General features: G+C 45.7%; 2 protein-coding genes across 5 annotated transcripts in view; one reads left to right on the top strand and one right to left on the bottom strand.

Annotated features, from left to right (window-relative positions):
• Window positions 1-1,646: 1,646 nt before the first annotated feature.
• Window positions 1,647-87,015, bottom strand: CHD2 (chromodomain helicase DNA binding protein 2). Of its 4 annotated transcripts, none has more exons than XM_063169898.1 (43): window positions 86,833-87,015; window positions 69,710-69,782; window positions 68,912-68,998; window positions 64,763-64,823; window positions 56,283-59,444; window positions 55,814-55,947; window positions 42,669-42,876; window positions 39,895-39,981; window positions 34,378-34,439; window positions 32,958-33,080; window positions 32,507-32,653; window positions 31,545-31,678; window positions 30,717-30,942; window positions 29,888-29,988; window positions 29,166-29,210; window positions 28,830-29,005; window positions 28,028-28,152; window positions 26,781-26,997; window positions 26,085-26,174; window positions 25,030-25,220; window positions 23,841-24,029; window positions 23,185-23,347; window positions 22,664-22,816; window positions 22,020-22,091; window positions 20,795-20,944; window positions 20,060-20,208; window positions 19,455-19,551; window positions 18,630-18,722; window positions 17,981-18,154; window positions 16,925-17,100; window positions 15,440-15,481; window positions 14,345-14,484; window positions 13,498-13,636; window positions 13,213-13,363; window positions 11,782-11,904; window positions 11,416-11,544; window positions 10,534-10,674; window positions 9,297-9,431; window positions 8,248-8,426; window positions 7,599-7,698; window positions 6,914-7,130; window positions 5,929-6,178; window positions 1,647-5,094 (listed from the first exon to the last, which is right to left on the bottom strand). In XM_063169898.1, exons 6-43 carry the CDS (start codon window positions 55,873-55,875, stop codon window positions 4,761-4,763), a joined length of 5,490 nt encoding a protein of 1,829 aa, XP_063025968.1. In that variant the 5' UTR covers window positions 55,876-55,947; window positions 56,283-59,444; window positions 64,763-64,823; window positions 68,912-68,998; window positions 69,710-69,782; window positions 86,833-87,015; the 3' UTR covers window positions 1,647-4,760. The 4 variants fall into 4 exon arrangements, with proteins under 4 accessions (XP_063025968.1, XP_063025967.1, XP_063025966.1 ...); XM_063169897.1 differs by lacking the exon at window positions 86,833-87,015 and adding an exon at window positions 72,384-72,494 and having other exon boundaries at window positions 56,279-59,444; XM_063169896.1 differs by lacking the exon at window positions 86,833-87,015 and adding an exon at window positions 72,384-72,494.
• Window positions 87,016-116,203: 29,188 nt separating this feature from the next.
• Window positions 116,204-119,429, top strand: part of FAM174B (family with sequence similarity 174 member B) — a 16,071-nt gene continuing 12,845 nt past the window's right edge. Inside the window, exon 1 of the mRNA XM_063169895.1 lies at window positions 116,204-116,478. Within this exon, the coding sequence (XP_063025965.1) occupies window positions 116,204-116,478 (275 nt within the window). The remainder of the gene's footprint in view (window positions 116,479-119,429) is intronic.

Genomic DNA, 119,429 nt, shown 5'->3' with positions numbered 1-119,429 from the left:
AACACATGGTTATGGATGAATCCATGCCGTGATGCCCAGCACCAGAGATGTGACTGACATCTGGCTTTCCCCTCCTTCAAAGCCCAGAGAACTGGCAGTGTTTGGGAAGAGCCAAATCCGCTCTCTCTGCCCATCCTTGCATGGGAGAAATGGCTAAATCTGAAAATTCATCTACAAAGTGCCCAGAGTGCAGGGGCCAGGAGTCTCCCTTACTGTTCTGCTAGGAGGTCACCAATTGTGCCCTGCTGTCCAGCCTGGGACAGTGAGCAGGCAGCCCCTGCATGTTCCAGTGGGGCCAAGTGCTGATGTGACCCCTGATGCACACCGACACTCTGTCCCCATTAACCACACAAGGCATCAGAGCATCCCCAGGAGCCAAGTGGGGATGTGCAGGGACATTGGTGGTGGCAGTGGTGGCCTGGTGGCACCTGGGAGAGGTTCAGATTGCTTTCCAGACCATGTTGAGGGCTGGTGAGGGGGCAGCCCCTGCGGGATCCAGGGTCCCATACCATCACTCTGTGATGGGCAGCAGCTCAAGTGCCACCACCTGGGGCCTGAGCCCCACTTTGGCTGTGCCTGCCCATGCCCTGGCCTTTGGCCACTGTCCTGGGCTCTGAGTGCTTGGGGTGAGGCACGACCAGCTGTGCAGGAGCAGCCACAACTGCAGAGTGATGTTGCTCACCAAAAATGAGCTTTTTGCTAGGAACCAGCTCCCTCTAGAGGGTCTGCCCCTCTGTAAAGCACAGCCCTGTCCCCTCACTGGGGTGGGTGCAAGGTAGGGCTGGGGGAGACACCTGGCAGCATCAGGGTGCTCACATCCTTACCTGCCTGCTTAAATAGAAACAAAAACGTTTAAAAAGTCACTGGTAGACTTCAGGTAGATTGACCCAGGCACGTACAGCCAGCCCAGCTCCCTGAGCCCCTGTGCCTCCCTGCAGCTGAGCCCCATGGCCAACAGCCAGTCACTCTTTCCATTAGGAAATCCATTTTTCAGGAGCATATAACTCAGCTGTGAAATTTCACTCTTGGCTGAAACTTGGCTCAGCAGCAGAGAGACTGGGAAGGGCTGGACCCAGTGGCTACAGGTGTGAAAAGTGCTTCTTACAATGAGCTTTTATAACTTGGGAGGAACGGCTCTAATCCCTGCTCTGTGTGGGCCTCAGTGTGAGCAGTGCAGGGTAAAGACCAAACCAAAGCAGCCACTGATGCCATCACATCCCACCTGGAGAGGCACATCCTGCCCAGGAGGGGCTGGGGACAGACAGGAGAACTCACTGATGCAGCAGCAGCAACACTTCTTCTAGAGAAAGAGGAATTCTCCCCAGAAAAGGCAAAAAAGAAAAGTTACACATCTTCAGAAATCCATAAAACCTGGAGGTGGGATAAACATAATCACCAGTATCATCCCAGTGAAATCCTGGTGGATCTGGGTTAGAGAATGTACAGCTCCTTCTGATCAGGTGGAAATTCCCATCTGAAGAAGCTTCCAAGTCTCCATCAGCACAGACTGTGAAACTATGTAAAAACAGCCAAGCAGAACATGCTTATTCCTGCACAGTGAAAATATCCATGGTGGCTTGGCTGTGGCTGGCAGGAAAGGGCCCTGTGATCCCAAAGCAGCCCCCAGAGACACCACACTGGGGCCCTTCTGAAAATCTCAGTAACACTTTTTAATATACAAGAATCAAAAGTACAGCAGTTTTACAATGTAGGAAAATTTCATACATACTATATAAACAACATATTTACATCAGAAATCACTAGGACAGTGGCATTTCTTTCACAAATATAAATTAATATTAATTACTGTTTTTAGTCAACAGGTTTAAAAGTCCGTATTTTTACAGTAAGAGTCCTTCTCTCCCCAGAGGGGAGGCAGAGGTGGGGAGGAAACGGGTGAAAGCAGAAAAATATTTTTGTGTGGATCACAAACCATTCACACAAGGACTTCAGCACTCGGTTCCGTGTCCATTTTGGTTGGGACCACATCGCCTGTCCCCACAGCAAGTTTTGGTCTGCAGGATTTCCACCATGTGAACTCGTAACTTTACACCATTTCCAAAGAGGTCAGGCTGAAAAACTCTTTTTATTTTTATTTTTTTTAATTTAAATTGAACCCCAGCAAGTTACTGCTATTTTCTGCAAAGAGGTTGGAGGGAATCCCACAGCTGGTTAGGAAGGAAGAGCTGTACCAAAGCTGTCACAAACACCACAGGGAAGTTTATGGCTGTGGATGTGTCCCCTCTGATCCCACTCCTGTCCCCGTGACTGTGTTTGGTTGTGGTCCCTATGCTGAGGGGACATAAAATGCATAAGTGTGTGTGTGTGCTCAGGGAAGACTTTCTCCCAAATCTCCTTCTCCAGCTTCACTAAAGCCAAACCCAGCAAACATTCACCCATCATGAGTGGACATGATGTGACTCCAACATCAGGCTAAAGTGACAGTGGGGACAGCTCTCCAGTGGATATGGGTAAAGCTTTTGCTGTTGCACAAGAAGGAAATCCCAACCAACCTCAGATAAGCAGAAACCCCCACATCTCAACACAGAAAATGCCTCTTGCTGGGATCCAAAGCTCTCCTGCACCAGCCCTCACACTGGTTGCCAGTACTGCCTTTGCTACATGAGTATGGCACAAACTTCCCACCGTGACAAAAACAGCAATTCTCTTTGCCCCTCTGAGGCCACCTCCATTTTCACATTAAAAGCTAATACCTCTGAAAAGAAAGGACCTCTTTGTTGAATACCACAGCCTGCAATCACAGCTTAGTGGGAAACACCACGGAAAGGGGCTCTCTCCACACCTCCCACCCCTCGAGGGGGACTGTGGAAGACTTGCCTTCACCTCACGCTGCACAGGTAAACACAAGTGTAACACTTTATCAGGGCAGCAGGTGCCCCTAAGGAAATAAAACTGCCCTGAATTCGGTGGAAATCTTGCAACATAAAAACAAAAGGGGAACAAAGCACTTCCCGTGTGTCCCCGTGAAGCAGCGGGATGGGGAGGAGTGATGGCAGCAGATTTCCAGGGATACACTGCATGGAGGAGTTTTAGTGTCAGTTTGCATGCACCTTCCAAGGCACTGCCTGGAGTCAGGAAGCCAGCCCTGAACACCCATCTGCCCTCAGTCCTTTGGGGAAGGGACATCACAGCTTATTAGAGTCAAATACTGGCATCTTAATAGGAGGCCCAGCTTCTGTGCCCTGCCAAACAGGAGTCTGGAACAGCCTGGTCTTTAATACTGAGCTCTGGGTGGTGATGGTGATGCAGCCCCAGACACCACGCTCAGGGCAGCCTTTGTGGTCTCCAGGGAACTCCAACCTGAAAAATGATCACCCAAGGTGCTTCTGGCCAGCAGGATGTGCACAACCAACCCCTCACCACACCAGTGTCCAGGATGGATGCTGGTCTGCATCAAATACTGTGGTTTGAATACTTGGAGTGTTTGCCCTGAAGTTCACTGAGCTGGGCTGCACATTCCTCTTTTCCCTCTGCCACGCTGGGCTCTGAGACATTTGCTCCAAGGAATTCCTCATTCTGTCCCTGCTCACTGAGGTGCCAAGTCCTCAGGTTCGTTTCCAATTTAGACAAACAAAAGGTCTATAAGTGCAGGTACTTTTAGCAATTCAGAGTCACTGCTGACTGCTGGAAGGTGACCATTCCCTGAGCAGTGATCACTCCACTGGATTCCTATTTCACTTTGCTCTACCATCCCCTATCCTTCAGTCACAGTAAAGGTTTGTGATCACTGCTTTGTGAAGCACAGAGAGAAATGATTTGCCCAAAGACCAGAGGCAGGAAGATTAGGAGTTCCAGTATCCCCAGAGCCATTTTTTGATCTTGCACCTGTTAGCAGCAGCCAGCATCTGTTAGTTCCTGGACCACCCAAGCTGCCCATGCCAGAAGAGAAGAGTTTTGTTATGAACTCCTGAGCCCTGTCCACTGGGAAATACTGTTCTCACCCCAATTTCTTTCCTGATGGTTAGAAGTGAACCAAGCCTTTTGTTGGCCTTTTTTTCCCAGCTCACACTTACCCCCAGAGTCAAGATTTGCCAGTTCCAGCTCTGGAGAAGGGAGGAAGATCCCCCCCCACCTCTTCTGTTGCAGGTGACACAACAGCAATCAAAGCAGAGCCAGTTTCTTGAAATGGATAAAGACATGAAAATTATAACATGGCCAGGAAAGTGATGAATTGTCACCAGCATGGCTCCAGCTCGTTTGGAGTCATTCTGCAAGGACATCAAGGCCCTCTTTCAACCAAGTTTGGCTGCTGAGGGACTTCCCTGTCCTTCCTTGAATATATTGCCCCATGCTGGTGACACACAAATCCCAGCCCAACCAGTTTATCCCCAACCCCAAAGCAGCATCTGTCACGTAACATCAAGTCAGAGCAGGCACACAGCCTTCTGCACCATCCTAAGCAGCATCAATCTGCCTTCTCCTTCTGAGGAAACACTGGCTGGGGAAAAACTCCCTTGGGTCCATTGGACTGAGGAAAACAAAAACAAAACAACAAACGAGGCAGCAAGGCTGGTTCCATGACAGAACAGTTCAATGGTAAAAAAGGGGAAAGGAAATGGGAATCTAAACCAGAATCAAGAACTAGGGAAAATCTTCCTCCACCCACTCCCCCAAATTCCTCCTTGACCCAGCCAGATGATAGCAGCATGTTCAGAGTTTCTGGTTGCTGGCTTGGAGAAAGCAGCCACCGTCGCACCAATCCCAGGATCTCGGACGTGCCCTTCGCCCTCTCCGTCGCTCTACGCTTTCCGAATGTTCCAGTTATAATCTGGATTGTTTTTCTGTTCCAATGACCTATCCAGAGGTGACCTGTGATCGAGAGGTGACTTGGAATCGTGGGGGGATTTCTGCGAGGGGGGCGAGCGAGGGTCCGACACCGGAGGGTGGGATGGAGGGAGGGGCTGTTTGTAATCGCCCAGTTTGTCTGTGTGGAAGGACCGGTAGTGGTCCGAGGGTCCTTGCCCGTGGTAGCCCATGGGTGGCCTGTGGTCAGACATCCTCCTGAAATCCTGCTGGTGGTAGTTCTGAGGCCTGAAGTCCTCGGACCGCCGGCGTTTGGAATCGTGGTGGTGCCTGTGCAGAGAGAAATGGATGGAGATCAGCTCCCCAAGCCCACTGAGGTGAGGGCAATGTCTTAGGGTGGAAATGGGTGTGTGTATTCTATTCCTATCTGTGAAGCAGTTACCTTCTTAGTTACCTTCTTACTTTTCCTTTATCTCTTCCACAACCAATCCTCCCTCTGGGAAATACTCTTCTGTTAACGGCCAATGAGTGTCACTGTATGACTGATAAAATTACATAATCCCATTGGGAGAAGCTCCGCCCATAGGGAGGAGCCAAGCATTCCTACCTGGATCTAATCAGAGGTTTGGAAGACCACAGGCAGCCTTTTCCCACTGGATTCCCAGAGGAGCAGCCTTTTCCACTGGATTTCCAGAGGAGCAGCCTTTTTCCCACTGGATTCCCAGAGCAGCAGCCTTTTTCCCACTGGATTTCCAGAGGAGCAGCCTTTTCCACTGGATTCCCAGAGGAAGATCAGGCTCATCTACACTACACTGGAGGTACTACTACCTTCCTTCAGAGGAAGACTACACTGTTCTACAGGACCACTGCTCCAACAGAACCACAGCTGGCACTGCAGGAGGGCTGCAGCCACCATTTAATGGGACTGCTGACATCCACAGCGTGTCAGCTCTATTCTGACTCTGTCAGTGTTATTTTGTATTACTGCACTGTTTACTTTATTTTATATTTTCTTCCCTAACAAAAAACTGTTACTCCTGCTTTGCCGTAATTCCAAAATTACACCAATTCAGAGAGAGGGTGTTCACATTTTCCATTTCAGGGGAGGCTCTGCCTTGCTCAGCAGACCCCTGTGCGTCCAGACGCAGTCAGACCATCGCTCACCTGTCGTAGTAGTCGCGGTGGCCGCGGTGGTCGCGGTCGCTGTTGTACTGCTCGTAGGGCCTCTTGCGGGACAGGTTGTTTGGTCGGTAGTTGCCGGAGCTGCGGTGGGGGTCCCCCCGCGAGCGCCGCTCCCCGTAGTGGTGGTCCTTGTACCAGTGCTGCTCGTACTGGTGGTGCCGCTCCCCGCCCCACATCTGGTTGCTGTTGCCGCCGTAGTTGAACTTTCGATCCCTCTGCCAGTCTCCTCGGTCTGCCGCGGGCAAAGAGCACCTCTGAGTCTCTGCTGTGATTTGGTTTAAGCCCATTTGCTTCCCTGAATTCTCCAAGAAATAATAGCTATTGACACTCTAACTTTCTCCTCCCTAAACAACGTGGGCCCATTTTATTCTTTGAATTTCTGTCACAGACATCTTTTATGAAAAATCCTTTCCTTCAGATTTTTCCTCCTGAGAAGCTGAGAGGCCTCAGGAACAAAATGTAAACAATGGTTATCGGCTGCTGTGGAATGCTACAGGTGGATCTGTGATTGGCCAATGTTGGTTATTTCTAATTAATGGCCAATCACAGTCAGCTGGCTCAGACAGAGTCCGAGCCACAAACCTTTGTTATGATTCCTTCTTTTTCTATTCTTAGCTAGCCTTCTGATGAAATATTTTCTTCTATTCTTTTAGTATAGTTTTAATATATCATAAAATAATAAATCAAGCCTTCTGAAACATGAAGTCAGATTCTTGTCTCTTCCCTCATCCTAAGACCCCAGTGAACACGGTCACAAATTTCTTTATCACTATTTTTTTATCATCCTCACAAATCTTACTCACATTCTTTTCCTCACTACATCACCATGTTTTCTAGCCCAGCAGTAAGCACAGATGTTCTATCCCATCCCCTTTAAACCTGAGCAGCCACAAGTCCCAGAAGGATTTGTGTCCAGGAGCATTAGGTCAGAAGGGAAGGTTTCTCCCGGCCTGCCAGCCTGGCTCACCTGTGTTGCTGAAATGTCTCTTGTTTGGGTGGCCGTAGTTGTCCCGGGGGTGGCCGTGCATCTGCTGCTGGGTGTGGGAAGGGGGCATGTGGATCTTCTGGGAGTGGGGATTGTGAGGCACGTGGGACTGGGACATCACGGAATCGCGGCTGGAGCCTGACGGCTCTGGGCGGAACGGCTTCTTCATGCTGGACATGTCCTCCTTCTTCTTCTGCTCCTGCAAGGGGGAACAGAGGGATGGATACAGCTCAGCTGCTCTCCCACCAGAAGAGCAGGACTGTGAGCCAAGCTTGTCTGCCAGGCTTTGGATTTTCCTGCCTCTTTGAGGTGAGCCAAATCTGTACTCAAGAACGGCACAAACGTGGTGGAGGACAGGCAGAGTTTCGCAGCTCTGCTTCTACACCTGATCTCTACAGGGCAGCACGCCCAGGCTTTTCACTCCACAGAGCAACTGAACATCACATGCCACACCAAACAATGCTTTTGCTTGGTCAGGACAGCCAGGACAAAGTGACCAGAAATACCACATAGAAAAGAAGGCAAATGCAATCAGACTGTTTAGATGTTGAGAAAATCACAGGGCCAATAACAAAGAACACCCACGGTAAGAGGCAGAAAGAATTGGCACTTCCAGTGCAGCAACTTTTAAGGACAGAAATTAAAGGAAAAGCACTTCAGGTCTCACCTCCTCTTCCTGTGATCTTTTCTTATGAGCCATCTTGTAGAGTTTGTGTAGTTTTCTGGCATCAAATTCTGTGAATTTTGACACAAATATCCATAGGTTCCTAGAAGGACACAAACATTTTCTGTTAAGTGCTACAGCAGCAGTTTAACTGCCAATGACTTCCAAACCAACATCAATTTCCTTCTACCCTTTCTGGAAAACAGTCTCAGCTCAGAACAGGATGATCAGGAGGGCTGGAACCATATTCTTCAAAGTAAAATAAAGAGGTTTGGAGTGGTTTGTATGATTTAGCTTTGAAATCAGTTTTAATGAAACCAGGACAACTTGAAGACAAAACATTTGCCCGGGACTGGTGATGGAAGACCATCCCTGGAAGTGTTCAAGGTTCAGGCTGAATGGAGCAATCTGGTCCAGTGAACTGTGTCCCTGCCCATGGCAGGGGGTTGGAACTGGGTGATTTTAAGGTCCCTCTCAACTCGAACCATTCCATAATTCTGTGAATTTGTAGACTGAGTGGAGCAGAAATCACAAGATTTCATGGGTTAAATAAGAGGCAAATGGCACATCCATCCACAAAAAAACCCAGCAGCCTCTGACTATTATTTCAAAATACCCTAGACCAGCTAAGGAAAACAAAATGATCCCTCACCTTCTCCACAGCTTGATGTGATCCTGGTCAGTGTAGGCTTTAAGGCACTCAGAGATGCGATCACCGATTTTCAGGAGGCAGTTTCGTGTGTGCTCCAGCTGTTCTTGGACTGTCAGTCCCTTATCAGGCTTATCAAGTTGCTTCAGTGCTTTTTTGACTGGTCTCATCCTTTCCTTGCACTTGAAAGAACAACAGAGAGGAGACAGTGATTAATTTGTCAGAGGGCTCTACATCATTGCCCTGCTAATCGAAAAGAACCTCGTTTAGCTTTATCTGGCCATTAGGCAAGGAGAAATCAGCTATAAAATAGCAAATTGTTAGACAAGCTGCAGACAATCATCAATAAAAGACAAGATTTTCCCCACCTCCACTGCCCCTGCCTTTTAGGAGGGAACAATTTGCTTTGCAAGCAGTAAGCACACATGGTCTGCCCCTGCATGGATCCCATGGCACGCAGGGAAGTGTATCCAAGCCTCCACACACTGAACCAGCCACCCCAGCTGAAAAACTGCTCAATTCAATCCTGTCCAATCCCATCTTTGGTCACTTTAATGCTTGCTTTTACAAAAACTAGCAGACATGAGATGAAAGCACTGCATTTTTCAGCCTGGGCACATCAACACTATGCACAGATAAGGAATCAGACAGTTTTTTTGACTGCCTGCCTGGATCTTTTGTACATCACAGAAGTAAAGTTAAAGAAAAAGACAAAAAACCCCACAGGACTTTCAACAATACAGAGATTTGCATTGAGAGAACTGCTTTTAAGAAGTGGTATTTCAGCCAAGGAGAATCTGCCATGATAATTTTACTAAAAGGCAATTTTTACAATGAGCCTTGTGGGCATGTTTGCTATGAGAGCATTTACACAGCTCTGCACCTCCAACAAGGTCACCCTCAAAACTCCCCTGCATTTCCTTGCCTGAAAGAACTTCTGTGGCTCCTTGGCTTCTACAAGAGAGGGAATCTAAGGCTGCAGGGTGTTCTGTAACTTCACTGGGCTCTCAGCACTGCCCTCCCATTTCCCAAGGAAAATACAAAATACTCACTATGCTGAATGTTTCTTGGTCCAGATCATCATCCTCATCTTCTCCAATGGGGATTGGCTCGCTCCCTGCAGTGATGTGGACAGGACCCTGTGATCTCTTCCCTTTACTTCCAGATTTGGCCTCTGCACCTTTAGGCTTTACAAGGACAAATTACAAACATCACACAATGAGCCAGGATGGAGGATCCCCAGTGACCCAGCTAACAACCTCCACACTATTGTTACTGGCAGCTACTAAACCTGGGCACTGTTCCTACAATTTTTCTCCCAAAATCTCCAACTGTTGAGCTGCAATGGCTCTGTTTAACTTTATGTCATCCATGAGGGAGAAGGGAGAAGTCAGAGCCAACAGTTTGGACATGAACACGATATTCACACTCATGGGAAGAAACCAAAGTTGAAGACTTGGAAGAGAGGTTAAAATAAAGAGTATCTCTCCCTTGCAAAGGACAGAGCTCAGGGTAGTCTCATCTCTACCAGCATCTGCAACTTTATGTGATATCACTAGTTCTCAAATCATGGCCTGTTCATGTATATTTTTACTTCTATGACTTACTTGCAATCAAAGCCACACCAAAAATCTCTGGAAAGCAAACCTTCCCCTACATAGGCAACAAAACTTCTTAGTTTGCACTTATGACCTCAGTGTCAAAACACACTGGGCATGTAGTACATACCTGTTCCTTGGACAGGTACTTCAGGTCATTATTATGGAAGCTTTTACCCCCCTTCCAATTTGCACCCAGCCTCAGGGCAGTTGTACCCAAAATTCAGGAGACATTTGAGTCTCCAGCATACCAGTGATGTTGAAACACTCATTCTGTTGAGTCCTGAACAGTGACAATGACAACTTACAGTCTTGATGGTGTGGACACTTGGGTCATTTGGGTGAGTTTAAATTAAAGGGGAATACAGACGAGGACCTGCCAGCCCTGTGATAAATCACAGCTGGACAGAACTTTGATCTGAGTGCTCCAGGCTCTTTCCTTAGCATCAGCTCTGTAGCCACATCCATGTCACAGGGACAGCTGTACTTTAAAGGCAGCCTGACAAAATCTCTTCCGTTTTGGTCACATTCCATGAAGCTTTAGGACATAGTGCCTTTTCTACTTTTTATGGCGATTCAGAAGGGCTGAAAAAGGGATACCCCTCATCCCACAAGGCCTTTAATCCTAAGTCTCACAGTTTGTCCAGCTCAGGGTCTTCCCTATCATGCTGCTCCTGAAAGTATCACATACCTTCTCCTTCTTGTCTTTTGTCTTCTTTTTCTCCTTATCGCTTTCCTTTTCTTTCTTAGAGGATGTCTGTTTTTCCTTGTTCTCTTTGTTCTCTTTCTTCTTCTGTTTCTTTTTCACTGGGCTCTTGTCCAAGCCATCCTCCTAGAATATCAGTCACAGCACAAAGCTGGAGTCCCTCACCTCATGTACATTTTCTTCCATAAAACATCCTTAAAACACAGGCAACTTTTGAGGTCCATCCAGATTTACCCTCACACCTCTTTAGGCAGACATCGAGCCCTGCTCACGCAGCTGCCATCCCCCCAGAGGTGACAAAAGGGTATGAAAAGCAGAGCAGCCCCACTCTGTGACAAGCTGGCAAGCTGCAGAGCAGCCCTGCTCTCCTGTGCCAGCTGCACTCCAGAACGATCAGCCCCTGAGGTAGATACTGATCAGCACACGAACAAAAAGCCTCAGACTGCAAGCCAAACCACTCAAAGTCTGAACATTTTCTAAGCAACAGCATGACCTTGGTAAACTCCAGCTTCACCACGGGCTGACGTGCCCAAAAGGAGAGGGAAACAATTCTTCTTTCTCTCCTTTATAAGGGCAACAGGCTTTGTCCTGAGACAACCTTTCCCCCAAGTCGATGTGGGGATGTTTGTGGCCATTCTGGGATGCCCCAAATCTCTTAAAGCACTGAGCTGAAAGAATAGGTGGGAAAGGTCCTTCTTTCACACCCAACAGCTGTATGGGTGGTTTTGTGAGTTTGCCAATCCTGTGAGAATTCACTTTTAGTGCCTCTGATTCCTGGGGGCTTTGCTGGGAATGCTTTCCAAGGTGAGGTTGGGCAGTCACAGCAGAGCCCAAGGAAACCTGGAAAAGCCACCAAGGCTGACTCACCTTGACTTCACCCTCTTCTGACTGGTTGTCTGAGTGCCGAGGAGAGGAGAGCTCATTCCCATGCTCATCTTTGACTTTGGGAGCCTTGTTCTCCTTCTTCACTCGGGGTTTCCTCTTCTTTAGCTTGCCCTGGTAAAAACAGAACAAGTCAGGGAAAGCAAATAGCTGCAGCTGCTTCCTGGGGACATTTCCCATCTCCTGAACATTGTGCAAACAGCTGCAGGTCCTGCAGGCTGGCAGGAAGCCTGATGAGCCCAAATCCTTCAGTAAGAGCAACAATAACCTGCCCCTTATTATTATTAGTGTCTCCTGCCATCAGCCAACCACTCCCGCTGAAACCCCCAGAATCAAGAGGCCACATCTCACCTCTTCCCCATCTTTCATGTTTTCTTTCTTGTCCAGATCTTTTTTCAGCAGTTTCAGTAGATAATCAACTCGGGTCTGGAGCTGTTTTCCCTGAGGTTTCTTATCTGTCTCAACTGGTAGGATCTTTGATAAAGCAGAAAACAAAATATATATATATATATATATATATATATATATATATATATATATATATATATATACACACCCATATGCACAAAGCTTGACAAAAGATTTACACATTAGCAGCAGCCCTTCCAGGCCCAGCAAAGAGCAGAAGATGCTGCACCTTCTGGGGGAACAAGAATGCTCAAGCCTTCCTTCCCCTCTCAGACTGTCCCTGTGTGGCCAAAGGCAAAGCTCCTACCCAGCAAGCATCCCTCCCCTTGGAATCCTGCACAAGTTAAAGGATCCCAAGGCTTGCTAAGCCTTGCAAGCTTGCTAAGGTCTCCTGAAGGAAAAAATCCTTTACAAGCTATATTTGGGACTTTGAGTTGCAAAACTGAGTCCAGTGGCCTTGACACCTCGGATTTGTTTGTGGCAGCTTGGTCACAGCAGCCCAGTCACTCTGGTAACCTGAGACACTGCTACAGCAGGGGCACAGATGCATAATTTTTAGTGGAAAACAAGGCTGAAAGGTGACACTTTGTGGAGGAAATAGCTCAGCTTGCCAGCTAGGTTTGCTTCATACTTCACTGGAAAATGGGTGGCGTGTTTCAGGCAGCTGTTTCCATTGCAAAATGCCTTTCTGAGCTCCACACATGGAGGGCTCTCAGGCAGAGCCTGATCTCAGCTAAAAGCACCAGCAGGGATGTCAGGGGAATGCTGCAGGCTGGCAGCAAAGCTGGTGTGCAGACTCCCAGTGCTCCTCAGCCCTGCGCTGCAGTTTCCACACTCCTTCCACCACACTGACACAACGGATGGTGGATTATTTTTAACCCAGATCATCAACATGGTGCCTGTAAACTGTTCTTGTGGGGATGACTGAGGAACAGAGGAACTAGATGGAGGCTTTCCAGCTGGCTGTGCTGCCATTCCCAGTCCCAGTCGTGTAACCATACCCTCGAAGCTAACACAGACCAGCCTCAACATAAGCACTGTCAAATCTGTGAGAAATTATTTCCACTCAGAAATTCACACTCAGCTTCTTGTGAGATGCTCAAGGAAACATCAAGTCACAGCCTCTTCCATCCTGTGCATGGAACCACACATGTCAGCATCAATTGAGTGTGGTTCACCTGGTACTGCCCACCAAACAACACAACTCTGCTTTCCATCCAGCATGCAGCATTCCATGAAGGCCACTGTCTTCCTCATTATCATTGATCATGGTTTTTGGAGTAGTTACAAACATAACCATCTGTTTCTGGAGTACATGAGGTGTGTTTGCTATGAGCAATGGAGCCAGTGGAAGCAGCAAGCAAAGCCACCTACCTTATCAGACAGCTTCAGCTCCGGGTCTGTTTTAATCAGCTCCCAGTTTCCATAGCCATGCTCGTAAATTCCCACCAACAAGCGAGAATCCTCCTCCACTCCCCAGTCTACATCAAAATGAGCAGCTTTGACACGGCACGTCAGGCGGTACCTAAAGGCATTGCAAACACTGCTTTTAATGCTGTGGAGGACAAAGCAAATCCACACATCCAGGCTGTTCTCTTCCCACTACAAAACCCAAACTCCCTCAGCCTCTTTCTGCGTTGCCTACTTAGCCAAACTCACTTCTTCCTTTCCTCTGGGTCCGAGGGAATGGATTTGTGCAGCATTTCAAACTCCTCCTCGTGCTGGATGATGGATTTCACATTGACTTGGACACCAGAAATCTTGATGGTAGGACCTCGTCTCTTTCCAGGTCCTTTCCCTGCTCAGCAATAAAACACAGCATTAATTAAGGGAACTCTTACAGAAGGAAGTGTCTCTGTAAAATGGCTCCACAGACAGTGATCAAGACCTTGCCTGCAACCTCTTATTTAAACATAAGGCCCAAAATATAAGTTTTCTTCCACTAACTCACTTAGATCTGCAATTTAAACACCTCCCAGTACCATTTTCTTAAAAATACTTCTAAGTAGACTGGAGCTGTTGATTCTGCAGTCTTGGTCAGCTGCAGCAGGCAGAGACCCAGCAGGAAATCCATCCCTGACTCTGTATGTCCAAACAAACAGCAAAGAGCAGCCAGACAGAGAGTGGGTGGTGATTCCAGCTCTGGGAATTGCTGTGCACCCAGCTTTACTGTGGAGTACACAGCACCAGTTTGATTTCCAGTTAAAATAAGATCTGCCTTGCTTTGTGGCCCAGCATTCCATGAGTTGGTCACTTCAGCCTCTCCCCACAAAAACTCATGTCCAGCAGAAGCCAACAGACCCAAGAGGCACTGTCCAGTCTGAGCAGAAAGCTCAGGGGCTCCTCTCTGAGGGTGAGAGCTGCCTGGCAGAGCTGGGGTGGTTTAAGTGTGTTCTTGTTCTTTGCTTCCAAGTCACAACGTGGCCTCCCTGTCCAGCACTGGAATGGTTTCCTCACAAGCTCCATGGAACACTCCCAAAACCACCCTAACAACCCCCTTGCCTACCTTCTGCTGGATTTTCCTTCAGCTGCTCCTCATATTCCTGCATTGCTGACACACAGCTGTTGTGGATGAGCTCCCCCAAACGCTTCAGGTCAGCCACAGACTTGTCCACCAGCTCAGCATCCCGGGCAATGCACTCCAGCCTGGGGAACAGGGACAGCTTTGTGTGAGATACAGCAGTTCCTCTCTCAACCATTTCCTATTCCATTGTTTCACAGCTCAGTGCTGTACACATGTGAATGTATAAAACATGCACGAGTTGGGTTTGTGCAGGAAACAATCCAGGTTTTGTCTTTTTTTTGGGTCTAACAGCTGCAGTGCAGATGTAGTAAAACTGATCCAATCACATGGATTTTTTAGTACCAAAGCAAAGGTGAGAACTGTCTCTCTTGGGGACAACAGGGACCCTCTGTGACTGTCCAGTATTCCCTCAGGCTTTCCCAGTCCCACATTAACTCCATTTGATGGTCCAAAGCTGCCATCTGCTGTCCCTTTTGCCTGCCTGAACTCAGTAACATCAAGACTCACATGCAAGCCTTGTGTTTCATACCAGGAGAGCAGAACCAGCTAAAAATGCACTGAAGTTCTCCTATAATACATTCAGGGAACTCTGCCTCAGCCCTGAGACCTTTCCAGAGCCAGAGCTCTGCAGATCCATGTTTAAGGATGGTGCCTCTCTTTGTTTCCCTTCAGGAGGGACAGGGCCTGGAAAGACACTCCAAATTCAATCCTGAGGCTAACGTGCACAGAGGAGCTTGGCAAGTGTTTTGGGCAGCATTTGTTGTCCTGACAGCTGCTCCCTCTCCTCTCTGGGCAGAGTGGGAATGCCCCAAGGGCAGGACTGTGCCAGCAGGACCCTGCTGTGTCACAGCCTGGCACCACCACTGCTCCAGCTGGTTTTCAGCCAGCATTCATCAGTGCCCATCAACAGAGGCACCAGGGAGTGCCCCGCAGTGCCTGGGCTCTGTGGCAGGGCAGCAAGGCTTGTGCTGTCTGTGCAGGCTGTGTCACACACCCAGAGCAATGAGTGCCTGCAGTGCCCAGGAGCACAATGTGCCTCCATGGTCACCTCTGGAGCAGGGCCAGGTTGAGACTCACCTTTCAAGAGGCAATCCAAACTTCTTGTAAGCCTTGATAAACCTAAGGAGAAAAAAAAAATTAAAAAACTAAACTAGCTGCCATAAAAAGTAGGTCCTATATCACAAATGTGCTTGAATATATTAATTACAGCCTGTCACATTATCACCCTTGCATTCCCCACTGAGCAGCTCAGCACTGGGAAGCCTCATCCATTAGCCCCCACAGAGAGTTTTGTGACCTTGGCTGGAGAAGAACACAACATTGTTATGAATGTTGAGTGTTTGACAGATGAGGGGTAAAAAAGAAAAGGAGAGTGGTTACTGTAGGGCAAAAAAAAAAAAAAATAGAAGAAAGCATTGGCTCACACCATGTTGGTAATTATTAACTTCATTTTTCCAGGAAGAAAAGAGGCATTAAATCAATGTCATTAGTAATTTTAAAGCTTGGGCTGTAAATGTAGCAACCCATCACAGAAGAGCCAAATGTGGCTCCATCCATCACAGAGGTTTGCAGATGAGGTTTGCTATTTATTTTCATGTCTTATTTTTATTGTGAAAATCCCTGCTGTGGCTAACACATCTTTAGAGCAAGAGTTGCTGCAATCAAACATTGCCTTGAGCTGGAATAGACACAATGGCTACAACTACAGGTTATTTTTTAAATGAATTAATTTTCTGCCTTCTTATTTTCATTTTGTATTCTTTCAGCCCCTTTCTGCTACATCACAATAACCTAAACGGCTGTTATATTGCATATTGTAACATGTCCTCCTGCTCCATGGTTTCAAGATAGTTATGAGGCAGCTATCACAGCCCAAAAATTCTGTTATCTCCTGCTTAAAAATATACCAGCTCAGAGATAGAGAGTTAAGGAAAACTCATAACTCCCTCTCTTCCATCTTTGGCTGAACATCTGGGTAGAGCTGTTAAGACAAAGATCTCTGGGAAAGACTCAAGAATTAGAAGATAGGAGAAGAAAACAATGTTCTGAAATGCAGTCTCCAGCTGACATCAGGCACTGACACATTCAGATCAACAGGACCAGTGCTTCTCATGAGGTCATTTTGCCAGAGCCTGCCTTTCACTGAGAGCTTAAATCAGCAGGATGACTGCCAGAAAAATGTCAGGAAGGCCAGAGACCTTGGCTTCTCCAGCTCTGCAGTTCATGGCACCTAAGACCTCTTCACATGTTATACAGCATGAGCTCCATCCACTTGGCCCACAAGGGGCACTTACAGCATGGATTAATTTTAGGAAGGCACCAGCTTCACTGTAGCCTGGCTAAAGACAATCCAGTCCATTCTGCACTGACCTGAATGCAAAGGCCATCAGCTGGGATCAAACTGAGCTATATAAAGGTGCAGAAGCTGTGCCAGTGAACCAGCTCTGCCCAACCACTGACGTGCTTACAGGTGAACACATCCTGGATTAATCTGGGATTTTCCCCACCTGCATGGGGTTTCTATATTTGTCTTCTGAACTGTCCCTTGTGCCCAGCACTGACCTCCTGATTTCAGCATCAGTAAATCCTTCCACAGTGTCTTTCCTGACACTCCGAGGGCGTCCCCGGCGCTTGGGTCTCTTCTCATCGTCGGTGTCGTCGGTCTCGCTTTCTGACCCAGATGATCTCTGAAGCCTCCTCTTGGTCTCTGCATCAGATTCACTGTCATTTGTCTGAGCCTGCAGGTACCAGAGAAACAGCAGGACAGTTATCAACTGCTCATCTCATCAGCTAGCAACCTTTTCTGTCCCCAGTGCACTGGCACTATTTAATGGACTGTAAACCACGTGAGGATCCGTTCCTGAAGATGCAGGAGCCCCTGTGGCCAGCCCAGAGAGGCTGCACAGTGGTGGTCATCCTCCTTTTACAGCCACCAGTTTCACAGTTGAATTTTGATCTACTAAGAGATGTTAAAATATTGATTTCCATGAGTTTATGCCACAGTCCCTTAGACTATTTTGAAAGCCAGGACACCTCAGAAATTGATCTGGATTCATCCAACATGAATTATCCATCTCTGTGTTTTTCACATCAATGTTTTTCTCCAGCTCAGCCCACAGAACAGTTCTAACCCCTTCAAGTCTCACATCCCAGCAGAGCATCCTTGCACAGTCAGCTTTCTTTTGGATTGGGATAGATCCCATTACATAAAGAAGAACTTGGGAAGACACCATCTCTTTTGCTCCTCAGGATCCAGATTTAGGCAAGAGTCACCCAGGGAGTTAGAGAGCCCAAGGAAAAGAGACAGCCAAAAAATGGCAAAATCTGCAGCAAAATCCAATACAATTGGGTGCTTTGCTTTGTGGTCACTGCAGATTCTTTTGATTTTGTCTGCTAAGGTGAGATGAGTCACACCAAATCCAGTCTGGGCCCTCAGGCTGCATCCCAAACCATTGGTGCAATGCACAGTGCCAACAAGAGGTCACTGTGCTACCTCTGTGCTTTATCCCAACCAGCTCTGGAGAAGGAAAGATGCTCAGATGGCAGGGAGGCCTCCCCTGAGCATTCTCTTTGGCAGCTCTCTCCTCCAGCCTCTCATCCCCTCATGATGGGTTGTACCTTTTTCGTTGAGCTCCGGATTCGAGGCAGCATGTAGATTTCCTCCAATTCTTTCTGCCTTTCTTCCTCCTCCACCTTTTTCCTCTGCTCTTCTGGAATGATATCATCCCAGTCCTTCTGGGACCGCTCATCCAGCTCTGTCTCTTCCTCCTCCATGGTTGCAAAGTTGGCAACCTTTTACAAGCAAAGGAGAAGTTTTAGCAATTCCCTCCCCTGGCAGGAACACCCCAGAGCTGTCTGCTAAGCCTCAACTCCTTCTCCACAGGAATTCTGCCAACACTTCCATAACTACTCCATAATTGATCCCTATGCCACTACATTCCTGGCTCCCTGCCCTTCTTTGGACTAACAGCTTTTGAGGAAGTACGTGCAGTTTAAGGAGTACTGCTGAGTATTTGTAAATTATTGGGTTTGTTTCCAAATTTGGTAAATTCTGCATTTTATTCACAGCCTTCAAAACCACTTTCCTGAAATTAAATTAATACCTACCTCGGGGGGGGGGTTGGAACTGGATGATCTCTAAGTTCCCTTCCAACCCAAACCGTTCTGTGATTCTGAGATGTGTGCGAGGTGTTCCTGCCTGTTACTGACCTGAGGGTGTGGGGAGCCACATTCCCAAACCCAGCACAGAGCCTGGGGGTGTCCATACCTTGAACTGTGAGAGCAGCTCGTCGGTGGCACTGGTGGACACCTCATTCTCCCGGGTTTCAGCCAGACGCAGAATCTCGTCGATGTCCATCTCCTGCCAGTCAGGGAGAAGAAGGAGGGATAAAGCAGAGGGTGCCAGGCACAGCAGGACGTAAGAGGCTTTGAGAACAGGCTGGTGTGCTGATATGAGCTAAATAAAGTGCAAATGTCTGCAGGGTGTCATCCCAGAGGGCAGGGATGAACTGTCTCAAGTGGGACAGCAAAGTACAAATAAGGTGACAGAACAGAAGGAAAGGACCATCAGGGCTGAACAGTGGGGAAAATTTCCAGGCAGTGAGATGTATGAACTGTGGACTGTCTCCCTGGGGAGAAGCTCTGCTGCTTAGACCATTAAGAGAATTGGTCAAAACACTCAATGCTAAACTGTCAAGCGATGTTGCACTAAGGCAGGAGAGAGCGACCTGTTCACTGCCCTGTGCTGACTCCTGCCTCGCTCAGAACCACCAAAAAAGGTGCTGAGCAAGTGCTCAGAAGAGGCAGGGAGAGGAGCCTTCAGCAGGCTGTGCTGTCACTAGCTAATAATCCTCAGAAGGCAAGGGACCCCCTGGGTGACCATTACCATTTAATTCCCAACAACAAGGCTCTCCTCAAACCCTGATCCCACAATCCCAGACTCTGCTTCCAGCTTCTCCAGACTCCCACATGTCCTATTCACCAACCTCCTCTCATGCACAGGGCAAGAACAAAGCAGGAGCAACCACACACAGTCCTTCTTGCAGACCTGGAGAGCACTACAAACTGCTATGTGATTTCAATTTCAAACTACCTGAGGCTCTGACTCTTCCCCTTCAAGCTCCTTGAAAAGATCTTCAGCTCCAAACTTCAAAATAGCTGTCAGCTCCTCTTTGTTGAAGGGATTTGAGCTGCAAGAGGAAAAGAAGGAAAAGGTGTTTTGAGCTGCTCAGTCAGAACTCCTACAGCACAAAACCATACCAAAGTTTTTCCCAATTGAAGCAAGGAGTAAGTTTTCTACCCAGCACTATAAAAAGCTTTGTTATTATTCTCTTTCCTGCTCCAGCACAGACAAAGTCTGCAATGGGAACCACCTCCATCTACTGGGGGAAATGAAGAGAATCTGAGGTCACTGCCAAAATGCAGCTGTTCCACAGCCAGGTTCCCTCAGACCAGGATGATCTCTGGGTGAGAGAAAGAAGCAAAAACAAGTGGTGCCCTAAAACTATCTTGAATTTCTGATTATCTTTATCCTATGTATCCAAATAAATGGCTGCAGAAGCCAAATCAGTGGAAGCTGCCATGATTTATTAGCCTTCTGCCCTGAACCCTATCAAATAAATCCTGGGAAATGCCAGCAGGGGAGGCTGGTTATGCCACGTGCTCCAGACATTTCTGCCTCCTGACACAGCCACGTACTTGGATCTCCCAGAGTTGTTGTCCAGAACAGTCCTGCCAGTGGTGTCCATACGCTGGATAACCAAATGATCCAGCACCATTTTCTTCTTGGCTCTCTCAATGATCTCCTCCTCCACTGTCCCCTTGGTGACCAGGCGGTAAATGTTCACCTGAGAGGCAAAAAGAGACCACAGCTATTTCCTGAACAGGCTCTGCTGATACAGCAATGCATCCCTCAGATGCTTTCACTGGGCTGCTGACATTGTCTCTTCCTGTACAGATGTGCTTTTTCAGAAGAAAAACAAATACATTCACTCTGTATCTCAGGAAATCCAGTTAAAATCAAGATGGTTAACACAGACCCTGTAGTGTGCCTAAGCACAGAGCAAAAATCTTCTGAAACAATCACTCTAAATTCAAACTAGCACCAAACTAGCTTTTCACATATCCAATAACCCCTAGAAAAGGTGGATGTTCTACCTTTTAAGTTTTTCAGGGCAAGAAAGAACAGAGTCCACAAGGACTAGGCTGAGAAGTGCAATGCCATGGGTTGGGTTCTGGGTATGCTCAAAACCAAGAGAAAGACTTGGCACCTGGCAAATCCGGGCTGCTTTTTGTCTCCTACTTTCTAAATGAGATTCCCTGGAGCAAGGACTGGGACAACAAGCCCATGTTTTCAGAAGCTTTGGTGAGGTGAGAGGGTGTTTAGGTGCACACACTGAAGCCAGAGTGAAATAACCCAGCAGCTCTCCTGACCTGCTTCTTCTGTCCGATCCGATGGGCTCGGGCCTGAGCCTGGAGATCATTCTGGGGGTTCCAGTCCGAGTCAAAGATAACAACAGTATCAGCAGAGGCCAAATTAATTCCCAGCCCTCCAGCTCTTGTAGACAACAAGAAACAGAAGTCCTGAGAAGGAAAAAAAAAAAAAACATGAGTTAACCAGCTTGTAACTGTGGGCATAAAATAGCAGTGGTGACTCAAAAGCTGTAAAAGGGAAGGCTCTGTTGCACTCATGCTTCTTAAAGCAGAAAAAGGATTTCCTTCTCATATTTCCTTCCCTTTCCTGTTCATGCAGGCTGAGCAGCACCAGTCTTTAAGCCCAGACCCAGGGTGAGGCAGTGCTGGCCCAGCTGAAGGGATGAATCAATTTGGGAGAGCAACACAAGCAGCTCAAGGCAGGAGCACCTTATTGTTACTTCTGAAGGTCAGACCCTGTTGCTCACCAGGCTCCTACAAAGGCAGCAGGCAAACACCTGCTTTTTGCTGCCTGAATCCTGTTAGGAGTGAGATCAGCAATGAACAGACTGTTCCATCTTAGTGCCAAGATGCCTGAGCCCCCATAGATGTCCTCAGGACAGGGAAAAGGGCAGGTTCTGTGGCCTTTCTTTCTCTTTGCCCCTCACACTTCCTTTTGTTAACTTTCCTACAACCACAATTCCTCAGAATCCCTGTGTGAGCCAAGAATCCTGCTCCAGCCCAGGCTCCTGAAGTGAGGAAAGGTATTTCTCACAGCTGGGCTGACTGACACAAAAACAAGTGTCCTGCACCAGTCACTGTGAGTCAGCAAGCCCAGATGAGAGGTTTCAGATGCCTTCTCCTATTACACTGGAGACTTTCACCTCCAGCACTGGAATCCATTGCTTGCCAACACTTAAAATCCTTCTTTTGCCTCTGTCATTTCATATTCAAAACCAGCTTCAGACTGGAATCACTCAGCAACCATCTCATTCTCCAGACCAATAGGGAGAGAATTACTAAATTTTGGCCGTTCCCAGCCGCTTCAGAACTTTCTGGAAATGTGACTTGCTGCCCTGCTCCTTGGATGTGAGCTATTTCAAGTAATATGAAATATGAAAAGCCTGCCATATCCGTGTCTTTAAAAGCACCTGGGCTCCTGTGGAAAGAACTGTTCTGAGCTAACCCCCTGGAGTCAGTGCCAAGCTGTGGCTCAGCCACAAACCCTCTGCCCAGCCTGTGGTACCTCGGAGCCGTCGGCGTTGAAGTGATCCAGCGCCTGCTTTCGGATCTCCCCCTTGATCGAGCCGTCCAAGCGCTGCAAAAACCAACAACAGTGAGAAAAGAGAGAAGGTAAAGGAGCCCTGAGGCACTGCTGCAGCCGAGTGCTGCCAGCCCTGCAGCCCCCTGTGCTGCCTGCAGCGCTTAATTGTTAAAAATAGCCACCAATTAAAAATATCTGTGCTGTGTCACAAGGGCTGGGGGATGCTCGGGGAGCAGGCACAGGGCGGGTGACACCGCAGCTCCCGTTACAGGCTGCCAGCCAGGCTCCCTGTGCTCGCTGTCCTCGGGGTTTATCACATGACACAGCCCAAACAGGGCCTGTCAGAGGAGTTCTGCAGAGATGGGGCCATGCTGAAAGGAAGGGACATCCCAGCTCCTTCCAGTAAGTGCCACCTGTAATCCCAGCCACCAGCCTCGGGGGAACTCACTGAATCCCACTGCTCAAGCTCCCTCCACTTTTGCCCACACTTTCAAGGGGACCCCACTGTTTTCCATGCTGATGTTTCCATGCTGATGGAACTCAGTGAATCCCACTGCTCAAGCTCCCTCCACTTTTTCCCACACTTTCAAGGGGACCCCGCTGTTTTCCATGCTGATGTTTCTCACCTGAAAAGGGTAGTGTTTGATAGTCAGGTACTCTGCCAAGATGTCCAGCATCCTCACCATCTGGGAGAAGATCAGCACTCTGTTGCCTCTCTCGCGCAGCCTGGTCAGCAGCTTGTCCAAGAGAATCAGCTTTCCACTGCTCCTGATCAAAGACTGAAGAAATAACCATCATTTCCAATCTTACCCTTATGTGCATCACACAGAGACCTGCACAGACCTGCTCCTTTTGGGGTCATTCATCTCTTGTACATCTCTAATCTAATCATTTGGATTTACACAGCAGAGCCCACACTCACAATGAATCACACAAGACAAATTGTACACTGCCCACAGCTCCTGCTCTAGGAGGCCATAAAATGTTGCCTGCAGTAGCAGTGGAGGGCTGGGGGTTCAAATGTCTTAGCTGAGAGAACTATTTTTGAAGAAGAAGCCACAGAAAAAGCTTCACCAGATGTAATTTTGTTGGGAGGACAAAATAATGAAATTTAAGGAAAAAGGTGGTGACCAAGGACACCACTCACCTGCAGGGTCTCAATGCCATTCTCTCTCTCATTTTCCTCAGGAGGTTTGATAAGGTAGCAATGGTTGCAGCACTTTTTCAATTCCATCACAATATTCAGGAAACCAGATGTGCTTCCCCTTGTTCCCTTTGAAAGAGCTTTGTAGTTTCTTGTCAAAATCCACCTGCAGGCAGGAAAATTAAAGTCGTCATCATTACTCATTGCAGAGCAGAGCCTTGGAGGAACAAAACCTTCAGGAACAGCTCATTCAGGCACCAGTCTACTTGCCTGCCTCCATTTCTTCTCATTTCTCTTACAGGATCCTCTTTCTTCTCTAAAAACCCTGACCTGACTTTCCTATTGATATTATCACTGTTTAATATTTTTTGAATCCCAACTTTGTGCATATTGTCACTCCCCCAGGAAAGACATAACATTTTGTCTTGCAAAACTGGCCAGTTGAACTGGATCACTCTACAAAACCATCCTCCAGAAGGAAAGATATCAGCTCCTCTACCTCATATTCCTGCTGGGGAGCTCCCAGTACTACAGGTGATGGTGCCTCACTGCACTCTGAAGGCCACAGGATGCACAGAACACTGGGACACTCGTCCAGTGCCCTCAGAGAGATGTGCCCATTTCCACTGGCACTGCCAGTAACCCATTCAGTGACTCACTTGTAGTACTGCTTCTGCAGAGCAGACATTTCCACCCGCAGGATCTGCTCCACTTTGGCTGGCAGGGATTTCTCCACATCCTTCTTCACCCTGCGCAGCAGGAACGGCTCCAGGACTTTGTGAAGGCTCTGGTAGCCATTCTCCCTTCCTTTCCCGTGATCCTCCTCAAAATCCTCCCAGAACTCAAACCTGGCAACAGAAAGGAGGAGAAGGGAGGTGTCAGAATGCCTCTTGTCCTATGGCACCAAACAGCAGCTGTTGGATGCACTCCTGCTGCACCACAGACAGGAGAGCAGCACTTTAATGGAAACACAGTGGAAGATAACAGATTCACTCTGCCCTGGTTAACTGAACAGATTGCAGGCAAAGCTAGAAGATCTCTGGGCTTAGACATCTTCCTAACATCTTATATTTGAGCTCCACACTGATACCCAGGACCCAAAATCCCAAGTTTCCCACTATTTCACTCTGCTGGCATTTACCTGGCAGCAGTTTCTGAATTTTCCACGGTGCCTCCCCCAGGCACAGCTTTGACACCTGGACTGATTTACCCTGCTTTGAAGGCTCTTTTGGGATTGTTGCTTCCTCTGACAGCTCCTTTGAAATGTGGAGATCTGCTCTCCTCCACTTGGGAGACCTCAAGCCTCTCCTTCACTCTTTATTTCATCCAAAAAAAAAGATTTTGCGGCACAGCTCTCCTTGCAGTCAAACATAATTTCAGTGAGCTTTGAGGCATGCCTGCCTTAGCCTTAGAGATGCCCATAGCTCACTTTATTTTAAAGGAAACAAAACATTTGTTACACTGTGGACACACAATCAGCCAGACAGCACCCCCAGAGCTGCCATGAAATGGTTGGCAGAGGTGCCTGAACCACAGTGTACTGGAAAGCTCAGAAATGGCTGAAACGATTGCTTCAAACAACTTCAGCTTTTTAGAGAAGGCTGCAAGACAGCAGACAGATTTGAAAGGCATGTATCAGGTTTCTCCATTCAGTTTGCTGCCAGAAATACTCCTCATGTTAGTTATTTAACCTTTGATTTTTCCCCTCTAATGTCTGTTCTCCTATCATTGCTGTCACACCACTGACTTTAAATTCAGGGATTTCTGCCATCCTGCACTCCCTTGAGCCCACTTAACAGACAAGAATGGAACAGAGACACTTCTTGGATGGCCTGGAAGGAGACTCACTTCTCTGGCATGATGAAGTGCAGCAGGGACCAGAGCTCCTTGAGTGAGTTCTGAAGGGGGGTGCCAGTGATCAGCAGCCTGTGGTTGGACTTGAAATCAATCAAGGTTTTGTACAGCAAGGAGTCGTCGTTTTTCAGCCGATGGGCTTCGTCCACGCCCAGAAAGGCCCAGTTAATGCTTCCCAAGACAGTCTGGAGGAAAAGAAGGAAAAAACCAGGAGATGCTGGGTCAGACAGGCCCCACCACCTTGCACATTGTCTCTCTCCAAGGCAGGAAACCCTGCACTGTGTGCGTCCCTGTGGCTGCACCCTCACAGGATCTTCTTACTAACAAAATTTGGGGACCAAGGTGTCTTCCAAGAAAGGAAAAGGTGAAAATCAGCCATGCTGTACAACACTCCTGCTGTATCTCAATAGCTCTGCAGCAAGTACACCTATCCTGGGGAAGCACAGTCCTTCCCCAGCTCCTTATTCCCCCCCTTTCTCCATGCCCTTGGGGCCCTGGGTAGCACTGGTCCCACTGGAGCAAGAACAGGAGAGCAGATGAACAAACCTAAAAAGTTCAAATAATCCAAGAATTTTGATTTAAATTATTTTTCTTTTTTTTTAAGCTTTCAGTTTTTTTGTAGGACTCAGTGATACACTGACAGGGCTGATGCATATTTCCTAAACAGACAGATTTCTTGTAGATGTAAAAATGTAAATACTGTTAACACTGTGTCCAGCAGTTCAGTCTAACGGTTTGTCCTCTTAACAAGCCTAAATTAAACCAGGTAAAAACCCAGGTACTGCTGGATCCTGCCAGATGTCTTACATGTAAAAAAAAATAGCACAACTGTGCAGTACAAGAGTGAAGACACTGCAAAATGTGTCCCACATTCCCACATTTGCTTGCAAATGTAGAAGGAAATGAAAACGGGGAAGGAAAAGCAAATAGTGGCTGTAGTTATCCAGCACCACAGAGGGAAGAGGTGAAACCCACTAGCTGAGAACTGGCTTTCTCCTTTGAAAATGAGAGTAAGTCTAAATAAAAACATTCTTGGAGAAATGACTCACCTTATCCTTCAGGAGGATCTCGTAGGTTGTGATAAGTGCATTGAATTTCAATCTTTTAGACTGAGAATGGATCCACTCATATTCACGGATCTGTGAGGGGAAACAAATTTAACTTGAACACCTTATCAGAAGGAAAGAGTTAACAGTTGTTATTTTAGTGTAACTGTAAGCCAGAGACTCCAACCAAGTCCAAACCCCTGTTGTTCTAAGGTGCCATTTCATGAGCTCAAGTGCCTAAGGAAAAATTTGTTTTAGTGCACACATGGTTCAGCTTGCACAGGTAACAAAATGAGGTTAACTTGCTGTTGTGACATTAATGAACACATCACCTCACTGCAGACACCACTGGAGTCCCCACACTTGTGTGTTCCATTGTCTGAATAATCCCAAATATTGAAGACAAGCATTTTACACTGCTGGACTTCTCACTCCATGTTTCACTCCAGATCAGTGCTGGCTCTGAGAGAAGCCAGCGCTCCTGCACTCACTCCACGAGGCAAAATAAAGCACAAAATTCCCTGTAGCAGGGAGCTACACCCACACACTCAGCCACACCAGCTCCAGCTGCCTGCACGCTGCCAGCACTATCCACCAGCCTCTCCAGCTGACTGTGTGTCACACACACCGCACACGAGCTGCTGCTGTGCACCCAGTGCTTCTCCCTGAGCCCTCACCCTTTGCTCTCTGATTACACACCATGTTCCTGCTCATGAGGTCTCCAATGTAAACCACCACGTTTATCTCGGGTGCCCACACTTCAAACTCCCTCTGCCAGGAGGTGAGGGTGGACAGGGGCACCACCACCAGGAAAGGGCCATAGAGCTGGTGCTGATGGAACAGGTATGACAGGAATGATATTGTCTGAATGGTCTTGCCCAGTCCCATCTCATCAGCCAGGATCACGCTGTTGTTCCTGAGGAAGAGGAGAACAAACAGAAATGCTGTCTGAGTGCATGTTTCTGCCACTGCTTGTAGCCCCACGTTTCTCTTCACAGAGAAAAACAAGGGACAGTTCTTCCCAAGAATATTTCTGGGATTCATGCTCTCTGAACCTCAGAGAACGGAAAAATAATTCTTATCATTTGCTGTGCCTGTGTTTGTGCAAAAGTAGAATGCAATATGGAGATTGTTTACCTAGAATGATGGTATTTTGTCTCCTTGCCCTATCAGGGCCAAGTGTGTATGTGTGTGTGTCAGGACTGTGGGCTGACAGTCATGAGATTCAGAGCAGTGTGTGCAGAGCTGAGTGCTTGGCAGATTCAGTTTAGATGTAATGTAATAAAGTATAGAATAATATAGTATAATAAAGTAATTAATTAGCCTTCTGATAAGATGGAGTCAGATGCAATCATTTCTCTTTCCCCTAGCTGGGTCTCACAGCACAGCTATAACTACTAATTTACTGTGCTCCACATGAACAGCAATCCACAACAAGGACAGAGAGGGGCAGTGCAAAAACAGTAATTTGAACACTTCTAAGTGGATCTCAGGGACAGCCAGACTGAACATGGCACAATAACGTGCAAAAATTAACTATGATTACTCCAAACTGGAGGAAAATAGGCAGAGGGGAATCAGTGGCCTAATTTTAGAAGGACATCTCTCAAAGATTTCAATGAGTATATAAGCACACTGAGCCAGAAACCACTTTTTCCCATTAAGTCAATGGAAATCTAGAGCTTATATGTACCAGGCTCAGCCAAATCCATCATGTGAACAGGCCCAGACAGGGAAAATGCTTTTTGTTTTCACACAAGGTTTCTTAAGTTCATGCTTTAGGTAGCTCCTGCTTGCAGTGTCTGCAATGCAGCTGGGTATGACAACATTTGAAATCCTCCAAGCTGCAGAAGGAAGGTGGGTAAAAACCTCACTTGAAAGGGAGGTGTGCTAAATCCTTCAGGGACAAAAAGGCACAGAATGAGCATGCCAGGCTGTGCACATACTTGCACCAGGAGTGAGCCAGCCAGTTGAGGCCCTCCAGCTGGTAATCGCGCAGCTCCAGGTTCTCCCCGCCGATGTACGAGGGCTGCTTCTTCAAGGCAACAAACCTCGGCCTCTGCTTCAGCACCTGGAAGAAAACCTGCCTGAAGTCCACTGAAGAGAAAGACAGAACTCTCAGTGGCTGAAAGGCTGAAAATTCAGCAATGAAATTGATGAATTCAGCAAAGAGTGTGTATCTATTCACTGGTTCGAGTGAAGAGAACTTCACCTCCATCCACATTTTCCTAGCTAGTGCTTGTGTCTGTATTTCTGGTGATTTGCCTGCTGCCCTCTGGTTTATGATCAGGGCTCTGAGTCCCCCAGGAGTGTAATAAGCTGCACAAAATACCCAGGAGTCGGAACAAGCTCCACTTCCTTCTTTGTCCTCTTTTGGTTTTTCTCCCATTATTTCTGTCCCTCTCCTTCACTGTATCAGCATCTTGCAGGCTTCCTCATTTCCCAGGTGTGCTGTTTTTTCATCCAACTGATATTAAAACTGCTGCAGCTCCTTCTGAGGAGGAAGCACTTTGCAAGGATTAATTAAGCCTCCCACTCCCCAGGGGGACATAACGTTCTCACTGTGCACAGAGTAAATGAAACTCAAAGGGCTTCACATCTCTGCTTGAAGTGCAATACAAGAACAGCAAACAACCCTTCAAACGCAGGTGGGAGGATGGGAAAAATGTTCCCTGACATTTATCCTGACAAAACTTCACGTTCCCACTGCTTGCATCTTCCCCCAGCAAAGGAGAGAAGCCAGCAAACCTTGCAGTCACGGGTGGGAATGGTCTTGGAGTTGTTCCTGCTGTTGAAGCTGTCGATGCAGTGCTGGAATTTCTTGCTGATCAGAGCCTCATCCTCCCAGCTGCACTCAGCATAGGGCAGCCCCATCCACTTGCACAGGTATTCGGGGTCATTCGAGGATGTTTTGCGACTGTTTGCTGAAAAATATGCAAAAAAAAAAAAGCCCAAACCTCAGCACCTGTAGCTGAGCAGCTGAACCACAAGCATGGTTCACAGGCTGAACTGCCCAGACAGCCACAAAACAGGTCTTGGCTCATAGCAAAAGTGTAGAGAGACCAAAAAAAAATGTGCCTTTACCTGGGAAATCGGAATGTCCCGTGGCAGACTTGCTGGTCTTCACAGCTGTGTTTGGAGAGAGAAGGGAAGGGAGGGTTGGAATGCTGGCAGCCAGCAGAGGGAGCAGGGCAGGCCACCACTGCCTCACACCCACGGTTTTACAGGAACTGTACTGGAAATAGCTTACACAGCTCTCCAAGCCAATTCCCAAAGCAACTGGGCGTTGGCACCTCTGACTGACATTGCTGTGATATTACTAAAGTGCTCAGTAAGTTCTGGTTTTATTTTTATTAATTAATCATGAAAATCTCTCGCCCCTGAGCTGCCTTGCAGCCTAACCACATCCTCAACCACACCACAGAAAAGGGACCTCACAAAAGCTAGGCCCATGCTGCTGCTTTGGAAACAAACATCCTGCATCCAAAGGGCTGGAGACAAAGAAATTCAGCAGCAACAATTTCAGCAACCTGTTGGAAACTAGTGTGTCATCCCATACTCCAGGCAAGGAAAGTCCCTGATTTGTATTGCTTGTTTGCAAGCACAAATACAAATCCGTAAACCTGCATTTCTACTGTCCAAATTCCTAAATTTCACACAATGAATTACAGTAAACACCATGGGGTTTTCTTCAGATATACTGGAGGACAGGGAAGAAGAGAGAGCTGCACACTCATTCTGCTGTCATGTGGAATAAAGTTCCCATTCCTACTTCAACCCTTTACCAAAGTCTTGGCTCCACTTACCTATTACCCTCTCCACTATTTGATACTGTTTGTTCAGCTCTGAAGCCAGCTCTTGTTGGCAGTTGAAATATTCTACATCTTCAGGTGATACCTTGCCCAGCCTAGATGCAAAATAATTCAAAACAAAACAAAAAACCACTATAATGTTTCTGTTATAGTGCTCATAGAAGTTGCATATAGAAAATCTACTTTCCTATATGGTTCTGTCATTCAGACAAGTCACAAGGGCAAATTACTGTAATATGACATGTTTCTTAAATTTCCTAAAATTGTAAATTATTGCTGAGAAGCAAATGTCATAGATGTTCAGATTGTCTCCCTGTTAAATGTTGCCTTATTCTGATGCAAGAAATCAATCTCAAAACAGGAACCAAATGGAGATGGAAGCTGCTACTCCAGCTTTAGCACTTTGGAAAGGCACTGTAGCTCCCTTTATAGCTCCTGGGGAAGCTGGACATAAACTGATGCAAATTCTTGCACACAGAGAAGCCCATAATTAACAAGGGTTAATAAGGCTGTAAGCCTTCATGGCACCTCCTGGGCCAGGTGAGTCTGTGCAGCAATTATTTGTTATCAGCCTTCCCAATTCTTAAGGCTAGGAAGTGGCAATAGTGTGGATTTCATGCCTTGTCCTCTCCATTTTCCAGCCATCCACACCACAAATATCATTTCTGTGTGGGGGGATGTTCCTCAGCAGGCGAAGAGAGACCAGAGTGCACATGAAACACACTTTCTAAGAAGAAATCAAACATTTCCAGTCATGACTCCTCAAACCTCAGGCTAAACACAAAGCGCCCAAGGCAGAATAACTGCTTGAAGCGAAGCCTACCATTGCTTGATCTCCTCCTCTTTTTTCTTGAAGTTCTCCAGCTTTTTGAGGCCCTTCACTTTCTGCTGCTGCAGGGACTCCTCGCTCTCCCACGTGCTGTGGATGTATGACCAGCCCTTCCACTTGATGAGGTACTGAACCTCCCCCTCGTCCTTCTCGGGGTCGAAGTCGGCGCTGGGGTTCCCGTTGGCCTCGGTCACGTACACGGTGGTGGAAGCTCCGATGGCTGCAAGAGACACCAGCCTGCATTTGGCACCCTCCTGACCCACCACTGGGCATCAGCTGCATTACCCTTCTAATACATCTTTTGTGGGTGCACGAAGAACACCCAAAAGATTCTGCAAACCTATAAGGCAGGCACACAGAAGTTCTCCGTGCAACAGAGTATTTTTAAATCTGTCATATATAGCTTTTCTCAAAGGCCTCTTGAAAGTGTTCACAACCATTCAGTTTTACAAAAAACATTTTTGTAAGGCTTTGAGAAGAAAACATTGGCTTTATTTTCATTATGGCTTTGCCAATGGGACTATGAAAACTGACTCTCTTAGATCTGTTTTATAGTTCAAAGGAGAGAAAAGCAGGAATTGCAGAACAATGGCTGCATCTTTAAAATATGTGCAGGCTAAATGAAAGCCGCTGACCACATAAACTATAGAGATTTTAGGATTTTAAATATTATATGTTACAGAAGCTCTAACATATTACAAGATGTAACTAAGAGACATAGAGGAAAAGACAAAAAGCACTGAAGCACTTGACCCCACTTTAAAGTTGCAAAAGCATTGCACCAGTTCAAGAGAAATAAAGGCTTCTTCCAGAGCCACGCACCTCCCTTTTTTCCAAGCCTGATGTCCAAGACTTTCTCAATAGTTTCACTGTTGTCTTGCTGTTCATCAGCTCCTTCCCCGGTCATCTCTATCAGGTCATCAGAATCCGTCTCAAAATCATCATCCTCTTTGTAGCTGAGTAAGATCAAAACCAAATTGATATAAACCCTTTGACTCTTCCAAGCCCACCAACACATAGAATGGCTCAGACTGGAGCAGCTTCTCCAGCATTTATGCTGTGGTTCAGTGCACGTTCAGCACACGTCTTAGGTCATCCACTCGATATTTTTCCCCAAGACACTCAGATAGCTGCACTTTACCAGACTAATCCTCTATCTTGCCCATATGGCTTTTCTGATCATGGCCAACATCAGGTGATTCATAAGGTGGAACAATCCCTGCAGCAGAAGCAAGGCCATAACAGAGAAGGTCTCCACTACTGAAGGAAAGATTATTCTATGGAGGTTGCAGAGCATCAAAAGGCTGCATGGGACTGCACTTCTCATCTTTGGTGCATGTTTAACCACCACCAAACATCATTTGGATGGCTCTTTGCAAGTCCCTTATTGGGACTGCCTGAAAGGTGAGAAGCTGCATTGGGGAATGGATAAAGCTTTACTCCACCCTGGCTCAACACACTGTCCCCAGCCACCCTCAGACAACTGGTCCAGTCCAGCACAGCTGCTCCTTTTTGCTCATTTTCATCTATTATTTGCAATTATCAATCCCATCTGAGAGTGCTTTAGAAATATTATGCAAACCATCGTCATGTTTCTCTGAGGAGGGACTGGTAAACATTCCCTCCTTCACAGATGGCAAAATGAGACAAACCCTGGATGTGCCCAGCAGGAACCTGCCCAAAGAGCCACACCTCAGCCACAGGTCCCTGCAGGACCCCACAGGCATCAGAGCCCCCTTCCCCAGCCAGGTCTCACCCCAAACCAACCCCACACTTGTTCACACCTGACATTTTTGGCTGCTCTTCGCCGAGTTTGTCTCTTGGGGGTCTCATCGTCTTCGTCATCGTCGTCATCTTCAGATGAGTCTGGTTTCTTCCTCTTCCCACGCTGGATTTTGTGGGGCTTTTTAACACCAGTTTTGGCCACTGTTCTAAAATAAGAGTTGATAAAGCCATAATACAGCATGGTTTATGTAAATATCCACTTTAATAAGTCTTTAAGGAAGCACAGATCTCAAATATTAGACTCCTAAGGGATTTAATCTGCTCTAACTATCATGAAAACCACTCCAGTGCTCACTGGAGCATGAGATGGAGACATGAGGGAATAACAAGGCCATAGATTTATTAGGTCACAAACAAAGGTAATATTGCAGGGAAAATTCATTAGTGACAAATAGGGATTTCCTCTCCACACAGCACAGGCAGAAAGAGACTGAACCAACCATTCCTTACCTCCTCTGGACAGGTCTTCTTGCTTTAATTTTCTTCGGCTCAGGCTCACTCTCTCCACTGGTGCCTTGCTCCCCTCCATCTTCATCCTCTTCTCCAGCAGACACCTCTCTTTTCCATTTAATTCTGTGGTCAGAAATGTAGGTCATGTAGGGCAACAATATTTCTACACAAATACTTGGCTGAGCAAACCATCACGTCCATAATTACAGGAAAAACGTTCAAAATTCTATCCTTGGCTGTTCAGGGCAATGCAGGGGGGATGTTGTGTTGTGATTCTCTGCTTTTAGGAGGGGGTCTCAGTCACCTGGAGCTTTGCTCACACAGTGGCAGGATTGCCTTGAGTGAGAGCAGCTCTTACCACACGTGCTGGTGGCAGAGCTGTACTGCTCAAACCTGGGTGGGCAAGGGCTTTGATTGATGATTATTTTTTCCTCTACTTCTGCATTTTTTGAGATGGGCTGGAAGGATCTGAAGAGAAGTGCTCACTGTCACAGAGCATAAGCCACAACATGCAGAGTTACACGAGCTCCTTGGAGCCCAGAAAATGGAACAAGACTCCTGCCATGGAAATTCTCCTGCCAATTCAAGTTTCCAAGTGTGAAGCCAAGTCACACTGTACATCGGTGGATGGAAACTCATTCTCTGGGGACAACTAGGAACAAAGCTGCAGCTCCAAAACGCCTTTTGGAGAAGCCTCTCCTCTCTCCAAGAATACATGGAGGCTCCACAAGGATCACTGCCCTTGCCCAGGACAGGTCCATACTACCACAGTCCTCCCTGTGCTTTATCACCTTCCTTCCTGCATTGATGGGAACAACTAAATGACAAGTTAAAAGACAAGATGCAGGAGAAAGCAAGCAGGATGATGTGGCTCTGTTTAAATTTTCTCCATCAGACAGCTCATAGTTCCCTACTCCACTTTAGTGTATGGAAAAACTAGAAGGTACCTATTAGATGGTAATAGAATATGACTGTAAGTGAACTCAAGTTATGGTGCTTAGACACCCAAAGCATTCTTTATGGAAGTTCTTTTGTTTTAACAGGGGGTTATAAAAGATAAAAGAAGATAATAATTTGGTATTTTATTCTCAGTTAATCAAAAAGGTGGGAGGAGAAGGCATTAAACTGTTTTAAGTGTCTCTGAAGGAGAATCAGTAATCTGATGGAAAAGTGAAAGACTGACAACAGAAAGTGAACCTGACTCATTCAGATTCCATCACAGGCACAGTAGGAACGTACAAACAAGGGTTGGAAATTGCATCCACCTATAGATTCATATTTTAGTAATCCAAAGTATTATTAAAATATTTATTTTACAAGCTCACCATGCTGACAACTCCCATCACACAATCCAATGCACTACTGTTCTGAGAAACAAACCAAAGCATCACCACTCAAAACTCTTTCCCTAGAAACTTACTTTCTTTTCAACTGCTTCTGGCGTCTTCTTTTTGGGCTCTCATTTTCAGACTCGCTACTTGCCTTTAATTGAAAAGAAAGAAAATCAAGTTGTAGGCTTCAGGGTGGGCTGGCTCCTGAAGGATGCAAGTGAAACACGTGCTGGTGGTCCTTCCCCTGCAGCTTGAAGGACACTGGTGCAGAGCAGCGGCCTCCCAGCACAGCCACATCAGCTGCTCAGCCCTGCTGCTCTGCTCTCAGTGTGAAGAAGAAAACCCTGCAGGAAGCCTGGAGAGCTCCACAACATCACCTATCTTGAAGTGCCTGAGCTCAGGAGCCATCCATCCCCCAGCACCAGCCCCCAGTGCCCAGCAGACACCATGGCATCAGGCAGACCTGCAGTGTGTGCAACACCCCAGGGACTGCAAACCCACGGGTGAATTTATCCCAACAATTGCATTGTGATCTCTGCCTTCATTGCACAAACTTCCTACAAGGAATGAAATAAAAATGTTGTAAAAAGGCAATAATCTCATCAGAATTATCCTTGTCTTGCTGTTGGGTTTTTTCTCCCACAGCAAGTCACCAAGGACCTCACTGTGTCAGAGCTGTGTCCTGCTGCTCTCCTTCCTCCCAGTTCCACAGTCTCCACCAGTGAATTCTCTTTAGCTAAATATATCTAGAGCTATTCTAACTGCTTGCTGTACTATTCTAAAAGTGGGCGTCATGAATTCCCACAGACCAGGATAGCTAAAATAATCTCTTTATGCTGGTTGCACACAACCAGCATTTTCATAAAAACTAGTCAACCATGGAACAGATCACCACACAGATAACGTGACTTCTCCTTAGCCTCCCCCAGAAAACACAAATAGGCAGGGACAAACCTGAAGAAACCCACGTGAGATTTCGAAAGAAGTATTAAAATGACAGAAGTAGCCTCCAAGATTACTTGCTCCACACACTTACTGGAAAATCTTCCACTTGTGGCTGCTTTTTGCCACAGTATTCAGCTTTGGCCTCAGGCACTATCTGTCCATCACTATGGGTAGCACAGTTTGCATCCCCTGACATCCCCACTGCCCTCCTGGACAGAGCTCACAGAGCTGTGCACACATTGAGGAATAGTGTGAGCTGTAACATGCACCCTTCATTCCCATTTTCCAGCTTTCCTTCCACCCACAGAAACTTCTGCCTCACTTGCATCAGTGTATTCACTAAAATACTGGATGCCATGTCTGACCATGAGCTTTCCTGGATGTGGTGTCAGAGTTGCATGTGGCACAATAACAGCTTTTGCACAATATCTTACTACAAACACGTGTTCATCCACCTGATTCACAGCCCTGCATGAAATCCCTGTCTCGTTTACCAGCCATGAAGCAAGTGCCTGGCAAACACCATGGAGAGCCCTACCCACCCTTGCAACACAACCCAAGCATTCCACAGGTTTCAGTTTTGACACACAAAATTTAAAAGCCCTCAGTTTTCCCTTTCTCTTTTAATCTCTTATCCACTTTCTGAAGCTTTTCCACTCAAATCACTGGGCATGATTTTAACAGCTGCCCCTCAGTGCTCGTTTACTTTTGCTGTCTTTTGGCAAGCCACAGGTAAAGAGAGGTGGATTTCTCTTCTGCTCTGCGTCAGAGATCACACTGGGAGAAAACCAAATACAACCTTTAGCTCTTTGAAATTAACTCCACCTCTGTGCCAAAATGCCATTTTCCAAGTTCCTCGTCTAATGTCTGTACTCTCCTGCTGCTCTGTCACTTGTCTCTACAAAGCTGATGATTACCTCTAAATGACTTTTCCTCCCCTCTTCCACCTTGAAAAATCTAACTTGTGACTGCAGCTCAGCCACCTTCTCTTACATATTTCAAAGACAGCATTGTCTGTTTTGGATGTGTCAAGCCCAGTCCTATCTCCTCTGACACAGCCAGTCCCCAGCTTGAGTCATGTGCCTGCCTTGTGCTCCCACATCCTCCTCATCCCAGAATGGAGTAAATTCCTTGTTTAAAAGCATAGAGGACAGCAAGAGAGCCAGGCTATGCCAGGTGCAGAGCATGCCACTCAGGTTCTGTCTGCTCACCACCACCACCAGAACACACTGGTTGGGAAATCACATTGCAACTTGAATTTTTGTAATGTCACCTCCCCGAATGACACAAGCTAGACTGGCAAAGTCCATCCCCAGTCCCAGTGGGGCTTTTGTCAGCCCAGCATGAGATGCTGGGGTCACACTGCTCGCCCCAGAGCCCAAGTGCCAGTGCTGCCCTGCTGGAGTGCTGCTGCTGTGGCCAAGGGGAAAGACAAACCTGGCTCCCCCTTATCAAAATGTGCCCAACTTATTCCTGCACCACTGGACTAGGATCTGGCCTCTTACAATTTCCTCATCTCCAGCTGAAGGGATCAGCCTTCCCTCTCCATGCCTCACTGACTCCTCCCATCAATTCTTTCCCAGCACATAAAGTGCACACACTTTTACCAGATTAATTGCACTGTATTTTGCCATGGAGCAACACTGAACAAACATAATGCTGTTTGCATGTAGCACCAAGCAGAGCAACACAGAGCAATTCAAAGTTCTGCTCCTATAAATTATCCAGGAGTGTCCTTGCCACTAGCCCAGGCTGGGAGAAATGGAAATTCCAGGCCATTGGAGAGGAGGTCCAGGTGAGCCTCTGGAGCTCATACTAGGAAAGATAATGACTTGCTTAAACAGAGCCAGAAGTATTTTATACTAAAGTAAAAGTGAGAATTTGCTCATTGCAGGCTTAACAGAGGCCAAACTGGAAGAAGAAAAGCTGGAGAATCTCAGCTAACCAGGTTAGTTTTATGTCTGCTGAGCTTCTTTCCCAGTGAAACCAGTAGTGTTTGAATTTTCAGCAAATACATGAGGCAAAGCATTGACCAAAATGCAAATGAGCAGATTTTTTTCCAATAAGAAAACCAGCTGTATTTTTAGAACACACTGGTGCGTGACTTCTGGCCTCTCTCTGACAGAAAAAAATACGCTGACATTTGTCACCAATTTCAATCTGAAACTATTCTTTTTATAGTAAAAAGACTGTGTCTGGTTGGGGCACATTGATTTCTCAACCAGCCCATAATCACAGAATCATGGAATGATAAAAAGATTTGAGTTGGAAGGGATCTTAAAGGTCATTCAGTTCCAACCCCCCACCATGGGCAGGGACACCTTCCACTTGATCAGGTTGCTCAGAGCCCCATCCAACCTGGCCTTGGACACTTTCAGAAATGTGGAAGTGGGCACCCTGTGTCAGGGTCTCACCACCCTCACAGGGCAGAATTTCCTATATATATCTAACCTAAATCTCCCCCAGTTGAATCTAAATACTCTGAAAGGCACCTGGTTCTGCACACCTCACATGACCTGGCTTGCAACCTGAAGCTGATTTATGAACTGCAAAGAAAATGCCTGGGGAAGTAGTGTTTTTACTAAAAACCTCACACCTTCTCTTGTTCCTGGAGACAGCTCTGGGCTTCTGAGCAGATCTGTGCTCCTATGCAAAGCTGAACTTTCGCTTCCCCAATGGCTCAGCCCATGCCTGGATATTGACCACGAGTTATCACCCTTGCTGATCACACCTCAGGCACCGACACAACGAGCCCAGAAATCCTCAGAAGGTAACCATGTCTAACACACAAATCACCCTACCCAGAGTGCTGCTCTCAGAGGACACAGTGATTGAGCAGGGCCCAAAACCTGAATCACCTCCACCTCTGTGCAGGTGAATCACGGGGCAGCACAGGGGATGGTTCATCCACCCTTGCTCTGGTCTCTGAGCCACACACACTGCCTGCACCATGCTCTTTGAGAAGCATTAGAGAAGAAGGCAATTACAAGCCCCCACACACTGTGCTGGAAGTCCCAAGCAGCAAGAGAGAGTTGCAGGTCACTGGAGACAGGATTAACCCTGTGAAGGCAAAAAGCATCTTCAGATGTGCCTTGGGTTTCTGCCCCCTCCAGCAGCAGCAAGGAGTGCTCAGCAGCACACAGGCTTGAGCTGTGCTATCTCCTCTCTCTTGGTGTCTTCCAAAAGCAAGGCTTTCCACCTCCTCCTGCCCTCTGTGAGGCCCCAGCACTGTGCTCCTGACAGCTCACACCCTCCAACAGACTCTGCTGCAGATGGGAGCTGCCCTGTGGGGACCAGTCAGTGTTTCTTTGGGGAGAGAGGGGTGAGGGCATGCTCCAATTTTTTTTTATTTTGACTGTTTCACAGAAGTTGCAGTGATGAGGGTCATTTGAAGGACCTTTGGGAATTTTTTTGTTTTTTACAATATTTTGTGGTATAGCAAAGTTTTTGCATCTCAGATTTCTATTTATTTTTTTTTAATTTTACCTTAAGTAGTAGGAGATAAAGGTATTGAAAAAGAAAACAACATTTGCAAAACCACTTAATATTGTAAAACAAAAAAAGAAGGGACTTACCTGGGCCCCTAAGAGGGGGTGAGTGGAGCTCTGGGGTGGGTGTGAGGTTGCTGGCACAGTGCATGCCGGGGCATCGCACAGAGGGGCCCAGCCTCTGCCAACGTGAAAAGGAAAACAAAAGCTACGTCAATGGAGCACCCCGAGCCCCCTCCTGAGCTCTGCTCTGTGGGACAGCCAGCACAGGAGTCTGGGGGGCACTGGTGGCACTGGGGTGCCACCAAGGCTCAGCAATAACACACCAGAGCAAGGAGCTGGAGACCTGCACGTCACCCCTAGAGCATCCGAACACATCTTGGTGGCAAAGCACAGCCTGAGTCAGACAGCACCACTGGGCCCCTGCTCCGCTCAAAGTCTGCTGCTTATCTCCAGATTCCCAGCCCCAAGCTCCCCACAGATGGTTCTCTCTGGTTCTCCTTCCCCTATGCTGTAGCTACCTGACCTTCCTGCAGACCTGCAGGTGAAATGCTGCATGTAGAAAACCTGTCAGATGTAAATGAAGGCGGAACCTGATTTCTGCATCTTCAGAAAAAACCCAACAGTGTTCTGAAACAGGAACAATTAGAAGGTTTGACCAGGCTCTGACCACTGTCACCTTCAACTGAAGGATGAAAGACTCCCCAGTGTTCAACCAAAGAAAAGTGATGGGTCATAAAGCTGCACACACACAAATGCATTTATTAGTGGGATCCATTCCAGGACGGGCAATAATGACTGTTTTGTTGCTATGAGGTGTTTCTGGGAACTTTCTTTTATTCCTGGTTGGATTTGTGTTGCATTTTGGTCTCATTCTGTTTTTTTTAATTACACAGACTCCTCTCCAGGATATTCCTACAGCAGAGCAGACTTGCATTATGCCCCATTGCAGCAATCAGATCAGTGCATGCAGATGTCAGCCCAGGCAGTGTCCAGCTCACTCCAGAGGTCTCAGGCCAAGGATCCAGCTGCAGGATCTGTGAGATCCAACATCCATGCACCAAACTGGGACTCAGTGTTTACAAGGCAATGCAGTTGAGACCTCCCTTTCCTCTTTGGGTTTGATTGGTTTTATATGTTCAGTAATCTCTCATCCTTTTTCTTTTTCCTTACCTCATCTTTTATATTAAATCGTGACGGTTCTTGTCTGCTTCGGTTTGACCTCCTAACCCCATAAACATCAGGATATTCTTCCCACATCTGCAAAATAAACAGACCATCAGAAGGCCTGCTTCACCCCAATTATTTTTGACATTTTGGCTTAAAAAAAATCAACCAAAAACCATTAGGGAATTAGCAACCAGCAGATGGACAGTTTAAAAACTGGCTGGAAAGATTATTATTATTATTATTATTTTTGGATATTTGACACCTTTCTAAAGTGGCATGTGTTATCTCAGTGTTATCTTTACAGTGGTCCATCTTTCCACTGAGGCACAAATCACTCTCCAGCTCCCTCAGGCTGAAGGACAGAGTGTTGAGGTAATCAGCCCTCTGCAGCACTGGTGCCAAAGGAATGGAGGCAACACCTTGGATGTGGACTGAACAGACCTAACAACTCAGCAGGGCAATTCTCTGTCACTAACAGCTTCCAGCACAATTCCTTTCCTGGTGGAAAGCCCCACCACCAGCCTGGAGACATGGCCAGCTGCAGCTTCAAAGGTGAATTCTGTGGCCCAGCCTGGATGGCAAATGGAGCAAGATACCCTGTCATTTGGCAAGGCAAGGCAGTGGCTGCTGGTTCCTTTCCTGAATGCATTGATGGGAATGTGGTTTGGCAGTGCAGGACACATGGATGTGCAGAGGTGACTGCTGGCAATGGTTGTGCTCTTTGCTGTAAAACGAGGCCCTCACCAGTTCAATACACTGAGTATAAGAGCATGCAATTGTTCTTGTGGATGGGCAGGAGAAGGAGACACAAAAAAGGATGCCCTGAGGGGGATGAATGCAGAGCTGTGCTGGTGACACAGGACACAAGAGTTACAGGGCAGACACAAACCACCACCATGCCCCTCAAATTCCTACACCAGCAACTCCTCTCTCCCTCAGCAGAGCTCGTAGTTCTCTACATTGATTCATTTCCTTCTAATTCTCACTCTCTCCAATCCTCAAATACCTCTGCATGCCACTGGCAGGAAAAGGAAATCAAACTACACTGCCAGGTGCAGCAGTGATGGGATTGAGAGTATGATGGATACAAGGCTGCAGCCCAGCAGTTTTTCTGCCTCTGTTAAAGGAGTAATGGGAGAAGGGACAGACTGTGACAATGTGTATCTGTTGGGCATGCAAGCACTGAGGTACATTCTCATGAAAGAATAAACTCTAGAATTTAAATTTAATGCTCCCTCCCCAAACCATTTGAAGAACTTGTTTTTTCATCTATTAAATGGCATGGGTTTTGAATGTGGGAGCAACTTCCATGACAAATCTTAATAGCACAGATTAACCTCGCCTTTATGGGTGTATCTAGGCAAATACCAAATAAACAATAGTAATTAATTGCATTGGTTATTCAAGGGGAAGATGTATCAACATGCCTAGGTTAGACCTAGCTAAGGAAGACACCCATTAGCAGAGAAATTAAGGAAGGGAGAGGCTTTCTTATTAAAGGGTGTCCTGACCTTTTCATGTTTCACCCGTGCTAATTATCACCCTGGGTATGGATGCACTTCCTCACAGGATAATGTTAACATTTATTGTTAGGGACATGCTCTTAGAATCCTTCAGAGGGAGAGAAGACTTCCTTTGGTGCCCACTTATCAACAACAGACCGCAGATTTTAATATGGTGTTACCACAACTGCCTTATAAACTCATCCTCCCTTGTCAGTCTAAACACTGGAGGATTTAACCACTACCTGAGCCAGCAGCCTGGAGCTTTGGGGAGGGAGAAGGTGTTAACAAAATCCTTTATTTCTTCCTGGCAGGTCCGTGGGGAGCACAGGCTGGAAGCACTGCCCTTCCTCCTTATGCTTTACACACACAGCACCTTTCTCCATAAAACTCACTCTCAGGAGCAAGCTGTGCCCAGTGCAACCCACGGCTAAGAACAACAGGATGGTTACACACCACAAAGAAACAAACAAACAAAGCTGACCTAACCAGAATTTTCTCCTTCCAAGTGAACTCAGTTCACTGTCTCCAAATGGTATTTGGGCTCCTCTTTCTCACCTCACACTGCCCTGCGTTAGTCAGGTGCCTCCATGCCTCAGGTAAAGCAGGTACCTGAGGTGCAGCTTCTGCCCTGGGATGTGCAGAGGGATACCATGAGCAGTAACATCCACAATCCCCTTTCCTGCTGAACAGCAAGTGGAGGGAAAACCTGACTATCTGAGGTGTATTGCTAGGGAGGAGCTGGGAAGGCACAGGGAAAAAAACCCACAACAAAGAAGCACTGTTCTGTTCCGGACTTAATAAATAATATAAGTTCTTTTTTTTTTTTTTTCTCCTATGCTTTTTTGAGAGGAAGAGTGATGTAAAAACCCAAAGTGGTTCAAACTTCAAACCCTAGACAAACTTCAAACCTTCTTCCTGTGTATTTATCACATGGGGAAGGCTTTACTGCTTCTGAGAGACAGAATAGAGGAGTGGAAAGACAGAGGGAGAGGATGAAATGACAGGACCATGTACTGATGACAGGCACCTGCCCCTCATTGGCACCAGGTGCCCCAGGGGTTGTTCCACAAACACAGCAGCTCCTGCTCTCCAGGGTGACAGCAGCAGGGCTCCAGCACACAGCCCAAACAGCCCCTGGGGACACTGGAGGTCACAGGCTGTTTGGTCCATGTGCAAAGTGCCCAGGAATCTGGGCACAGCTTCACTGAGGTCCTGCTGCCTGACCTTCCATAACGTGAGTAACGTGTCCGTGCAGAGCAGCAGGGGCAATACCTTTTTAACATCTGCTATCCTTTCCTTCTTAGAGGCTGGTTTTTCTTTGGTTTCAGGAGGGGTCTGCTGGGATTTGGAACCCGTTGATTCACTTTCGGATTCAGACTGACTCTCAGAGGACTCGGAGCTGCTGTTTGACTCGCTGCCCTGCTCACTTTCAGACTGGCTTGCAGAGTCAGAGCCAGAGGCTTCTTCGGATGCCGAGTGACTAATGGTAGAGAAAGAAGAGGTTACATTTTAACTGCACTGACACAGCTGTGAAACACGCAGGGAGCAAACTTGAGACACATCCTGAGCCACAACAACAGGTTTGGAAAAGCCTGAATGCAAGTGTGGACCCTGTGTGTACACCCCTCACTGGCATTCTGCAGCAGAGGCAATTCCTTCCCAGACTGGCAGTGAACACGGGTGAGAGTGCAGCCCCAAAAATCCCTGTCCAGGATCTCCTGCTCATCACCGGAACAAAAGCAGTGGAGGTAGGTGAGGAGAAGCATCAGCAGTACCAGCAGCACAGGTTCTCCTGGGAGGGTCAGGGTGTCTTGGAGCGAGGCAGAGAAAGGCACAGCAGGGGCTGCAGCATTCACAGACCATCCTCTAATATTAAAGATGAGCAGTTGTTCCAGCACGGCTCTCCACTGCATCCCTGTGTGGCCAGTGGTTCCAAATAAAACTGATATCCGCTTTCTGGAAGAGACCAGTATCAAAAACACTATGCCCATAACACCATGAATGATGCTAAATGTTATGTTCTTTGCAAAAATAATTAATTCAGCAACAGGGGAGAAGAAAGAAGCTTATACGGGCTTGTGGCTGGAGCAGCTTCTTTTTAAAGGATTACACCAGTGCTGTGCAGGCTGCATTTCTCAAGCCAATAATGGGAGAGCAGAACACTAATTAGGTGTAGTTCCCCCGCTTTTTTTTCTTTTTTTTTTTTGTATCTTTATATAGAAATGGGCTAACACCCAAAGTATCCCCTTAAATAAAAGCTCCTCAACAAAACAATGAGAGGCCAAACTATTTCAGGTGGCCAAAATATTAAAATACTTTTGCCCAATCACTCCCAACATATATATCTTTTATTTTAAGATCCAAAAAACCAAACTGAAATCTCAGGACACCTTACCATATGTGGGCTGCAAGGCAGCATTCAAACCCCACTGCCACAAATAAAAACACAATGATGATGCCACAAACTTTTGGAACAAGGAGCACCCCTTTCCCAGTCAGCTTTCCACTGGCAACCGGATGTGTTTGTGATATTAAAATATTCACTTAAGTATAACACTAATGAAAGAAGAGTCAGGAAAAGTTTGCAGAAGCATTAAACAGATTTTTTATTTTTTTTTCTACTTTTGTACAAAAGTGATAAAGCACATGAAAGGCTTTGCTCAGATTTCATGATTCAAGGGAGAAACAATAGAAAGAAAAATTAAAAAAAAAAAAAAAAAAGAAAAAAAAAAAAGAACAACATAAACAAAAGCCAACCCAAAGCACGCATGTGCACATGTACATTTCCATCCGGCTCCGCAGGGGTTACCACGTGGGGACGCCCGGAGGGAGCGCGGCCCGTCCCGCTCCCGGCCGGGCAAATCCCGGGATCGCGGCTGTGGCCCGGGAGGCGGGCAGGGGGCAGCACCCGCGCGCCCTCAGGCGCCGCCGCCGCCATTTCGTGACCGCCCCTCCGCCGCCATCTTGCGACCGCGGGGCTGAGCCCGATCCCTGGGATGGATCCCTGGGACGGATCCCTGGGACGGATTCCTCGGATGGATCCCTGGGATGGATCCCTGGCACTGCCCCAGGGAAGGGGAACCGTGGGGAGCGCGGCCCTCCGAGCCTGAGGGGGCACAGAGCCCCTTCCTCAAGGAGCGGGGGCAGCCATCACCCGTGGCTACTGTTTCACAGTCCCAGCCTGGGTTTGAGGCAGCTGGGTTATCACACTGTGTCCTAAAAGCAGGGCTGAAAATTCAAGTTGAACCACGGCCATCTCAGGCCATGCCCAGGCCCTGTCCATGGATGGAGGTTATCCACGAGAACTAAAGGCACAGTGTCCCACTACACCCCTTGTTGTGTGGGCTCTACAACAGTTCCCCGCCTTGTCCACCACAGCTCTCCATTGCCACAGCCATGACCCGTGGTGATGCCACAGCCATACCACAGCCATGACCTGTGGTGGTGGACAGCCATAAACCATGGTGGTGCCACACTGCTCCTGGCAATGGCACTCCAGCAGCTCTGGGGACAGATGGTGTCCATGAGCAGGGCTCAGAAGGACACCATTCCACCGGGCCTCTACAAAAGAATGGGATCTGGAGGCATCCAAACTCGGCTGTCACAACATAAGTGGCAGCATCAGGCTCTGCTCGAGGCATGTTGGTGTCTCCTGTCCCACTGGGACGCATGGAAGAGGAAGACAGTTTTTCCTTCAGTCAGATTTCTGAGCAATAGCTGGAATAGGAATTTTAACAGCCCAGGCAAGACTGAGGCCAGACAGCTCTGACAGTGTTTGTTTAGAGGCAGAACAGTAATTGCTGTCCTCCTCTTGCTCTGGAGCTCTTTGTTCCTCAAAGCCTTAAGCTTTATTTCAAGGACACAGGGAGACAGGCTCTCTGCACATCAAGAGCCATAATTCATGTGCTTTATCCACAACATTGTCTGAACACTAATTCTTTTTTTCAGACTGTGAACTGTGCCATCTGAAAAGAGGGAGACTTCTCTGATGGCATACACATCTGTATGTGCAGATATTTGCCTGCACACCTGCTTCCCCTACTAAGGAAAGAAACACAGATGAGAAGTGGTTATGTCCTTTTGAAGGCTGTTGCAAATAATTTATTTTTTTTTACTAAGGAACAACCTGTTATTGAGGCGAAATATGTGTTTATCTTCTTTTCTATGTTGATCAGATAAAAAAATAACTGAAAGGCCTGTTTTCATAAAAGAATCCTTTCTAACTGTCACTGGGACAATCAGGAAGCATTTCTACCTGCCAACAGAATATAATATATTAGCAACATTAAATGTCAAATCTGGTCTAACACTGTATATACCTAGAGACCCAAGTCCTCTTTTCAGAAGTTATTTCTGGAATTTGTCCTGGTTTAATATCCCTGAGTTAGCATCCAAACAAGACCTACTTCCAATTGAACTAAAAGTAAGAAATAAGCTGTAATTATTTATCACAAAAATCACAATTCAGCCAGACCACCCTCCTCCAAAAACACCCATGAACATGAAAAGAAAGCAACAGATGGACCACTGGTAATTTCTTTGAAGAAACTCTGAAAAAAAAGCTGAGATCTGCAAAGACTCAGCCAAATACATTCCTCTGGTTTCTAAGAAATACTTTAGGCTGTAAGTCTGCTTTAATTAAGAGCTTGCTCCTGACTTGAAGGGGAGCAAAACTAAATCATTCCTTACCAAGAAGAACATGATCCTTCCAAGAAATAAGTAGCTGAAAGGCAGTGATAAGACCCTTTACAGTGAGGTATCTGAGTTTAAAAGGCAATTACCACATGCTTGAAGCCTCCAGATTTTGCATTTAATATTTCACATATGACTTCCTTTTATAGGGGATCATCTTTGCAAACAGCAAATCACTTTATAAGTTCTCAGAAAGAACTAACAGTAGATCTGCTTCCAGAAGGGGTGAGACAGCTGAAAAAATGTCCCCAATATGCATTTGTGAAACCAAGAACTGACTGGGGAATGGCTCTAACTGGGACCATTCTGCCCCAGCGCTTAAAATGTGGCTTTTGAGGGACAGAACTTGAATTCAGACAGGGGAATAAAGGAGGATTAATAACCCAACACCCTCCCACAAGCAAAGCTCCTCCCAGCTTTAAGAACTGTTGTGAATGTTTTGAATCTAAACAAGTTTGAATCCCAACAGCAACATTCCACTGAGCTTCGCAATCTCTGCAGGGATTCGGCAGCAGCAAAACCACCCTGTGAAGGCTGGAGAAGGACCTTGGCAGATTATCCCATGGCTGGATAACATCAGGGGCTGGGTGACAGCAGGAACCGTTGTATTTAACTCCTGTGCATTGCTGGCCACAGCATCGGAGTGCTGTGGGTGACACCCAGGGGCACACCAGCAGCTCACTGGCACCAGAATGCCCCAGCAGGTGGCTGCGACACAGCCCCTCCCTGCTCACCGTGTTCCCAGCACTGGCTGGACCTGCTGGGCTTCCTGATACCACACCTGGACAGCCCAGAGAAACAGCAGCTCACTGCCAGCTTAAGCCCAGGCAGGACCAGGCCTATACAGAAACAGAACAGTGGAAATAAACTGCACTTGGCAGTGCAGGTGAGTTGCAGATGGACAATGTAACAATAGCTTGGACTCAATGATCTCAGGGGTCTTTTCCAATCTGATAGATCCTGAGAAGAGGGTGAGCAGCCCAGGGCTGGAGGAGCTGCTGGGTCAGCCCAAGGATGTCTGGCAGAGCCAACTCTACCCAAGAGGGGCTCCTGAGCGCCCACAGCTCTTCAGCTCAGGCTGCCAGCTGCCACTCCCATCCACCAGCAGAACCAACCTGAGATTTACTCCAAAGCATAGAGCAGCAAGGCCTGTGCAAGCCACCAACTTAAAATTATTTAAACAGATCTGTCTTCCTAAAGTGACCTGTACAAACTGTGGGACACACAAGCATGGTGACAAACCACAGAAGGGGCAAACACATCGACTGAGATGAGGACTGGCTGCTGTTAAACATTTCCTTTTAATATCTGATCTATAAATGTGATGTTCCCTATTATGAAAAGAAACTATTTACAAGAACATGTAGTGACAGGACAAACGGGAATGGCTTCACACTGAAAGGAAGTAGGTTTAGATTAAATATTAGGAAAAATTCCTTGCTGTGAGCTTGCTGAGGCACTGGAGCAGGTTGTCCAGACAGGTTGTGAACGCCCCATTCCCTGGAAGCATTTGAGGCAGGTTGGATGGGGCTGTTGAGCAGCCTGGTCTAGGGGAAGGTGTCCCTGCCCATGGCAGAGGTTAGAATGAGATGATCTTTGAGTTCCCTTCCAACCCAAACCATTCTATGTTTCTATATAAACGTATATGAAATGGCTACATACATTGCAAATACAAACAAGCACCATCAATGTTGATATGTGCACTCAAGTCACAGGGTAGCTGTAAAAAGGCACTAAACTAAATTTAACCTTTAGGCTAAACAAGCCAGGGAGAAGAACACAAGATGGGTTCTAGTTACAGATCACTAGATAAAGAGAAGATAATACGGGTAGCACAGAGGACTGAGCAAATACCACAGTAATCACAGACAAAGCCATATAGACACTGCACATGGAGTGTGCAGGAGAGCCAAGCAAAGGACAGATTGTGACACTGAATATAAATAAATGCATTCCTAGCTTTTTCAGTTCCCTTGATTTTATTCTGAAAGTCTGCTAAAAAGTGATTGGTGCTTGCTTGTCTCTCAAGGCAAAGATTTTCTGAGTGAGAAGCCTTGAGATGGGTCATTTGGTGAAAGAGCTTTTCCCAGTTTATTACCTGCAGGGAAAAGTAGAAATGGGGGGAAGGGAAGGAAGGAAAACACTCCTGCTCCTCTACTCTCCATACCTATGAATGGTATTTTTAACCATTGATCTTCGAGCAAGAACTTAAACTAGAATATTCTAAACACAACCAGGCTTCTCATACTGTTTAGGAGTGAGTCTCAAACTCTGAATACTCAAAATACGGTTTGTATAAATCTGGGCCAGCCTTAAATGGGCACAACAAACTCCCATGGTGATAGGGCTGGCCCTTCCAGATTACCAACAAGTTCTTCAAAGCAGCATAAAAATATTTCCTTAACCTCCTTTTATGATCAGCAACTTTTTTTTTCTCCCCTTAAACAGGCACGTGAGAAGCTCTCATGGAGAATCCACCTGTGTCTGCAAACTTCCAGCCTATTCTGGCCACTGCTAGTTAACTCAGCACAGGACTCCCAAATGCCAAAGGCAGAGCTAAATATATCCCTCATCGCTCAGCTACAGCTCAGCAAAGCACATTGGGCTATCCTGAATGATACAGACTTTCCAAAAGCTGGTGGGGTTTTTTTCCTCCACTAGGAAGACACTATGTTGTGTTTGCATAAGCAAGCAAAAAGAGCAATTCATTCATGACGGGGAGAGCTGGCTCTCTCGCCCTCTGATTTTTAAGCCAGAGGCTAAAAATGCTTGGGATGTCTAGTGGGGACAGAGAAAAAAAAGAAAGAAAAAAAGAAAAAAAAAAAAAAAAAAAAAAAAGCAGAGGGACAAAAGGAGTCAAAACCTGTCTGGTTGATTAAGGAGCACCATTGATAATCTCCAAGGCAGCATCCTTCCCTTTCCCTGCCCAGAAAGGGGAGAACAATTGCAGTTTCCAGGGTTTGAAAGGGCCCATCTCTCCCTCGCCGGGAGGCAGCCAAGCATTTCCGAAGCGTTTCCGGGCTCCACATCCCACAGCAGCGGGCGGAGCCCGGCTGCTCCTGGCAGCTCCCAGCTCCTCCTCACGCCCAGCCAAGGAGAGGAGCAGGAGCCGGGGGTGCAACCCTTCTTCAGACAGCGGGCAGGGCTGTCCCTGTGCCCTCCGCCCTTCCCGTTCCAGCCCCGCTGCGCCATGGCCCCAGGGACAGCCAGGCTGAGCCCAGCGGCAGCACAAAGGGGACTCTGCACACTGGTGCAGCCCATTGGCAAAGGACGTGTGGATGCGTGAGAGGGCAGGAGTGTGCACACTGAAAAAGTGGGTACTTTTCCTCCCTTAACATTTGTAAACTTCTTTACAACCTCTCAGATCAAAGACATGGAGTGTATATGGAAATTTAGGACCATGACGGTGCAGAAATTCCTTTATGGTTCCAGGTGACCTGCAGTTCAGAATAAGGGAGCCTGACCTGGCCTGAGGGGGTTATTCCTAGTGACTCTTAAAAGCTGTTTTTAAACAAGAGATGTAAGCCTAAAGTTTTACAGGCAGCACATTGCGTTCAAATCTCTACTGGTGACAACTCTGCAGTGAAGTACAGAGATTTCTCCCCATCAGAGAGATGCAAACGACTCCTATAATTAACGTATTAGCAATTCTATTAAGTCATCTATACCAAACAATAACACTTGCAAGAAACATAAATAGTTGCAACACAGCTTTTTCCTAAGGAGTCGAGTGTTCTCGAGTCAGTGGATTCTTGACATTGCAACACCCTTGTTCATAGCTGGGGTAAAGGTTGGTGAGCAATGAAGTGTTAAGCGTCCCATCCCATTCCGTCTGTGGAGCTTGGCAGACACACTGCACTGAGCCCTGCCAAGATCAAACGCCATGCCAGCACTTCCAGCACAATACCAGAAAGGAATCTGAGATCACTGTTAAAAACTTTTTAATTTTTAACCCTTATCAGTCAAGGTAAGAAAAGCACGTGTACTACAGAGTAGGTTATCTCAGCTCACAGGTAAATATAAAGGAAGATGAAGATTGAAAATTGTTAATTTAGCAGCAGTGCTACACAAGCTGTAATGTAAAATGAGCTGCTGCACATTTGGAAAGAATCAGCAACATTTGTCTCATTATATCCAAAAGATACTCCCTGCTCTAAGAAAATGAGGCATTAACAGTGTGACAGACTTACAGAAGCTTCTCTGCAAGTCACTAGGGGTAAACTTTTTCTCTGGGCTTTTTTTCTTTTATTTCAATTCTCCTCTACAGGATATGAAAGGGGCTTTACATACACACCAGCACCTACTGAAAGAGCATCTTCACGTGGCATTTTAGCACATGTCTATTAATAAAAGCACACCAGAAAGATTGATGTAAGACACCATGTCAGTAGAACAGCACATCCTTTGCTGGAAGGCTGCTTCTGTCTAATTATGGTAATCCAGGCCTTCCCCTCCCCCAGTGCTGTTTGTATTTATTTTCCTTGAAGGAGAGGAGAGATAAAGCAGAACACAAGCTTTCTCCAGCCATTATCAGCTCCTTCCTGAGCTGGATTTCAGCTAGGGGCAAGAAGAGATTTAGAAGCCTTTTCCATCTCCAGAACTTAGCAGCCTAATTTAACATTGCAATTCCTGCCGGGACCGTCGTGTGCAACCTGAAACAAGATGGAGTGGATACACACACCTCCAGGTTACGTATCAGGAAATGCAATAACAATGTAAGCTGCCAAACCCACCCAAAGCAGGTTTACTTGGGCTGTCTCGAGTTCAAAAGCAGCCAGTCATGGGAAGCTTCAGTTCAGTCCCTAAGACTCCTGCTTGCTGTCTCAGGTACTTCACCTGCTCCTCAACACCAGCACTGATAAACCTCAATTAAGAGATGTCCCAGTATAAAAACTCCTCAGAGACAAGTCTGGCAGCGCAGTAACCTGCCAGTGCTATGAGCAACTCCCTGTGGGGTGAAACACCCAAAGACAGGAATTGGACTATCCCTATACCGAGTTAGGGAGGTTGAAATGAAACATCGGGGCCTTCCTGGCCCTCCTTCCGAGCCCTGTCAAGGCTGCCAGTGGCAGTGTTTGTTTGAACACAGAAATGTGGTTATGGCAGCCCCAGCGCTGCTCCCGAGGCACAGCCGGGATCCGCGTTCTGGGAAACGCCACCACCGAGCCACAGCTGGCACCAGCGCTGCAGGAAGTGGGGAAGGTGCAGATAAGGGCAACTGCTGCCCTCAGAGTGCGGCAGGTGAAACATCAACCCGACAGAAAGGGGAACAGGCTCCAGTGTGCCATCTGAGCCACCCTGCCTTGGCTGGAGTTGGGAACATGCCTGCACACACGTGCACCCGGCCATGGCAACGCCCCAGCCCCAGCACAGGCTGTGCCACACAAACTGGGTCACACAATTACCCAGGTGAGCTCTTCATTCCCATTTTCCAATTTTTAATCAGCAGAAGTCATGCATTTTAGAGAATCTCTGCAATTTAAGATGTTTAATTAAAAAAAAAAAAAAAAAAAAAAAAGAACAATCCAGAAGACAATGAACTACAGCTAAATGTAGCCTCTTGCAGTTGGTGAGCTCTTTTTATAGCACTGTATATTACTGTATCCATCTCTGGCAGCAATCACAAAACAGGGAACAGAGGAGTTGAAAGCCTCGGGATTGTGCATGCGTAATTAGATGAGACACTTCCTTCACGAGGGTAATGTGAAACAGAAGTAACAAAGCAAAACAAGAACAATCTCCTTTGTGCTGCAGATTACATCATGATTCATATGAATTCCTTGCACATTATTCCTTTTGTGTCCCGCACTGATCAAGCATTTTTCCCTTTCAAAAAAGGCTCTGGACAGTTTCACAAAGGGTTAAAGCTTAAAAAGGGAGAGAGAGAAAAAAAAATCCTTGTTGAAGAATGCGGCGGTGCAAATGAAACTGAAAGCCTCGGCACATGCACATGGCCACAACAGCTAAAAAATAACTCGTCACCCGGATAAAACCTTGAAACCCACAGTTTGAGGCATTTTAACAAATGCGTTCAATGTTTCTACTCAGCTGAGAGAAAATCAGTGGCAAAATACACACTGAAAGCAAACAGTGAATTTTGGTGATTTAAGGATACTGAAAGCTGTATATCTCTTTAAAAAATAAAAGGGGAAAAAAAAGACAAAAAAAAAAAAAAAAAAAAAAAAAGACAGATGTTCCGGGAATACTATGGCATTCTACAATTCCTTTTGAAGTTTAAAAAAAGAAAAAAAAAAAAAAAAAAAAGAAAAGAAAAAATCCGCAGCAAAAAATAGCCCTGCTTCTTTTCAAGTGTCTGCTGAAAATAGCTGGCAGTATTGAAATGAAAGCCCGTTAAAATGAAGCAGAGCGAGCCCACGCCCGCAGAGCAGCGGAAGCGGGGGGAGGCCGCGGCAGCCGCCGCTCCCGGCCCGCTCCGCTCCCGGGGGCCCGCGCGGCGCGCGCAGCCAATGGCGGCGCGGCCGGCGCAGGGCGGCCTTTGAACCCCGCGGCCGCTTCCCGCGGCGCCCGAGCGGTGCGGCACAAAGAACAGCCATTTTGTGACAGCGCCGGCCAACGCCGCCCGCCTCAGCCGCCCGCCCCGGGCCCGCCGCTGCCCCGGCCACAACGGGCTGCCCCCTGCTCCCCGCGCCGCACACCGGGGGCAGTTTGTGCCTAACGCGATCGTTTCCCTCCTCTCCCCCCCCCCCTCGGCCAAACGCTGGTTCGTGTGCACCGACATCTCCATAAAATGGCTGCCACGTCAGGCGAGGGTGTTGTGCTGCGCAAAGCCCTGCGCTGGGAGGTGGCTGCTGAGCAAAAACAGCCATTTCAGACCTCGGAGCTCCAGCCCTGCACAGAAAATGGCCCAGGAGCTAATCCACTACAAGCAAATTTTCCCCCAAAAAAAGATGTTTTAATGCTAGAGAAGCCCAGAGCTGGATACAGACACAAGGGCTGGCCCAGCCTTGCAGGGTCTGCAGCTCAAACCATTCCCACGCGGGGTATTTCTGAGGTGGGAGAGCAACTGCAACAGATACAGGCCAAGGGAAAGGAAAACTACGTATCTATCCCCATGCCTGTTACTTGCTATCCCTGCAAAACTCACTCTGGGCTTCAGGGGGGTCCCAGCCTGCCCCTGGCCTCGGCACTTCCCATGGGGGCCGACCATGGATGAGGTACCTTCACACTACCTGCCTTTCACACATGCAGCACAGAAGATGCTAGAAAATACAGCAGATTGTGTTCAATTACTGATGCAAATCTCAGGCACACAGGTGGGGGTCAGCAGGAACTGCAGCAGACCCAGAGCAACTTTTACCTTGGGCAAAGTTGCATAAAATCCCTCAGCTCCAAGTTGGACTTACTGTCCAAGCACAAAGAACAGGTGTTGCTGGGCACCTGGAGAGGCAGGAGTACAAGCCTCAGCTTACAAACTGTAAAGAGTTAACACCATCACTCTGTCCAAGAAAAAATCATCTGCTTTGGGACAATTCTCAGACATTTCTGTTTATTCCACACAGGCCTTTGTATTCCCTTAGAACTGGAAAAGGAGGAGTCAATTCCTCAGTTAGGGCACTACAGTGGTGTGCAAGAATTGTATTTTCTTCCACTCTAACACCCTTCTCCAGCCCAGGTGAATGGCACACCGGCTACATCCACCTCCTCCACCACCCAGGGTTCCCACCAGGACTGTGCAGCTTCCATGTCCAGGTACTTCCATGGATCCCAAGCTGGTCTCAGCAGCATGAGAAGCGCAGACACCGGTGCATTTTGGGGTTACCATACAGCAAAGTGGTGGCTTTACTTCCTAGAAATCATTTCCCCTACTTCAGGTCAACCTCAGGAAGTAAAGCCCATTTTATGACATTGAGCTGACTCACACCTCACAAATAAGCTCAACAGGGTTCACTTGCAAATATCCTGTGCTCAATTGTTCCCACACTTCAGGTGTGCCGGTGTCACACACAGCAGGTTTATTCAGAGGAAAAAAAAGATGTGAAGGGGGAGAAGGGGAACCTGACACAACAGGTGTTAAATGTAAATGATCAATTACGATAAATAACTTTTCAATGAAAACCCCAAAAGCACACGAGACACTATGCAAATCTCATACCCCTAAGGACAAAACCCCCTGTGGGACTCCTGCTACATGGCTCAGATTTTAGCTCCTATTCCTTTCCAACACTGGTAAAATACTTCCAATTTCCTCAACAAATTATGTCAATTGCTGCTCTTGTTGATAATATCCACTTCAAAAAAGCATAAAAAATACATAATCTGCAAAATAATTTTTATACATGGTGACTTTTTACATAATATTTTGTGTGCAGCATTTACAGTAAAGAAAGCTCAGTATGAAAATCTGATGTGTTTTTCAACTGCATTATTAGAAAAGCTCTGTTTAAGTGCTTCAACAATCCCTGAGGCTAATTTAGTTATTAATAATTTCAAATTAAACAATCTTACCCACATTTATTTTAGAATTTAAAATTTGACTGCATTTTTAATACACCCAGAATACCATCCAAGTTTATATTAGAAGGTTACAATAATTTTATGATATATATATAGCCACACTATTTCAAGTTCATGTGCTTAAGGAAGGTTAAATACTGGACATCAAGAATACTATTCAAACACCTGAACATCACATAGAGCACATGTGATACACCAGACAGTTCAGAGTTCTTTTTTATTAATGTCGGTTAAAAATGCAGGAAGACAACACCAGAGAAAAAGAAACAGACCAAGATTCAACTGAAATTAACAAAATGCAAAACTCAGTGATATTTACAAACCAAAACAAAAAATGCATGTAGTTTAATTTCCAATCTTTGGAAGAGCCGACCTTTTAAATATAAAATGAGCGATTTGGTAATTGTACTTCTGCATTCCCAGCAAACAAACATTTTCAGTATTTCATACTTTTCCCACATCAAGGTTAAGTTTCTAAAATTCTGTAAAGAATCTCATTACTTGACAAAAGTAAATAAAAATACTCTGAGCAAAAATACGTTAAACAAAACAAGCAAATCATTTGGTGCCTCTTGTTAACAATCCCAGTGTATATTTTATGAAACAAAATGCCATCACCAGCAGGACAAAGTCTGGTTAAATTGTATAAAAATATTCTAAAATACCTCCACAGAATCAAAGTTCCACAAGCCCAAATAAAATTTGAAGTAAGAGGTATCCGACAAACAGGCACTTTCCAGTTTATATTTTAAAATAAGCTTTTTTTCATTCATGTAACTTTTTCTTGTGCCTATTTACTATAATTTACTACTACACCAGGCTTCTGTATGGCCCTCAGTTAAAGTTTAGACTTCTGAGATTCTTCAAAGAAAAATTTGCCTTGTATGTAAAATGGTGCAATGCAGCAATGGCTAAACCGACAAGGTCATTTTTCACAGCACAAAAAACCCAAAAACTGAAATTCAAAAGCTGGAAAAACATCATACAGGGGCAAGGGCTGCCCTGAATAAAGGTACAGTACCTTTTGCCTAGGACATGGGCCCTTAAGTCACAACACAAGTTTCAGAAATTGCTACCAAAAAAAATTAGGGTGTGGCATGCTAACAATCTCAAGGTCATTCCTTAAAAAGGAAGCAAAATCACTAAAATGTTTTCTATTAAGCACTGACAGTAACCCAAGGCTGTCAAAGTAAACAGGGTATTCACAGGTTTTACAAAAAAAAAAAAAAAAGAAAGTTGATAGGTCATACCTCGATGCATTGCTGTGGACTGAACCCTCCTCTCCTTGGCTTTTGTCCTTATTTCTCATCATCTTTTTATTCTTAAATATTAAAAGGGGGTCAGGGGTGTCTGTTTGCTTTGAAGTCCTGTGCCCAGGTATTTACTGTCAAAAGTTGAAAGAAAGGTAAGGTCCCAGTTCGTTTCACTGGCTTTCATTATCAGGAACAAAGTCCTGACGCTGCAATGATATTGTTATAACAATACACAGCACTGATCAACACGGCAAACCGGAGATTTAAAACAAATAATCATTTTTACAAGAAAAATCCGAGAATAAACACAGGAGAGGAGCATCCTGCAAACTTTCCCAAAGTAACACTGGATGCAAATAATCTCTGTATCTTATTGCGTCATCCCAATACAGCACAAATCGGTCGAAAATCAAAGTATTCAAAACGGCAGAAATCTAAAAATTATTATTATTAATTGCTCACCTACCTGATCCATGCACCGCCGCCAGGACCAAGTCGATATTAGTTTCGGGTAGTGGAAAAACATCGGATCCAAAATATTTGTAATTATACCGATAAAATACAAATTTCAGAAAATGAAAAAAAAATATATATTCTAATCCCAAAAATATGCTGCCGATAAAGCAAAAGAAGCGGTAATTAGTACAAAAATGTCCGGGGGAAAAAGCTCATTAGGAGAGCGCACAAAAATGGAGGTACGCCATGGCTTCTAAGCTGGAAAAACAACGACCTGGGCTCTCTCCACGGCTTCTTCTTTCCAGCAAGGCACGAAAAGGGAGCCCTCAAAAGCTGCTTTTCTGCCCGAAAAAGGTCCGCTCGGCCCCCGATTAGTGCCTAGGAGAGGCAAGGGGCTGTGGGGGCCCCCTGAGGCTGCCTGAAAGTTAGGGAAAGTTGCGTAAAGTGTTGGGGAAGGCACGGAGCTGAGCGCGCTCTCTCTAAGGCACAGCCGCCATCTAGAGCTCCTTCCCAGCTCTGAGCTCTGCCTTTGATTGACACTCTCTACATTTACCCCACAACTCAGGTGATGTACCATAGACCCACCCCTTCATTTCTACCAAAAAAAGAGAGAGCCTCCACCTAAAGGGTGCCTGCTACCCCACAGCCCTGGCTCCTTCCAACTACCCCAGCTCAAGGGGCACCTTAACCCCATGTGGCTCAGGCACCCTTTGGAAGCCAGAAAGAAATGGAATTTGTGCCTTTTGTTTTAAAGATTTGTTAAATATTTCAGTGCCTGGGCTAAAATTACTTCCTCCCTGGACAGGAAGTGGTGCTGTTACAAGCCATTTTGAAGGCATGGAAGTGGAGCTCACAGCCATGCAGGCAGCAGCAGCCCAACCCTGGGGGTCACCCCACCCAAGGGGCAGCTTCCCCCCAGTTTGGAGGCAGAACCCCCAGTCAAGAGCTGTTCCCTCTGCCCCCCAGTGCTGCACTGGCAGGGGGGGACAGCAGCACCAGCAGCTCCCAAGCCAAGCCCACAGAGCTGAGATTGCCCTGCAGCTCCACAGCGCCTCCCTAGTGGTTCCCCCAACAACTCAAATGCAGCAGCCACAGCACTGCCACCAGCTACACCAAGGCACTGCACCCAAAGCAGTCCAACACCACCAAACTGCTCGTTTCCAATGCACTTTCTTAACCCATTCATGCTCATTAACAGATTTTAACACAACAAATTAATTTTAAAGCTGCACAATAGCCAAGCTGCACAACTGCAAATCAATCAATGGACATCTCCAACACGACATCCTGGAATTGAGAGGATGTATCACCATGGGAATGGAGGTGATCCAAGTATCCCCTGACCACCTGATCATGACTACCAGTTGTCTTCCACGACCAAAACCAACCCCTCAAAGCACAAGAACATCTTGCATATTCATAAGCATCACAACAAGACAAGAGCCACCAGCCACTGGGGGACCACTGGAGGACAAAGGGGCAATGGGCTAGTTTGGGGTTCTATGGGGACACCCATGGCTCAGCATCCCAACAGCCCAAAACCATTGGCTTCGACCAGTAGAACCAACACATCCCCTTTAATTCCTCCAGGGATCTGCCATTTATCTCCTACAACCATCCATCCTCTTTCCACAAGGGGCTTCATTAGGAACTCCCCAATGCCACAAGCCATTTAAAAAATTCCACTTCACCAATTATTCACAGAAGACTCCTTGCATCTCAACTGCAAGAATTAAAAACCACAATGCAAGACCATTCCAAACATTTTCTGGTAAGACTAAAGAAATCCATTCATTTGAATGAGAACCCTTCATGGTGGTCCAGAATCCAACTCCACCATAAAAACACATGGCAAAACCAAACTGGGGCAAGCATGCACCACCAAAATGGCTGGATGGAACAGGTATGAGCAACTCATCATGGCAAAAATGGGTATTTCCAAAAAAGTCTGAGCAAGGCAAATGGTTAAACACAGACAATGAACAGGATTTTGTTTGGGTTTTCAAATACAATTTCAAGGTTCTCTCAGCACCAGGTTTACCATCTTGACCCTCCAGCACAAAACAAAGACAACTTTGAGTTTCAGGTGAAACATACAGAAAAGAAATGCCTATAGTTAAATTATTAGATCCACCCAGACACCTGTAAGGAAATAATGACTTTGAATATTAGAACTATTTTAGAATTAATTTGCAAAGGTAAATATGTCATCTGTAGCCATATCAAAAATAACTCATTTTCTCTCACCAACATGGCAGAGTATTGTGACACTAAGGCTACATGCAAGAGCAGTGAAGCACATTGGACACTTGCACAGAACAATTTTAAGACCAAAGAGACTGCTCAGGAAGTCTGTAGTCCAGGAAATCTGTTGAAAAGTTTCTGTACCCACACACAACCCAAGAACATACCTAAAAAAGTTACACAAAACATTCAAGTACTCTTTTATTGTCGTATTTTCTCAGCCTTCAATTGGTATCAATTCCATCTTAAAATAACTTCACAAAGTTCAGCAGCAGTGCCCTGACAATAGGCCAAGTACTGAAAACCCCTCATATTAAGCACCTGAATGAACAAGCCAGCGAATAAAAATTCATTGGAAGTCATGGCAAAGTGAACATAATTTGCAAATGAAAACCACATTTGATACCAAGTATAGCACAAAATTTTACCTTCCCTCCAGTACTTAGCTAAAGTATTTCTCAGTTTAATAGCAACCAAAAATGTAACCCACTTCAGTATCAACTCAATAAAAAATATTCAGCCAGAAAGGACAAACACAAAGTGTGAAATAAACCAAAACCTTTTATTTAAAGTCACTTTATAAATTACATTTTCTCAAAAGCAACAGCAACAGATCTTTTACCAAATTAATTTGCCTGTCATGCAAAAACAACCCAAAAGGAAAATTTTGCCACCCAGTTCTCAAACAGATCCATCATTGGATATCACTGATTAATTCAAATGCAAAGTCCATTTTGATAGGATGATCACAACCCAGATCTTCTCTGGTTTAATAACATGAGAGTCCACGTTTTAACATCCTTTTCTTGGACAGACATCCCAGCACTCATGCATTAGTCCATTTCCTCAACCTCTCATTCCCCAGTGGAACTGCCATCTTGGTGTCTCATTCGCAGACTCCTTTTGACACTCTTCATCTCAATGGATTCTTTATGAAAAATTAGAAGAAAAATGCTGTTGGAATACACATCATTGCTTTAAACTAAAACATTCAACTACTGTACCTTGAAGATAATTTAAACATGTAACTGATGCTTCATTCCATGTTACAGGGTCCACAATATCTATTTTCATCAGAAACAATATCAAAGAATCAATTCAAGAATTAAAAAAAAGAAAATTTAACCAAAACTATAAAAAAGTGGGAGAAAATATTAGAAGTCCAAGAACCCTTTCAGGATCCATGAATTCCATTTGATATTTTTAAACCACTAGAGAAATCCGTGGTGGGAAATCAGAGAAATTTCCTCTTGCAACCATTTTCATGGCACTGGCCCATCCCCTGGAACTGACATTGCTTAGCACAACACCAAGGTTCTTGTAACAAACCAAAATTTTTAACTAAGTACTATTCAAGCTCCTTTTTTCAAAGACAAAGATCCATCAAAACCAATGAAAACTGGTTTCTTATAGACAGATGGTGACTGGACACAAAACATTCCACCATCTTAACCCAGTTTTCCAGCTCATGAAAGATGTACAGTGCAACAGCACACACACAGGCAAATGGAATGGCTGGTTTAGTTACTGGTGGGAAAGGACACACCAGAAATCAGACAAAAATGGTCACAAGTCACCCTAGCTACCTTCAGCAAGGCTCCAGAGCCATATTCCAACTGCACTCATCATGGAACTGCAACCAAGCCCACAGGTGAGTGACAAACCAAACTGAACAAACAGCATCCACATGGATAAATACAAACCCAACGTTCCCATCTTCCTATCTTCTTCCAAGAAATATAAGCTCAATTTGCTTCAAGTAAAACCTTACTCCTCCTCACATGCAAAACACGTACAGAAGTTACTAAGTGTTAAGAACATCATTTTGAAACCAATACTGACTGTAGGCTGACATGCAAAAAGGGTTTTAAAATGCCTTCATGAATTTGAGTATCTGCACTCCAACATCAACTTCTGGTTTTGGATATGTATAGGTTTAACCTCATTTTAGTCTGAAAACCAACTTCACCACCACTCTGCTCCCTGCTAATCCTGGGCAGATTCTGCCAAGGGATGCAGAAATTACCCACAGCCCAGCAGAAACCAGTGGGGCCATCTAGTGGTCTCTGCCTCAGCATCCCAGCTTGCCCAGTCTCACCTCAAAACAACCAGTTACAGCAAAGCAAAGAGCACTGGAAGCAGTGCAAGAAGCCCCAGTCTGACTTTCACAAGGGCCCATGTGTCCTGTTTTATGCTGCTCTATAGACTTCCTTGTTTTAAATATAAAGGGAAGGTCTTGCACATAGAAGTGGAATATGGCATCTGGTATTTCACTTTGCATTGTAAAACATGCATAGCTGCAGGAGTGTTCAAGCCCAGGACACTCATGCTTTCAGAAACAGAACTTCCAAGTGTAAAGAAATGCTCTGTTTCAAACATTCAACTCATCCTCAGTTAAGACAATGTGTTAAGTAAAGGTGTTTTTCCTTCACACTAAGCTGGTTTTGGGGTTGCTTTAGGTTTGGTTTGGGGTTTTTTCCCAGTTCTCACCAAATTAATTTCAAATCTATTTAGGCACTTGAAGATTAATTAAAATTTTGAATGTCTTTTCACGGTAATGCCTTGACCAAAGTATCAAAACATGAAAAAAACCCCTACAAAGTCATCCATTATTGACACAATCAAACACTCTGAAGTACTAACATACATACAGTAGAAACCCCAAAAATAAGATCATTCAAATTATTTTCAGTTATTTTTAATAAGCTTAAAATATAGAAATGCAATTACTGAATCAACTTTCCCCACCTCTAAAAAAGGTAATTTAGTTATGTATTAGTCACTCTTTAAAAGGCTCTTTCCAGCTGGGTCAGCCCTGTGCCTCAGACACTCACAGGACCTGCCAAAAGAAATCTCAAGGCAAATTTCCTTGCTCGGTTCACCTACGTTGGCTTGGACCAAGAACTTCACAAGTAACCCCATGACCTTCATCTTAAATGCTTCTCTAAACCTTGTAAAATAATTAGCAGTAAACAGAACTGATGAGGTATTATAATTAAGAACACATTCTTGTTCTCCAAGCTATTCTACATCAAAACGATGCTACAGGAATGGCCAAAATATTAACAGCAGCCTCTACACTTGTGAAATTTACATTTGCTTGAAAAGATTTCAGTGTTTGTTTACTTATGAATTAAGGCATATTTTACTAAGAAATGTCAATAATGTTACAAAAATACACTCCTCCATGAAGACATATGCAGTGACCCTACACTTGAGGTAGATACTGAAAAACCCATTTTTTTCTCTAGATGACATGAGTCTACCATTCCTTCTGTAAAATTAATTAGGCATCTGCCCATTTCTCAAGGTTCTGTTATCTACTAGTTACTGGTTTGGTTTCCAAGCACTGTTATTTTGGTGATGATAAATCAGGGACCTGGGTAGTCCAGTAATCCTGACAAAGTTTCCTTCAAACCACTGGTAACATGTTGGCACTCCATGCCATCCATTCCAAACCTGCCTAAAGGTTCAAGGCAACAATTACAAAACATCTGAGTTTACAAAGTTTTTCTCTTCAGTTTTTTTTTTGCAATAATTTGGTGCTGTATTAAAAGATCACAGCAACAATAGACATTGCTTATGGCCAAACCCATGGCTTCAGCCATTTCAGGTCCCCTGTGACCCTGCATTCCTTAAAGGTGAGCCTGAAGCCCAGCAGGTACAATTGCCATGCATTAGACACCAATACATTTATAAACTATTCCAGAGTGAAACCTGAGGTTTAGACTCTTAACCCAGGTGACCTACTTGGGAAAGAGAATTCACTCCAACAGAGGGAGCTGAATGGACAAAAGGAGGTTCTGAGCATACCAAACCTCAAGTTCTACACTTCAAAGTTCATTAAAGCAAGATTTTACTCTCAACAACACCCCTGGTAACTTTTACACTGAAGGAGTGTTCTCTATGGCAGCTAAGTCCATTATTTTATTCTGTACCATCTTTAGCATCTTGTGCTCTGGACAGCCCTAAATCTGCTTTTACCACCATCAGATGTTCCTTAAGCAGAGCAGTAAAAGCACAACTCATGTAGGTTTGGGTATTTTTAGGTAAGAAAGGCTATTTGCCAGGTTTGTCAGATTTCAAGGTTAATTCCAGATAACATGTGGATTTATTCAAAAATGCACTCTTTTGTGGGTATTGTTTTTAAATAATAAATTTTATTGCATGAAGCAAAGTATGCCAACTTTAATAAAGCCCCTGCTGTTTTCAAGTATTTCCTCTCTTCTCTTAAAAAAGAGAGTTAAAAATAAAAATCAGTGCTTCAACTAAACACCATGTTAACCAGAGAATGCAACGTCAGACCTTTCACACTGCAATACTTTCAACAACTGCTTTTTGAAACAACTTATTTGTATACAACTATTTCAACAAAGTCATTTAAGGGTTTCACATTCACCTCTTCCTTTTAGGTAAGGATTGTAAACCAGAAAAGGATGGAATAATTACTCAGTGTGTAACTGAAAAGCCAAGTTCTACTCAAAGAGCCAGATCTGACAATAGCTAATTTACAACCCAATGAAAAAACAAAAATGCACACAGGAAGATGTAGCAATCACACAAAGATTAATATTAAAATGGAACATGAGTCACATGTTTAGAGATTCTAGCAGGTGACGGGCTAGGAAGGCATCACTGGATAGCATAGGAAGAGTTTTGAGGAATAGCTGGAGAAGAAACATATCAAGAAATATACTGCTCAACACACACCTGCAGTGGGAAAAACAGCTTAAGATTTCTGAAAGAACAAAGTAATAAAACATACAGACAATAGTAGTAGAAGAAATTAAATACTTATCAAAAATGAGTTTGTGTACACACATTAAAACTTAATTCTTTAAAGTCCATGATCTCTTTCGCTACATCTTTTTCTACTTCTTTTGCTTCAGGACCGAAAACCCAAATGATAAAATTGGTCCAAAATAAAATGGGCCCAGAAGCAGCAGGAGGCCAGACTGACAGCTTGGCAAGGCTTGCAGCATCTCCCACAAATTGCTTTTCCTTTTCAGAAGGGCTCTATGTTAGGCTCCACACCACGGAGTGGAAGAGAAGCACAGGACTGGAGCACAAAGCCAGCTTCTCTCCCAGCACCTGAGGCAGTGCAGAAGGCAGGGGCTGCTGGAGGACTCTGTTAACAAACACAGCCATGGCACAGCTAAAATTCACTGCCATCCAGCCATTAAAATAGTGGATGTGCATCTTGGAATATTTTCCCAAGTTATCTGAAGCCTAAGGAAGGCCTTGCTCAATCAGGTAGCACGTCAGACTAAAAGAAATTGTCTCTCAAAGAAAAGCATATATTCCAAAGCACAGTGCTACAGGAATAGAGCTTCACATAAAAAAAAGTTAACCCATGTACACAAAATGCAATGGATGCCCTAATTAAATATGCAGAATCAAGGAGTCTGAATTTGAAGCAGTGAGAAAGACAAAACTACTCAGGTCTTTCCACAAGCAACTCTTAAGAAAGTCACAAATGTGCCAGAGACAACAAAAGGTCAATACCAATTCCCTTTAAGGAAATGGAAAAAAATTCTGTCCCTATATTCATCCAGTATAGAACTGAATTAATTTACCTACTCAAGCCTGCCAACTTTATGTTTTGACTATATGAGGAATGATTTCAAGTCTATCAGCTAGAAGTTTAATTTAAAAAAAATACAGGAAACTGTATTGGCATTTATCATTTTGTGCAAAGCCAAAGTTTTATGAATGAAGAACAGAAACAGAACAATCGTAAAACAGGAGACAGTTACTGCCTGCTCAAAGGCTCCCACTGATCCTGACAGAAGCATAAGGACAACACAAGATGCTTGTACAGCAAGTTCTTCCTGCTATACTTTCCACACCATTTGTTATCCAAATTGTGTGTAGTACCTCTCTAGAGACAGACATCTGCATACCAAAAACCCTTCTGAACAAGCACAACTATGATATTAAAGTTCTCAGTGCAATCTGGAGTCAAATCATGGAAGCCCCCAGAACTACAATCAGCTCTGAAAGCTGTTCTGCAGGCAGCCAGGGAGAGAGCACTATCCAAGCACTGCTCACTTCCCCCGGGCCAGCAGGAATGACCCAGGCTCCTTTTCAGCTTTTCTGAAACACACATGCACACATGGCCACACACTAATGACCTTCAGAATGTATTCAGCCAAAGCCTTCAGCCACTTTAACATTACAGCCATGTGTGCTTGCTGGGCCTTTATTAAAGCTAAAAAGTAAATGTTATTAGGAATAACAACTTACCAGTGCTTCAACCAAGAGCAGCTATTTTGCTTACAGTGAGTAAATCAATTCCTCAACACATCTGTAGGGAAAATGGGATATTAAAACACTTGAATTAATATAAATTAAAAAATAAAAGAGATCTAGACCTTGAGGTCTACAAGACCAAGCATTAGCGTTTATTACAAAAGCCCTCATAAAAAAAACAAACAAAAAAAGCCCCCACAACCAGAAAAAACCCAACCATTCCTAGCTCACAGCATGTGCTACTGGAGCTATTTTTATAAAAAAATTGAAGTATCACTAAGGAACCTGTTATTAAAGAACCTGGAAACAACCCAAGAAATTCAGACCCAATCCATAAATTCATTGAGAAAAAACAACAAAAAATATATTCTTTAAGTTTTTCAAAAAGATCAACCAGGCATCAAGTAGAAGTATGCTTAAGCAAACTAACTGGTCCTTCACAATAAAAAATAAAATGCTCTTTTTATTGAGAGGAGGTATCAGCTGGATGGAGGGCAATTATGTAACATTTATGTAGAACAAACTATCTACGCTATCTCAAAGTTACTCATGCATGGGCAAGGTTCAAATGCGGAAATCTGACCCTGAAAATGCCTACTGGCAATCTGCATCAATAAATTCCTAATCATAGTTACTTTGAGCAAAGGTAGAAAGACCTAAAACTCTAAAACAACTCATGAACCCCCTTTTCAGGGTGAATTTCAACTACATGAAGCAAGGCATTCAAGTTTATCCTCCTGACACATACAAGCAAACCACTTCCCTTGTCATCTTTCAGAATCTACTTATATTGAAATACAGCCTCAAATGCATAAAAATTAATGAACCTATCCAGTGACAGCGTACTGTGCAATCCTCTAAATTCTTCTCTTCCACTTGACAGCTACTCAGAGGTAGAGAAAGAAATATGGGATGAGGAGGATTGCAATTTCTTTGTTGATGTAATTTACTTGAAACTCTTATTATGGAAAAAGTTCCCTTTTTAAAAAGGGAAATGACGAAAAAAATAGCAGTAGGCTGGCAGAAAGCTGTAGAATATCCTAATGCATGTGAAATTTAGAGGTTTAAAATGTATTAATGGTATTTTTAAATGTATTGTATTTGAATGTGCACAAGCAGCTCCTACTAAATGGAAGCACAGAACTTCTGGGAAGTGCCCATCCACCATTTTAGAAGGAACACAACATGGCTGCTGTCCCTGACCAGCCATGAGGCATCCATCAGTCATCCAAGGCATGGAAAATGAACCAGGAAAACAAGTGTTACTTGGGCCTTTTGAATCATTTCACTCCAAAAAGGCCACTTAGAAACTACAATCTATATCAGGGCAGGTAAAATTAATGACTGGAGGACTCTGTTTACAGCTCTCAGCCATTTTTAATAATTCTTGGCACAGCCACACATCCATCACTGCTTCCAAGTCGGTTTTTGTTTTCTTTAGTTCTAGAGCAGGCACACAGCTATGGTAGTTTAACAGAAACTTTAACGAGGGTAATATTTAACATGGCTGTCACCACAAAGCACCTTCCTCTAATGACAGTGTTATGAAGACTCCACCACAGTTTTGTTCTTCTGACCTCAGCACACTTGTGCAAAAGGAATCTTTGGTGTGTCAGAGTGGTATCGTGAGTAGTAGTGACACTTCTCTTCTTGGAAGTGAGTGGATAAACCAAACAATGAGTTTTGTAAAAACAGCATGAGGATGTTGATAATATATTAAATTTCATTCACATTAGTTATTTTTTCACGACTGTAGAATATAGCCCCTGTATTTTGATTTTTACATCCAAAACACATTCACTCTTAAACTACAGAATAAATCACCAAAGCTACAGGTTTATGTCACAAGCCAGAAACCAGAGCTTGGGAATGCAAGTCATGGCTGAAAGAAAACAACTTTTCATGTTAACAGCTGTATTTCATGTATCTAATGTCAAAAGTTTTTAATCAGACTACCTACTATAATTGTTGTAGTCTGGATGATTCAAAAAATCCATCCCCTATTTAAAAATAAATGTGAATTTACTTTTTCTAGGTTATCTAACAGCTGTGGTACATTTTTGTATTAAATTACAGACACTCAAAGTACAGTACAGCCTATCACACAAAACATGCCTGGCATCATAGGTGCATGGCTCCTTCCCCCTAAGACTGGCACTAACCATCACACAGTGCATCTCCTTTTTCAGCAAGAGGTGAGGTCAGACACCCAAAAGCTATGAGCTGGTATCACATTTTCTACTTTCTCTTGTATTATTTAATTGACGAAGTATTTTGGCAAAGACGACGTGTATCACCCCACCAATGTTCTTCCATGTACGCTGTCAATGCTACCAGAATCTGTTCTATGAGAATATTTAACAGGGGTTTGTGTCCCCACAGAGGAACAGCTTCCTCTACCAAGGAGGTCTGGGCTCAAGCTGAGAGATTCTCCTTGAGCCCCGCCAATCCTCACAAGCACGCCGTAGCATAGCCATGAACCTGGAACTTCTCTCAAGTCCCACTAGTGCGCATCTAACACACTGAGGTCTACTTTTCCTAGAGGGGAAGCCACTGTGAGCTGAAAACAAGTTGTTGTTGCAAGAAAAGGCAGCTCTGAAGAGCTCACAGAAGTTAAAGCTGTTTTTATTGTAATGTCTATTCAGCATTAGGACAATACTGGAAAGATGCAAGACCGTTAAGATCAAAGCGCTGAATTCCATCGTTATCATAAAACACCCAGGTCAGGCAAGATCTGCTCTTGAGCACTGTGGTTTTCTAATTTTTACTTTGCTACTCTTTTTTTGTTAAGAGCAGATCAGTTAGAAACTGCAGATTCAGACATTTCAGAATTTAATACCAGGAATATAAGTCAAGTGTGACAGGTTCAATCCCACCAGCATTATCAGACTTTTGTGTGACCCAGGCTGGGCTCGCCTTTATCGTAACAGACTGTGTAGTATCTGTGATTTTTGACCCTCTAAACTGAAAACTTACGTAGGATTTTAGATATGCCCGGTTGTTCTTAAGGTATGAGATAATTTCTAACACAAACTTCTAGTTCTCACACTTGCCATCACACAGTCACACGATGAAGTTGCAGGAACATTCTGACATATCACCTTGCTCGTTAGCTGTGTTTGCCGCAGGACATCCATGATGGTGGCACATGTCCAGTATCTATAAATATAATTTGAACTCTACCTTGAACATCAGCAGTGACTCACTGCAGATAAAGGTTTATTACAACCTGAAGAGACATTTTTGTAAAGCTTATGGAAAACTGTGTACAATCTCTTTTCTGTGAATAGACTGAAGGCTTCAGCCAAGCAAAAAAAAACCAAACAAACAGCTGCACTCAGGTGGGGGCTCACAATTGTATTATTTGGTTATCATGATGCATTATGTAACTTGTAAAAGCAAATCATGAAAAGTATTTTTGGGAATCCTGATACATGTGTCCTCGTGAAGACGCCTTACGCTTTGAGGTCCTGAGTATGCACAGAAGTACACGAGCACGGGAAGCTGTGAAAAGGAACCAGTTAAGACAGGCAAACAGGATCCCCCACTTTTAATTACAGAGTGGTAAAAGCCTAACTCAAAGGTTACTCTGATCCTAAATGCAGAATCTGAAGTGTAAAAACAAAAATAAACATTGAAAAGATGCTTTGTTTACACTGCAAGGAGAGCAAGACAGCTCGTAACAACTGGGTACCACTTTAGGCTTTTAGAATAAAATTTACACCAAAACCAGAATTTTAAAGTTTATTGTATAAGCAATTTCTCAAAAAGGAAAAGCTTATGAGCGACCCTTGCTAATAAACCAATACCTTGAACTAAGGAAAAGCATTCCTGAAGTTTGATTAGACAATATCCTTAGGAGATGACAATCCTCTGGCTTCACCACATGTCAACATGGTCATAGCAGATTGCTAAAAAGTTGTACTTGTGAGTGAACATAAAATCTTCAATGATGCAGGAGACATTAACATTGCTGTAGTACGTACATACTAACGATTTCCAAATCCACCAAGCTCAAAAGAAAATAAATTCAACAAGGTAAAACACTTAAAGGCTTAATGTTTATTTTGAAAAAACTGTTTCCAGGATGATTAAAAAACAAAAAACATAAAATAAACAAAACCCCACAACAGTGTAACATACCTGGCATGCACAGTACAGATTTTTGCTCAAGGTCTTTTGCCCAACCAGTCATCTGAATCTTTGGAAGAACCATATCCAGTAATAGCCCTTAAAGATAAAAAACAACAAAACCAGGTTTGTCTGAAAACAAGGTACACACAAGCTCTTTAAGTCTTAACATTTTTGACTGACAAACTTTCTGAAAACACGTAAAGGAAACGTCTTTGAATAAACCAAAGTTTTACCAACAGTACAAAACCCATATCCTATCGTTGTTAAACATCAGTCCCCAAAAACACGAAACAGGCCCCCAAAAATCTCCTTTTCTATGAATTCCTGAAGTCTTGGGTTACTATCTTCAAATACAAATTCCACCATTTCCCCCAAACATTAATACTACAAACTCATTAAGTAAAAAACCAAAATAATTCCCAAGTTTAATGCAGGTTTTCACTGGTGAAACAGGACACACAAAACTTCAGTTTATATGCAAATACTGTCCTTTTCCACCAAATACAATAAATGTATATAGCACCTATATATTATAAAAATAAACAGTCCACTTATTAAATAGCCTTAGTAAACTGAAATTGATACCCAAGCAGCACGTAAGAGTGACATTATATGAAGACAATCTACCTGTAACTGCAAAGAAAAGCTTTTTAGAAGCCAAGACAATTTATAAAATGTGTCCCCTCCATATAAAAATGAGATTTCTTTCTTCTTCACATCTGCACAGCAGCAAAAAGGCAATTTCCACTTTCAAAAAAAATAAAACAAGGAAATGAATATACTAACCCAAGGTATAAGCATTCTTACCTAAGGAAAATAAGGCATGAACGAATCCTCTGGAAGCTTATCAGGAAATAAGGTTCTGTTCACAAAATCCTACCTGAAAAACAAAGTATGGAAATTTTCAGTATTTGCTTTAGAAAAGCTGCGTTAGTCATATGTCTGAAATCTACCAATCTTTAGATAATTATTGAGTTGAGAAAAACTTATGATCACAGTAACTGCCTTTTGAACTGAACTGTGAAAAATAAAAGTATGAGGGGCTGTACATTCCTGGCTGAAGAAAAACCCACTGGAGATGAGTGACTGACACACAACATGCATGATCTGTGTTTTTCATGAAGAACTGCAGTCAGCTCTTCTGTCTCCCATTATTTTAATTTTGAAAGACTTAAAGCTAAAATTCCAATTTAAGATTTTTTTTTTACTGAGTAATTTATCACACAATATCCCTCAGCCCTTTTACTTTTTTTTTCCACATTAAAATCTTTAGCAGTACACTATACAAAATTAAATAAAACCTTTGCTGATAGCAAGGTTATTTTAAAATGGCTTCTGTCATCAGCTTCTCTGAATTTTAAGTCCTAAGTTATTTCATCTCCCCAAAAAAAGATCTTTTTTGCCCTTTAGAATACGGTTTTAAAGCCTTCAGCTTCTTTAACCTTTAATCAGATCTCAAACTACGTTCTTTTAACACAAGGAACACCATATTTGCACAACCTCTAGCCAACTTTTCTTGCCTTCTGTGAAAAGCCATAACATTTTATTTTGCAGCAATTATATCTATCACCAGCATTACTTCATACTCTAGAAGTGTAGAATCATTCTGTAAATATACAATTCTAAAAACCATTTTTATGCTGGATTAAAAGATGTATAAATTCAAACACCTACACCTTAAACATAAAAAACCCGCCGCAGAAGTATTAAATAAAACACATTATGAATTGCAAGTAATTTATTTTCTGGACAATTACCTGCTAATTCATTTTTATTTTATTACAATAAAGCAGTCAAAACTGTTTAAAAATTATCCTGTAATATACTTAAGACAAATCCAGCAGACACCCACCTAAAGCTAGAACTTTCTTTAGGGCAAAGTGTGTATGCCAGAACCTGTTCTACACTGCAGAACTGTTGCTGGGGTTATAAAACCACCATAATCCAAATCGAAAATAAAGCCACCGAACACTTGGCATAAAGGTGACACAAGTCCAGTGGTTGCTAAAACTTCTATCTCTATTTCCAAATAAAGGGCTAACTTCAATTGTTGCAATGACAGATTCTTATTTGCAGAGGAAGTACCGAAAAATGTAGATTTACCTCCAACTGCAGTATTTAAAATCTGCACGAGAGTTTTATAACCTTGCACAAGCATACACCATTAAAAGCCAACAAATATGGCTATAGACAACCTCCAATTAAAACGAAAGTTTTTAGTATTTACCTTTTGCTCTTCTACAGGGACTTTTTATACATTTAAAATTACAATTTTACCCTTAAATTGGTAATTGCTGAACGCAAGCCAACCCAAAACAAACGTCAGCCATTACATTTAAACTTGCATTTTTAGAAAGTCTTGCAATAGGTCTTGTATAACTTCTAAATTATCAGAACACCGAAAGGACGATTAAAATGTTTTGTAAAGAGAAGTAACCGTGAGGTCTCTGAAAACCCTACAAACTGAATAATAAAAACAAACGTGATACCCATTAAATGCTTTTTAAAAGCTTTCCATGTCAGACACAAACTCATCCGTTTCCTTATCGTGTAATTCGTATTTAAGTAACTCTTTTCTTTTAGTAGTGTCGCCTAAATCACAACTGTAGTATTTTGCCAACTTGAAACGGTAGACTTGGCGTGACCGAGCTTTGTTTTTCTCAAGCTTTTAAGTTTCTACACTGCCGTTTTAATTGCAAAATCAAATTTGCACGTAATTCCTAGGAGTTTTCTTTTAAACTTCTGCACCTGAATTGCTGTTTCTCCAGTGAAATAAATTTCTCTCTATTGTTTCATAAAGTACCGATCGGTCTCATCTGCAGCCCGTTTCTCTTACTGGTTTACAAAGAGTTAAAAGCCAACACCCCACAGAAAAACCACTCCAAGTTTTATTTTTAAGAGAAAAGGACATGGCGTCTTTGTTCTTAGAAACTACGAAAACATATCCCCATCCGACCAGCGACGGGCAAGAAACGCTCTTTACACAGACACGGGGCTAAACATTTCAGTGATGCTGTCGTACAGCCTTCACCTCTCCCCCCTCCCCGCACTGCTGCATTGGAGTTCCAGGCTGGTTTGCAGATACCCCCCTCGCACGCTGCGCTGGGGGGAACCGGTCTGCAGCCCCCCCTGTGCTCGGTGCTGCACAGGGGAGCCAAAACCCGCCGGGGCTGCCCCCGGGGCTGCATCGGGGACAGGGCGTGCGGAGCCTCCCGGGCGCTGCAGGAGAGCGAAGGCAGCGCCCGCAGCCGCCGAGGGTCACCGGGGCTCCCCGTGTCCCGCCGCTGCCCCTCAGCCCAGCCGGGTGTCGGGCACGGACGGGGGTCCCCGAGGGTACCCGCAGGTCCCCTCAGCGAGCGGCGGGGGGGGAAGGAGGGGGCAGGGGGAGCCAGCGCCCCCTCCCCCTCCCGGCTCCAAGGACATTTTGTTTTTCCTCCCAAGGACAAAGGACAATGAGGAGCCCGGAGACTCCGGCACTTACCCGGCGAAGAGCAGCCCGCTGACAGGCACCCGGGGCCCCGAGGACGGGGCGCTGCTCCCGGCTCTCCCTGTTCGCGGCCAAGGGCGGCCCCGCGCCCGCCCGGCGAGGGAGCGGCGCGGGCAGCGCTCGGCAGCCCGGCGCCATTGCTGCCCGACCGTCGGCAGCCCCGCTCGGCAGCCCGGCTCGCCGCCCTCCGAAGCCCCGGAGCCCACAGAGCGCCGGGCCCGATTTGCCGCCCGGGAGCGGCACCGAGGGCGCCCGCCGGGCGTCTCCGGCTCGAGCGGCGGGGACAGCGCCGGGAGACGGGCGGGAGCTGCGGCTGCTCCCCGGCCATCTTGTGCCGTGTGTGTGAGGGAGCCTCCGCCGTCTCCTCTCAACTCGTTGCTCCCCTCCCCCCGCACAACATGGCCGCCCGGTCGCTCCTCACTGCGGCGGGGAAGGGGCGGCACCGCGCGCGCGCCCCGCCCCTCCCCGCCCTCGGTTGCGCGCGCGCCGCGCGCCGCTCCCCATTGGCCTCCCCCCGCCCGGGCCCCGCGCGCTCCGGCGCCGCGGCCTCCCATTGGCCCGCGCTCCCCGCCTCGGCCGCCCCCCATTGGCTCCCGCCGCCTCCTCGCGCGCCGGCCGCAGCAGCCGCCCCTCAGGGGGAGGCGGGAGCGGGAGCAGGAGCGGCCGCCGCCCCCTCCCAGCCCCACCTGGCCGGGCCGTCCCACCTGAACTGGCCAGCACAGCCCTGACCCCGCCGGGCCCGAGCGCTGCCAGACCCCACTGCAGACACTGCTCATGCTGCCACTGCCGGCCTGCACTGACACACAGCGGGGCTCAGCCCCCTGAGCTGGCTGCTGGCGCCCCGCATCTCACGGCCCCGTTTGCCGCCATTCCACAAACACCACCTCTGTTATCTGCCCTTGACATGAGCCAGGGACAGCTCACCCGGCAGGGTCCCCACGGAGAAGGGGGCCTCAAGCCCCTCTGTTCTGATGGGATACACCCCGATGTCGTGCACCCTCAGCTCCAGAGCCCGGCTGGGGCACAGAGCGAGCACAACCCAGTCACCTGCCCGTCTGCCACATCAATCCCCATTAATGCTGCTCAGAAACAGACGCACAAATAAAACTAAGTATCCTGCCTTTCTCAGCCAACACCATAGAAACTCATAGTGTGCCAGCCTCACCAGGACACTGTCTCCTGTTTTGACTAGAGCCATGGAAACCACTTCAGATATCAACAAGATGGAAAGGCATCCCTCACATTCCTGGTCACTGTCATGAATCCTGTACCAGCCCCAGTTATGGTGCCCTCTGCAAGAAGCACACACAGCAAACATGACAGAACTGATATTTATATCAGTTTTACTGATAGAAAGTTTCACTTCAGCAGTCACTTTGAATAACATGCACACCTTTCACCTTCTTTCATTTATCCAGGTGGCTCCATTAAAAGCAGAAAAAAATTGTCTACGTCTTCCTTTTTCATATGAATGAACCTGGGTAATTATGACAGGATTAAATTAACAATACTTCAAATGATTATGGAAGGCCTCAGGATCCAGTCTGGCACTAGAGAACACACAGTTGGACTTTGGCAGCTCTCTCCTGAGCTGAGTCCTGGAAAAACCACGAGGAAGTGACCAGCTGAAAAGAATGAATCCCTATGATTTTGAGCCAAGAGTTGTATTTCCTTTCAAAATACAGAGCAAAGATGACCTCGTGTATAAGACAGCTGGGGATATCTACTACTTGTAGACAGTGATGTTACCATCTTTAGAGAAGGGATGGTGATGTCCCACATAAAGGTGCCACAGCATGGGAACCTCCAGTCAAGGAATCAGTGGTGGTACAAAAGAGCTGATGCAGCTTCTCACTGAAAAGGGGCAAAATGCCAATTTTTTTAAAAGTTTTTTTGAATGCCTTTTTTTAATTGAAGTTCTAGTCTACAGAGACTGGATAGCAGAAAGCCTGTTCTGCTATCCATACTTGTTTCCCATTTAGATTCCTGCAAAGGCCAATCCCCTTGCTCTCAGAGGAGCTGCTCAGCTATAACTGTATCTAAAGGTGCCTGCACGAACAGAACTCAGAGGTTTTCCTCCTTGGAAAACCACCAGCAGTGAAAAAAGAGGGAAGGATGAGGCAGGATCCAGGTGAAAGCAGGGTGTAGCAACAGCACTTCTCAGCATTCTCTTATGTCAGCATTTTCAGCCAGTCCTGCATGGTAAAACTTCACAGAAAAGACCAAGATTAGAAATTCCATGTAAAATTTCCAGCCTTTCTCTAGTTTCTTCCCAAAACACAAGAATGTTTCTAGCAGAATATATGCAAGACCACTTGCAATAACCGGATGAAAGGGAGAAAAGAGATCAGAGATTCTAGACATAATAGTGCCTTGTAAGAGTAGTGTGATTCCAGCCAGGAGAGTTGAGATTGTGCCTGAACAAGACCTAACCTGTGTGCTCAGACTGTTATCTGATTTTCTCTAGCTGTACCAGACTGTCTAGTCTAATAGACTGTTCCTCTTAAAAAAACCCAACATAACAACCCTATGCAAATTTATAGATAAATGTTTCTGGAAGTCTGTTACTCTATTGCTGCTATGCGTAACCAAAAAATTACTCAAAGTCTAATATCTTCATTAAATATGTGCAGCACTGCTCTTTTGCTTCCTGGGCACCAAGACCTGAAGCAGCTCTGAAAATCCTTCCATGTATCCATGAGCTCCTCCATTCCTTGCCCTGAGCAGTTGCATGGAGGTGAACACAAGCACAGTCACTCTGCAGAGCCGTGGTGTTGCTGCTCCTTACCAGGAACAGACTGTTTGCATTCTTCTTCCTAATGAAACAGTGGAACAAAATTCTCATTCCTACTGCCTCTGCAGTTACCCCATTTTTTCCCTCCTAAATTCAGCATAGAGGAAATTCTACACTGCCATTTCCTTTATGAAGTTCATTCCTTCTTTTTCAGATAACACATTTTCTTCCTTTGTGTATCATTAGACCAAACACTTCAGCCATATTTTATGAACCACATGTCTAAAATAATGACACAAGTTAATGTTTCCATTACTAATTTGGGAACTATTTTCTGAGATTGCGTCTGTGGCTGGAATTCCAGATGGAGGCACAGAACCTGACTTTCTGGTACTTTATTTTCTTCTACAACCTTCCTTCCTTCCCCCAGCCCCATGTTATTATCCCTTAGGGACAACATAGAAAGGCACACTGTGATCCCACAGGGCAGTGTCCCTGTCCCAACCTGCCCTCTGTACAAGAGGACACCAAAAGGTTGGTGAAGCAGTTTATTCTTATACAGCATGGCCCACAGATCTTTGGAGACACAAATATAATGGAAAGACAAATATTGGACAAAATGGTTAAGTGTTATATCTGCCTTTTGAAGTAGAAAACAGGAGTCTGAACTGAAGAAAAGTCACCAAACTTTTCTTCAACCAAACCTCTCACTTTTCAGAAGAAATCAATGTCAATTTCCTAGGCCCTAGGCCAAACAGAATAGTTTAGATTACTTGCACAGAGAATATGCAAACAGGATATGGAATGCCCTTTGAGCACAGCGAGCTGTTTGTGGGAGGCATTTAACTTCCTGTGAACTGGGTGTTTATTGAAGTTATCACTTTGTCCTGAATCAGGCAGGGGCTCTATTTTCAGATTTTGTATATAACCTGTAACATGTTGGTCAATCTGCTTTTTTTTTCCTCCCCCATTCTGTTTCCTTCCTCAGTAATTGACTATTAAAATCACAGTAACTGCTCAAGTAGGTACAAGTTCACCTTCTAAGCATGGAACCACATTCCCTGTGTGACTGGTGAAGATGATTCCACTGTATTGATCCCAGCTAAAGCTTTTTGCTAATGTCACAAGCAATAAACCCTGCAGCAGCAAGGATAAAACTCAGTTGTAGCAATGAACTCATGCTGCTCATTCTGCTCCAAGTCTGGAACTGGAGCTGAAATCCAGACTTTTGCTCCAGCCGGTAATGAATAATTGCAAACACATCGACACACATCAAGAGAACTTTTACATATGCCCTTTTTGTTCCTGGGCTTTAACACCGAAAACTGAGATTATGTTAATATGGGGGGGGTTTGCTGGCACTTCTGTGGGGCTCATGTTCAGAACGATGAACCTTGTGAGCAGCAAAAAAAAGATTTATTACTATGAATAATTAGAAACAAATTCTTATCAGTGTTATAAACATATGGTAAAGAAAAAAAATCATTCAATCTAAGCCAAACCCCAGTGTTTTTTCAATTTATTCAGAATGAAGCCATTTCAACCAAGATTCAGCTCTGTCTATTCCTGCTTTCAAAGCAAAGTAAGTTATTAATAAAAAGTAGAAAGATTAAATGGAAGTCAGAAATGGATTCAACATATTTTTTGGGACTTAATGGTCTCTCTGAAGCAAATTTTTAGCTTGTTGGTCGCAATGTATCAAAGTCAGTACCGTTACTGTACACATGATCTTGTGGCCTGAGCAGAAAGTTTAGATCTAAGAGCTCCTTAACAACCGACACACCTCGCTGTTTCAGTTTTGCATGAGTTCCTGTGTACAATAAAGCAAATTGCAGACCAGCAACTACTGCCTAGTGAGAGGATTAATTATTATGCTTTATATTAACTCCACTAGGGAGTACACACACATTTTTCTTGGGAAATCAAATCCACTTTTCTTAAGGGGGTTTGAGACTTTTAGTTCTTCGTTTTTATTACAGATCATCTTCAAAACTAACCCTTGTTGCCATCTTAACTGGAGGTAAGAAATAGAGACCATCTCAGTCAAGGTATTTATGCTGTATTTGGTAATTGTCTAAAACACAGCTATTGCCTTAAATGGCAGCCTTAGAAGTATAAGAAAGTCAGAAAGAAGCAGTAGTCCTTATTCTGGTGAAATCTTAAGAAAGTTTAAAACTCTAGACTGTTTCAAACTTAAATAATGTAGGTGATAGGATAATAATATGTTTAATTGCTTCTTAAAGTAAACCATTGGAGCTTGGAACAACAAATCTGTTTTCCTTCCCCCCCTTTTTAGCCCCTACTTCTTGTATGGAATGTTCTGTTTCTTCAAGGTCACTTTTTAGGTAACAAACTATTCTGCTTGGCTTGGAAAACTTTTATAAGAGGACTGGGACATGGTAGAAAAATACTGACCATTTTACTTGTCTCCACTTAGACACTGGCATTTATAAAACTGTTAACAAGGTATTACATGTCTCCTTACGTGAAAAAATTATTGCTTACTGCTGACATCACCTTTGAAAGCAAATAAGAAATTAAAGTGCACCTTTCTCAGGGACTGTAATGCCAGAGGCACAGCACACCAAGGCAGGTGCTGTGACCTGGCTTACACACTTGAACTGATCAAGTTCCCTGCCTGCAAACTTGCAGGACTGGAACCATACAAGGATTAAATGTGGTGATAGGGTTTAAAATCACTTTAAATGGTAGAAGCTGCAAGCAGTGTTCTTTATCTCACCATTCCGGCTGGAAATAGTCTGCAGAGTCACGGGAGTGTTTTGTAGCCATTGTTTTATCAAGAGTTTGTTTAAAAAAAACAAAAACAAAAACAAAAAAAAAAAACATCAGCACAATTAAGGGAGCCTAATTCCATCTTACATTTCAAAATAGATACTGTTCTCCCATTTTCCAATATGTTATGGAATTGTTACATAATGAGTCAGAACATTTTATAACTTTTAAGCCAAATCTTCAGAATATCTGACTTTAAATGTAGCTGCAAAATTTTTAGAAGATCCAGACAATGAAATTAATTTTTTTGTAAGTTCAGATATTTTGAAATTCTAGCATGATTACTTCCTTATGCACATTTAAAGCTCATTTTCCAAAGGCATTTACCTGACCATCCTTGAAACTTATTTCCTGCAAAAGCCAGTAAAGCTTGATTGCTTAAGTGTTTAAGGAATACGATCAGAAGGGAAAAACAGGATTAGCACAAATATGTGTTTACACATCAAAATCTAGGACAAAATAAAATTCCAACTATGAGCTCTAATTTTTATTTTTACACACTCTCTATTTCAGTTCTAGTGGAGACTTTGGAAAGTTATGATGATGATTGTAACAACAACTATATTTTCTTGGTACATCTCCTTGGAGTTTTGGAGGCAAAGGGTTTCATACCAGCCTTGCAAACATGAGGAATTTCACTCAGACTGAACAAGATAAATTACAGCTACTCTAGAATGAAAAGAAAAACAGCCCAGGTCTCCAAAACCGCGAGTGTAGAACTGGGATTTTTATTTCAAGCAAGTTTCAAGCCCGTTTCTATAATGATCTTCATTCTCATCTCCCGTGTGCAGCTGGCACCATAGGGCATTTATTGATTGGTATATAAAAGTTGACAAAATGATGCATTATTCAGTAAATTGCCACATGCAGGGAAAAGAAATGGTACCTTTTTTTCTGTAATCTTACAAGCATATACTTTTTTTATTTCATGGACAGTGTGACAAAGCACTGAATCACCCTGTTGTAGTGCACCACATATATAAGAGCACTTATGTAGTAGCTCAAAACAAACTTCTTCATATTTGTCAATACTTGCTAGATGTGGAGTCCAATTTTTGCTGTAGTGAGGCACCAACACATTGGATTAGAATGTTACCTGAACAGAAACAGCTCATGTCAGGCTGATGTTTCCCATGAAACATTTTATATTTTCTTTTTACAGTCAATTTATTAACAACTGGCTCCTGCCAGAACTTTACCCAACTCAGAAAGCTCATCAGCCCAGGGACTAGAGCAGCTCTGGGCATGTCAGGCACATAAACTCCAGAATTACCAGCCCTAACTGTTGCAGACAAGAGATTTTCACACTGAAACAAATACTCCCCTTCTCGCTGACCAACCAGTAAGGGTGACAATCTTGTCTCAGCTTAAAGACATTCACAGTGCACTTTATTTTTCAATAGTCAAAGTTTTATATTAGGTGGTGAGCTGTGACAAAACGTTAAGCAGCCCTAGAAAACACTGCTGGTACAATCCTGTCACAAAATTAGGTCAATGGCTTTTTGTGCAATTAAAGCAGCAGAGCAAACACAAGACATCTTGGCTGAGACATGCACAGTGCTTGATCGCCACCTGAAAAATCTGACTGTCACCTTCATTGCCATTTCACCCAGTTGAAGATCCCAACAAGGTGTTGTTGTGATCTATGTGCCCAAAACAAGATTTGTTTTCTTCAAGATTTAATCATGCATCTAACCAGAATCTATCACTTCTCTCTACAAATGTGTCTTAAGTGTAGAAACATTTACTTTAATGACAAAAGCTGAGAATTTGATATCTTCTTGTTACTCTAAACCCATGGAACATAAGTTATGTGCCTGTGCCTTTAATTCAGGGCTGAGTAATTACATTTAGGCCCGTGGAATCACTCCAGTTTTTTCTTGGTGTCTAAAATGAATGTTGTCCTAAGGATTTGGAAGCACATGAAGTGAATTAGGGATGAACATGTACGGCAGTACTTGGAAAATGCAACTGAAGTGAACTAATCCAGTCAGTAGAAGGGAAAGAAAACCTGAAGCAGAGGTCTAAATTTCAAGAGTAAGAGCAAGCACGTTGTAGCTTTGCACATACAGATATAATTGCAACACCACTATTTTAATTTTTCCCAACACTTCTTTTTTATTCATATTTTTATTAATAATGGCAAAACAAAGAATATAAATTGTGCTAGGTGCTTCACCTCTCATTCCTCTCCTCCAGTATGCTTTCAAAAACCTTCCCTAAAAACAGAGTATTGGCTATGAAGAGACCAGACATGAGACAGAAATAGAAACAAACAGGTCAAAATAAAATGCTTTTAATTTAGAAACTATCTCAGATTTTCTTGTAACGAGGCACACATGCTGCTGATATTAAACAGTGCATTTATATTCTCCAACCTGGGGTGCAATACAAAGGAAACCATAGAACACTTTGGGGAAAAAAATGTGTGGAGAGCATAAGTTCATATGTGTAGGAGCTAAAGGCAAATGCTTGAATAATTTACAATCATAACATGCATGAAAATGAAACACTGTGACTTTAATAACTAGCTTTTTTTCCCCCCTCCTTAAACTCCCATTATTAAGCTATTGTGCTCCAGGCTAGCATATCAGGTGCTGATAATGAACATTCAGGCACAAGACTTCTCCTGCACAAACGAAAACTGTTCTGCTCAAAAGATTAATAAAGGATTATCTTCGTGTATATACATATATACATATACATACACACACACACGCACTGAACAGAATTAAAATTGTAACCAAAATTGGAATGTTGAAGTCTACTCGAGTGCTGTTAATAATGTGGAATTAAGTTTAGGGGAAAACATAACCTAATTAAGAGGTTCCAAAAGGCACATTAATATATGCTGAAAAAGTGGTTTTTAGATATGGAAACTATTTTATGCTTTATGTTATCATTATAAGGCACAGTCTTAGACAAACAAACCAAGGATATACACAAAGGTCATGCTAGAGTTCTACATTTATTGCTGGTCATCAGTGCACTGCACCCAGGTTATGTTTGAACTGCAGATGGTATGTAACCTTAGAAGAGTAAAAAAGGGCAATCAAGAAAAATAATAGTTGTGAGATGGTAAAGAGGCTTTTCTGTAATAAAGGAATCATCGTCTGAAAGAAATCTTTGCAGGTGACAAGCTTAAAAAGGAACCTTCAGACCCAGAGCGAGGAGATCAAAGACCTTGCAAAATTCAGCTGCACATAACATGGAGGAGTCTTAAATATGACTAATACTCCTTGAAAACCTAGCTGGGATTTGAATACTGTGGCTGGAAGTTTTCAAGTCTTTTGTGAGCAGCTGAAATAACGAAGGCTGCGTTCCTGGGAGTCAGCAGCCCCACACCCAAGTGTGCTGCACTACTGCAGCATCCCCAATCCCACGCCATATTCCCACAGAGGCTGCAACATTTCTGATCTACGCATTACGGACTGGTCAGCTGGCCACGAGATGGTCATTGATGGATCAGCAAGGAAAATAAACAGAGACCCTCTGCACTCATTGTGTAGCTCTTCCTTTAGAAGATGCACTGATTTATCTCTATAACATGCAGCCTTCCCCAAAGTGCAGAACCTCTAGAACAGAAATTTGTTGAAACTGAAGGTCAGATGAAAAGCTCCAGGCCTTTAACAGCACCATTTCATGAGCTCTGCCTCCTTAAGAAGCCAGGAGAAAAAAATACAGCTACATGAAAAATAAATGAGCAGCTTTTCCTGACTCTGAAAGCAGAAAATAATGACATGAAACCAAAATCAAATGCAGCACTATCAGTTGTATTCCCAAATGCCAGCATTAATTCTCCCTCTTCCAGCTCCCAGAGACTTGTTAAACAAATGAGCCTTATAATGCATTTTGCAAGTGAAAGGTCCCGGAGTGGTAAAAAGTCAACTCCCATACCAAAAGCCCTTAATGAAAATGCTGCAGCTTATTCCAGGAGTTCTGCACTGAAGGGCATCAGCCTGAGTTCGCTCCTGCCACGATTCCTATTTTCTCCTTTGATCAAAAGAGCACTTCTGCAGCACTAGCAATAGTCTGGGCTTTTACATCAAAACTGGCATCTCAAAACCTGCAAGTCAAGTCAGCTCGTGTAAATCACAAAAGGCCGGTTTCGTGTGTGCACAGACCAGTCAGACCTTTTTTTTTTTTTTGTAGCAGAAAAAAATCCTCTATTTAAAACATTCCTGATGTATCACATTTTCCCTGCACACCTGGGCTGGGTGTACAGCCTGGTTATCCTCCCCACACAGTTCGTGGCATTTTTGGAACCACGTACGCCTCTAAGATTTTTTTGTCTGCTGGAAAGAGATCTGATTTTGCTTGTACACTGTGATAGCCTCAGAACTTTCCCCCTTTTCCCTGGTTTTCCTCGCTTGTCGTAACTTTTTTCCTTTAAGTTTAAAAAACAAAACCCTATGGACTGAACGAGGATGAATAAGCCTCTCGCTTCAAACCAAGGGGAAAAACTTTAAACCCGAACTGCACGAACACAACATGTCTGCTCTCGCTGCATTAATGCCGCCTCACGAAATGGCGCCTGCCTCTGCAGACAGCTGCCTCAAAACGCCCACGGCTCCTCGGGAAAACAGAAATGCAACTTCTTTTTCTGTTTGTTATTTTCCTCGCAAAGCATTTATTTTTCTCTCTTCAAATTCAGCCTCTCGGCTCCCCCGCAAAGCCGAAACCTGACGGGGAGAGTTCTCCTTCATAAAACGGCCTTTCCCCTCCGCTTTCGGAGCCCCCCCGGGACTGCTCCCCGCACGGGCCTGGGTGTGTGGGGCTGTGGGCTCCAGCCCCTGCACACTGTAAATAAATGTGCCGATTCAGCCGCTGTTGCCACGATCTTGCCTTTCCAGAATTTTCTCCCTCCGCTTCCCAAATATAAAAGGAGTTTTTGTGCTGAACACGGAGCGGGAGCGGTGACGGGCTCGGCGCAGGGCGCCATGTGGTATTTGGTTTCTCTACAGTACATGTTTTTATAATGAAGGGGGAAGGGAAGGAAGGGAGCTGCTCCTACCAGCATGCCAATAATCTGTTGCAAAGGGCTGGAGCGCTCAGAGCCAATTAGTGCTCCTGTTAACCATTTAACTGCGGAAACAAAGCCAGTCTGGGCACGCAGTCCGCGGGATTCGAGACAGAAAAGACCGTGGGGGTTCCCAGGGTATCGTGTTTGTACAGATCTTTTCATAAATGCGTTTTTCCTATACTTTAATAATAAATACTTTCGATAGACAAACTGGCCACTGAAACTCCGTTAGATCACAGCATGCAAAGGTGGCACAGCTATATCCTGCACACGTACACCACACAGTTTTAATGGAAGCTGGATGTGCTGGCCTGTGGTGGAACGATAAAAGCCACCCACAGTAGGTGCATTTCCGATACGGATATCAGGTCCCTGCCACAGGAATAGCAAATTCATGCTGTCCATGGCGGGCTGGGAAGGGTTAGAGTGCTGCTCTGCCCAAGAACAGATGTGTCACTGCAACATCTCCCAGCAATGCTGCTGTGGGTGGAAAAACACCATAAGGTGGGACCAGCTCTAGGAAAGCAATGGCAGAGTCTGTCTCCCTCTAAATGTGATGTCTCCACCATCCAGACAGCACTACCCTGCACTAGTCTTGTTTTTTCAACCCCTTAACCACATCAGAACAAGACCAAAAATAAAATAAAATTCTTTTTACATGCTGCAGTGTGATTTGTTATAAACCTTTAAAGCCTGAGGCAGGCCAGCTCGTGGCTTGTTATGTGTCACTGAACAAGCCAGGGAAGAAGCTGCACAGGGAATTCTCAGCCTCGATCTTTTTCTCTGGGGGCAAGTCTGAACATTGCCAGAGAGCACAGACAAATTAGTCCTAAAGCACAGCCACAGTAACCTGCTCCCGCTGGACCCAGCGGGTCAGTAAACCTATTTTTGTCCTCCTTTTTTATCTCATGATGTAGCAGCGAATACTGGATCAGACTCCCAGGGATGCCAGGCGGAGCAGCAGAGTTTGTACAGCTCACTGAAGTGTCCAGGGTGCCAAAAGCAGGCTCTGCACCACAGCTCAGCAGCCCTGGCAAGAAGCAGACTTTATTTGCTTGGGAGGGGCTGCAGCAGCGCTGCAAGTCTGCTCCCACCTCAGGCAAGCTCTGCAGTGCACACAAAAGGCATATTCGAACATCACTATCTTCTCTAAAAAATGAAGTTAAATTTTTTTAGTTGCCATGGAGAAAGTCCAGTGTCCTTGAAAGTTGCAGGTTGCCCCGTCTGAAGTGCTGTACCAAGGCTAACACATCCCACTTTTAAGCTCTAGGAAAGATTCCGTCTAAAGTATAACTTTAGATTCAAATTTAAAACACTGGGGACCAGGGGGAGGAAACATATGGGTAAGAAACTAGCAGATTATTTAGGCATGTGAACTGTGAGAGCACAGGCAATACAAAAGCTCTCTTGTTCCTGCTGCCTCCCACAGCTGCATTCACTAAATATATCCCGGGCTGAGAGCTGCATTTCTCCACCCCTTCCTCAGCCCAATCGCGTTTGCACAAACACCACCCAGGTCCCTTCGGACAGGCAGTGAGGCAGCAGCAATGCCCTAGTTACAGGCGGCATGAAGAGCACAGTGACTAATCGTGTCTGCAACGGGGTGAAATTGTTACATCCACACCTTTTTTGGAGAGGGAGTCCATGCAGCTGATCTATATTTAACTTAAACCCAGGGTGGTTTGTTCTCTATAAGGATACACCCCATTTGTATGACCGAATCAGTTACTGGAAGTTATTATTCCCATCAGATGATTTTCAGTGGCAGAATAGCCACCTCCATAAAAAGAGAATTCACTCAATCCACCTCCTGGCAAATGTGGAGGAGAGCAATAGTCTTGGGGACTGGCTATCCCCCAGAGAGTTTTACCCAGTTTTACCTTCCATCAAGTCTCTGTGGTGTATTGACTGATCATATATACATTGGGGTGGGGGGAAGAGATATCACTGAATTCTCACAGGACTGAGGTGCTCCCTCCACAACCTCCATTCTGCTCCTCGCATTTCTCCCATCCACACTTTGCATTCTTTTCCCTCAAGGACACATCCTTTGGCCTGGCACAGCAGAACCTTGGTACCAACTGCAGCTTGAGACACTGCTGCAGTCACAGCAACAGAGGGAAGAGCTGCCCCCTCTCATATAGTGAATTCCATAGTAGATCAAATCGTGGCAGAAAAAAAAAAGTTATCTTTCCTCACTTCCAAGCTGTGAACCAGCAGGGATTTTGACCCTCCTGGTCTCTGCTTCTTCCTTTCCTCACAGTTCCCATTTCTTCAACACCTCCAGTTCCACTAGCAGCGCAGCAAATTTGACAGAATCTGGTCAATTTTTCAAGCTTTCTCATTTTAAGAAGTCAGTGGGAGCACACTATCTTGCAATCAAACCTCACAGGAGGGAGAATTAAATATCTCATGCATGACCTTAATCCATAGGATTTTGCAGATAGTTTCTCTTGTAATCTCAATACCCAGAGTTTATTACGCATTCAAAACGTATCTGTAGCCTCAGAACATTTTGCAACAAAAGAAACTCAAATTCATTTTGATATAATTATGCAGTCACACCAGTCACATGCTTGCTATGGAATAAATATAAATACTGGGCTTTTGGGAATGACTTGCAGATTTACAGTGTTAAAAAAAAAACAACCAAAACCAACACAAGAATGAAACCATCTATTATATATGGAAAAAAGATCAGGTTTAGATGTCAAATTTCAGCCGAGGAAAATGGCACAATTATGAAGTCTTATATATTTTTTTTTTCAATCTGCAAAACATAAAAGAGAGAGCTCAAACTGATACTTAAGCCTCTCCATAAAGTAAGGACCTCATTTTCTAAAGCAGGAATATAATTCAAGGCATTTAAAAACCTTTGAAATCAGATAATTCATTCACAAAATGGCCACAGGTCTCTAAGCTTAAAGCTAGAGAAGTTCGAAAACTGTGCTCTGGGGTTTGTGTCTTTCTAGCACGTTTTTTCTTTCTCTGCTTTTCTTGCCTTCCTGAAATGAAATGACCTCAAAGACTGTTCTAATTTTGTCGTTGTAAATTGCCTCTTTTAATTGGGGATGTTTCTATTCAAGAGCCACACCCTGCTGCCCTGGTGGTGCTGGGAACCAGCCTCGCTCACTGGGGACAGGCTGAGGGTCTGCCTGCTCTGATCTCTGATCTCCTGTGGTCCTCAGGATCCCGTGGATTTTGGACCACATGTGGGAATACATTTTCCCATATCTGTGCTTTTAAAAAGGGAATACAAAGCGTGAAACCAGATGTTAAACCTGAGCCCCAGAGAAGCCACAGGAGCGTGAGTTACCTTCAACAGCACTGCAGTTCCGAAAGCAAACAAAGGCATAAGGGGTTGGGATGGAAGGTTTCATCCCTCAAAGAAAGCAGTGACTCACCCACATTCCTAACTGCACAAACAAGGGAGGCAAACCCTCCTCTGGCAGTCAGGATCCTCCACATTTTCCCGTGTGGAGCAAATCCCAAGCAAAGGTGACTGTGGTGGTGTGTTAGAGCAGACACAGCACAGGGCAGATGTATTTTGGAAAGGGAGCCTCTTTTGCACACCTCTACCTTCTTGAAAAAATAAAGAGTTCCCAAGTACTGCTTTTCGCTTCTGAAAACACACTGAAAAAGGGCTACTACTAACAACTGGTTTTTAAGATCCAAACCCATCTTTTCTCACATACATTTCTTTTTAATACTGAGGCAGTAGTTTACTTTAAAAAATCTGAACAAACAAACAAAAACCCATCCAAGGACAGAAAAAACAAATCCAAAAGTTCACTGAGCAGAGAGCCAAGCAGTGTGTAACATGGATAAGGTGCTGATTCTAACTATCAATTTACCCATGTGGGAAATTTTGACCTAGGGATGTGGAAACTCACCTTCCCAAACGTCTGCTCAGTCGTTCCCATCAGACAAGGCACACTTCACTGATGGAGGACCAGCATATTCCAGATGATGGGTGGCATGTAGCCAGGCTGCTAAACATGCCCTGCTCCACCCTTCCTGCATGGCTCTCCCAGAGGTGGGGAACACTCTGCAGGTCCCCAGATGGCCGGGGCATCAATGGAGCTGCTGGGTGGTACCAACAGAGCCCTCAGCAGCAGGGATGAGGAGGAGGTGGTGCAAAGGCTGGTTGTGAGGAAACAGGACCAAAAAGGAGCTCAGAAAGCACAGAACGTTGCTAATTTGCGAGAGAAACTGCAGGAAACCAACATTTCTTAACTGTAAACCTCAGAAAGGTTGTGGTTAGGAGACAGGTGACAGGGTGACAGGGCTGCAGGACAGGCTTTGTCTGTGCCCAGGAGAGATGCCTCAAAGCCACGATGCAAGTGGAGCTCCCCAAGGAGTGGGGCTGGGCAGGTGTCCCCTGTGTAGCTGTGCCAGGGCTCTGTAGGGTGAGGTTTGTTCCTCTGTGCAGTGCAGGATGCCAGAACGCCAGCACACAATTCCCCTCTGGCTGCATGCTCCATGAAGCAGAATTAAGGCTGATGCTCAGTGTGTTCCACTTTATATCAAATTTTTAAATTATCAGGTTTCCAGTGGTAGACAGACACTCCAAAGTAATTTTCATTCCTTCCTCCTCGGGAGCAGCTCCTGAGGGTTCTTGGAGCTGCTGCAGAAGGGAAGTGGCAGCATTACCTCAGTGGGGGGACTTGTGAGGGGGCACACTTGTTTGTGTGACAACTGCCAGTGTAGTTTTGTCTGCTGATGCTGGGAGAGACCTTGGCAGCATGGGCTGCTGGCAGGACCACAGAACTCTTGTTAATGACAAGTATCAAGCCTCAAACAGATAAAATAAGCTATCCTGGAACTGAAGCCATGCTTGAGGCATCACAGAAACGCCTGTTGCACTGACACTGCTGCCATACTTAAAGCTAAGCCCCAGCAAGCAGGGACAGCACACAGACCAGCTCCTCCTGCTGCTGCAGATTCTGCTGGCAGCATTTGAAATATTTTAGGCATTTCAGATTACTCTCCTATCAGGACTCCAGAGCTTACATAAAAAAAAAAAAAAAAACCAACCCAAAAAACCTGTTTATCAAGTTGCAGAACAACAGCGATCCGTCTGGTTTATTTGATGGAAAGGACAAGAGCGGGGGAGGATTTTGCTAACAGTATTTCTACCTTAAGTGACTGCTATGATCAGAGCAACAGCAAACAAACATTACAAGATATTTCCTTGTGCAGAGGAAGAGAAACTGCCGCAAGATATGGACTCCATGTTATTATTATTATTATTATTATTATTATTATTATTACTGCTACTATTGAGCATTTTGGCTGGCCTGCGCTGTTTGAAAAGCCCAGTTCTGCCAGGCTGCTTGAGAAAAGCAGCATTTGTCCCCAGCTTTGGGCATGGAAACACAACTCAAATCCCTTTTCGGGAACAAAGGTGCTTCCCAGGAGCCTGGCGTGCTGCCGGCATGCCGAGCGCGTAGCCAGGCAACGGCAGCCGGATTGGGGCTTGCGCCTCACCCGCGATGCTCCAGCCTCCACAAACAATTCTTGCCACGTAGACAGGAGCGTGCAGGGTAATGGAAAATTACTGCAGGCTGTTTCTTAAAGGGCGAGCACCGCCGCTGGCGGAGCAGGCTGATCCGCACGGCGCTCGCCAGCGCGCCCCGGGGTCAGCCCGTGTTTCCTGCGGGAGGCTGCAGCGCGTCACCGCGCACCGCGGCATTAATGCACTGAAATACCATTTACACGCCATTCCAGCCGGCTGCGGCCATCGGGAGCGTAAAGCAGCGAGGGAAGGGGAACAGAGCAGCCGGAGCTGAACAGCCGAGAGCTGCCCTTCTCGGGGTGCTCTCTCGAACACGGCAACCTTGGTGCGGTGCAGTTCGTACGGGCTGCGGGCTGATGCCAAAATAACCCTCCCGCGCTTGGCAGGAGCAGCGTTATAACAACTGCCTGGCACATTCCTGCAAGGCTGCAGGAAGAAAAAAAATATCCGTAAAGAAAGAGCTAACTTTGGCAGTGGTTAAGCTGCTATCAGGACAACAGCAATAATAATAATAATAATAATAATAATAATAATAATAATAATAATAATAATAATAATAATAATGGCCATGTTTACCTCCATTTCTGGTGTAAAAGAGAATTTAGTTAATAAGACAGCATTGTGCTCACCTAGCTTTTAATACCAAGCCAAAAAGCCACGCAAATAGCTACAGAAGCACCCAACAGCCAGCTCGAGGCACTGCACCTCCGAAAACCAGAGATATGCAGACTTACTGGTTGGGCAGGGCAGGATCTGCCCCCGGAGCACACGGGAGCTGCCCAGCAAGACAGCACAGCACCAAAAGGTGCTTTCCCAGAAGTCTTCCAAAATAGCTCCTGTGTCCCTTACAAGTTTCATTTTGTCTCCTGCAGGAGCAGACCACGCTGCGTGTTCTTGGGGTACCTGTGGGGAACTGTGTCCAGCCCGCAGCAAAAATAGAAACGCAGACATGCTGCTCTTGTTTTTCCTTTTTTGCCCACTGCACGCAGCTCGTGGTGGCCCTGGTGTGACTCAGGATCACATGTTGCATGCCAGACTGGTTCTAGGTCAGCTCCTGCAGCAACAGCGCTTTTGTTCTTCCTTATCTTCATGTATTAATTTGCCTGTTTTTTCTCAGATAAGCACTGGTTACAGCCTCAACCCAAATCTTTTTTTCACTCTGTTGTAGCCAGTAAATGAAAACAAAGCCCCTACACCAAGTTAGGGGACTACTTTGTAATAGAAACTTCCTCTCCCTTAAATAGAAGCCTTTGTTGTGAAGCTGTTTTCATTGCAGGCTCCACAGGGAAAGTCATTATATTTAATAGAGGTTGACCTCATTTTGTAGTCCTCGATATTAAACCTTAGAAGAGGGACACATAATTAGAAGCGGCGAGTTCTCAACAAAGATACACAGTACTTGTTGCTGTTGCCTTCTTACCTAAGGATTAATTTAATATGGTTTGGAAAGAGTAACTTGAAACAGCTTTTGGCAGATAAGCGAACTCCAAGTAAAACGCAAAGATCTGGTTTCCAAGAAGCTTTTTACAAGCTGTACAGAGAAGTGAAATAAAACCCTCCAGCAGCACACAAGGCTTCCTGCAGAGCCTCCCTGGAATAGCTGCAAACCTGCATTTCGGTGAAAGCTGATCTGGGTCAGAGACTGGGGTTACATAAAGACATCTTGCACAGAGGCACAGAGGACCCGTGGTCAGGCATGGACCTGCCCCTGTGGCAGCCTCTGCTCGGCTGGAGGGAATCAAGGGAATGTTCTACTGCAGTTCCAAGGCTGTGCTCGCAGACAAAGAAAGCAAAAGGGGTTTCATTCAGTCAACACAGACAAGGGAGGGAATGCAAAAATGCCCCTGCTTTGTTAGGTTTGCTAATGCAACCTGAGTTTCCACACAGTGGACACTGTTGTCACTGCATAATGGGTAAACACAGCACTGGCCATCACTAAATAAACACATTTTCCGCAGAAAGGGAGGGCAAGGCAGTGAATGATGTGCTGCGCTGCACTGTGCTGGGGCCTCTCTGAGCACAACCCTGTGTTGGGGCTCTTCACCTCTTCAGCTTGAGTTTAAAACATCTCTTCACTTGCTTTGCAAGTAACCCCATCACTTTTCCAAATATGGAAGTTCACTTGAAATACACATTGAAATACACATTTTCAATTCATTTTCCCAGCTCCTGTGATAGCCCCACTGCTCTCCCACCTCCTGAGCATCCCTTGCATTCCCAGTGCTCTTGAGTCCTGCTGGCGAAGTGTCACCTCCCTACTGAAACACTCATTATGTAAAAAGGACAATTTCTCGTTAAAAGGCCCAGGCTTCCTTAAATTTCGCTGCAGATTCTGTGGTTTAAATGTCTGCTTCAACAACCCTGAGAACTTCCTGATTTCTGCAGTTCTCCCCTCTGCAAAAAGCTGACTGCCTCTAACTCAGTTTTTTAACTCAGTGACTTGCTTTCCTGAAAAATCAGATAAATGGTGTCCCCAGCTGAAGCACTTTCACATGTGTGTGCACAGCACTTTCTTTTCTGCAGCCCAGCTCTCCTGGGTTTGTGCTGTGTGGAGCAGGGTGGTTGCTGCCCACACCTGCAGTGGGGTTGCTCTGCCTGTGGTTTGTGGCATAACATGCACTCCAACAGGAGGAAAGAGAAGGTTTAAAGCACCCAGCCTTTTTTCCTCCTCCCTGGGGACAGATTCCCACTGCACACAAGGAAAAGGGATCACTGTCATGAAAAATATATGAGGAAGCCAGGAGTGGGACCACAGCAGCCTGGGACGGTCCTGGGTGGGTGGGCTGTGGGGCTGGGAGGACATTGGGTGGCCAGCAGCTTTCCTTGGGGACAGAAGGACACGGCATAGATAAGACACCTTTACCCTTGCACCCCACTTGGCCTCCACCCTCAGCAAGGCCAGGGCTGTTCTGGCTTGGCTGGTTTTTCCTCCCTGCTATTTTAGATATAGAGTGTTATTAAATCACACCCAACAATTCCCACCACACCTCAAGCAATTAACCCTATCCCAAGGCAGTGCTGCCTGGGGAAAGCCCTGGACAATGTCCTGGGAGTCCCATAAAGCTGAGAGCAGTTCTGCCACCCGTTCAGTGTGGAGAAGGTTGGGCTTTCTGCGTTTATTTTTGGAGCAGTAAGTTATTTTCAAAGAGCCTTTCTGTCAGGCTTAGCCGAGTGTGAGCTGCCAAGTGAGCTCCTCCAGCTCTGTGGGCACCATTAGCAGGGCTGCCCTGTGCTGAAGTGATGTCAGCACTTCCATTACAGCACCTTTCCCCTGCTCCAGCTCCCTTATAAGTGGACATAAAAATCCACTTTTGGCAGAAACACTCGAGCCAACAAGGAAAACAGTCACCACTTTAACCTGATCCTTGCTAAACTTATCTGGCTGGGCGGAGAAAGCAGGGGTTTAAAATATATCTTCTCCCTCCCACGCCTAAATCATGAATTTTAAAATCCAGCTCTATTGCACTCAGATTACACGGGGAATTTTTTTTTTTAGGTTGGGTTTTTTTTTTCTCCTAACTTACCCGTGATAAATGGAGAAGTGATCCTTTCCCTCCTCCACCTCTTTGCAAGCCAAACACTTGATTAAAAGTTTCCATTGTCAGTCCTACTAATGAAGGCCACAGTTAATAGTCATTTTAATTGGGCACAAATCCATTGTAATGTTAAGAAAAGAGACTGATGTCCTTCTCATCACCCTTGGTGACACACAGCCACCCAGGGTGCTGGGGCAGGAATTAATTTAACTAACAACTCACCAGCCAGCTCAGCCCAGGCTGAAACCACCCTGAGCAGGGGCACTGCTGGGTTGGGACGCAGCAGATGGGGCTGGAGGGAAGCAGGAGTGCTCATGGAACATGTTTTTCAATAGCTGGCTTCTAGATCAGCTGCTGCTCAAGGACAAAGCAGCCCCTTCTCTTGTGGAAATGCTTGCTATCGAGTGGCCGTGCTGTCAGCCAGATTCATCCAGGCTCAAACTTCGTCTTTTTCCTTTTCCCTTGACTTTTCAGCTGGATCAGTTCCATGAGCACTAGAGCCAGCACACACAGAGTGGAGATAGGGGAGTGAGCCAGAGGAGTGCAAGATGCCTGCAGCCAGCACACCAAGGACTGGGGGAAGTTTGTCTCTCTGAACCCAGCACACAGCACGTGCACCATGAAACCAGCAGGCAAAGAGAAAGAGCCCCTGGCCTTCTCGGCATTGCCACCCCAGATGTTAGAGAAACTGCAGGAGGATAACCTGTAAGAGGGAGCCTACCCACTCTTTCACTCTTGGAAAGAAGTTACCCCACTTCTAGTTTCAGTATTTACACATTTTCTAAGCACAGTATTCCTGTGTTACCCCCAAAAAGGCAAAGCTGGAAACAGCTCAGGCTCCAGCCAACAGGAGCTTGTTCTGGTGTGATGACATCTGCAGCTCCAGCCCTGCTGAGGATGTTTGGGAGATGTAGATGGTTGAGGTTCTGTGGAGTCAGGTGAGACAGCAGCCAGCCCAGCCCAGCCCAGCCCAGCCCAGCCCAGCCCAGCCCAGCCCAGCCCAGCTCAGCCCGGCCCGGCCCAGCCCGGCCCAGCCATCCTGCTTTCCTGGGAGGGGAGTGCTGTGCTGCACTTTCTGCCAGTGCCTGCTAAAACACTTCAAGCTCCAATGCCACATCCAACTGCCCCTGAAAGACGTGTTTTAGAACTGCAGAGAAGTTTCTACGTGTCTCCTGAAAACTCCATTTCCCACTTGACCCCCAGACAGTCGGGGTGGGAAGCCTGTGAGCGTGGCCATCTGCCATCCTGCTCAGAGGCAGCTGTCTTTCAGCCTGCTCATTAGTGTGCATGTCAACACATCACACACTCTGTGCTTGCTGTGGGGAGGGATTCTGGTAATACAGGACACAGATTTACAGGAAATGAGCCTTCACTTCCTGCTCATGGAGACTCATGTCCCATGTGTCTGATTAATTCTGGAGGAATGTGCTAACGGGCGCACATTCCACTGCAGGACACACATAATGCCAAACTAGAACCCCTGAGAACAGTTGAAAGGGAAAACTGCTATTTTGGCTGCTGTGCTGCATCTCGAGCCCCCAGCGGGCTGTGCTGGTGAATGGCAGCACCAGGGCTTGTCCTTTTCCACCCAGGAGCTGCAGTTTTCCCTGTGCCACCCACTGCAGTGCATGGGGCATTTGGCAAAGCTTTGCTATGACTTGCACCTGGCTAAAATTCCAGCTCCCCGGGGAAGAATGCCACATTATCCCAAGTAAACAAAACCCCTTTCATGGAGAAATAAATGTCAATATCAAAGGTGGGTGAGTGATTAAAATAGTGCTCAGAGGATACTGGCTTTCCCTGGGGACTTTGATTTCACCTCTGATGCTGTGGTTTGGCTCAGCACTGGAATTTATTCCTGTTAAATATGTACCTAATGAGACCAGTGACCTCCTGGGAGAGTTGCATCAGTTTTCATGCCAGCTGTTCCAGCTTGTGTTAGAGTTTCCATTAAAGAACTGGTTAACATGTGGCCCACGGGTCCCATTTCTTTCTTCTAGCTGGGTCTGGGACTGCTCCAGCCCCTGAACCTTTACCTGCTGCTGGCTGGGGAGATTTGCACAGGCAGGTCCACACCTCAGTCCTGTTGTCACCGTGAAATGCTGAAGTCCCCTGTGTGCCCCATGGAAATACCTATGAAATACAGAGGGATTAAATCAAAATGAAATGCCATTTCTCTGCCATGAACTTTGTGCCCAAAGCTGAGAGGTGAATATGGCTCTGCCACGCTGAGAAACAAAACAAACCCAATGGTTTTCCAAATCTGTTTATGAGATTGAAATGTAAGTCATGGCTTTAAGGTATGTATTGCAAGCTTTCTTCTTTAAACACGTAAATATTTTATCAGTGAATATTCTGTTTCAGCAGTCAGGCATGAGCTCACTCCAAAGGCTGTTGCAATTCTGAGTTGTTGCAATTTGAGTTAAGCAGTCATTCTGATTGTGCAATTTCCTGGTGTTTGAGGATATCCCAACAGGGAAGAAACAACAGAAAATAAAAAATGTTGTTTTCTTAATCAAATCGATACCAATAGACTTAAATCCCTCCTGTTCTGAGCCAAGGATAAGGATTTTTTCAAGGATTTTCTTCTTAAAAAGGAGAAAAAAGAAGATCTACTTGTCTGGCAATGTTTTGTGTCCAGCACCAACCACAACAGGGCACAAACATCTGGTATATAGGGAGAGGTCAGATCTGAAACCCAGCCAAAATCAACACAGAGTGTGAAAAGGAAATACATCTTTGTCATGTACTGCTTTGTCCACAGCAGTAAATTGGAAACGAGACTTTCCTATTGCAAAGAAAAAAAAATAAAAACCAGAAAAAAACCACAAGAAAAATAAAGTGATGAAAGGGCTGCTAAAATCTGCCTTATTGAATGTGTTAACAGCCAGGAGAATTGAACTACATCAGATATTTAAATTAAATATTCAGGATGAAATAAAGCAAAAAATATGAGAGAAAATCCAGCTAAGCTCCCACAGATCCATTTGGGGATCCCAGAGGACAAAGGCAGGAGAGCCTTATTTTACCACCCAGCAGCAGCAGAGTGAAGTCCTTAAATCTGGGGCCTGCTACATCGAACCCTAATCTATTTTAACACCCCTAAATCAAACCCTAATCCACTCTAATGACCCTAAATGAAACTCTAATCCACTTTAACACCCTGCCAGTTGCCTGGCATTGCCCTTATCAGTGACTGGAGTAAATCCCACCCACACCCATTCCCAGCAAAGCTCATCCCAGGGGCCCCATGGAGCACTTTGGGGGTGATAAAGGGCAGCGCTCTGGAGTGGCTGGAGAGCAGCTCTGCTTGGGGGTGCTGGTGGGTGTGAGACTGGATATGGCAGGCTGGACATGACCTGAACCATGTGTGCTGGCAGCCCACAGAGCCGAATATCCCTCAGTCTGCATCCAGAGGAGCGTGGGCAGCAGGGGATGGAGGGAAGGAGGGGATTCTGCCCCTCTCTGCAGTCCCCACCTGCAGAGCTGCCTCCAGCCCCGTGGGCTCAGCACAGGAGGGGATGGAGCTGCTGGGGCGAGTGCAGAGGAGGGAACAGAGATGCTGACAGGGCTGAAGTACCTCTGCTCTGAAGAGTTGGGGATGTTCAGCCTGGAGGAGCTTCAGGGAGACCTTAGAGCCCCTTGCAGTACCTAAAGGGGCTCACAAGAGAGATGGGAACCAACCTTTCAGCAGGGCCTGTCGGGATGGGGCAAGGGACAATGGTTTTCAACTGTAGGAAGGTCGATTTGCATTAGATAAATCGATTTTTTACATTAAGATAGGATTTTTTACATTAGATACAAGGAAGAGGTTTTTTATAACGAGGGTGGAAAAACTGGCGCGGAGGTGGTGCATGCCCCATCCTTGGAAACATGAAAGGCCAGGTTGGATGTGGTTTTGAGCAACCTGGTGTAGTGGAAGGTGTCCCAGCCCATGAAAGGTTCCTTCCAACGCAAACCACCCGTGATCCCCTAGTTCAGAGCAAGGGCAGCTCCGCGGGAGCCGCGGCATTCCCGGGATGCGGCGCCTCCCTCTCCCGTCCCGCTGGAACCCGGCTGGAACCCGGCTGGAAACCGGCTGGAACCCGGCTGGAACCCGGCTGGAACCCGGCTGGAAACCGGCTGGAACCCGGCTGGAAACCGACTGGAACCCGACTGGAAACCGGCTGGAACCCGGCTGGAACCCGGCTGGAACCCCCTGGAACCCGGCTAGAAACCGACTGGAACCCGGGTGGAAACCGACTGGAACCCGGCTGGAACCCGACTGGAACCCCCTGGAACCCGGCGGGAACCCGGCTGGAACCCGGCTGGAACCCGGCGGGAACCCGGCTGGAACCCGGCTGGAACCCCCTGGAACCCGGCTGGAACCCGGCTGGAACCCCCTGGAACCCGGCTGGAACCCGGCTGGAACCCGGCTGGAACCCGGCTGGAACCCCCTGGAACCCGGCTGGAACCCGGCTGGAACCCGGCTGGAACCCCCTGGAACCCGGCTGGAACCCCCTGGAACCCGGCTGGAACCCGGCTGGAACCCGGCTGGAACCCCCTGGAACCCGGCTGGAACCCCCTGGAACCCGGCTGGAACCCGGCTGGAACCCGGCTGCTGCTGCCCCCGCGCGGCGGGACCGACCGGCACCGACCGGAGAGCCGAGCATCCCCACTCCCCCCCGGGACTGGAGAACCGAGCACCCCCGCTCCCCTCCGGGACCGATGGGGCCAGAACAGAGCCCACTGCGGGGTCTGACCCTGCCTGAGAGCTGTGCCTGTAAGCTCCGGCCTCAGAGAGCTCAAGGGTGTAAGGATCTATCCATCCAGCCATCTATCGAGCTATCTATCCAACTCTCTATCCAGTTATCTATTTATTTCCTGCCTCCTGACTACCAGAGCAGGATGCCAGGCATTGTGGGCCTTCCCTTCCCTTCCCTTCCCTTCCCTTCCCTTCCCTTCCCTTCCCTTCCCTTCCCTTCCCTTCCCTTCCCTTCCCTTCCCTTCCCTTCCCTTCCCTTCCCTTCCCTTCCCTTCCCTTCCCTTCCCTTCCCTTCCCTTCCCTTCCCTTCCCTTCCCTTCCCTTCCCTTCCCTTCCCTTCCCTTCCCTTCCCTTCCCTTCCCTTCCCTTCCCTCAGAAGGACAACAATATTTTCATCTGATCTGGTTTTTTATTTTTTAATAGGAATTTCAGTATCACTGTGGCTTTGTCTTACACAGATTTCACCATTGTGTAAACTTCTTGAAATAAGGGCAATTTTCCCACCTGCAGCTCCCTAAGGGATGTGACAAGTGTGCTCTCCCTGTCCAATGCCAAGCTCCTCCAAAAGCTTTTGTGTGTGTGTGTGTGTGTTATTTCTTCTTGGACCAAATGAATGCACACCCCACATGGAAGCTCTTTTAAGTATTAGATTTATAGAGCATCACTAGATATATAACCCCAAATCACTGCAGTTAAACAGCCTGTGAAATTCCTGCAAGCATATGAGAGAACACATGAGGACAAAATGGTGAGCACAGCTTTTCCCTGGCATTTTTAATGCCTGCAGCAGGCGTTGGTTCCCCAGCAGTTGGTGCAGAGAGAGCTCCCTCTCCTGCTGAAAATTCTCTTTAGCCCCTGTCCACCCGTGGGAGATGTTCTATTATCCAGCATTTGCAGGGAACAGACCCGTGGCAATGGGAGATACCATTAAAAAAACACATTTAAACTGACATAGACACAGCACTGAAAATTTTGTTCATATCCTGTATTATTTGCAAGAGAAAAAGTCAGTTTCTGATGTTTTTTCCTACTGCAGAAGGACTATCCCTGTCAACAGAAATCATCCAGCCTGCAAACAATTCATCTGAGAGCGTGTCACTTCACTAAAAAAGCCAGAATAGCCTGGAATAATCACATTGTCTGCTGCAAGGGATCAGTGATTTGACAGTTTTTAGCAGGTGAGATGCTCCTGTCCACAGGCCGGTGACCCCAAGCAGTGCTGAGGCACCAGGTTTGCACTGCCAGCTGCAGCTGACACAGGGAGGATTTTCCAGGAGCATCCACGTCCAATCTCACCCAGAGTTTCACTGTTACAGTGTCTCCTAAAATAGGGCAAATGCTCCTAATAGGTAGCAAAGTGAGGGGGATTTCAGAGCAGCTGGAGAAATAATTGAGCCTGCATGGAATGGCTGTGTTACACCAGGCTGCACTAGCAATTTCCACTGGCTATTTATACTCCTCTGAAGACTTTGCTATTTCTCACTTTTTTTTTTCTTTTTCATTTGACCTGATTTGTAACTAATAATCCTCGTTTTATAAAACAGGAGGTGTTGACGTATGGTACATTTTAAAAAGCTCTCATTTCCAAGTGTCAGAAACCCCTCCAGCTTGCCAAAACATGGCCATGGGTGTAAATGCTCCTCAGTAAAGAGGAGGAGGATTTCAGAACAGCAACTTGGGGGTAGCAACAGAGCTGATTGTAATTACAAGGTTTTCACTTCCTAGGGACATTAATAAGGAAAAGAAGGAGCCAGTGACAGTAACTGAATCAGGCTGGAAGGAAAATTGGTCTGTTTTTTGGTGTGAATCAGCAATCCAAGAAGAGGATGCTCCAGGGCAGAGCTGGCAGCAGCCCTCTGCCTCCAGGATGCAACTCAACCCTCAGGCTGTCTCTGCTGCAATGTACAACAAAACAGAGATTTGAGAGTCCTGGGCAGGCCTGAATGCTCAGGGGGTGCAAACAGTGAGATCCCATTGCTGTAGTGCAGAGTGAGATGCAATCCCCCACATCCATCTATCCCCTCTCATATGAACCTCATTTAAAAAATCCAAAGCTCTCAGCTCCCTCAAGGCCTCTGCCACCCTGCTCTGTGCCCGTAGCCAGCTTGCCCTCTGGGTAAATCCATATTTTAGGAAGTATTTTCCATGGATGTAACAGATGGGTGAGCTGAGATGGGGGTGAAGTGTCATTGGGGGCAGAAGTGCAAAGGGAGGTTTGTTGTCCCACTCCTCCATCGTGACCACCCTCTCCATCTGTTGACACTTCAGCACACGATGCCAATTCCAGTGTGACTCCCATTAGTCTGCAGAGTGCTGCATGTTGATGTTGTGGTTTGTTACTTGGAGAGCTCTGTGAAGATATTTAATTAGACAAAATTAATTCTTTTGAGAGCAACCTTCTGGCATCATTTTGGAAAGTGCTAGGAAGCTTCTTTTGTTCTGACACTTGTTAAAATTGGCATTAGCCATTTCCTAATTTATTTTTGAAAGGACAATCAAGCCACATTGCTTCCCGGGTCAAATGGGAGCTGTGACTTGCCTGGCAAGAGTGCTATGAGAACACGAGGTGCCAGACCTCCTCACCAAAAGTCACTTCCCACAGCTGTTGTCACCCTGAAAGGTTTCCCTTCTGCCTGAGTGGTCAAGTCCTCCTGTCCCTTTTTTGACACTGTGATTGTGGGTTCTGATGATGACAAGACAGACACGGGAGGAAGAGGAGCATCAGTGGTGACCTTGCTGGCCAGTTCTGCAAGGTGACATCCCTCACAGCCAGCTGATGGGGAGTGGGAGGTGAATGGGTCCCTCTCTGCCTTCTCCTGCAGTCACACTGGATATCACAATTTCTTGTGGGACCATCTGCTGCTAATTCTGCAAACCTCCTACACATAAGGGCCCAGGAGGGCAAAGTCTTAATATGATTAAACTCCAGGAGCTGCAGAGGTCTGTGGCTGTACCTGGTTTGGAGTGAGGAAGGGACTGGTACAGGCTGGAAGTACTGTGGAAAACACACTTTAACCTGGAACAATCCCTGTAAGCCTCTTCCTTTTCACACTGCAGCCATGAGGCTCTGGCTGCTTGGGCAGAGTTACAGAGCCCTTTGGGCTCAGTGCTTGGCAGAAGGGCTGTGTCAAACTGCACATCCTCTCACCAGAGACCTTTTCTTGGATACCCATTTTCTGTCCCGGCTTCCAGTCTCTCCTCTTCTCCCTCCAGGCATCCACGGTTTCTCAGCATCTTGTCCATCAATGTCTGTGCAAAATAAAATTGCCATTTTGAGTGTTTGATGTGCTTACACTGGGACAGGACATTCCACGGCTGCCTTGTAGGAAGTGAAGGGCTGCAGCAGCACCAGAAGGGATGGTTCTTAGCCCTCTCCTGACACAGCCTGAGCAATGCAGCAGCACAAATTATGTCCATTTTAGTCCCTCTCCCCACTTTCTTTAAATTTCCTCCTTTTAAAAAGTCCATTCATACCACACTGTAAAGGAAGAAGGAACCTATAGTTAAACATTTCATTAAGGGATGTGTGCAGAGTGCTCTGCAAATGGGATGGCACCAGAGTGTTCTGTGCATTTGCCATTTAAATATAGCTGTATACACACCCCCGGCCTCCTGAAAGGCTGAAACCCTCCTCCTAGCAGGTGATCACAAGCCTTTCTATAATTGAAATGAACTTAATCCTGACAAAAAACGTAGCAGCAGCTGCTGTGAAAGCTGTGGCTGCTCTCCAAGTATTTCTTACATTCCCCTGATCTGTATATTAAAGCGAGACTGATTGCTGTGCTGCACAATCCTGCCACAGAGTCTCTCTTACAAGGGAGCTGCTGTGGTTTCGATTTAAGGGCTTTGTTGTCTTTTTCATACAAATGTTTTTCTCTTGTGTGATGATTGTCACAGGAGGATCTGAGCTGCTCAGGTATTAATTACTTAAGGCCTGCAACAACACACTGAAGTTAAAGGTAAATACAGATATTGCCTCTCCTTCTCCTGTACACACTGTAGAGATATACATGGGTGTTGCCTGAGTGGTGGGATGAAGAAGCAGAGCTGATTTTGGAGGTAAAGTGAGCTGCCAGCCCAGAGGATGTGTGCAGGATGCTGAGGAGACAGCAGCCAGCTGGAACATATGAGAAATGACTGTAGCTGCCCTCCTAATTTAACCTTCATGCCACAAATCTCTGCCTGAATCCCAATGTGCTGTGGGGGAGTGGGACAAGGAGCAGCTCTCTCTGTAATTCCCGATTTCTCACCCTTGCTGATTTTTCACTCCTTTGAGTCCTCCCTCCTCTCCTGTCTCTGGGCTTTGCTGAGTGGGACCTGGCAGTCAAGCAGCACAAGCAACCAGCAACCATCCAGCAACTTCATGACCTCAAAGATGAGCAAACCCAGGGAAAACAGCAAAAAACAGAGATAAGCAGTGAAAACCCAGGGAAAGCGTGGCTCAGTGAGTGCGGGATGGATTGTGCTGAGCAGCACCGAGCCCCTGCTCCCTCCAAAGCAGAAAGAGGTCACAGCCCGTGATAAATCCTGTGAGCAGGAGAACAACCCCAGAACCAAGGTGCCTCACCCCAAAGGCTGGACTGGGAGAGATCTGCAAGTGGATTCCAGGGCTGGCCGATCCCTGCAGAGCTGGATCGGGCTTCCCATCTGCTGTGCTATCGCTGCTTTATGGCACGGAAAACATTAACTCAATCTTCTTCAAACTGTTCTTTAGCCCGAGCTAGCCCAGGAACCCGCTCCCGTTCGCAGCGTGACATCCCAGGCTGTTTGAAGGGCACGACAGAAGATGGTGCTGCCGAGCCAACATATTTTAACAAGAAAACTTCCCGGAGCTGCTGGGTTTTTTTGACAGCTCCTGTTCCAAAATAATCTTTGTTTAAACTAAAGAGTTGTCAAGGAGATAAGTTTAAGCAGCTACACGAGCTACAGAGAAACATCCCACAGCAAGATCAGGAGCAGATGTGGTGAAATATTGATGGACCAGGATCCCTAATTACATCTCCTACTGAGGAGCTGGCTTGAAATCTGGAGCCTTCCTGCTTTGTATGCGGCACCGTTGGGATAAAGCGATGGGATCCCTCGCAGAGCTGCATGGGCAATTGGGCTGGGATGTCTGTGCCTAATGAACAGGCGTCAGCCTTGTGGGAGCTAATGAAATGTTCAGCACAAAATGTGTCCCCTCCAGGTGCTGTCTGTGCTCGCTCCTGGAGTTTAATCCTCCTCCCCGCACGCTCCCCATGCTCCCTGTTTGCTGAATCTTCTCCGTGTAAAACCACAGGGGCAGCGGAAACAACAAAAAGCACCTTTGATCATCAAACTGGGAGAAATGGTGTGAAGCTCTTAGGCTTTGCTTTTATTTATTTTTTTTATTATTCAGACTTATGTTACCCACAAAAGGCAAATAATTTCCATCTGTAGTGCTGGCTGCTTATTTTTAATAGGGAAACCTTAGGTCAAACTGAGAGCAGGTATAGGAAACTGGTTTATGTTTCACATCCAGGGTACCCTCATACTTCACAGTTCACCTGCCTGGGAATTTCAGTGGTTTAGTGGAAAGAAACATCCTTAATTCAGATGCCTTTTCTAAAACCAATTTACTTGGCAGCTGTAAATAAAGTGTCTATAAAAGAAGGCGCTGCCTCACAGTATTTAATTTCTAACTCACATGGCACCTGTAAATGCAGCTGACACAGGGTGCTGAGCCTTGAACGCACAGTGGGACCATGTTCTGCTTTGCCCCTTCTAGCAGCCCCATGCTCGGGGAAACATGTGTGGCTGACAGGGCTGGAAATGAGAATTCATGCTGCCCCTCAGCACATCTCCATGCTGACAAACGAGGCCTGTGCTGTGAATTCCTCTAGGAAAGGTGCAACATCCAGGCATGCCCATGGCAGCACAGATGATGATGGCCATCCACAGTCAGGAGCCCTCACTTCTGGCCTTAACACCAATTTTCTGGGTGAGCTCCACGGAGACACTGTGTCTTCTTGTTTTCACTTCTCTGGCTGCAGAGCAAGAATAATACTTACCAATTTTACAGGACACACTAGAAAGATCAATTAGCTAATGCTCATTGAGTAGTTTGAAGACACAAAGCAAGAAATGCATATTATAAAATAAATAAGAGCATTAAAATCCTCATGCATCTTTCTTCAATAAATGCTTATATGCTGTTCTCCTACATCTTCTATCAATGCAAACTCTGGTACTCTTGATATAGAATGGTCTGGAATTGCCTCAGTTTCCCCATTGTGTCTCCAGAACAGCATTAATTGGGACAATCACAAGCTTTTACTTATTATTTTGTCCCAGCATTCTTGAACAGGATGGGAATGGGTGTATGCAGATCAAACACAGAGATACCAGGCTCAGGGACCTTGAACCTGTAATCCAAAACCACTTAGCACGAGCCTACATTTGTTAAATGAGACCATCAGTCTTCAGCTATTCCTAGAAAAGCTGAAAGGAGAGGAAAAGGCAGTGAATCTTTCAAAACGTGACAGCATTAGAGGCCATCTTTTCCTGAAGCTCCTGTATTTCTCTCAGCATTTTCTGTGCAGCAGATCATTATGAATTACTAATTACCAGAGCAGGCCAGGTGGGTCTGTCTCGCTGCCCTGCTGTGAAAGCTGGGCAAAAAAATGGGTCTGTCCCCTCTGCATTGACTCCCTGTAAAATATGTGCTCTGAAGAGGCTTGAAGCTTAATACAGGTCTTGTTAAGTGTTCATAAAAGACAGTGAAACCCTTAGATTAAGAGGTACACCAGAGGAGAATGATAGGGTTATAAAATCTATTTCTGCACATAACTCATATTTATATAGGGCCTTTCAATCTAACAGATCCCAAAGTTTTTTTTCAAGCATAACACCCTGATATACTGTGTTCACTTCACCTACCAGTTCAAGGCAACCTCCTCTGAAGTGAAATGTGGCAGCTGTTTAAAAGCCCTGAGCAGTAGTAAGTTTAATAATAGGAAGGCATTTATATGGTCTGACAAACTTCAAAGAGTTAATTCTCTGCCCCTTCAGGAGGCAGACAAGGTTTATTATTCCCATTTCACAAAGGCAATATAACAAGAGTGGACAAGAGTGGAGGAAATCTGCACTCCCACAGATTTATAAAGCAAAATTCTGTGCATGAGCCTGAAGTGCTTTTAATCCCACATAGAGAAAACATATCAACATGTCTTATTAAAAAAAGAAATCCTTTTCTAAAAATAATGATGTGGAGAGAGCTCTGATCTGGATTCTAACACCTGCCACTTCTGGTGAAAGAAAACCCTCCTCAAGCATGTGTTGACATAGAAACATCATGGTCCACAAATGCTTCTGTGCCATGAAACAAATTGGGCGCTCAAAATACGCTGCCAGGAATCAGACAATCTGTTTTAAGAGGTCCTAAGAGTTACTAAAACCCTCTTGACATACAGCAGGAGAGAAAGCTGCAGCAGCCCCAGTCCCAGAGGCAGACTGGCATTGTTCTTCCACTGCATGTGGCACCTCAGTTTTCCCCAGCTGGCCTGCATCACATGGCAATGGTGCCTCCAATGAGCAGGAAAAATTCCTTCTGTTATCCCCAGAGGTTCTGCAAGATGGTCCTGACCTTGGGAAAAGAAAGTCACAAAATTGCATGGGTTTAACTACTTACTCATGGGGAACTGGGGTCCCATCCCAGTTGATATCACTGTTCTTAAGCTGTTTCTTGAGTGCAGTCCTGGTACAGGAACAACTGATGCCTGGGTCCCAAACACCTTTTCAATTGGTAGCACAATCTCAAGCTTTCATTCTTCCTAATGTTTCCCAGCAAGGATTTCCCCTATTGTAACTTCCACTCTTATTTGCAAAGTGAGAAACACCCTCTTTTAGACCACTTTGATCCCTCAAACTCTGCTTGTCTCCCCCAGACTACATAGCCTGTGTCATAGTCTCTGCAGCCTCCCTGCAGCCCTGGGCAGCTTTCAGGTTGGGCTGCAAAGCTGTTTTCAGCTGTGCTGCCCAAGCTCCCAACAAATGGCTCTGGAAAATCTTCCATGCAAAAAGCCAATCCCCTTGGTGAGTCCCACAGTGTCAGCGATGCTCAGGGCTGTGCAATGTGAGCTGTGCTCTCTGTTTCTGGCAGGATCTAGGACAGGGAACTGGGAGAGATGAACTGACCCATGCTGAGCATCATCAATCCTCCAGCAAAGTGATTTCCATCACGGGAGCACATTTGCTACATGAATCACGTCCCATTCATCACTGCTACTGTCTGGATGTAGCTCTGCCAGCCAGGGCTTGGCCTCTCTCTCCAAAAAGCCCCTGATGTGCTGTACAGCAGCTTCACCCTGCAGGACCTGGGTCAGTGCTCCTGCCTGACTCACTGCCCCCTTCCTCACTTCTCAGGAGCTGTGGGAGCTGCTCCCTTTCACCCCTGTGGCTTCACAGTTCTGGATAAACCTGAGCCTCCACAGTCCCACTGCAGCCTCTGGGACTCAGGGAAGGAAGGGAGGATAGTCAGGGGAAAAAGGAGAAAAAGGATAACTTTAGCACTGTTGGCAGGTACTGTGCCCTCCATCACCTCCCTGGAGCCCTGCAGCTGAGGAAGCTGATCTGAGAGCAGCATGTTACAAAAAGCTGCTGCAGGGCCCTGCCAAACCACCTGGCCTGAATTCACAGCCTGAGGCTAACACTCCTTTAGCACACAAATGGGGATGTAGAGCTCAGACAGAAAGTGTGGGCCTTTCTGACACTGTGAAACTCAAACCCAAGAGCAAAATCATTCCTTACTGCTGTGGCACTGACCTCTCACCTTCTCTACCATGCAAGTCAAACGTGTCACCAATCTAGATGGTGGCCTAGGAGAGGAATCTCCTTGGGAGATTTGATGCCCTATGAGACAATGCAGATGTCATGGAGGAGATCCTGTGACTTTGCTTCCTTGGCAGCCTCGGTGCCAGGAGCCTGAACATGGCTCTGAATGCATCCAGGCACGTTCATCCAGTGCTCCAGCCCTGGAGAGGAAGCAGCCCAGCCCTGCTGGTGGCCTTGGTGGTGACAGCAGCTCTGTGCTGTCCCTGTTGCATGTGCTCTGTGATGTCCCAGCTCTGCAGGCAGTGCTGGTTTTGCTCTCAGCCCTGAGGAATGAGGGTTATGAAATGAGTTCTGCCGGCTCTGGCAGACGACGTCAGTTGATTTCTCAGGCTGACAGGGAGATTTGCAAGCTTAAGATGGCTTACAGGTCCTTATTTACAGCTCACAGGATGAAACCCAGACCTGGGCACCCATATATTTGTGCTCAGAGGTTGAGCAAGTAAAGGAAATGTTTAAATATCTCTCCCTCTTGATTCCCTGCCTGTGGATGACTGTCCATCACAGGTACGAGTGTGAGGATGGAGCTCCCATCTCTCCTTCACTGATGGCTCCAGAGAATCCCTGAATCCACAGCATGGTGGGTGAGTCCCTGTCCTTCCCATGGAGAAAGGCATGGCTGAAATGAGGGGACACAGGGAAGCCTATGTGATTCTGGCCACAATTTATGGCATGAGACAGTGGAGCACAGGCACAGCATGCTCCCAGTCTGCAGCTGGTGTTAAGTCAGCAGCCTGTCCCCACCCGAGAAGCAGGTTTTTTCCATTAAATAAAACCTTGCAGCCCTGTCTTTCTCTTTCTCCCCTTCCCTCTTTAAATCTGAAAGAATCCCATTTAATCTGTAGGGAGCTTTTCCTGAACAAAAATCCCCACCAGGCTTGACCCTGACCTTTGCAAATGGAAATATGATGCAGTGAGAATTGAGAGCTGAGAGTCAACTGGCATCTTTGCTTTTGCTGCTGAAATAGAGCAGGTCTTTTCACATTTCTATTATGAGCCTCAGATAATGGGGAAGAAAATTAGGTAATTCCATTTTTTGGATTAGTTGGTTTTCTTGTCAGCTGGGAGATGAGATCTGCTGTATGTGGAGAATGACTGGAGGCACAGGATGAACAGAACAGCTGGTCACAGATATTGTTTGGGATTCTATTTCTGCATGACCTGCTCCAGAGATATCAAAAGAGATTGTGGCTGTCTCTCCTGACAGTTATACCTGTATTCCAATGCTGACTTCAAAGCAGTTGCTCTGCATTTGCCCACATTTGAACAAGATGAGAATCTGGACCATTGTTTAAAGATAGTCTTGAAACTTACCTAAGCTTTGAAATGCTTGAAAATGAGTTATGCATGGACACATGAAAATTAAAGTATATCAGGAACCCACAGGCAATAGCAAGATGTGCAGGACAGGGAGCCTTGCCAGAGCTGACAGGTATTTATGGGGAGAATTAGAAGCTCTAGTTCAAAGCCTGCAAATTGCTCCATGAAAGCAGGGCTTCCTCATCACAGAGACTGAATTCTCCACACAGGCACATGTGAAAAGAAGAGTTTGTAGAATTAAGAGCAGTGTTAATAAAAAAAAAAAGAAAAAACCCCAAAGATCACTGCATGAAACATCAACAAGCACAGCAAGAAACAACAGGATACCAGGCAATTTTTAATCTGAGAACAAAAGACACAAACCAAATGTCTAGAAAGCAAAGACTGATTAAATTTAACAATAAGTATTTTAAAACAAAACAAAACAAAAAGGGCAATATGTGTGATTAATGAAGCAAAGTGTTTGATTTTTCATCTCATGGGGTCTTCAACTCTGGACATTCTGGAAGAGATGCTTTAGCTCACTCAGTGGTTGAAAGGAGAAGGTTTGATGTTCTCATGCTTCTTTCTGATCTTGAAAATCAGTGAGCCTTTTTGGATTTGGCAAAGCACTTGATAACATATCACAAAACTTAGCTCTTTGGATGATCTGAATACAATAATCCATGGACCAAATCACAGCTGAGTGGCTGCAAAGAAGAATACTAAACAGGGAGTGATTCTGTTACAGAATTATGTTTATTAGAGCATCACAGAGATCAGGTCTTTGGTCTTTACTGACATTTTTATTGATGACTCTAAGGAAGGATTAAACAAAAGGATGACAGGCATTCACACAGTGACAGGAAGTTGAAAAGGATCAAAAACACCAGGGTAAGCTGAAAGATAATGCAAAGGAAACTGGATAGACTAGACACTTGGGGCAAAAATATCCCAGTGCAGTGAACCTCAGACCTGAGCAGATTGAAAGTTTCATCTCTGCAGACGCCTATAAGCTTTAAAGGGGATGCTCATTAGGATCATGCCATGGGGTGAAAAGCCTAAAAAGTGCAGTGTGTGGGGAGATGCTCCATGTGAAGCCCTAGAGATGTGATACAGCGAGCCAGAAGGAAAACAGAGAGTCCTTTAGCATTTCTGGCAGGCAGGTCATTTAATAAACATGTCCACCAAGAATCTTCTCTAATAAAACTCCATGTGTCATTTCCATTCACCGAGATGGTGTCATGTCTGCAAACTGCACACAGCTTTGTCTCCTCCATGCATTAATTTCCATCCAAATGCCCAGGCAGAACCTCTATTAGCCACCTCTGTTGACAGGAGTGGATTATTCAGGGGAGCGTAACTAACTCTCTCTTATTTCCCTGAAATCTACACTCAGCTCCTCTGCTGGCAGATGAAAATTTACAAGTTAAAAATTCTACTGTGTTTCCTTTGGTTTAGGTGCCTGGAGTTGGATTTAAGGAGGGATTCTAGAGATTCCAAACAGGGTTTAGAACCTTGGAACCTGCTGTGGTGTGCAGGCAGTGTTGAGTCCCATTAAACCATCTCCCAGCAGCTCTTGGTTGGAAGAGCAGGGGGCTAGGAGAGGCACAGGACTCCTGGGGACACTCTGAACTGAAAATGAATCATTGATCTGCAAGCCCTGGGGAAACTGGGCAGATTTAACCAGTTGGAGCAGCTCTTCTGTGCAAGGGTCCCTGCCTTGCTGTGGCATCCTTCCCTTCAGGACACTGCCAGCAGCCAGGGAAGGGCATTCTGGAGGAGAGGCAGGATGGAGCAGTGCAGGGAGCTGAGACAAGAGCATCCACTGCCACACTGCTTGAGATGGCTCCAGAGCAGCCAGTGCTAAAGGGTTTGGAGTAGGTGGGAGCAGAGGAATGATGATTGCCTGTAGGGTCACACCACCCGGCCTGGCATTAGCTAAAGTCCTCTTGCCTGTGGAAAGGCTGTCTGCATGATTTCACTGTTCTGTGACATACAGGCCTGTCCCACCTTGCCCCTGACTGAAGCTGGTACAAATCCATGTGCAGAGCATCCTGTGGCATCTCTCCATCCTCCCCTGGCTGGCACTGCTGCCCAGTGTGCCTTTATCTCTGTGAAATAAAGGTCATTTTGGTGTTCTGCAGGTAGTGAAGGCTTTGAAGAGAGGCTTTGAAGTACACTATAGAAGTAGACATTATTACTCACTGCCCAGGGATTTGGAGAATGTTTAGTCTGATTAAAAAGACTTTGCATTCTGCTGGCAGGAAGCATGACATAAAGTGGAAAATTTTTCTGAGCTGAATTCAAATGAGTTGATTTTTCTATCAGCCCTTCTCCTAGAAAATGGGTATGCTGTTCCCTGCTCTGGATGAGGCTTCATGCTCTAGCAAGGTTCACTCTACCAGTAAGGATTTGAATTTTGGACTGAAGTTTTAAGGGGTTTGATTTGAAATGAAGTTTATGGTACACTGGAGGATAGTAAGTACATCTGGCTCAGGGGAAGGGCTCTTAGGGCTTTTGGTGCTCAGGATTTAGAGGCATGGCAGATTTGGCAGGGACAGGAGTTGGAGCAGGGACTAAATTAGCAAATCTTCCTAGCTAGAACCCCAGTGCATCCTAAGGGAGGATTATATGTTCTTTTTGGCTCCAAATAGTGCTATCAGACTCCAGCTTCATAAACACCACATTCTTTCACAGGTGTTTGGGTTGGGGAAAGAAAATTGGGAGAAACAGGATAGGCTGATGGACTAGACATCTTTCATCTGAACTGCAGAAAACCTCTTAGCATCCCACAGGTGAGGAAGGGTTTGTGGCACTCAGCTGATAACACTACTGACAGCAGATGTTTAGTGCCAGGCAAATTCTTCACAGCCAACATCATTTGAAGCGCTGTTTCCAAAAATCATCAGCTGTATTTGGGGTGATGCTGAAAATATTTTAAATGGTGTTTCAGGAAGCAAAACAAGAGATGGGTAGAAATTGCAGCTCACAAAGGCTGCTTTAAGTGACAATTTGTGTGGTAGGAAGCGACATTTATTTGGTTGGTTTGAAGGGAAACAAATACATTTTTACACCCACTCCTCTTGTGTCAAAATTCAGTTGAAAAAAACAGGTTTGCTGCTGAAGAACTAGCAAGACATTTTCCCTTTCTGCTTTGCTTTTTAAAGAGAGTGGAAAATAGGTGTAAGGTTTTTTTCACAGTGATGAGATACCTGAATCTTCTGAGCAGCTCAATTCCTATCCCAGGTGTCTTTCTGATATTTTAATTAAATAGATTATAACAAGCAACAGTAAATTTTTGGCAATTTAAGAAATAATCCTTCCTTTCCTGATTGCTTATCTTTTATTTTTGGATCTAGTAAAGTCATAATCCTACTATTTCTTCACTCATCCATAGAGACCCTCCAGCCACACAAAGATAAGGCTTCATGATGCTAAAGTAAAACCAGAAAAATCCTTCTCTGGAAATCACAGAAACAACTAAACAAAAACCCCACCAACAAACCACAGGGTTCAGCCCTTTTAGAAAGCAACAAACTGCAGTGAGAGCTCACAGATTTCCTGCTGTCAGCACACCTTTTGGTCAGCACACCTTCCTCCTGATATCCATCTTGCCACAGGACAGTCTGAGGGCTGGCTCACACTGGGGATTTGGAAGCCTGGCTGCAGATGTTAACAGATGTTTTCCTACTTTCCCTGAGAGCGGGTGCCACTTGCACATCCATAATCCTCTACGAGCTGATCCCTGTAACAAGATGCCACAAGGATTTAATCTCACGGCTTCCAGGGGAGCTGCTTCACACAGAGAATTATTCCAGGCAACTCAAGATCACTGTCATTCCCGGGAGAAGGCTGTGCTGGGATGACAATTACAGGCAGTGCTCAGTTAAACCAGGATTTAAAGGGGGATGTATTGGAGGATAAAGGGGGATATATTGTGCCTCACCCCTGCTCCCTGCTCTGCTGGGTGCTGGCATTCCTGGGACCTGCAAACAGATGTTTGGCCAGGTGTGTGACTCCCAACAACTCCCTCTTCTGTAGCCCTTTGGGGTGGTTCATCTCTTACAGAAGAGCACCCAGGAGCAGCAGCTCCAAATCACAGCACGGTGTGGGACAGGGAGAGTGATCCCCTCTCCAGAGGCACTGCCAGGGTGAGGGGCTCTGTGACCATGTTCACAGGGGTCTGAGGATGAGGGAAGAGATGAGGATCTGACTCCATGTTTCAGAAGGCTGGATTTATTATTTTATTATATATATAATATTAAAACTATACTAAAAAAATAGAAGAAAGGATTTCATCAGAAGGCTGGCTAAGAATAGAAAAAGAATGATAACAAAGGCTTGTGACTGACTGAGACAGTCCAGACAGCTGGACTGTGATTGGCCATTAATTAGAAACAACCACATGAGACCAATCACAGATGCACCTGTTGCATTCCACAGCAGCAGATAATCATTGTTTACATTTTGTTCCTGAGGCCTCTCAACTTCTCAGGAGAAAAAAATCCTAAGGAAAGGATATTTCAGAAAATGTCATGGCTACAGTGCTCCACGTGGGACGGACACAAGTGTGACAGGGCAGCTCTGTGCCCTCCAGCCCTTCTGGAGACCAGCTGTGCACTCTGCAGAGGGATGTGTGCTGGTGAGGGCTCCACAGACAGCCCAGGCTGCTCTCACTGCAGCAATGGCCACCATGTGTTAGAGCAGCATCTGCAAAGGCTCAGCTGGATTCTTCTGCCAGTGCAGACCTCTGAGACGTGGGTAAGTAGGTTCTGATGGATGAGAAGCACTATCACAGCACAGATATTTCCCCTTTGAGTTGGTCTGACTGATTTTCCTGCAGTGACAAAATAAGTGCCGTGTCTGACGATGGTTCAGCTGCACTGGGAGATAGTGTAGAGGTTAAATCCAATTCTGTTTATTCCATATCCCAGTCACTTGCAATTCTGGATGGAGTCCTGCTACTTGGCAATCACTTCAACATCATCAATGAACCTCTAAAACCATATCTGAGGCTGCAAGATTAGCCACTACCACCCTGACAAGTTTATTCCATGCAGCTGAAATGAAGAAAACCAGTCTAAGGACATCATTTGCAAGTTATCTTTAAAAAAAAAAAAAAAAAAAAAAAAAGGCTTGCATTATTTGTCAGTTTCCTTCAGGTTGCACTTCAGCAGGCCAGCCAGGACAGACTGCATGAATAGGCAGTGAAGCAGTGGGAGGCAAAGTCCTAATCGGCTTTTGTGTTCTTGGATTATTGTTATCCAAACTAAACAAAGATTTGCGGTTTACTGCTGTCCTTCCTTTCCCTGTTTTCTTTAGATTAACTGCTGCACTGCAACGTTCTGTGTATTAGCAATATTGTAGAACCTGCTCAAGAGATAATCTCTGCACCCCAGCTTAATGACTGCACCAACCTCATTTAAAAGGAATCTGCTGCTTATCACAGACTTAAATTACAAGCCTTTTGCAGCAGTAACACTGGCTTTTAATGTCTGCAAAAAGCCATAAATGTTTTAGAGGGTTATAGAAATAACAGGCTAATGTAATGTGCTAACTAGGAATGTGCAAAGACTTGTCCAAGTATATCTGAAGCTCCTGCTTGCTCTACACCACTGCTCTCCACTTAGCAATAGGACATATTTGCAGCCCTTGGACCACACTTGATAGATGAGGCATTGCAGTTTTACTGCACTGCTGGTTGAGGTTATCTAGAAATAGTAACTGGAAGAATGATTAAATCTTGCAATTACCCTGTGCTCTCTTGTCTGACATCCAAGCTCAAACACTCTCTGATGGAGAGGTGATTGCTCCTTGAATTTATATCTCTGCTGGTAGCCTGGCTTTTTGGCTTTGAGATGCCAGAGGTGGGCTCATGGAGCACAGATATCTTACCAGCTCCATTTTATTTCCTTCCTTACTGGACCCTGGTCTTTTCCAGGAGGTGTATTACTTCTGCAGCAAATCCTTGGGAATGTAGTTTGCCTCATTTTGCACACATTTCATTTCTCTCACAGCAACACTTATTTATTCCTGCAAATCCAGCATGCCCAAATCTGACGACTGAGCCAGCTTCCACTCCTTTGCTTATTTCTTCTCTGCACAATTTCTTGCAAATTTCCCCCTATTCTGAGAGCTAAAAATACATCTGGGTGCTGCCTGGAGGCCATCTGAGAGCACAAAGGAAGGGACAGCCCGAGCTTCATATGCATTGCTAAGCAGTGCATGAAGAGCCTTCCCCACAAACAGGGCTGCTCCTGTATCAGGCATCCATAAATACAGAAATCTGCCATTCCCAGAAGCAATTGCATACAGAAATGCTCACTCCTTCTATTTAGCCAGCACAGGCTCTTGTACAGAAAGTGCAATTGCTACTGTGAGCTCCAACTTGTAATGACACCGAGCAGGTGTAAACGGGAAGAAAACTCAGCAGGGAGAAAAGCTGCACCAACTCCCAGCCCTGCAACCCGCAGAGCCTTCTCCTCCAGGAGAGTGTTTGTGTCAGGAATGAAACACAAGCTTCATCAGAGGGGAAACCAAATACTTTCTGCATTTTTTACTGTCTGAACTTCCTCTGGATTTCTCAAAGTCGTGTTCTTCCACCAAAGCTCTCGGGAGCTCTGGCTTTCACAGCCACCACTGCTAAGGGGGAGATGAAATCAAGATCCTTCCTTGTTATCCAAGTGGGACTCTTTGTCCTACATACATGGAAAACATGACTTACTAGGTAAAATCTAAACCCCACAAATTAGTTCAGATCCCCAAAAGATGACTGTTCAGATAAAATGTTTATTAGAGAAGGGCTGGTAAGCTCCCCTTGCTCTCATTTATTACTGCTGTGTTCAGAACAAACCACATGATGTCATTGAAGAACAGAGTTGCGAAATCCCACATTCCAGACTGGGACCCAGGAATGATTCCCAAATTAGGCAAATTACATGGGAAATATCAGTAAAAATCTGAGGAGAAAAAAAATAAAAATAAACCTACAAAAAGGCCAAACCAAAACAAGAAGTCCTGAAGCCACTTGAAACAAATTATGCTCTCCAAAATCGTGTTGTTAATGGCTCTTCACCTCCAATATATTCACTCAAACTGCAGGAGGTCGTTCTTGTTTTGGAAGTCCTTTACACATCTTCCCTCATCCTCATCTTCCCCCTCCTGCTCTGCCAGGATGAATGCCAGAGGGATCTGCCAGAGGCCAGCAGCAGCTGGCAAACATCTCAGAACAGGCAGGGCCAGCAACAGGGTCAGTGTTTACAAATGATAACTCATGTGAGCAGCGCTCACACCAGCGTTTGGGAAATAGCCCGCACCACCAATCTGACCTCCTGCCCAGATGGAATTTTTACTGATTTATTTATTTTATTTTTTTTTTCCTGAACAGAAATAAACCAAGGCCCCGTGTTGGAAACTGGGAAACTGCACAAAAGTCAGCAATGAAATAAACTCGGAACAATGCCCAATTCAGACGGTCTAGGGGGCCTTCTGCACAGTGTCCATGTCAAAATTTCCTCATGCAAAGAATTTCCTGCAAAACACACAGGATGCTTTTATTACCGAGTGGGTGGCATTTGATACAGCATCCCAATTGGCCAGGGAGGCCAGTGAACCAGGCATTCTTCCACTGCTACCTCTCTGGGGGGACACTGCCTGCAGAAATACACCTCTGTCATCTCCTGCACGGCTTAGTCACACATATAATATCGATCATACCCTGCCCTGCCAGCCGTGAAGTGCAGAGCTTAATAGGACAGAAATCAGCTCTTTCATCTTCCCCCTTTGTTTCACATCATTTCAGTGCCAACGCGCCCTTCTCTCCACATACAATTATTTAGCAGCAATGATGCTCTTGCTAATACTGAACACTGAAAGCAAAAGTTGGTTTTGGCTGTATTATGGCACAGGCACTTTGCTCCCTCATTTACCCCTCACCTCAAACACTGCAGTTTTGGGTGCTACAATACAAGAAGGATATAAAGCCTTTATTAGATATTAGAGAGTGTTTTATTAATCCAGATATTTAAAGACATTTTAGATATTTAGAATTTTAGCTATTTAAAGATATTTTAGATATCTTTATTAGATATTAGAGAGTGTTCAAAGAAGGGTCATGAAGATGGTGGATGATCTAGAGAAGGGTGGTTGGTCACTGGAACAGGGCAGTGGTCACATCACCAAGCCTGTAGCATTTGGACAATGCTCTCAGACACCAGGTGGGATTTTGGGGGCTGTCCTCTGCAGGGCCAGGAATTGGGTGATCCTTGTGATTCCCTTCCAGCCCAGGATGTTCTCTGATTCCTATAATTCTATGATTTATGCTCCCTGCCTGGCTTGGCTGATGGCACCACTCACATGCTCAGTGCCCCAGGATGGTTTGCAGAACCATGGCTGAGATTTTCTCACATCTTACATTTTTAAAGATGTGAAAGATCTGTAAATACCTTACCCTGGGAGCAGAGCCCTGGTGATCAGCGAAAAGGCAAAAAGACATAAATCTGATGTAGGAATTGTTGATGTAGCAGCTGGGCCGTGCTGACCCAGCAGCTCGGGAGGTCTGTGCCCTGTTTGATGGCAGCATGAACCCTGCGATTGTTTTGCAGCTGGGCCGATGTTGTGTGTTGCAATTAAAAGTAGCCACAGAATCACAGAAACAGAGAGTTTTGTGGAGGGGACCCACTATGATCATCGAAGTCCAACTCCTGGCTATGCACAGGAGATGCAAACTTTTCCACCCTGTGCCTGAGACTGTTGTCCAAATGCTGCTTCAGCTCTGTCAGGCTCGGTGCTGTGATCCCTTCTCTGGGTAGCCTGTTCCAATGCTCACCACCCTCTGGGTTAAGAACCTTTTCCCAATGTCCATCCTAAACCTCCCCGGACCCCCAGGTTCTCTTGGGTGCTGTCGCTGGTCACACAGCGCAGGGATCGGAGAAGCTGCAGCCCGCGGTGGGCTCTGTCTTCACTCTCCTCCAGGCTGAACAACCAAATGATGCCCTCGTATGGCCCCTCCAGACCCTTCCCCACCATCGCGTTCCCCTTGCATCCTCTCTGATAAGAGCTGTTCGTGCTGAGCGAGGGAGCAGCGCCGGCCCCGGCAGCAGCGGGGCCCGAGCCGGCGGCGAGGCCGCGGGAGCTCCGGGAGCGGAGCCTGCGGAGGCCCCGGCCCGGCCCCGGCTCTGCCCGGCCGCGGGGCCCCGGCGGCGGCTGCGGCGGGAGGCGGCGCCTCTCGGGGGGCGGGGGCCGGGCCGGGCCGGCCGGCGCTGCCTTCCGGGGCTCGGTGCAGCGCGGCCGGAGCCGGGGCAGCCGGAGCGGGCAGGATGCGCTCCGCCGCCGCCCCGCTGCCGCTGCTCGCGGCCTCGCTGCTGCTGCCGCTGCTCCTGCCCGCCGCGCCCGCCGCCCGCGGCAGCCTGGAGCCGCCGGCGGGCAACGGCAGCCGCCCGCCCGCCGCGCCGGGCCCCGGCAACCACAGCGGGGCCCGCCTGAGCCCCGTGCCCGCGATGCTCCGCGACCTCTCCGCGCTCAAAGCCGCCGTCATCGGGGCCTGCGCGCTCACGGCCGCGCTCATCGCCTGCCTCCTGCTCCGCGTCTTCAGGTGGGCACCGCCCGCGGCAGCCGCGACCCGCCATCGGGGGCACCCGCCGAGGGGCCGCAGGGGGAAACCCCTCCTGTATTATTGCTTTATTATTGATAAATATCATACGTATCTTACAGATAGTCATGCATTATATAACCTGCTGGTGATGTGCTCAAAGCCCGGTGTGTGTGGCTGGTCCCTGGGGAGCCGTGCGGGGCTGCCGGCCTGGCACGGCCTCGCCTCGCTCCGCTCCCGCAGGAAATCGGGACCGGAGCTGGGCTCCCGATGGGATTCTCCACCCGCTCTGTGGGGCTGGGCTGGGCACGGAGCGGAGCGCGGGAGACTCCGCTGGAACAGCGGGGAATACGCGGGGATGGTGGTGGGACGCTGGTGCCCAGGGAGCCATGGGGAGCCTGGCCATGGGGACACACAAAGCCCAGCCGGAGATGGGGCCCAGATGGCCAAGTGTCACAGCTCGGTGTCACAGCTCGGTGTCACAGCTCGGTGTCACAGCTCGGTGTCACAGCTCGGTGTCCGGCTGCTGGGCAGGGCCAGCCGGAAAGAGACGGGAACAGCTGCCGCTCGGCGCCGAAGCCATGGCTCAGGTGACAGAAGCAGTTAAACAAGTGGAGCTGGCCCATTCTTCCTTGTTCTGTCTTCAGGCAGCTCCTTTGTGCATGGCTGAATGCTCTGCATCCCCTGCTTTGAGCTAATTCCGTGTAGGAAGGGCAGCGTTGACGATGGTAGTATTCCAAAGTGTGGTCTATAAACCGAAATGATCAGGGCTGCTACTTTCTGAAGAAATTGACATTTAACTGTATTCTGCTTAAGCGTGTGCAGCAGCTGGCACAGGCAATGCAAATAAATGTGCTCATAAAGTGATGTGGTTTGGGAGAGCCCAATAAAATGTTGAAGAGGTGTTTTTTGGTTTTTTTTTTAAATCAATATATCTGCTTTGCAGCTGTACAGAGTTGTCACATACAAACAGCAGAATTGGTAGAGATTATATGAGCTAGAATTAGGAAGTCTATAACTAAGGCTTTTCATTCTGCACTAAGTTTCTACTCCTAGTTCCGTGTGATCTTGGGGAGTTTATTTTCTTTGCTACAGTTTCTTCTGAGTATGAAGCAATATCTTGTGTCAAGGAGACCTGGCTGAATATTGGTAGCCAAAGAAGGCAAACTGATAACCTTTAAAGGCCTTCCCTATACCATTATCAGCAAAAACAAGTCCAAGTTAAAGTCACCTTGGGAAGGATGGATTTATTCTCCCATGCCAGAGTCGTCATTATACAGCTGATCAGAGTTAATGCAGCATTAAAGATATGTTAAACACCCTCTGAGATGTCATGTGTATCTTTGGTAGAACCTGCTGGGGAAGTGGAAAATGAAGCTATTGGCTTCTGAGAATGTTTCTTTATCTGACAGAGCACTTGTTTGTAAACAGTTATCCCAGTTGCAAACGAGGCAAGAATACCAACAGGTATGTTTGTACAGCGTCACACTTGTAGCTGACAACACAGATCAGTGGAGATTCTGTTGCAGAAGAGATAAGGGATTTACCCTCAATAAATGTAAAGCTTTTCTCCATCAGAATACAAGCTTTGTTCACACTTAGTCAAAAACATTCTGGTTTTTTTTCTGAAGAGTCATGGATTCCTATTAAAGAGATTTTGCTGAAATCCAATCTTTGATTAAACTTTCACTGTGAAATTATTCTGTGTTGCTGGAAGTAAATTGTCCTTTTGTATGAGTTGTAGAGATTAAGTAAACCAGTGATTGGCCAGATACTCGTCACAGGCATCAGATTAATATTTTATACATTTTATTTTTTATTTACATCTCATTTTTACATATTTTTCTGTTGATATTATTTCCCTTTTTTGTTTGAGTAGGAATAGATTTGTCTCCCGCTTTCAGCTCAGTTCTTAAGGCAGCACTCAGAGATTCCTTTTCATCCCTTTTGGAAATGCCATGCCCTGAATTCATCTGATGGTTGTGTGGTTCAGTATGTGGTGTCACCCGAAGTGGTCTGAATTTCCTTTCTCTCTGTGGCTGCTGGGGTCTGTGAAGGCCAGCCAAGACTTTGCTGTTTGTCTGCATGTGGCAAGCTCTAATTTGCTATAGTATTTATTTATTTATTCTTTTTTGCAAGCCCAGTCCAGGGTTTGCTTTCTTTCCTACAGCCGTGGGCTCTGCATGCTCCCAACCCAAAACCATTTCCACAACAAACCAAATTCCATGTTATTCTCAAGCACATAGTTGGGTAGTTTGCATTACCAAGACACACAGCAACAGACTGTGTGTGGCTAAATGCACTCTTTGATCTGAGTTTTGGATTTTGCTTTTTTACCTCCGTGTTCTGCCCTGTTGCTCTCCCCTGGTGCAGCTCAGTTCATTCCATTTCAATGCAATTTTTGGGATCAGCTCACAAGAAACACAGTTTTTCAGATGTGGCCAACTGTGCTGGTGGACCGTGTGCCTTCTAGGGAAAGCTGATAAGTTACTTTTGCTGCAGTGGGCCAGCTGAGAGCAACCCAAAGCTTTACTTGCAGAAAACTCTGTGTTTGCATCATGTCTTGAACAAACAGAATCCAGGCTGGAAAGGCTGCTGTATATCTAGATTTTTAGAGAAAAGCTACCTGCTTATTTTGCATCTTGTTGCGTTGGCTTTTTTCTTCTTGTTCAATTTTGATTTCTTCATCAAATACCACTTTAAGCTTAGTTTTCCAGTAATAGCAAAACTGGTATAAATGAGATTGAGGAGAGAGGTTCAAGCATATGATCATAAGATACAAGACCCTTTGTTCTGTGAGCTGGACAGTTGCTCCAGGCCATCCAAGGCTTAACCCCAGAGAGTTTTACTGATTTAAAATAATTGCATTATAACCAGTTACAGTACTCCAGCAAAGACAAGGCTTTATGTTCCTGCTAGCAACAGGGAAGAAAAGCTCAAATTAAATTATGTTA

The sequence above is a fragment of the Melospiza melodia genome, chromosome 15 (genome assembly GCF_035770615.1).
Source record: "Melospiza melodia melodia isolate bMelMel2 chromosome 15, bMelMel2.pri, whole genome shotgun sequence".
NCBI classification, from domain to species: Eukaryota; Metazoa; Chordata; class Aves; order Passeriformes; family Passerellidae; genus Melospiza; species Melospiza melodia.
Note: the sequence above shows the minus strand (reverse complement) of the source record. Positions and strands in the feature narration are given on the sequence as shown.

Excerpts from the sequence above, each read along its gene's own strand:
- CHD2 (XM_063169898.1), bottom strand. The coding sequence starts at position 55,875 with ATGATGAGAAATAAGGACAAAAGCCAAGGAGAGGAGGGTTCAGTCCAC. Across the intron at positions 13,364-13,497 it reads GACCCAGAGGAAAGGAAGAA|GTACCGCCTGACGTGCCGTG; the intron begins GTGAGTTTGGCT and ends CAATGCCTTTAG. Across the intron at positions 5,095-5,928 it reads CACCGCGACTACTACGACAG|GCACCACCACGATTCCAAAC; the intron begins GTGAGCGATGGT and ends CTCTCTGCACAG.